Here is a 135,652-nt window from a genome sequence, read left to right as displayed (position 1 = left end):
GTTTATATTTGACTTTTATCTTGGCTGCATTCAAATATGTTTACTGTTTACTTCAAATAATCCTTCAGCGCACTTCACGGTTGAACTGTTTGTGGTCGGAGACATCCTGTGACACATCTTTCTCCATCTGCCTTTCGTACTCCCTGCGAGCAAGATACCGTAGTGGAAACATATACTCAGACCAGCCTCTGCTGTTCAAAAAAAACTGTATGAAAAAGTTAATGTGTGGATTCTCAAATGTAATCTCTCTTATATGCAATGTGATCTATCTCAAAGTATGCTATCACGGGTGCACAGGAAGCCTCTGGTGCCATTATCTTTTTTCTTTCCTGTTCAGTTTCTTGTGTGTTAATTATCAGTGTTAATCTAAAATGTGAGTATGATTTGCTGTAAATTTTAGCCAGAGTGACTTACATCTTGCTTCCTTACTTTCCCACATGCACATTCTACTCTACTGTAAATGAAGATCACCACGTTAAAGTAACAAAGACCTTTGTATATGTGTTTTGTTTGGTTTTTTATTTCGACTGAACTAAAAGCAAAAGCTGTGAACATCCCGCGGAGGTGTGAGCAGAGATTCTTAGAGGGAAAATTCCACATGCAACGCACAGCAAATATCAAAGTTTCCCCCAATGTCAAGTGCTAACATACCAGACATGGGGGGGAAAAAAAACACCTAGCTCCACCACAAGGTTTCACCACTGCTACCACAGATGCTGAAAGGAAGTGACTAAACCATGCTTACAGAGTTCTGTTTTTTTTTTTCTACACTTTTAACTTTCTTAAATTTGATCAGTGATGACATAGGAGCCTTCCTCTTTACACTGACAGGTCAAAACACAAGCCATTTGCACACAGGAGCCCACCAAGACCCCACACCCACCCTTGCATCAAGCCCGCAGAAAAAAGAAAAACACAGGATGGACTGTGTCTGCTGGCAGATGGTTCCAGTCCCTCTTTACCAATCAATCAATCATTCACCGCCAGGCCTCCATGAGGAAAATCATTTTATATCAGCACAGCGATGCTATTGATTGTCTGCTGGCAATTACCAGGAAAAGGCAATTATCCCAGTTTCATGGTTTAACGGGAAAGAGGAGGATGCATGGTGTTGCTGTCACATGACTGTCCCAGACTTTAAACGACATTAGGGACAGATTCGCTTATTTGAAGTTTAAAGAAAAACAAAAAAGAACAAGAAAAAAAACTGCTTGAACTTATTTTCCCCTCTCTTTCATGCCCAGCTGCACACAAATTCAGCAACAAGACGGATGCAAAAAAAGCTGTGAAAATAAAGAAGTAACCAATTTAAAAATAAATTGGTTTAGGGTCAGTTGAGCGTAAACAACCTCAATTTCCTGTCACGAGAGAGGCCTCTTACTCGTGGTGTGCTGACCTCAAAGGAAAACATGTTACGTGTTACAAATTCACCTGTGTGTTCAAGCAGAAAGATTGAATTAGTAGTTGAGGTGTTATGCACACTTTTTCATCTTTTGTCACTTTTGTTATTTCAGTCAAGTCACAAAGATAGGACAGTGTTTTTGACAGTTGTGACAGCTGATATTTTTGGAGAGCAGCAAAATTCACAGACCCTGACAGTCTGTCGATGATTTTACAAACTTACACATAAGCAGGACACATTGGGCCGAGGATAGACAAGTGGAAAAGTGGCAGATATATAGTCGCTTTTGGATCTGTTGTTTTCAAAAGACCAGCATATCACAACGGTGCTACGCATGAAAACTAAAGCAAGGGGAAATGCGAAAAATGAAGGCTTTTAGCAAGCCCAGTAACACGATCAAGAGGCACAACAGACTGGATGAATATGATAGTTGCTGCAACATGTTACTGTTTATGTGGAGGGGAACTGAACTGAGGAACAACAACGTTAACAGAACAAAAAAAAACAAAAAAAAAAAACATGGCGAGCAATAACCTAGCTTGCTAAACTATGTCACAGACATCTATATATTACATCCCCTTCTGTCATAAAAACACTAACAAAACACAGAAGTATTTAGCACACATTAGTATCGGTGTCACACCTGCATCATAGCATCAAACGAGAGACAAAACACACAGCAGTTCCGTTTTACTGAAAGGTGAAACAGTTCCTCCACTTGAGTTTTCACACTATGTTTTAGGTTTAATTTTAGCTCCAAATAGCAAATGTTTGTCTCTCTTTGTTTGCTACTACACCAACATTAATCACGTGCCACCAAAACCTCATATAAGCGCCTAGATATAGGAGAGCTCGTGTCCCCAATACACGAGATCTGGCATATAATTAGGGATTACCCTTTCGCTCGTCAAACAGTTTGACAGTTTGGGCACAGCCTCTTCTGGGGGTCGCAATCTGGCAAGACATCTCAGTGTGGAAAAAAAAAAGCATTTTTAGCTCACGTCTTATTGTGTCATTTTTCTGCTCCTTTCTGAAGTCACATCACAGTCTCTGCAGCTTGATAATGCTTTATATATCGTGGCTGTTTGTGTGCTTTAGGGTTCTTCGGGTACCAAGTGAACATAGCTGTAGACAAAGAGCTGCAGAAAGAAGGGCATCGTGCAGCCTCGGGAGCTATAACCATCACCCCCACTGCTGCTGTCCCCTCAGTGCTCCACTCTCTCTACTTGGGGGTGGGGGATCTCCAAAGTCGGCGCCTGAGAGGCAATTACTGTAATACGTTCACCCTCAGACCATCCCTGTCAACTTACGTCTCGTTTTCAAATTGTTCATGTTTTTATATTGCCCCATATTTGCATATTCTCCTTTCATGCGGCTCTCCGATTTGCAGAACCACATAATCCTTACTCTGACACCCCTCAACCCACCTCGTATTTTTTAAACTTCACCACAGAGATCAAAAGACGAGGCCACAAAGAGGTGATCAAATGCACATCAAGAGGGATTTATTTAGCCCACATCTGGAGCAAGCATGTTCTTAAAGCCCCCTATTAAAGACTTCATTACAGCACATAGTGCGCAATCAGTTCGACAGAACTGTGTAGCTCTGCACCAATAGACTACATTCTCAGGCAATACACAAATGAGTATAATGTTTTAATCTTTTCAGAAAAAAGCACTATTATTTTAAATTACTTAAATACACACTTAAAGATTATGATTTTCTGAAATACAAAATCTCAGGAAATTTTATAAGACACTTCTCAGAATTTACCCTTCAACATGTGATATGGTTAAACCACTTTTAAAATTGCAAAGCGCAGAATTTGTCGGCGTGCGTGTCTGAAGGTAAGGTAGTGTTAACCACATGGCGCCTTTCTTAGAGATGCTGAACATGTGTGCATCACATATGCGCTCTGCTTTTTTATCTCTGCACTTTGCACAGCTTTCTTTTTTTCTTTCTTTTGTGAGTGTCTCTGTGTGTCTTTGTGTGAGTGCGTGTCTGTGTACGGCGGCTTAAACCAGCAATGTACGTGCAGGCAATGCCATGCAATGCAGGCAGAGAAGTGAGGTCAGGATTGGTTGGCCTCTTGTGAGAAACCTCATGTGTGAGAGCGAAATTGAGTGACTTGAGTTTCAATCACCATGTGCCTCTAACACCATCCCATAGTTGGGTTTTTTTTTGTTTGTTTGGTTTTTTTTTACAATAAGGTGCCTCCTAATGAAAGGTTTTCAGCCCTCTTTAGTTATCTTTTGTCCCAGCTCACTGTTCCTATTATATCCTGTTTCTAGACTTTCAATTCCACCCCTTCTCATGTTCTCTTGGTAACTGCGCAGATGCTGTGAGAGAATTTGAGATTATTTAATGCATCCGGTGCTAGTGACCACGAGACATGACTGTGTATATCAATGCATGTGTTTGTGTTGATTGGTAGTGCAGAGGGTTCTGTGACTGCGACACTGTGACTGTTTGTTCCACAGATGCTGCAGTGATTTGCAGTGCACTGCACATCATAACAAACAGTCACGGTACACCAGACCATAATCAGTAACGCAAAAAAGGTTTACTGCACAATGAACCGCAACAATGTCTGCAGAGTCGAATGCAAAGAGCCACCACCCGACTGCTCCTGTCTAGTGTCCACTGATAAGTTGATAAATTGACAGTGGCTCTCCATCCCTCCCTATGATCGAGTGTAGGAAAACAACTCCAGACTCCTCTGGCAAACAGAGGTCCATTAACCATAGCTCTGTTTTATGGAGAAAAACACGGTTGCCTAGAGAGGGAACATTGTTGTGTCCACACAGCCCTAACTTGTATCCCAGTATTTTATACAGTTTAGGAATGATTGCATTGAATGGCAGCATTTATGTCTTTGAAATCTCCCCAGCATGAGTGCATCATATGTCAAAACGCGAAGAAATATACTTGTGAGCTGCAAATGTGTGCCACGGATGTCTAATGTTACACGGTTTCGGCAGTTTCGAAGGTCTGCTTTATATACTGTAGGCATTACATGAGTGCAAATAAATAAACTCAGCAGTTACTAATTTTTCTTTATATACTGCATTATATCCTGGCTCTGGTTAAAGTGGCTTACCACTACGTAATATGTAAACAGCAAACAGTGTAGCTGTTGTGGAACTCTTCGAATAGCAGAAGGCAACTACCGTACTTGACTTTCACTTAGACGAGGCACATTTAAATGAAAACGTCTGAGCAGTTATCATTTAAATAAACGGCATCCACTTCTGCCCAGTCTGTCTGTTCAATTGGAGCTGTCTGGCTTCCATCATGACCCAGCTTGTGTTTTGCTGTAGGTTAAGTCCATCATATCTTTCAGCTTGGAAAGACTTAAGCTGAAGCATTTACAGGATAAACAAACTGAATAGCTAGTTTCAATAAAAATGCCCTCACAGTTGGTCATTTTGTCTAACTTTTAAAGCCTGTGAGTGGATATAACAAAAACCTAGCAACCAAAGAAGCTCATTAGGACGAGAGAGAGCAAATTAACTCTCAGCTCCAAACAAAAGGAACAGCTTCAGGAGGCTTTCACTGGCTGAACAGGGCAATTGAAAACCCAAGAAAACTGTCTCCAGCTTCCTCCTGGGTCTGGGGAGGTGGGGTGTTGAAGTAATCCTGTCAAGTTGTCCAGCTGCACAAACAAAGCTGACCGGATAACAAAGACTTCCAAGAGAGAGGAAGAAAGAGGAGGAGGTGGTCTCCAAAACAACAGCATCTTCATATGTACCTGCCCCGAGATCGCGCAAGAGCGAGCCCTGAAAAGGATCAGAAATGAGAAAACCACGACATGACCACACTAATTAAGCCTGCCACGAGGACAGACTGTACGAGGCTGTTGCCTTTCAGTTCATAAATCACGCTGTCCAATCTAAAGACCGATCCAAAGCCACAGGAGTAACCAGAAACCCTGCATTCAATCCATTCGTCATTGTCTCTGAAAGACCCATGTTGCAAGTTTGTCCTGAAAACCTTTTTTTTTTTGCATTGCCACTTATTGGCAGCATCTGAGTATTGTCTCGTCCAAGCTTGAAACTGCAGGAGAATTGGAACAGACTTATCCACACCAGAAAGTGTCAGGAAATCCTGGCATGCTGCTACAAGCATCAGGGCCTGGTCATGGGGGGTCTCATAGTTTGTCCAAGTGGAAAAGGAATGTAAAGAGTCTTTAAAGCTAATGGTTTCTTTCGCTGATTGAAACAGCATTTTAAAATACTCACAGCTATTGTTTCCCCCAACAAAATAAAATCCATATTTGTAAATGTGTTTTTCATAAGAATAATTATTTTTAACTGGAGTGAGTAGGTGTCAGCAAAGAGCAAGCACATCATTTGTAGCTTAAAAAAAAAAAAAAAGGCTAAAAGCAAAGCGCACCACATGTATTTCTCTGATCTGAGGCACTCCCAGCTTTGGCTGTGAATCATATAGCAACATGCTGTCAGCTGTGTGTTGTGACTTGCGCCTCGGCAGCTTGCGAACAGAAGTCGTTTATTTTGCTCCAGCTGCCACACCCAAGGAAAGTGTTTTTCACGAAAAAGGACTACCAGCATGAGCGCGTAGAAACCAGATGGCTATCCGCAGACCACTATTAATATCACAGAGAAATCCCAACAGAGGAGTATAAACACAGGCGTTGTCCCTCGTTATCTGACATGGTTCCTATTCTTTTTAAATGTATGCATTGACCTCTGACTGCTTTTACTGAACCAGGTAAAAGACAGGGCGCCTCTGGCAGGTCATGCCTCTGATCTTTTAGTGTTGTTATGAGCCTGATCTGACTGAATAAAGCACAGACAACAAAAGGAAAGACAGCTTCCTCAAAGAAAAGCTTTCTTGCTGCTCCCTATTAGTGGACTGCTCCCAGGCCTTAACTGAAATCTGAGCATCCTTCAGGGATCAACGCCACCCACCCACCACCCATTCCCGACTTTATCCCCCTAGTGACCTGTTCCATTAAAAAAAAAATCCCACAAATTGAGTTCCCACTGCTAAATTACCATTAATTTATTTATCCATCCATGCACTTATACATCTATTTATTTATTTACCCCATCTATCCGTCTTCATTTCTCACGCTATCCCCACTGAAACGGCTCCCATTACAGAGGGCCACTGAGCACAGTGGGCTGGGTCAGCATCGCACAGATCCTGAACTCATGAGGTAATGGGCTGCTGGTCTGTGTAAATGTCCCTACAGTTTAACATAAAACATTTAAGGTTCCTTTATATAGACTGTTAAGACTAATACCATGTGTGCTTCAACTCTGTGAAAGGCATTTAGCCAGTAATTTGATTGACCCTTTTGTTACTCCTGCCAAGGGATGGGGAAGGGGGTGGGTGAGCAAAGAAGCCCGGCACCAGTCAGGCCTGTGGCGGGTGTTGTTCACGTGCAATGAGCCATGTGGTCACATGGGACAAACACAGATGGATGGATGGTTGTGTCATGTCCTATCCAAGACATGCTGGGAAACACACCTGAGTCCACAGGTGGTCATGCATGCACCAAACAAACCAAGTCGGTCTTGCGCAACACCTGCATCAATGACCCTGTTGACAGCCTGTGCAACACTTGATAGGGTGACCCTATTGCTGCTGACTGTGTTTCCTTTTCACAACTATTCTCGATGTTATCACAGGAAGATGTGTACTTAATTTTAACCGGCTTCAAGCTATTCAACATTTTCAGACGCTGATTTCTCACGGCATTTCTTCAGCTGGTCCTCGAGATAATATGACCACAGACTTTTGTACTTTCAGACAGCCTCCTAATGAGCACCGCACCGTAGACCGACACACTGACCCAGACCAAGCACAGGACAGAGCATGATGGATGGAGGCTTTTATCTGAGCAATAAACATTATTTGCTCTAGCTTATCATCTTATCTCACTTTAACTTAAGCATTCTCCCAGGATGTCTACTGGACTGCTGACACCTATATCCTTCACTTAAGGATTTACTCATTTGGTCAGTATGAAACAGTATGTGCTGTGCAGTCAGTATGGAACAATATGTGCTGTGTAGTCAGCATGCTCTCAGCATGCGTGATAAGAAAACCTTCGTTAAATTCAAATCCGGATTTGCAAATTCAGGCCACTTACTTGCAGTTCAGCTGCATCGTATTATTAACGTGTATTCAAATTACATTTCCGTTTTAATTCTCACTCTAAACCACCCATAACAATGCACGAGATTCAGTTAAGGCCATGCTTGTTGAAGCTATGAGCTAGTTTTCACTGAAAAGTCTATCTCCCAAGCCCATAAGATTAACTCCGGTGCACATGGGGATAATGGGGGCTTTTGTCTTATTATTACATCCTTTCAATACAATGCCTTCTTTAGAGTGACGGATGAACAAGCCCCAACAACATCAGGGGTCACAGCGTGGAGGGGGTGCGGGGTTGAACGGGGGGGGCACGGCAAGCTGGCTGTTTGGCTGAGCGCGGTTCCCCCTCAGCCTCGTACAGTACAGCTTCCATACATCAGAGTGCACATACACCCCCACCCGCCCACGTCCAGCTGCCTTGCACGTTAATATTTGACACGACAAATTGTTAATCGTTAAAGGGCGACGTCTAAGAAGCTGTCACGTTGAATCAAATTTAAAGAAGAAGAAAAAAAACATCTCGCGCTGTGCTGTAACTGCTTTCTTGGGACACTTGTGAAAGTGCAGAAGTGACGTTTCTTAACTGCGGCCACGCAGCGAGCTGGCATAGGTACTCATGAGTCATTGTGGCATTTTGAAAAGTTTGCCGAGACTTTCCAAGCATTATTGACACGCTTCACTGCTCATGCAATGAGAGGGACCTCGTGGAGTTTAGATAAGTGTCTGTCTCTGATTTTCAAAGTCCGAGCATCTATAAATATCAGCCTGGTGGAGCGATACAATAGTGCGGATCCCCTTTGTTAGGCTGCTGAAGCACATGCTCTTACTTTTTGCTCTTATCTTTAAATGGTGGGATTACTTACCCCATGAGAGATAGTAGATAGCAGAGTAAAGAGACGCTCCGGCAGTTTGATATTTGTCTTCAGGTGTCCTCACGTATGCGTCAAAGTTCAGCGCCTTCCTCTGTTACTCCAGACCAACGGTGACAATCAAAACTTTGGTAGCGGACCACACGGCGTGCCTTCTCTAGACAGTGGCAAATCCATACCGGTTTGAGAGCCACCACGAAACTGTTCAAAAAGGCGCGATGATCCCCCCACCCCCCAAAAAAGGAGAAGTTATGAAAGTCAAACCAGACTTTTTATGTTAAAAAAGGTTTTAAAAAATGAAGAACTAGCAGTTTCTATTCTGTCGATCTAATCCAGTCGGCTGTCTGTCTGTCTGTCTGCTCTGCGAGAACAACACTGGGCTGTGGAGCGTCAGTGAGGCACTCACGCAATACGCGCTCACACACCCACACACGCGAGACGCGGCGTGGAGTGTATGGAAACGTCATATTCCCACGAAGAGCCGTGAGTCTCGCTTTTGAAATATAAAACTAAAACGAGGCAGTTCTGCGGCCAACAATTAATATGGAAAATGCCCTTTAAGCTGATTTCTGGACCTTTTCTTCACTTTGGAGCGCTCAAATAAAGTCCAGATGTTCCGCCTCCCCACTTCCTCTTTTCCTAACAGATCCCAACACTTTTCAACTGACAGAGGCCAAGTATTCCTGCACTGTGAAACAATAAATACCACCATTTGATCTGATTTACTGTGTCTTTAATATATTCTTGTTTTGTTTTTTTTCAGCTGACCTGTTCTCGTTGACTGTTTGTGGTGACTCATGGCTTTTATTTTTTCCATTTATCCCTCAGGTCTGGGCATATAGGTGCAATAAGATGGGTGAGGTGAAGGTAAGTCAGGACTTGTTAGTCAACAGGGCTGTGCCCACAGCTGGCAGGTGTTCGCCCCAGCGAAAAAGCCTCTTTCCAGCCGCAGGAAAGGTAATAATGTCTTCCCAGTCATTATGTTGAAAGCCAAAGTCGTCCCAAGTGGCCATGATGTCATGCGTCTGTGTAAAAGAAGAAGCTGCATTATGTTACTGCAGCAGTTAAACATCAAAAACTGGACTGGATTTTGTGGGATTGTGAGAGCAGCGTTTGGGATTGTTGAGACACCCTAAATAAATGTTTTGTTTGTTTGTTAAAAAAAACAGATTATTTTTTATAATAGAGAAAAGAAAAATCTGAACGACAAGTGAAAGACTTTGGTTGAAACACAGTGAGTCACTTTCAGATACCTTTTCCTCTTAAAAATGACTGCAATCCAAATGGCAGGAAACAGGTGGCATTTGTTCATACTTTTGTGTACCAGAATGTGCTTAATGACATCAGAGACCATTAAAATGAAAAATGACTACATTGCTCTTATGAAGCCCCCCAATAAGAGTGTATGAGACGTAGCGTGCAACAGCCGTCTCCAGATGAGTCTTTGCCTGTCTGTGTCTACAAGACAGTTTGAACAACCTTGACTCATGCTGCGTCTGCTGATGGTTTACTGGGGTTGAGAAAGATTGTGCAATTCTCTCCCAACACACACGTCTATCATCCTTGCTGTTGATGGTGTGGGGAAATTACTTTCTCTAAAGAAAAAGAAGAACAACTTGTGACAAAAAACATCAACTTTGCAACACTTCTTTTAACGTTGACTAAATCTTCCAATCTGCAATCCCCAAGTGATGGGGTCAATGCGTAAACGGTCTAGTGGTGTATCTCAAATGCTTTTGTTCTCACGGTCCTTCTTCAGCTAGGTGTTTAATGGCTGTGTAGCAGACAGGCTTTATGGACTGGCTCACTGTCAGAGGGTTTATGATTGGACACTGCTCCACTAAAACTGCCCCGCTGCGGTCTCTCTCTCTGAGCCTTTAGGGGAGGGGTCAAGAGCCCTGACCTCACTTCCTGTTGGGGCTCCTCACAAGCATTCCATTGTCTGTGAGAATGTACATGGGCTCTGGGGACTCTGCACATCTGGCAGCTGTTATTAGCAACCTCCTGTACCCACCCCTAAACCCCCGAAGAAGAGTTCCACATGTGCTCATGGATGTGTGCCCCAAAACACACTTCAAAACCAGCTCTCTCCGATGTTGTTTGTCCTTGTGGTACATTTAAGCGTTTATTCTTGACAATAGGAAGGCGAAATGTTGGGAAACATGTTTGTGTTCTTTCTTGCAGTGTTTTTTAAATAATTGATTTGTGGCTTTCTACAGTCTTACTGTTAAAAGCCAGAGATTAGCTCAATAGAAAGGAGCTTGGTTGAATCTGTCTAACTGTAACCTGAACCTCTAAAGTTTTCTGATTAACACATCACACCTTGTTTGTTATTCCAAAACAAGTAGCAGCTTTGCCAGAGGTTTGTGGGCAAACGCTTTATTGTTTGGGATCTGCTTCTAACTGCTCACCTGCTTCTAGGCAGAATTAGAATCTGCCCTATAGATGCTGTTGTTGTACAGAAAAACAAAAAAGATAAGATGTGAAGACATCTGGTGAAATTTGAGGATTGTAATAGGTGGATTTTTGTTACTTGTGACCATGTTTATTGTCCGTGCAGAGCAAAGTGAGCTAACAGCCAGTGCTGAAGAGTAACAGAAAGTACTTAATCTGGTAGTTCAACCATTCATACTTCTATTATACATTTTACTACATGTCCTAACTGAAACCTATTTGACATTTAACAAGTCCTGGTACTTTGTAATTTCGATTACTATGACGTAATGCTTGACGCATTTCTCATTTAACACTATCTGTGACCACACACTTGAACAGTTTATCTGCTAAAATGTCGGGCATTTCAGAGGCATTGTCACCATGAAAATTCCCTAAAATGCCAATATTAACTAATGCCCAGTTCAGTTACTTGGGTAATTGTGCCTGGTGCAATGCCCTCACCTAGACATCACTGTCTAGAACAAAGGTGATGTATATTATGTACACAAAAGAAAAGTTGATATTCATACTTTGTCATTAAACAAAGATTGTTTTTGCAAGCTTGAAACTTTCTTGTTAGTTATTATTATCGTAATTATTTCTTCATTTCTGCATCCACCCACTTTCCTAAGTCGTTTCGAAATAGATTTTTTTCTCCATAGAGATAGAACAGTATATATATATATATATATATATATATATATATATATATATATATATATATATATATATATATACAGATTTTCAGTTTGTCTAAATATATTTACAGAGACAAACTGAAAATGTGTCTCATACACAGGAAGCCTTTATAGAGGTGAGTTGCCCTGTGTTTGACTTACCAGAACTGAGGTACTTAGCAGAAGTGGCACGACTGTGCAAAGAGAACACAGCGGATTAGCTTTATTACTCATCACTGGAGGTCTTTGTTGTATGGAACCAGAGAACCAAAACTATAAATGAGTCTATGCAGAGGGGCTAAATATGCTATGTTTCTAATTCTTTGAGCACAATTACACCAAGGAAGTCCTTAGTATTGAGCCTGACTGCTCTCTGGCAGCACCGTGTGAGACACAGGGGCTTTCCATCCCATCTGTATCAACATCTGATAGCATGTAAATTCCAGGTACAGATGAACTGTCATAATGTCACAACAACAACAAAAAAAGATACGTTTTGTATTGTTTTCCAGTAATGAGCGATCTGTTGCTCAAGAAAAAAATTCTGTTAATTAGATTTTGTCGTATTTGCTGTACTGCGTGTTCTTCTTTAAATGGCATTTGATGGGAGTCCTACTATATTTTGTATCTTACATTTATTTTGTATTTTTTATTTTAGGCACTTTGGTGTACTAATTTTTATTCTGGTATTTAAAGATGTATGTAGAGTTTGGGTTTTTTTTGTTTCAGACTCTTTGTTTTACTCATTATTAGTCTGACAGATGTATATAGAGTTTGTTGGTTGCCTTTTGGTGTATTTTTTGTCTTGGCAAAGCCTTTGAAGCATTTTGAGCTTGTTGTTTGTCTGAAAGGTACTATTGAAGAATTTTGATTGCAAAGAGAAAACAAATATGGAAAGTTGACCACAAGGGAAAGATCTTGCATCACTTCCTCTTCCAAGAAAGAAAAAAAATCTTCCAGACATTAGAAAAAATCACTGCTAATACCTTCCTCTTTCCTATAAAGATGTTTTACCAATGTGATATGAGTATTTTTAGCTTCTTGAATGTTCCTCAGATGATCGGGACCCATGATCCAGATGAAAAGGTAATAGCTCATGTGAAACCAACAAAGGATATCTGGCACTTCAGTTCCATAACATGAAGACAATACACAATGACTATCTATGTTTAGCTTATAGTGAAGAACACAAAGCTCTAATAATCACAATCATTGTGAATACAGCATGCAGGCAGACTGCTAGTGGCATATACCTTAGAGCAGGAGTCCTGTCTGGGGTCTAGCAGCTTATCTCTGCCTGCACTCTAAACATCAGACTTAAGTGCTGGCTGTGCCACATGCCTGTGCTGTTCACAGGTTTAGAAGAAATCCGTACACCCTCCATTCACTCCCTGAAAACCTGCAGTGTTATCTTACTGCTTATCTCTGGACCATCTAGAAACTTTTTTTCCCTTCGGCACAAAAGAACTTGATCCGCTCTGTGTGCAGGAGTAAAAGTTTGAATAACTGTTCAGGTCACCTTGTCTGCTCATGCACAAAGGAAATATAGACCTTGTGTTATCTGTCAATGTTTATATTTTCTTGGGCATCATTTAATCCTCTGTGTTTGTGACAAAAACGTTACCAGCATTTTCTTTATTCGTGCAAAACTACAATATGCCATTGTTCCACCCATGTGCAGACGTGTCTCTCACATGGGTATAAAGTTACCATAGTTTTATAGCAAGGTTTAAAAAGCTCGTTCCCATGGTCCAGTTTTGCACTGGTCTGTGTACTGGTTACTATGCTTGGGTATTAGTATTGGATGTCCGTTGTATTCATGATTCACTGGTTTGCTGAGGGAAAAGGTGTTTGTGGATAGTAACATGTGGTGCCCACACAGTCGGGAGGGGGGTTAGTCATGACTCTTGTGGCTTCCTGCAGATTAGGACGGTGTTTATAGAGCCCTGCTAAAGTACCCTTAGTAAAACACATTCAAATCCACACACTCATTATTAGTCTTTTCCATTAACATAACTCAAGCCTGTTTTTAATAGCAGGGGCAGCCAAAGGAGAACTGATACAACTTCTGTCTGCTTTGTGACCAAACAGTCAATTGTTGGTTGAAACTGAGGGGGATTGTCTGAGATGTGGAAACAGCAAAGTTCAGCATCTGGCAGAGCCAGAGATAGGATCCCTGACATTTAATCTTCAGAGGCTTTGCTAAGGGCACGGTTAAAAATCTGATGTTTTGACCTGAAACCATATGGCAGCCATCAGTGGCAAAGAAGCACAACCCTGACATTTCTTGCTAATTTACTGACTAGAAGTTCAAAAGGTTAGTCAGAGGTTTGAATGAACACGTGGGTGTGTTAGTTTTAGAAAATGGTGATATCAGGACAAAAAAAATCAACTCAGTTTTTTCTCTGTTTACGTTGTTATGTGTTTGGAACATGTGATGATAAAAAGATACGTTTTTGCTTTGAACTGAGATTATTTTAGAAGATGACATTATGTTTACTATTCTGGGATTCTGCAAATGTGATAAAAACAGATGCTCTCACTCTTCGACCTTGACTGTTGACGTGGGATTCAAAAAAATGCTACGTGCCTGTCATGGTAAGTAACTTCAATGTGTGTGAAGATGTGGTCACAAGAGACAAAGGAAGTCTCTCATTTTTTTGGTTCTCTCATGCAGAAAGAGAGAAAAACAAAAAAACAAAACGCAGACAAAACCAATGGAGCGGTACACTAAACGTGTCTATAGAGAAATCAGAAAAGAGAAGGATGTTAGGTCGTTTGACAGAGGGTAAACTAAGTTTTCCTAAACCAGGTCAAGCACACACTGAAATTTGGCTATTGTACTGCTGAGACAGGGAAACCAGACTCGGTGATTTAATCCCATGTATTTTTGCTTGAGGCCATACGCTGTTTTTGTTGTTTTTGTTTGCTTAAGTGCGTCTACAAAGGGTGTTTCTCCTGACGTATGAGTCCAAAGGTGCACATTCTCAAGGAGAAACGGCTCTTTTCCCAAAGGGAAGCTGACTGCCTGGGTCAATGTTGGAGGTCATCAGATAAGATGGATCAGGGGCAGGCCATTACTTTAATCCAGCTGTTCTCTCGCATGACCTTCACCCCTTTAGCTAAAGGTGAGCATTCACAGATCCAAATTTTGTTGTCAAAGTTATAACTTGGGCAATGAAAAAACGATGGAAGTGGAGCAGCAGGAGTCTAAATGTCACACCTCCCTGATACAGCCTGAAGCACCTCTGTCTTTAAAACTGGGACAGACACACATAAACATAAACAGAGCAGGAGACAGCCAGACAGTCACAGAGACATGAGAAGAAACCAAAGTTTGAGAAGGGATCAGGACAAATCTGTAAATTCATTTCTTGTAACACTGCAAAACAAATGAGGTAGTTAACAGTTAGATAAAGCAGGGCATTGTTGAATTCATAAAGTAGAATGATGTATTTTTATTGTCCTTTTTTTAAATAGTAGCACTCTTTAAATCACCTTTGAACCAGGGAGAAAACCTCAGAGATTTATTGACTCCACACCGTTGCCTCCCCTGTGTCTAAGCTCTACACACCACCCAGGAAGTGATGCTTTGATCAGCACACTGCACGCATTCTTCCCATCATCATCTCACTTCCCTCCCCGGTGTTTGTTATTGGCTGCAGCTGGAACACCTCAAGTCGCTCAGACCTCACTCCATCAGGGTTGCACTGACAAAATACAGCTCAACAAAGCTGGAATAGCTCACCTCTGTTTGATTTTAACTTTCGTTAGGATATAAAGTCCAAGTCAAACCACTAAAGGGTCTGCGGAGTTTCACAGCAAATGCTTTGTTTACGTCTCCCTGTAAAGCATCATCACTCTGTTACAATAAGCCATCAGAATATGATAGGGGAAAAAATGATGTGTGACGTATGAAACAGAAAACAGGTTGGACAATCCATCCATTTGTCCATAAATGAGTGTGTGTGAGAGGAAAAGTACTGTACATAAATCGGGATTTCCTTGGCAAATGTGTGTGTGCACTTTAAATATTTTGATCAGATTGGAAATAAGCAGCAGCAAAGCAGACTAAAACACAGTCTGTCTATGTTAACACACAGTTAACACAACTCTGTGGTTAAAACTAGATGTTAAAAAAAAACAACTTTTGGCCCGCCTCCAGTTGTCTGAGGCATCTATTAGAAACGATGAGGCCATTTTCCAGTGAAATTATTTCTCAGTTAACTGTGGTTTCACACCTGTTGATCTCTACTCAGTTACCATGGTAACTCCAGGTAACTCCTGGATAAGACAATAAGCAGTCTGTATTCACCTTCAATATTGCTATAAACTGATATGGATCGGTTTATGGCTTTTATTCTTTGTAATGTTTAACTTTTGGGTGACAGCTCAAAGACAGAGAGGATAAAGAGGGAGAGAAAGCAAGAGAGACGAGATGAATGTACATGTAAAAGATCTTTGATTCCCATAACATGGCCATATGGCCAAATATGGATATGATTGATCTTCACTTGTTTTAAATTGTTCTTTGCTTTTGAATGAAAATTCACCTGAAATTTTACAGGTGAGCAACAAGAAAACATGGCTCGCCTGGAGTCTGTGATACAAAATGAGAATATCATCAAATATACGTGACTGCCTAAAAAGGAAGTCTTTCTGTCTGAGTCATTTCACAACTCTGAATATTTTTTTAACAGCAAATTTTTATTTATTTTTTAACAGAACTCATCTCACTTAACATTCTGTTCACTGTAACACCAATCAGTCAGAATGAGTTGACATGTATGGCAATAGTCTTTCCTGTTATGTTAAATGAGTTGACTTGCTGTAGGGCTTTGAGTGCAAAATGTTTGGGATAACAAACAAAAGTACTTTTCGGGAAGTTAAAAAAGGAAATGGCACTGAAGCCAACAGACATGATGCCCTCACTTCTCACATCCCAGTTCAAAATTTTTTGTCACACTATAAAAAATGGAATAAAGGTAGTGATATGGGGTACATATAGAAATGTACACGTACATATGTTTTAAACATTACAGAAAGATTAAAAGCACTGCTGTGAAGGCACAATATAAACAATACTTAAAAGGATCATTAACTGTGGCTAAAGAATCAACATACTTACTTAAGAATTGGCAGATCTTCCCACATACAGTACGGTAACTCCTAACTCAATTATCTCTAAGCTAGCTAATGACATCGAGCCATCACTACTCCCTGGTAAAGTCCAAGATGAGACATGATGACTACAGTACGACACCTTCTCTTCAACTTCCCCCTGAAGGAGCTTTCACATGCTGATGACTGTTAGCTCATGCTGCTGCTTGCCAGCTGGTCTGGTTTTGCTTGCACATGTGTGAGTCATTGCATTAGAGCTTCAACTGTGCACAGTGAAATAAAAAGACTGCTGCATCATTATCTAATCACCCTGCAGGTTTGATAGGGGCAGTATACACTGTTAAGAACAAAATAAAAACCACTCCATCCGGTTGTTGAGGTGGATCATGGGAAATGCAGAGTCAGAGACATTTAAGTATGCGTAATTTGGCAACATTGCAGCTGCCACAGAGAATGCTCCATAAAACTGACGAATATCGCTGCTGGATAACAAAAAGAAAATGTGGCTTCAATTAACAGCTCGCACAAACTCTTCTGTGACTGGCAGTAATCTCGCTAACCTAAAACAGATTGATTTAGGCATTCCTCCTGATCTGAAAGCACCACCAGGGCTAGTGTTTTTGTTCAACTTGAATAACACTATACAGCCAGACTCTCAGATTTTTGTTTATTCTACTGTCTCTTACCAACCGTGGGACTTTAACCTCTATGTCGAAGAACTGTTTCATTTCCAGATCTCTCCTTTACAGTTTTTTCTGAATGCTTAAACTCTAACTGTGATTCCTGTAGCACAATTCCTAAAACTATTCAGACTTATAGCAAAACCACTCACTGAGTTTGCAAAACCAAAAGCACAAAAACTGCTTTGCACTCAGTTTGCAATTTCGTAACACACACTTTGCAAAACTGTAGGCACAATTCACTGCACAACACTCAATTTCCAAATTTCCAAGACACTCCTAGCAAAAGTATACACATGTATGGCTATCATTAACATTAATTTGCCAACTGTCTGGCACACTTTCACATGTGAAAACTTTTTTAGATAATTCGTTCACTTTGCAATCAGCCTAAGCACTATAATACAGGTAAGCTGTGTGTGCGGAGTACAATGGAGGGAGCAGAAAGAGTGAGAAGTAGAGGAGGCCGAGGAAGAGGACGTGGAGGTGAAGAAGTAGGATGAAGAGGACGACAAGGACAAGGAGGAGCAAGAGGAAGATGAGGAGGGGGTAGAGGAAAATGAGGAGGGGGGAGAGGAAGGGTAGGAAGAGTAAGAAATAGAATTACTGATGACATCAGAGCTACAATAGTGGACCATGTAATCAACCGTGGAATGACCCTGAGGGTAGCTGGCCAACGGGTCCAGCCTAACTCGAGCCGCTACACTGTAGCAAGTACCATAGGGACATCTTGAAATGAGAATCGGTTAGTACAGTCACTTCGCACAAAGACTTGTAGCACTGCCATATGCCAATGAGAAACACACCAATACCATTGATGTAAAAATACTGAAATTGTTACTTTACAGAATTGCTAGATGACCAGATGCTGGGGGCAGAGGAAGCATGTTCACTGCAGACCAAGTAACCCATAGAGTCATTATGGCGATTGCAAATAATCCTATACTTGGAAATAAACACTTGTGTTTGTTTTGATGTGTTTGAATAAACACCAGTACTTGAAGTTTGGATCCCTCTATGCTTATGGATCTATGACAGACGTATGAGCTCAAACTGACATAGCCTACCTTGTGCACAGAGAAAGCAAAAGCCAGATGTGTTTTGTATTCATACCATCAGTGTGCAGTTGGCGCATTGTGTGCTTAGTAGATGATGGCTTGTGTGTACTGTTTGATACGGAAACACCATTTTTACGAAGGTGTGAAGAGTTAGTCTAGCTGTGTTTGCTTTTGCAAGAGAACTACAATGTTTTGATGATTGGGTGACAGGTTTTCTTATTTGTGTGAAGAGTTTTGCAAAATTAGCCAATAGTTACAAAAAATGTGCTTAAGCAATCAGAAAAAACTGTAAATCTGCAGGTTCACTCCACTGACTTTCAGTAGCACGGGCAGGCTTTAACATGCAAGAGAAAATGTTCATTAGCTCTGAATACTCACTTTTTCTGAGAAACATGGATTTGATGGCCCTGTAAAATAGTGCTCTTATCCTGGCTTCATACCAGTCTTGCCCCCTTACCCCTTCCGCAGTCAACCCCTACGCCCCATCTGAGCAGCCCCGAATTCCAGGAAAACTTGCAACAAAGTTCTGGCTCGCATTAATCACAGTTCCACTCCCTGTAGAGCACAGAGGGAGAGACATCACCCCCTTCCCTTTCTGTGACCCCCTTCAGCTTCACACACCCACCTTTGACTGTTTTGATGCAGCCAAAAGTAGGAGATGAGAACTTCCTCCCGTTTTACCACAACCTCAACAGGTCTCTGTTTCACTTTGAGTATCTCACAATCTGCTGAGATCTTAACAGCCCCATTTGTCACACCACTGTGGTGACAAAGTCATGCTGCGTCAGTCGGTCTCTCTGCTTTATTTACCTGTTAGTTTTTCTGCATGTGGTCGTATTGTCGTTAACTCTTTATTGCACGCAATCCACTACAATGGTGTTAGCCAGGTCCCACGGGTTGCTACCTCCTGCCAGTTGTTTTATGGTGAACAAACAAGGCAAAGCGTGACTAAAAACTGGTCCAGATGATCCGCTGGAGGGGAGCTCATGTTACACAAATTTTACACTTAACTGAAAAGGTAATGTGTGCTGAGAAAATGTTCCATGACACAACACAGTTATGTGAGGAAAGAAAAAAAAAACATGTTATGCAACCACTGTTTCACACTGCTAATATAAAAGATTTTTATTGATTGGCCCGTGTTTAAGCCTAAAAGGAGTGTGTGAGTGCAACGCTGCAGCCCAACCCGTTCCAGTGATAGACCTGTCTCTGCATGCCCATTAGATGCAGGCGAACTGAATAATACACAGGATAGTGTTCTCATCTAAAGAACTCATACATCCCTCTGGCTGTGTTTCTGGGACAATATGGCCAAGATCTCTGACGGGAATTCAGAGCACAGCTCTCATGAATAGCACATAAACAGAGAACATCCGTAAACAGTTTGAAGGACTCGTTTGGATTTTGTTCCAAGATGGTGGGTGGGAAGGAGGGATTCAGAAAGGGGACTGAGACAGAAGGCCAAGAGAGTGAAGCACTGCAGCTGATATTCCCTCTATGGCGGCCTGGTTGGGAGGAGCAACATCAAGCTGCCTCTGTTCTCCTTTGGGACGTTCTGCCTGTACAAACAAACCGACCCCGGGCCTCTGGTCTAATGGGAACCAGACCTGCTCGAGGACCAAATCTCCTATGTTTTTTTCTTTCCTTTTCTTCGCTCTCCCTCCCACCCCCACCCCCACCCCTATTCCCCCCTCTCTCAACAACCAACGCTCCGTTGACACGCACTCCAGCTGAAGGACGCACTTCAATTATTCTAAACAGACCTGAAAAAATTCCCCTTCCCTTTATCAAGCTTTCCCACACAGCAATTTTACATGACATTCCAAGTTTGTACATCAACGCTGACCTTCTTGATCCTCAAGGAATCAGATTCCAGTGACCTGTACTTATCACCACAGACACACTTTCTCTCACTTTTGCATACTTTCTTTATCACTCTTCCCCATTCCCTCTCTCTGTGTCACATGTGCACACACAGAGCTTCCCATGCATCTGTTTGCAAAAACGTCAGTCTTTTTGACAGAGTGTGAGTACATTTCTGCACCCAAGTACATGCATAACTAGAGAGTTCCACCAAATGACGAAAGCATAGGATTAGAGGCACCAAGGTGATGTGTTGGCTGCTGTATGAAAGAATGTCATCCCTGGCTACAAAGTCTGAATGTTCTCACTGTTAGGGTTCAGAGTTTATCAGTGAATGTCCTCCCAGTCTCACTGGTGTCTCTATCTGAATGTTCTGTTTTACCAAAGTATGAATACTGGCACAGAGTCAGACGGGGGGAAAAAAGGCTCTTAAAACACATAGAGCCTCCACATTGACAGCACATCTGATTCAAAGAGGCCTGATTGTGATACGGCCTGGTGACACTGCTCCTAACAAACATGTGGAGCTGTTTAAATTGCTTCATTTCATCACTATAGTCTCCTTCCTGCAAGATAAGGCTGGGATAAAAATCCAATACTTCCTTCTGTTTTTAATTTTTCTTTTCTATTTAAATCTGCATACGATCTGTAGTCAGGTCACTGACGCCAAGTGCATGGAAAGGCAGATTTATTGACAAGAATGAACCATGTCTGAAGATGTGGAAAAAACTCACAAACACTGGATATGACTGTTCAGCTCTGTCTTCCTCCCACACATCTGGGCACAAACCCGTCAATGTCCCTCAGGCAAAGATCGCTGATGAACTGAGCTGTCTTGCTGCCCAGTTCACAGTCATTCAACCCCACCATCCCCTGAAAAAAGTGTGTGCAAACACTCACGCTCAATCCACACCCTTACATTAGATTTTTGCCCGATCTTGTGAGCTGGTCTGGGCTTCTCTCTCTTTCTCCATGGGATTGCTCTGGGATTTCTGGCAGTGTTTACTTCTTTGTGCTCTACAAGCCTGGAGCGGCCAAGCCCAGGCACACACTCACTTCTATGGAAGGGTAGGTTTTTCTGCACTGTCAGCACAAAGTGTTAACAAACGTGTTGCAACTTATGGCTCTGTGGAAGCGTGTAGGAGTCAGAGTTATATACAGGATGTGAAACAGAAACCACTCAGATATTGGGGTCACTTGGAAATGTCCTCATTTACAAAAGAAAACTGAATTGCTTTTCAGCACATATCGGCTCATGAACCATAAACAGCTAATTTTCAGCAACCATTGTAACATCCTGTGTCATATTCTATCATCACAAGTTTCAGCTGTTGATTACAGAAGCAATCATTTTAGCTACTTTGTGTCTGCAGCATCTACCTTTGCAGGTTTGAATACAGGCTGAATCAGTGAAAGGAAAAAAAGAACTTTCACCTGAATTGTTGCTTTAACAAATACGGCCAAAGAATTAACAATTGATTTCATACAACAGTGTGTACTGTTCCTTTCACACACAAAAACCACAAACAGCTTTAAAACAGAGCAGAGAGAAAAATAGGAGGATCCCAAGATAACAAAACATCTGTGTTTCTACTTACTAAACATAGCAAGTCTTCTGTTTGCTTTGTTTGATGGTAGTCGCATAATGCCAAGGCTAATGTCAGCAACAAATTAATAGATGCTGGCTTTGTGAGCAAAGCTGGAAAAGAAAATATGTATCAGAAAGCAGTTCATAACTGAAAACAATATTAAATGAGCAAAAGAACAAGCACCAACAATATATTAAGCCCACCTGCACGATACTGTGTATGGTGTATCTTCCCCCTGTGCTTCCAAAGCATCTCTCACATGTCAGGACATGGACACAGGACCCCTGAAGGTGTCGTGTAGTGTCTGGCACCAAGACTTTGGCAGCAGGTCTGTAGGATACAAGCTGGGGCCTCTGAGGATCAGGCTTGTTCAAACATATCCCTCAGATACTCAGTCATATTGAGATCAGGGGGAATTTGGAGGCTAGATCAATGCCTAGAGCAATCTGTCATGATGCATGATCTGTTCTTGAGTAGTTTTCTTTGGTAATGTTTAGGTGGGTTGGACATGCCTGCAATGATTTTACTGTTGTTGCTGTGCCCAGGCTATGATTATCACTTCTCATTTGCATTTGGTAGCGTGCGTTTGTGAGCCTTTGTGATTGGATGATACAGCTCCAGGGCATATTTAATTGGTGTGTCATTGATCTGCTGTTTTCATGTACTCACATGTCACGTAGTCCTGTTACATGAAATAGAGATGGGTCAATGCATTAACGCTATCGGGGTCTGAACATTTCAAAAGTTTGTTTGGGGACTATATAGTTGGTTGTTACAGTGTAATAACACACTGTAATGTGACTTTGTCTGCTTTTACAATATCAATAAAACACACTGAATGAAAGATATGTTGAAATCTTGCAACATAACCGCAAAGTAATAATGTCTTATGGTATTAGTGATGACACCAGGCGGGTGTGTCCAGGCAGGAGTTAATGCCGTACTTGTTTATATTCTCACTGATGTAATTTGTTGAGGCAACAGAACTTTGGCAGGAAGGGACTGACAAACAGTCAAGGTCATTGACCCAGTTCAGGGAAAAAGCCACCAATCAGCTGTGTGTCCCTGATGTTTCAAATTAACGATTAGTTCTTGATATAGGACAGTAGATGGGGCAACAGGGCTGTCTTTGTTTGTTAATGATCACACAGCACTATGACCAATAATGGTTAACCACACATAACATCTTTCACCATTTTTTTTTAAAACCTCCTTCCGCTTCTTGTCTTTCTTTTCCTCTATATTGTTCCACTGCCACGTTGCAACTATTCCGAGTTTGGGAAGTAGAGACACCTGGATTTAGCCTCTTTTTTTTTCGCCCCCAGAAAATGTCTTCCTTCCAGGGTAGGTACGCCAAAGGCTATGGCCATGTGATGACAATGATGATGTGGCATGGTCTGATAGTGAGAAAGTATTGAGCGTGGGGACTCCACACCCCCATGGCCTCGCAACGCTCCCCTATCCTGAATCAAATACACAGAGATGTGTGGGATTACTCTCACAGGAGGCACTTGAACCCTTTGACTTCCTGCCCGCTCATGAGTTCACTGGTCTCAGTGGGAGTGTCTGTGAAATGCATGCGCAATAACAGCCGAATGAAGGCAAGAGAGACCAGAAGGAGGAACGGGACGTGCTGTGAAGGAAGAGGAGTGAATGACAGGTTAGTGGGGGAGGTAGAGAAGGAGGATGAGAGGTGGGGGGAAAGACCATCCAGGGTCTGTCTATAACGAGCCTGAGGCTGTTGGCAGCAATAGCATGTGTTATGGAGAGGACTCAGTTCTCTCTTAAAAAACTGGACGAAGGGGGTGGGGGTGCGAATGCTGCGCAGCCAGGAAAAATTCACAAAATAACAAAAAAAAAAGTTCCTCAGCTGTCTGACAAAATGGTCTGTTTTTCATTAATACGGGCAAGTTGCTATTTTGAGGCAGAGCTTCCATGTAAAATATGACCTTAAGTTTTAATCTGTTGGGTGCAGATAAAGATCTGGACTCTATTTGCTAAACACGCTGCATCAGCCTTTAGCAAGCCTCGTGACAGCCTGTTATGCTTTCTACGTCCATCATGTGCCACAGTAAAGCATTTTGCGCTTATAATATTGTACAAGGGCCGATAACGTGTGGTATCATGTGCTGGTCCCTGACAGCTTGCTTGTCTCTCACTGTCTCCCAGCTAATATTAGAGCAGCGCTGATTAAAGAGAGGGCTGATTTTGGTCCCAGTGAAGGTCAAAGTACTTAAAGTGGCAGCATCGAAGTGCTGTGAGGCTAACAAGAGTGAGCACCTGGTGTCCAATGCCTGCAGCTCGAAAGGTAAGGTTTTTAGAAGGAAGGGAGGGGGCAGGATGATGATCTTATATACAAAGCCAGCTTGTTTGAGACCAGGCTCATATGGAGCTGCTCTGCCAAGGGTCCAGGGCTCTACATCCTGCCGCGCACTGAAAGACCCAGTCTTCAAATAAGTCACACGAACAAAGAGCCATACAGGCTGTAATCACCCATAAGCAACCCCATACACACATAGAAAGAGTACACTGTACTTCTCTATCTCCTTTGTTTTGTTTTTACTGTTTGCAGTGCCACCCATTAAGCTCCGAGTATTTCTCAAGAAGTCCCGGTTTTAAAATCGAACTCACAAATCAGTGCAATTAAGTCATTCTCCACAAAACACACACGCATACACACAAACACACTAACTCCCCCGTCATCGTCTCCCCGTGTTTCACCCTCGGGCAGCAACTGCGTAATGCCTTCCAGATGTTGGGATGCTGTATTCTCTGGCCTACCAAACCTTGGAAGTCAGTGCCCCTCTCTCATGGTGTTAATGGTGCCCAGGAGGCCTTTGAGGGGGGAAGGGAGGGGAGTCACAAGACCTTTCAACCTCCTATAGAGAATACAAAAAAGACCTCAGGATCCTTTCCCTTTCACAGGGTAATCGGTCAGCTGTCTTCTCTTTGCATTGATCAGCAGGGTTTCAAATGGAATTCCTGATGAGAAACCTGGGTGTGGTTTAAAAAGACATCCTAGTAACAGTGGAGGCAGGAAGGTGTGCTTACAAACAGGATAACAAAGTCCTCTGCAGCTGTTCTTTCTCCAGATGGGTAGTGGTGGTGAACACTATTAGATTTCATATATCAGCTTCCTTGGGCTGAGTATCTTGTGTCAGCTGCTCCTTGTCAACTTATTGCAAACCTGCCATATTATTCCTTTTTCTGAGTCTTAATAAATGAGTCTTGGTATAAAAAAAATCAATGGCTACTCTCTTGAGTTAGCTTGTGTTTCCATCTTTCCATTTCTCTCTCCCTATGAGCTCCACTAAATGATCCTCTGTCACAGTCTCAGTTTTATGTTCCATACTTTACTCCAAGCTGAATGGCCAATCATTGGGGTCCTATCTATTTCGCAGTACAGACCATAAAACAGTATAAGACATGGTAGACAGCCACAGTCCCTCAGGGAATATTTTTTAAAAACAATATTAAAACCAGTGTTGGAACTTTTCCAGTCATGGTTATTCATTTATGTTCTTTTACTATGGAGGTTTGCGGTGATTGGATGACGAATGCAACCATCAGGGATGCAGGACAACTTCCAAAGATGGCTTTGGGGTGTTTCTGTTATTCTGGCAACTTGCACCATATAAAGGATAGATCACTCAAATGCACCAGCATGGCTCAGGCAAAGGGTGCAGACCAAGTGATCCCTAGACTAAAACCAAAAGAGGAGCGAGTGAGCTGAAGCGAGAAGAAAAAAGCTCCAGGCCGAGGATCTCTGTGAGAAAGTGTCCATCTGCAGCACACGCTGGAAACGACCCAAAACAAACAGGTTAAAATTAAACCACAGAGTGAAAGCCAATCTGTGTGTTTAACGTTCTTACAAACAGAGGATTACCGTGTTACCATTTCAAAGGTCTGAGAAATTGTCAGTTTTGTGGTTTATCCCACCACAATACAACCAATAATCTATGTAGTAGCCCCCCACTGGCTGACGCACAGAGAGATAGGGCATTTTGGAGAAAGATAGAACTAAAAAGAAAGTTAAAAAGTCACATGTAGGAAGGTCTTCAAACTTTGGCATTCTGTTTAATTATTAAAAAAAACACTTTTTAAAAACTAGAATGATAAATTCTCCTGCTATAATTTATAGCATAACATATTTAACTTTTACAGTACAGTTATTGTAATAATTGCAGGTATAAGTTCCAAAGAAAAGCATATTTGTTACGCAGAGATAAAGTATGAATACAAATCAAGCCAAAGCTTGCAGATTCTTTTTTTAGACTTTGACATAGGTCATGAAGCTACTTGAGATGTGAGCTTTTCCCACTAACTCCACTGCATGTACCAGCAGGTTGAGTAATATTTTTGCCATTTTTGGATGATAATGTAACATTTCTCTAGAAATTTCTCTAGTAGAAACACAGACGCTCTGTCTTTGCATCTTTTTAATCTGCCTAACGGGCATCCCATCTTTCTAACCAGTTGATTCTGACTTTCCTAATTGGGTTTGGGCTTTGTTATGAAAGTATGTGGTTGCTGCGGTTGCCACCGCAGATGTTTCCCAATTCCATAAGTACTGCATTCCCCTCCTTTTTCAAAAGCCATGTCAGCCCCACAAGTTACTGCACAGCCATAGGGGATCAAATTTGTTCAGCTGCTAAGGACAAAGTGTACTTCTGAGCGGTGGTGATTTGACACTTTGCTGCCATCTAGTGTTGACTAATGGGTCTGGATTTAGAGTTGTGTCTTCCGATAGTATTGGAAAACAGTGGGAAACCATTTATAAATGAGATATCTGTATAACTGTAGCCATTCGTTAAAATAAAATCTAATATTTAAGGTGTGATTCACAGTGAAGACATGTAAAGTGCTGGATAATAATAATAATGATGGCATTCATTATTATTTTGTTGGCTGTGGCTCCAGAGGGAGCCAGAGATAAAGGGACTAAAGTGAGCTGGTTAACAGATATTCAGTAGAGATTCAGCAATAATAAATTAAACAGTTAAAAATTCACATGCAATATTGTGCAAAGGTATTGAGGAACTCATCTTTTCATTATTTTTTGCTTCCAAGCAGCCAGATTTTCTTGTAATTTTTAAAGTGCTCTTGAGCAATCGTTATAGAATTTCTTAAGGTCTCTCAAAGTTTTTCTTCTTTGCTTTTTCTGACCATTTTCCATGGAATGTTTTTTTTAACCCTAACACTGACCCAGGAATCATTCGAACATAAAAAATGGCAGTTAGGTCAAGGAATGAGCCAGGTTTGGGTCTACACATAACAGAAAACTTAGCCAAGAATCAGTTTTAAATTGCATCTTTTGTTGCTTGCATCTTTTGTTGCTTGCAGCTTGTTGCGACACAAGCTGTTTGTTACAATTGTTTTTGTTTAACCTACAAAAAAAAATAAATACAGTTTGACAGTTTGAAAGTGTCAAACTGCTGATGTTGACGTGATCTAGCTAGCTAGCTAGCAAAGACCTCACACAGGACCTGGGAAATGCATGTGGTCCTTCAGTTGATCCACGTACTGGTTGCTGAAGCCTCATCAGAAATGGTCTCAGTGAAAGGGTGCCAGCCAAGAAGCCATTCTTGAGGAAGGGAAACTGGGAAAAAAAGACTGAGCTGTGCTAAATTACACAACAACTGAGATGAAAATCAGTGGCAACAGGTCTTATGGAGTGATGAATCCATATTTGAAATTTGTGGTTCAAATCATTGTCAGTATCCACAGAGGAGGTCGAGACAAATGTACAACATTCCTAGCAAGCAAGCTACTTTCAGCTGCTGCCGTGCCACGAGAGGTTGCCACAGCAGTTAGCTCTGCATATCTGGTATGACAGATGTCTGACGTACACAAAGAAAATTTTTGTCTCCAGCTGGAAGTCATCTGTAAAACACAGTGGAGAATCTGTCGTTCCAGCCAGTGGCGTTGGACTTCTGAACACAAAAAACTACGGTATGATTTAGATCCACCATGCAATACCATCTGGAAAACATTTGATTTATACCAACTTAATTTTTCAGCATTACAGTGTTCCCAAACACAATGCCAGTGGAGTAAAAGCATACCCGGAGAGCAAAACACACAATGGAACACTGTCAGTCATGGATTGGTCTCCCCAGAACCCAGACCTCAACATTAACGAAGCAGTGTGTGATCACTTTGACAGAGAACAGAACAAAAGGCAGTCAACATCCAAGAAGAGTGAATGTCCTTGTCTGGAGAACTATTCCTGAGAACTACTTCAGTTCAAGCTGTGTTGCAAAATAAAGACAATCATACCAAATATTGACTTTAATGCTTGCTAGAATTATGCAAACTTTGGTTTTATTTACCTTATATATTGCATTTCCATGTATGTTTGCACATATTTGAGCAAATTGCTGTATCTTTTTCCCATTTTTCTTGCAAAATATAAAGAAATAAAAGGAGACTTTTTTGCAGCAGTGTTCCCCATTCTCCTTGTTGATGCATCTGAACCCATAAAACATATCTGTTGCTGGAGAATATCATGCCAAGGGTTTGATGGTCTTTCCACCCAGATGATGTAGCAGAGCATTTGCCGTTCAGCTGGAAAAGTATTTACAGTTTATAAATCCCAGACTGCATGACATCATTTTTTGCATCCTCTGCACACACCTCTCCTAAACCCAGAGTCTAAAGTTACCAAAGTCCAGATAAATAAATAAATGCATAAACAGACAACCTGGTGCTGCAGTGAGTCGACCAAAGTTTTCTGCGCTTTAAAATTCTTCAAGGCTTGTAGATAAAAAAAAATTACTGCATAGAGGAAACTGAATGCACTTCTGTCACAGCTCTTTATCTATCTGTCTATCTATCCCCACTATAATGTTGCTAAACGTTTCCATGTGTCTATGATGTCAAGCTTAGTTCCAGAGTAACAATCCTCTACTGGGTCCATCGGGCCCAGATAGATTGTCCCTCAACAGAGGGAGTGAAACCTGCTGTCAAAACACATTTTTCTTGCTACACGTGCTTTGTATTTTCTCAGAAAATGCATTTCACACGAAGAGAAATTTCAAAAAAAAAAAAAAGGGAAAGAAATGGTTTTGCTCTGGAATCTGTGTGACATTGTAAGAAATCTAAATATGGGTCTTTTTTAAAACATTTCATTCCTTCTGTGGTAATCAGCAGAAGTGATTTGACAGATCACCAAACTTATCTCCCCTGAGCCACCTAGGAGTGTTTTGGTTGACTCTGATAGTTGTGGGTAAACAGTTGAGCAAAAACAGGGGCCTGGAAGAGGAAGATTGTTCTTGGACAAGCTTTCTGCCCTGACTCAGCTGGACAGCAGGCATCCCATCATTGCAAAACAATAAAGAAACAATGTCATCACTCTGAAAAGAGGCCTTTGGTCTGAGCCAAGGCTTTGAGTAACACTGCTTAATTTCCAAGTGAAGAGAGCTGTTGCATTTTAAAGCACACGGGAGAAAGGAGCAGACAGAGGATATATGGTGTGAAAGCAAGGGTAGAGTAAGTTAAAACAAAAGAAGTCAAGACAAGAGAAGGATTTAGGTTAGCAGACAGGCCATAATCCAAATGTGCTCAGCAAAAGCTCAAAGCACAGGATGTACTGCCTTCATTAGCAAGCACAGGTAGTGGAGAGGGTGGAAAAGTGGACTGAGTGTGAAGGAAACAAAAAAAGATAACTAGGAGATAACAGACAGGAGTTTTAACCGTGAATAAGATCCAAACATGGGATCCAGGAAGCAGAAATAGCCCACCTTCACTGCTTCTCGCGCTGCTTTGAACAATCAGATTTATGCCTTTTCTCTACGGACTCATTAAGCCTGTTTACTACTAATGACTTCCTGTTTGTTATCTGGCTCCTGCACACTTACACGTTTACACTTTCCTATCTAACATCCTAAAAGACTTTCATTGCCATGTGACAGACTTACATCTTCACGTTGATTGTTGGACCGAGCTTGTTTTGGTATGTTTTACCAAAACATCCCCATAAGAGAGTCTGCCAGAATCAATTACTTACTTTTCTTGATTATAATCAACCTCATATGGCTGCTAATGGCTTTGACGGTCCAAGGGTCCAAACTACTGACACTCCAGCTTCAGCTTATACATTTTAATTGATAATTGGGAAATGTTAGCCTGCTAAAACAATAAACTCCAACTGTATATCCACTTGACTTACCAGTGCAATGTATGGATTTTGACAGGACAGAGATGCCTCAAGTCAAATATGGGAAATTATGCGCTTACTGGAAATGAAGATAAAACTGTGGCAAATAAAAGACAAGCAACAAATCACATGCATGTGCTAAAACAGTAGATAACAGCCTCTGTGCTTTATTATTGTGTACTACTATTTCAGAAGTAATTCAGCAGGAGCTTATCTACACAGTTTATAGCCGACTAATGTAAAGCGACGACAGTTTTCCCCAGTTTTGTTATTGTTGTCTCACTCCATGAGAGACTCATTTCCCACAAAATATATGCTAGGTTCGACTTGAGTCACTCATTTAAGTGCATTTAGGCTTTTGTCACATTGTTGAGTGAAGCACTGGACGCGGGTGAACCGCTGAGGACTTTAGCCTTTAGTCTTATCGTCGACTGCTTCGTCTTCTTTCTCTCTCAGCTTCTCCGTTCCTCTCAGCTTTCAGACCTTAAGTTAAAGCTAGACGCTGCACTCAATTGCATCACTTGCCCCACGCTTTCCTTTGCAAGTGTAATTTGTGGCTGGCCTGTTTGAGTCTTAGTGGTTTTGTGCTCTAGTTTAGTTGTACAATCAGAGGACTGTTTGTACAACGTACAACCTTTACCCAGGGTGTCACAGGAAATAGTGTAAAAGTGAGGTATTACCAACCTACAAAATTTAATTCAAAAATACTAAATACTTTTCAGAATATACATCAGAGTCACCATTTATTCACAAAGTAACAGTGAAAACAACAACAACAACAACAACAACAACAAAAGGATAAAGAAATGAAAACATGAATAAAAAAGAAGAAAAACAGCCTTCTGGGGCCTCAAAGGTGAAAATAGCAAACATAAGTACCTTCCTTTTTACACACAAATAACAAAAAGCAATAAAGCTACAGCATGAAAAAAATACTACAAAATAGGCCCCGTGTCTAACCACAGAAATGGACAAAAAGAAAGAAATTCCCAGAGGAACCCACCCGAGGGATTAATAAAGTTTTATCTTATCTTCTATCTTTTATCTTATCTTAAATAAAATTACTGACTTCCCACCAAGCTTCCACTGCCTTAAGGTTAGGTTTAAACAAACAGAAAAGAACAGGAACTAAGATTTTACAGGTTTTCAAATTCAAGAAGTACATTTTAGGTCACACAAAATAACCCTAAAGCCTCGGTGCAGAGGCTAGAAATACACCTTCACTACCAAAATTTTCTGCTGTAGCCTGCCTGCAGCACACGGACACATGGAAACACACTCTCTCTCTTTCTCTCTCTCTCTCTCACACACACACACACACACACACACACACGCACACACACACACACATATATGATCACCAATGCTGAGAATTGAGCAGCATTCCCCCCCAAAAAATCAGTTTATAAAAGACGGAGTTTGGACAATAGCTACCTGGTCAGATAAGTGAAGCCAAAGCTTCATGTTAAACCTGCTTTAATTCTGCAGCTCAAAATGTGAAAAAGAAGTCCAGTTGGACAGAAGTCGAACAGTAAGTGAACCTTCATTTCCTCTAACTGTGACCTCAGGAGACACTGTCCTTGGTGAGTTTGTGGTCACAGTCACAGTTTCAAATCATATTCAAACTAACAATCATTAAAGTTAAAAAGGAGGTTAAAGCAGGTTATCTGACCTACCTTGCTTTAATTTATTTTAATCATACTCACACCTCGAGGAATCATTAAATTGAAAGGTAATGACTTTACATTATTAGACAGAAAACCCTAACAAGGAAATCCCCTATAAGGAAGCGCTTGAGGTCAGAGGGAAGAATGAACTCTCTTTAAACAGGAAGAGACGTAAACCAGACTCCAGGAGCAGCAGCTATCTGTCAAAAACAGACAGTTATAGTTAAAGGGCACGCTCAAATATCGACACCATTTGAGCGTGCCCTCTGTACCCCTCTCAGAGACTACGTCCACACTAGCCTGAATAGATTTGAAAACGGCTTTTTCGTCTAAAAACGCTCCGCCATACTCCGCATCCACACTAGCGTTTTCAGTCATTTTCACAGAGTTGTGCACCGAAAACACTTACGTTCCAGTACTGCGCATGCGTGAAACGCAAGAAGATTAGACCTGCCTCATTTCTGTCTGCCGCTTATTTACTTAAAATGTTGAGGAAACGCACCAAGTTTTTAAAATGGACTAACAATGAGGTGGAGTTGTTGCTGCGAGTAACGCAAAAGTACAAAGTTGCAAAAGCGATTGAGAGTTAAAGAATTTGGAGAAAAGCTATTTGAAGCATGTACAAACTGATATTAATCTTTAATAGGGCTGTCAAAATTGAGAGCAAACAAAACAACTGTGCAATGCCCTCCACTATCTTAGTTTAATTGGTCACATGACTGCATCATATGACTAACATGTATCATCGTTTTAGAAAGCCTCCGTTTTCGCTGTCCACACTGCATACGTTTTCAAACGTATGCGTTTTCGAGAGCGTTTCCAGAACGCTGCGTTTTCCTAGAACGTGGTCTCAGTGTGGACGGGAGGCCAAAACAGAGAGAGAGCGATGCGTTTCCAAACGAAAACACATTAGTGTGGACATAGCCAGATTCATTCCTCATTCGTCACATCCAGTCTCAAGACACAAAGACAATACTCTAGACTCAGGGTTTCACACATCCACCGTTTATATACAGTCTATGTCCCAAACGTACATTTTTGACTACTCTGACGGCACCACACTTGTACTCATAGTGCACGTCATGCAGCTGTATTTTACAGTATGAATGCAATGAAAATGGTAAGTGTGGAAGTATGCAATTTGAGACACCGCATAAGTTAACATTGCAGTTGTTAATCAGTATGTTAGCATCCTGAAGTTAATCGTACTCTAAACATAAAGTGGATTTGCTCAAATTAAGGCTGGGTGTGTGCAGACTAACTTCAGTATTCACCTACAAAAGGTTTGGATAACCTCTAATTCTGGGAGTCTTTCCAAGAATGTCTGTTTACAATCACATGTAGCCTAATATATACAATATCTTTCGCAAAAGTACACACACAGGAGGTAAAGAATGCAATCTTTGGCAGGGGAATTGATGTTTCTCAGTACTGTGGCATGTAGCATATTACAGTTTTTTACAGCCGCTAGGACACATTTCACAATACTTAGGTCACTTTTGCAAAACTCTTCACACAATCCTCCTAACTGACCTTCAGCTTGGCAAAGCAGTTCATTTCACATTCAAAATGCACTACAACTACCAAAACACTTTATTCAGGTCTCAAATAAACTCATTCTTCCAGAACACTAGCAAAGGTTGACAGCCGACAAACACACTTTGTCACCCACAAAACAATGACCTAAAAAACACTAACAACATGTAGCATTACACAGCGTTTTCTTGTGTAAAACAAGGACACATCTCTGTTTAGAATTTCAATATATGTTACTGGAATGAATCAGACATCATGCAGAATTCGTTACAGTTTTTTCTGAATGCTTAAACCCTAACTGTGATTCCTGTAGCACAATTTCTAAAACTATTCAGACTTATAGCAAAACCACTCACTGAGTTTGCAAAACTAAAAGCACAAAAACTTTAGGGTGACCGTGGCTCAGGGGGTTAGGGAATCGCATCTGTAACCGGAAGGTCGCCGGTTCGATCCCTGGGCTCTCTGTCCTGGTTGTTGTGTCCCTGGGCAAGACACTTTACCCTACTTGCCTACTGGTGTTGGCCAGAGGGGCCGATGGCGCGATATGGCAGCCTCGCTTCTGTCAGTCTGCCCCAGGGCAGCTGTGGCTACAACTGTAGCTTGCCTACACCAGTGTATGAATGTGAGAGTGAATGAATAGTGGTATTGTAAAGCGCTTTGGGTGCCTTGAAAAGCGCTATATAAATCCAATCCATTATTATTATTATTAAAAACTGCTTTGCACTCAGTTTGCAATTTTGTAACACACACTTTGCAAAACTGTAGGCACAATTCACTGCACAACACTCAATTACCAAATTTCCAACACACTCCTAGCAAAAGTATACACATGTATGGCTATCATTAACACTAATTTGCCAACTGTCTGGCACACTTTCACATGTGAAAACTTTTTTAGATAATTCGTTCACTTTGCAGTCAGCCTAAGCACTATAATACAGGTAAGCTGTGTGTGCGGAGTACAATGGAGGGAGCAGAAAGAGTGAGAAGTAGAGGAGGCCGAGGAAGAGGACGTGGAGGTGAAGAAGTAGGATGAAGAGGACGACAAGGACAAGGAGGAGCAAGAGGAAGATGAGGAGGGGGTAGAGGAAGATGAGGAGGGGGGAGAGGAAGGGTAAGAAGAGTAAGAAATAGAATTGCTGATGACATCAGAGCTACAATCATAGCTGGACTGGCCATCGGGCATACCGGGCATTTGCCCGGTGGGCCGCTGGCGATTTTTTATTTTTATGGGCCGATGGATTTTTTTTTTTTTTTTTTTTTTTTTTAGGAAGGGTATATATAATGAAAGGTGTTGGATTGGCCAATTGGTCATGATCGACTCTGGGCTGGACCAATTACAGCCGAGGAGGCCGGATGCACCCTCCCCCCTGTTTAGCAATCACGTGATTTTCGCGCATTGCATGCCGGGAACTCGTGGCAAAACAATCCAAGTACCGCATCAAATGCAAGAATTTGCAACACCGCAAGACGTTCATTCTCCGGTTCCAATACCTTCTTGTTTTTTCTTTGCCGCACAAAAAAGGAATGTACAGAACAAAAGGAGAACAATGCCGGTCCGTACAAAGACAGACTCGACGAAAAGACAAAGAAAAGATACGAGGAAAAATCAAACCAGTGAAAGGGTCAGACCCTTACGAGCACACAGAGGGACAAAATACGTTAGCGTGCTGCCCAACTTTCACTACGCTCATATTTATAATTACACGTTCTTGGAGTGAGTGCACACACTCATGAAGTTTAGTAACTTCAGGTCACTGCAACAAGCCCAGGAACAGTTTACTGACGGATGGGTACAGGACCTTGAAATGCACCATGTAGAACGAAAGACCATCGTACGAACAAAGGTAAGTTTACCAGTCTCACAAATTGTCGTCATAAATACACATTCGTTAACCGTTTATTAATATAACCTTTGAGCTCAACGGTAATTAATTAGTAGTGGAAATAATTTCTGGTAGGCATTACAGAAATGTAGCAGTGACAATAATATTGTATGCTGTAATCGCACTGGACAATTAGTGATACAAAACAACTGTTTTATCCTGTGAATAAAAGTATATGTTTTTGTCAATGTACCATAATAACAGAAGCGAAACGCAATATTGTGTCAGCACAATTTACTATTTATGCACAATAAATAAAGGAGCATAGCGCGACAATTTCTGTTCAGCGCCAGACTTGTAACCTATATCACCAATTATGTTAAGAAAAAGGACGTATTAACTACTACAAAACTCTGATCTTTGTGGGAATGCTTGGAGCAGACTAACATGTGAGCTGGAGTGTTCTGGGACGTTATATTTGGTATATCCAGACCATCCGTCGGCTCTTACTTCGGAAACATGGCTTAAAAAATTTCTCTTCAACTACGTAATCCGATAAAAAAAAAACGATCTCTTTACCCGTCGGCTTTCCATGGCTGTCATGCGACCAGCAGTTAATAATACAACAGCTTCTTGGCATTTTTGGGGTTTCTTTTTTTATCGCTAGTACCTCTTGCCACAAGTTCCCAGAATCCTTTGCGGTTTTACCCCTGAATGACGTCACATTTTCAATCTTTATCCTGGTGGGCCGGTCTCTAGTCAAAATGCCCGGGCCGATTTTTTGTCCCAGTCCAGCCCTGGCTACAATAGTGGACCATGTAATCAACCGTGGAATGACCCTGAGGGTAGCTGGCCAACGGGTCCAGCCTAACTCGAGCCGCTACACTGTAGCAAGTACCATAAGGACATCTTGAAATGAGAATCGGTTAGTACAGTCACTTCGCACAAAGATTTGTAGCACTGCCATATGCCAATGAGAAACACACCAATACCATTGATGTAAAAATACTGAAATTGTTACTTTACAGAATTGCTAGATGACCAGATGCTGGGGGCAGAGGAAGCATGTTCACTGCAGACCAAGTAACCCATATAGTCATTATGGCGATTGCAAATAATCCTATACTTGGAAATAAACACTTGTGTTTGTTTTGATGTGTTTGAATAAACACCAGTACTTGAAGTTTGGATCCCTCTATGCTTATGGATCTATGACAGACGTATGAGCTCAAACTGACATAGCCTACCTTGTGCACAGAGAAAGCAAAAGCCAGATGTGTTTTGTATTCATACCTTCAGTGTGCAGTTGGCGCATTATGTGCTTAGTAGATGATGGCTTGTGTGTACTGTTTGATACGGAAACACCATTTTTACGAAGGTGTGAAGAGTTAATCTAGCTGTGTTTGCTTTTGCAAGAGAACTACAATGTTTTGATGATTGGGTGACAGGTTTTCTTATTTGTGTGAAGAGTTTTGCAAAATTAGCCAATAGTTACAAAAAATGTGCTTAAGCAATCAGAAAAAACTGTAATATTTGTTTATGTACCGTATTTTTATTTTTTTTGCACTAAGTAATCCCAAAATACAAGAATTTGTATACACACCATCCACTGATACACATACAATAGTAATGCTAATCTACTCGGTCTTCTCCATTTGGCCACAGGTTCTCATCCACATCACATCTCATGTCATCTAGGGCAATACACCTAGGAAAGAATCTTCTGGCATGCCAGAATTGAAGGAGTTGAAAAATTGAAGGAGTAACACCTGTGTAGATGTTCATCTACAATGAGAATCAGCTGTGGCTGGTTAAACTGCATTTTTAGATTTAAAATATGTTTCAATAAAATATTGCTGTTGAATTTTGCTGTCTTTTTAAGTTTTGCATTGTGTTATTGTTTTGGCCATAAGTTTAACAGTTTTGAAAACAGTATGTAAGCACATGCAAAATGTCCTGTACGTACAAAGATTTTTGGCAGTTGTTGTGTCTGAGTGAGAAAATAATTCATGAAATTTGAGAGATGTAGTCATTGAATGCATTTTGTGCCAAAACAATGATAACTGATCCTCAGTTTAGCCCACATAGACTTCTGTTGTGCTCACTGTGTGAGGAGTTTTGCAAAAGTGACCTAAGTATTGAGAAATGTGTCCTAGCGTCTGTAAAAAACTGTAACTTTCGTAGGGCAGTTTGTGAAGAGTGAAGTTTGCACAGAAATCAAACGTATTAAAACCAAAGTGGAAACAGTGACAAACTGCTTCCTCCAGTGACAAATTAATTCTCAAAAACAAGTTGTAAGAATTAGTCAGAAATTGCTTTGAGATTCTGATAAAGTTAGGAAGAATTTTCCACACTGGATACAAGATGAGTAAGCTGCTGTTTGACTTAATCATGAATTTCCCAGCAGGAAAGATAAAATTACTCTATACTGCAGTCAGGATAGGGCATATCTGATGTTATGTGTGTAACAAAGAATTTTAGGGAATTTTGTCTCCCCAGTCTCCCTGACACTGATGCAATGTGTCTTGCATAAAGTAAAGAAAATGCCAAAGAAGAAAATGCCAGCAGAGAAACACGGAATCTGTGGACACAGAGGGTCCTCTGTTAGACTCATGAATCTTCCAAGATCACGTTACAACAAGCCGAGCTTCAGTAAGTAAATGGAGATATTGTTGCACTGTGAATGTCTCTGTTGTTTTTCTGTGTTTTCACAAATGAAGTCGATGGACACTGGTTGCTTGCTCGGTTTTATAACGGGGTGAGGAAAGTGCATCTGGTCTCCAAAAGAACTGATGGAATTTCTCTCTAGCAGAACAATGCCATCTTGTCAGTGGTAAGATATATGATCAGTTCCTGGGTGTTAGTACAGGACTGGCATTAAAACTGCAGGATACAGTCAAGTGCCTTTTTCCTTAGGACTTTGTCAAATTTGAACGGACACTTCCCTTTTGTCACTGGAAAATTCATTCTTTTTATAACAAGCTGTAGTAAAAAGGCCAACATTGTCACATCAGCCTCACGAACATTTGTCACGCCACTAATTGCTCTGTGATTTATTCTAGTAAACGCCCGAGTCCAGTTAATCTCAGTGTCCTTGAAATCCTTCAAGGCCAGCTGATGAATGTGGTTCCTGCACATTCTTAGACTTGAACAGGAAGTACCCTTATTAAATGAAACTGATAGCGATCACAGCGTGGCTTCATGAAATGTAAGTGAACCGCACAAACGTTTGAACATTTCTGTTAGGTTTGGCAGCACTTAGCTTGGATTTCAAATGGACTTTGTTGCTGGGAAACACACACCATTTGTCAAGAGAATCAAGCTGGAATGAGACCAGTATTAGTCCAGTGAAATTTTAATAGCAGCCTTTTAAGTCTGATATGTGTATAAACCTCCAGGAGAGAGAAAAAAGAAGACAGAGGGGGGTGTAATCCTTGCTTGCTTTTTCTGCAGCATGACTGGAATTTCAATGCTTGTTTTCTTCACTGGAGTGTGTTGTTTGTCTTTCAGAGCATTCCTTCTTGGATATCCTCTATCTTTTCTGCTTCAACCTAATGGACCTTTCAAATAACCTTTGACCTACACTGGATTAAAAGACAACTTGCTGCACGTAGCTGCTTTTTCTCACTTGCCCTTAACCAAAAACATATTGTTCTTGTTCCTATTAAACATTTCTGTGGGTCCCAAGAGCACAAGGAGGATGTGATTACTTGCTTTTAAAGCCTCCCACAGATTCACTGTTCTTGCTGTGATTTGTTATTTAATGCAGGGGATGCATCCCAAAAGAGTTCATCACCTTAAACTGACTCAGAAATGATTCCTACATCCATTCCTTTAGTGTGACAGGACAACTTTCTTTCAGTTTCTAGAAAATCACATGCTTATCTGGGAGTATCCCACATTTCCAGACTGTGCCACACAGACACCACACACATACACAAAAATCTAACTGAAAGTGAAATCTGGGAAATTCCAGTTTTTAATATTGGCTTCTTTTGTGCCATAACATGTTCTTAATCAACAATCCAAAATGGGCACATTCCTTTTCTCTGATGTTAAGATGATAATGAATCAAAAGCAAACGAACAAAAAAAAAAACCCAATCCCAATACATAAACCATATGATACATATTTCATTTCTGAATGAATCAATTTGGTGTAAAAATTCAACCAGAAGGGACAAAAAATGGTCCAGTTTTGGTCTTTAAACATTTGGTCTAAATTATGAAAACACAGAGCAACAGAGCCGATGGTGCGTGGGTGTGAATCTATGTGCTGGTGACCTTAAGATGTGTCTGTGCATGTGTATGTGTGGGCAAAACGACGGCTAACAGCCAACAACCAAAAAAATCTTCACTCTTCAGCTGATTTAGAGGGTTTGGGTAATTTTTTTGTTGTTTTAGTAGTAAAATGTAACTGTATATGCAACAGTGAAGTCGCATATACAGTATTTTAATTCATCCTTTATTTTTGCACATTTTCCATTCTTTTAAAGTGTAAAACTTTCCAAAAATAATCACATTTATGCTTTTTCAGGGGGTTTTCCCACAGTTCTAAAGAAAAGACAGGATGTCTAAATTTACAGACTTATGGAAAGAGGAAGTGTAAATGACCTAAACAGATTTTTTTTTTATTATTTGTCTAAAAGTCAACGGTCTAAATCCATTTTTATGTGTTTTTATGAATATAATATCATGAATTAAAGTTTTCACAGCAAATATCAAATTGTGTTAAATGGACAAAAATATTATTTAAAGCTATTAATGTCTGTAAATACCTCACTCAAGACCTACAATAGTTAACAGTGCAAACATCAGACTGTGTAACATAGCCTGACTCATGAAAAACAGAAATATCGCCCCCCGCATGCAAATTACTAACTGTGCAGTGAAAGTGGGAAGAGAGAGAGAGCAAGAGAGGGAGAGAGAGATAGGAGTCTGCTTGTACTTATTCACGACAGCTCGGAGCTGCACAGTCCAACAGGGGAAGCTGAGCAGAGGAGTAACAAATGACTGAGGGGTCATTGTTGAGTAAGGCAACTCAAATGAGTCAAAGTAGATTATTTGTTCAGCTGTCAGTGGGGCTCCTTCTCATTGCGGCAGGTAAGATGCTCTCATTTTCATTGCTAAAATGACGGTCTTCGAGATTTATAATGCATATTTGGTGTAATTTTGTCATATGATGTCTTTTTCTCAGTGGCCAAGACTTGTTTTTATTTATTTTTGTTATTTATTTATTTATTTATTATTTTATTTTCATTACCCACAAGGTCTATACGGATCAAGCATAAATGTGAAGCCATATTCGTGTTAGAGAAAGAGTCATTGGCGTGATTAGTAAAACAACAGCAGCTAAAGCTGTGACATGCCCCAGGTGCAGGACTTAATTTAACCAGAAGGGTGCGATAGATTGCCGTGTGTAAAAGAGAGAGAAAATAAAAGAAATGAAAAACAAATGGTGGATAGTTTCCCAGATTTTGTGAAAGAATGTGTAAAAGTACCCAGGGAGAAAAGAGGTGAAATCTGAACCAAATCTTTTCCCCTCAAATGAACACTTATTATGTGAAATCCAGTCTTCTTAGATGTGAGTTAAGGCTATTTATGCAACAGCAATTTCAACTTGCTGGCACTGGCTGTGACTCTGAATGTTCATTAGTGGTTTATTGGATTGATGTAGTTAAATGTATAGCCAGCTGTGTGTTGTTCTTTCCTTTCACTTTCCATTAAGTATATTTTTTTTTAAATATGTCTTTTTTTGGAATTGGGAGAACATGGAGGAATACTGCAATAAGGCTTCAGATTAATCAATAATTTCTTTCTATTAAAAGGTTTGATTTGTACAACAACTTCTTTTCCCCTTTAAAGGTGTTGTCTTCGTAAGGGTTCATTGTTCACCGTGAGGTCATGGACTGTAACCTCATCAACCTCTTGCTTTCACTGTTATCATTTAGGGAAGTGTGGCTGTGTAAAAAAACACTCTTTGGCATTATGATAATCTTGTTTCTACACGAGTCCTCCTGAATAACAATGTGGGGGGTACGGTGAAAGACAAATCCTTTAAAAAAGCTATTTTCTGCTTAACAGGAAAATATATCAAAACAAGGGCTTGATAAAAGAAAAGTCTTATCTGGTGAGAATATTCACTGACATATTTTTTGTTCAGTTAGTGCACTGACTAAAAAAAGGGGGGAGATTATCAAACTCATTGTCAAAAGAATGACTCACCATGGGAAAGGAATGTACACAGGCAAATGAAGTCAGCTTCCAGGAAAAATATGTGTTGTTTAATGATTTATTTTATCCATGGTGAGCAAGCAAGCAAACGGTGGAGGGAAGAAACTCAAATACAGGTATTAGTGAGCAAAGCAAAGAAACACACAGGAGGAGGTGGTAGATCCCCCCAAATTGCTAATTTGCTTGTTTGACTTCATCTGCCTTTTTTATTGTATTTTGTTGTTTAGTGAGACATTTAATATGCTTTTTTACTTGTGTTTTTTTAAGGTCTTAATGTCTTACAGAAAGTTATTTTACTACAGCAAAAATCTGTAAAACACTACAGGTCCATAGGGTGACTAGTTTTCCACTTCCCTCCAACAAAGAGGGAGAGTCCATACACTTCCTTTTCTGATTTCTTAATTTGTGCATCCTTGATGAGTCTCCTTACATTGCTCACTTAGTCTTTCGCACAAGAGATAGGACAGGAGAAGGAACAAGGAGAGAGGAGAGGAGGAAACAGGAGTTTAACAAACAAAAAACCCATTCAACCTTCATTTTAAAGCAATGTCAATTAAACAGATGAATTATAAGTCGACTTGTTAGCTTTGTTTATTTGCATCAACAAGGCGATTCCCAAAGAGCTAATAGCTGAAAACTTGGTATATATTTGCACAGTGTCCACTGTGGCCTGAGCGATGCATTTGGCTTCAGTTGACCTGTGTCTCATCAGAAATTGTCTCAGTGGAAGGCTGGCTGTCAACAAACCATTCTTCAGGAAGGGAAATGGATAGAAAAGACTGAGGTGTGCCAAATTACACAAGAAATGGACTGAAATAGTGCCATCAGGTGTTATGAAGTGCAAATAGTCATACGTATTGAAGAGGGCATCTGAAAGGTACAACAGTATGGTGGAGGTTTTGTCGTGGTATAGGACTACGTTTCAGTCTTTGGTGTTGGTAACTTTGTCAAAAGTGATTGAATTACAAATGCAGAAAAGTACCATCTTGCAGTACCACCTGGAAAGCATCTGATTGGCCTAAAACTCTTCCTAAAAACACTACTGAAGTCCTCTTCACTGTTCTGCATGCGCAACATTTCTATCAGTGAAACTACGCTGTGAGTAACTGTGATGGGCTGCGGCTAGGCTGTTGGCATGTTGGTTTGCTGGAGCCTTACGTGTCCATGAGAGCATCATCTCTAACCTGGTTGTTCTTGTCAAAAATCTGACTGCACAGAGGTGCTGAGATGACCAGTACATGTGCTGTTCTTGCAGTAGCTAAAATAGCTCTGCAGCTGTTTCAGCAGGGCATTGCCTGACCCAACACAACCAGAGGAATGCAGGACTTTCTAGATCAGAAGCATATCCAGACACATCCTATTACACATATTAGCCTGATTGTATATACATATGTCGTAGTGTTGGTCTATAAAATATGCTTAAAACACAAACTTGCATTTCCTTTTTGACTAGTATATTTGGTTTGATTTGTCGATCCTACATTTTAGTTTTACTACAAAACAAAAACAATGTGAAGCATCTAAATATATATAATATTTCTATGCTGCAGGTGTAGGTGCCTCATGTCCCATTGAGTTGAGCCCCTCCAGTGTTGTGGTGCGGTATGGAGACCCAGTTTCAGTCAACTGCACCGCAACAGTGAGCCATGATGGAATGGGTTGGGAGGCTTCAGTTGGAGGGATAGGGATTACAGAGGTCAACCATTTGCCCTGGAATGTGGAGAGTTTAACAGAATGGGGCATCTCTGCTTTTTGCTTTATTAACGCTAATGAGCAGTGCCAGAAAAATCTGAACATCGTTGTTTACAGTAAGTCCTGGTTGTTGTGCGTATATTATCACAATTATATTATGATAACTCTAATAACTCTGGTATCTAATAACTCCTTTCTTTTTCTCAGCATTTCCAGAAAAAATCCAAATCAACTCCACCGCTGACTCCAATGGTATGATGGTAGAAGGGGAGGAATATAACATTACTTGTGAAATCCCCAAAATAGCACCAGTCCAAAATCTTACTGTAAAGTGGTACAATGGAGACAGAATCATTGAATCAGATGTCTTAGAAATCATTGAACCAAATAACTTAAAAAATACTAAACAACCAGTGAAACTTTTATCTACCTTCCCGTTTACACCAACTCGAAACGACAGCGGTGCCAGGTTCAGATGTGAGGCACAGATGGACCTGAGCCCAGTAGGACCACATTTGAATGTATCGTCACAGGAGCTTACTATTACAGTTGTCTGTAAGTTTGAGCTTATTTGTTTGTAATTCACATAAAATACAATTCTGTCTCAGATAGTATTTGTGACTATTATGTTTACCTGGCAAGATGGTATATGTCTGAAAGAAGGATAAAACATTACATTGTAACAAATGGTTGGTGCTTTTGCTTCTTTTCAGTTGGACCAGATGTACAGTGTTCCAATATTATTGAGCTAATGGAAAATGAATCTTTGGAGGAGAATTGCAATATAGCAGGAAATCCCACCCCCTCGGTTAAATGGCTGAAAGATGGACAACCCTTCAACTCAACCACTCCGATGAGAAGGGAAAATGCAGGGATGTACACACTTGAAGCTAATGGCTCACTCTCTGTCCAAAAGAACATCCAGGTTCATGTGTTATGTGAGTGTCACATCCACTTTTATGACAAACTAACAAAACTAATACTACATTTGAACATTATACATTTAAAAATAGCAGAAATTGCTGGATGCACAAAGTGGAAGAAGTGCTCAAGTCCTAACTGAGAGTAGCTGTCACTGTTTTAATCAAATGACTCAAACTTACAACACAGTACGCAGGTTTAAAGGTTTTAATTAACAGAGTCTTGGGAAACAAGAGCATTGAATTTCAAAGGAAGCCTGGCTACTTAATCAGGTGAAAGTCTCCGGACTGTCACTTTATCTGTTCACATGCTGGGATGAAACACAGGTGAATATTCAAGAATGATCTCTTAAAATGTTTCTCTTAGTTCTGGTTAGTGTCAGTCAGGCCAAACTGCGACTGGAGCAGTATCTCTGTCTTCCAGCAGATAAATTCCTTTGAAGGACAAAAACTCAGTGTCATACTCAGCTGTGTGGGAGGATATTGTGGACATAAATGCAGGAGGCAGGACCTTGACTCGAAGCAAAACTTTTAATGCTGACTAGACCAAAGAAAACACAGAAAGACCAAAGTTCAGGAAAAACAAGGAAACCATGCCAGACAATCCAAAAGCCATAAATAATTGGGAAATAAATATTCTCAGGGCATTACAGAGCTGGAAGACAAACAACTATGAGGGTCAAAGCAACAAAGAACAAGGAGAGACTCAGACAATATACAATGTAATACAAGAAGGTGAAGAGGGTTAACATGACAAAAGGGAAAGGGAGTAGGACAGGACAGTGTAGGAAGGCAAAAAAAAGACAAAGCAGAAAGATGACATGAATGGAAACTACAAGGGAACTAACTAAAGGACAAGCTGAGAGTAACAAAGTTAAGAACAGAAGACTCAAACAGCAAGACTGAAATATAAACCATGAAGAGCCTATATAAAGCAGAAGATAAACAAGAATTGTAAATACAAGGGAAGAATAACAAAAAACTCAAAACCAAGGGTCCCAAACCCAGGGAGGACCACACTGAGTGTTTGTCCTTTTCCTTTGTCCTTTCCTTTTCAGACGGACCAGAGTTGAACTGCCCAAGCATTTACATGGCAGAGGAACATACTCCTCACAATCTCACCTGTACTGTTGAGGGCTTTCCTGAACCTGTCATGGTCTGGTACAGAGATGATGAGGTGGTGGAACTTCCAAAGACGTTGACGAGACTTGATGCAGGACATTACTTGATCACAGCTTCAAACAATCAGTCAAACGTTAACGCCACTGTGGAAATTATTGTTCACTGTAAGTCTTTCAGACACACGTCAAGCGAGAGTGATTACATACGTATATTTTACTCCTTTTTGTCTTAAATGAAATTATTGTCTTTAGATCAACCATCAGAGATATTTGAGCTTCAAGACCTTGAAGTCCACATTGGTTCCACTGTGGAGCTGAAGTGCTCCTCCAGTGGAAACCCACGACCAACGTATACCTGGAATTATTACCAGACTGACAATGTGATGGAGGAAAATGAAGATGGAGTATCCCGTTTGGAGATTCACAGCGCTACTGCATACAACATGGGTACCTACACGTGCCATGCATGGAACAACAAGGGAAGAATTTCCAGAACAATCAAAGTGACAGTTATAGGTAGGTGAACTGCAGTACACAGTATGCAACATAATCGATCTACCAATTATAGCCTGCTTAGATAATGTCCTGGAAAGAGTGATAAAGTATCATGGATTGTGTGTAATATGAGAGCATTAATAAAAACCAGCTGATCCGCACGCTTTTTGGCTTCTGAGTCTAAATCGAGAAGTATCGATTTACAGCTTCTCACCATTACCACTACTGATGTGTTGTTCAAACCAAATGGGGAAGAAGGGTGATGTAAGTGACTTTAAATGAAGCATGGTTATTGGTTCAGTTTTCGAGAATTTTTAAAAACTGCTGATTGACTTGCTGATAAAAAATATATATACCTCAGTTCAGATCACATTTTACCTTATATTAAGAGTAATTTGGCTAAGTAAATGTGACACATTTAACTGATATGTGTTGCAGGTGCAGTCCACCCCAAATAATTCTTTGAGCTAGGGAGGGGTGTATCCTTCCTGGGATCTTTTCCTGTTGCCTCCAAAGAAACAGCTTAAAGACCTTTCCTTTCATTTCACTACAGTGCTGGATGTGGAAATCTTGCATTATTGTAATGAAGGAATGTAGATTTGGACTGAAATAACATTTCTCACTCCCACCCTTCCTTCTGCAGGTGCTGAGCAAGAATGCCCACTTGAAATAACTCCAAATCCAATGGTGCTTGAGTACAGAAGCAGAGCGCAGGGTGCAACATGCAGCTCAACATCCGCCATCTCCACAAATGTCAAGAGAATGTACTGGGAGGGTGTAGAATCTGATAATATGACTTGGCTTACTAACACCAATGAAGACTGGGGGATGACGCCAGTTTGCACTGCAACATTTCAAGGAATAGGAAAATGCCAAAAATCATTGAACTTTACTCTTTACAGTAAGTATTCTCAACCCGAGCTGGCAAAAATACAGACATCCTGTACTTGAGTAGAACTACACATCCTTGTGTTAAAAAATACTCTGGTAAAAGTACTGTTTTAAACTTCTTTACTAAAGTAAATGGGAAAAGGTACAGACTCAGAATGTACTCAAAGTAAGAACGTATTGAGTAGTACCTTGTGCTATATTAATGTAATAAAATTGTAGTATATGGGAATAGAATATTTTCAGTCTTCAGTTATTTCAGTCTAAATTTTATTCTAATGATTGTTCTCAGCATGACTCAGTAATGAGCATAGGAAAAAATGATTTTTTGAAAGAGCTCTATCTTCTGTTTCCTACATTGTAGAGGATAACTTTGCCTCCACACATAAACAGGAAACACAGTCAGAGGTTAAAGAGAGATTCAGCAAAACACCTGCCCACTTTATCCACTATTAGTATGCCTTTTGTGTATTACAGTTTAGGATCAAATTGATTTAATGTTTAAAAGCACAAAGTGATGTGAAATAATATCTCAACTTGAATGTGTTAAACCAAACGTAACAAGGTTGTTTTGAAAACATAAGGAATGGAAAGTATAGACAGCTGTCAGAAAAATACTCAGTATTGAACACTCAAGCAAAGTACAGATACCTGAGAATTATTTGTGCTTTGTTACTTTCCACCTCTATTCACAACAATTTTCATACTTTTGCTGCCTTCAAATTTGAATCTTAAATTGTGTTACTCTGCTCTTTCCTCTCCCAACAACTCTCCACTGTAGAAAAACCAGACAGTGTTTCCATTTACCACGTGCGTCGCTTGAGCTCTGTGGAAGAGGGCAAAGAGTTCCAGCTGCGGTGTGACATTGTCAGCATCGCTCCAGCACAAAACGTCACTGTGTTGTGGTACAAAAATCAAGGTGAGGAGCTTTTCTGTAAATATTATAGACGTACTGTGTGAGACTTGCAATACAACACAATACAGTGCTTTGAGAGTCTTTCTAGTGTCCAGCAGTGGACAACGCCACTGGATGCAAAAGAAAGATTGATCATAGAAAGAGAAAATTACGCTACCTTCACCTCCACCATATATAATAATGATGATTTAAATCAAAAGGATCCAATTTGAGTTCATCAATCTATAAGACATCTTGCCTCTGATTTTCAGTCCAGTTCTCATGTAATTTGAAGACGACTTCTGATGAGGCTTCAGCGAACATTAAATGGATGATAAACCTGTAAATGTTAGTTAAACCAACCAGTGCACTTATATAGAAAAAACAAAGTGCCTTAAGATCTAATTAAAAAGTGATTCTTGTATAGGTTTTCTGCTATGTGTACACACAACACTAGTTCATCCCTTCAGTTAGGTGTCTTTAATATGGTTGAGTGGTTCATCAGCTAGTGTTAAGATGTTTAACAAAGTGGTCATATTACAATGAGTTGACTGAAAATGAGTGAAAAAAGTAGCCAATAGCAAAAGAAAAAGCCTTTAAAAGACCTTCCCAAAGCCTGTAGTAGAACTATTGTTCAAGACCGCTTTAAAACTCATTGCTTCTTATAAACTAAATATAAAGAAATAAGGAGTGGCTCAAGATCTTCTCACAGTACTGTAAGTTATGCTTAACTTCTGTTGTGTCTCCCGCTCATACATAAACAAGTAGAAATGTCAGCTTTTGTCTTTTTATTTTCTTATTTTCTGTCAGACATACTGAAAGAAACTGGCTGTCAGCTTGAAAACAACAAAACCTGCAAACTCAGTGATGTCAGATCCCCGGTAAATGTTTCTGCCACGATTAATGTCAACCTGCAAAGGAAAGACGACGAAGTGGTGTTCAGATGTGAGGCTCGGCTAAACCTGAGATTAAATCCTCTTCCGACTACAACATCCAGCACCCTTAAGATCACTGTCCTGTGTAAGATCCCACTTCATATTCACTTTTCCCTATTAGGGGAAGCTACCATTCCTTTTGTTATGTTGAACATATACTGTTACTCTCTTAAGTGTTTATGTTAAAAGTAGTGAAATGTTCAGACAAAGATGTAAAGATATTTAAAAGTACACCATTTGACTCTTTGCTCTGAACATCAGATTTCTAAAATTTGTCTTTCTATTGTGTCACTGTCATATCAGTTTATGAAAGATTTCCTTATATAGTCAACTGCTCCAGGCATAGCACATCTTTAAAGTCAAACAATAATCTTGCTAGTGCATATAGATTACAGCATGTAATTAAAAGACTAAATCCATCATTATCTATAACAATATGAAGGTAAAGATAATGTAATTACAAAACAGAGACACCCTGCTTTAACCTTGTTGCAGATATTTGTGCTATTCACTCTTTCCATTTAAATTTACTATTCTTAACATTGGTGTACGGATGAGTTTTAAACAGCATATTTGTTTATTTTGGGTGGTATTGCTTGAATACTCAGTGTTTGACATTATTCTGTTTACCTTTGTGTCACAACAGATAAGCCCAAAATTAATACCACAAAGCTTCCAAAAGAAATCCCCGTGTTCAGAGGCTACTCTGAGGAGCTTGTTTGTGAAGCAGAAGGTTACCCAATCCCAAAGATCCAGTGGCACTACAACCCAGAGTCCCATGTGAATGTGTCTAAAGGAAAACTCACTGTGTCTGAGCCGGGCATCTACAACTGCACTGCCAGCAATGACGTTGGTTCTGCATCACATGTGGTTGAAGTGATTTTAAAAGGTAACACACTTTTAACACACAGATTTTTCACCTTATGCACCTTTTCTGTACATTTTTACATGTATGTGTTTCTGGATGAACTTAAAGCCAAACAATCAGAGGGTTCCACTGCTGTTAGCCAAGACAATAAAAATATAAGACTGCCCTAGATGTTTTATTAAAAAGTCACGGCTCTTTACATGAGGAGTACAGTGGATTCACGAGGGCAGTGGAAACAACTAGGTAACAAGAAAAATGGTGAACTAGGTAGGGAAAGTAAAAATTGAGTGAGTTCCATTTCTAGGTTCTTATCTGTGACTAAAGAACCTAACATTCTTAAATATAACACAGAAGGGGAGAAGGCTATGAAAATACCACAACAAAATTTACAAAATAAACCCTAGGCAGAATACTAATAGAAATGAAAAGGAGCTGAAATAAATACTAAGGAATATAAAAATCAAATATAAGCAATAAACTTGGAAAAAAAAACTTCAGTTTCAATTCAATTCAGTTCAAATTTATTTATACAGCGCTAAATCACAACAACAGTCGCCTTAAGGCACTTTGTATTGTAAGGTAGACCCTACAATAATACATACAGAGAAAAAAAAAACAATCATATAACCCCATATGAGCAAGCACTTTGGTGACAGTGGGAAGGAAAAACTCCCTTTTAACAGGAAGAGGTCTCCAGGTGACCCCAGGTCCATTATTGTCATGACAACAATGCTTTTTATTAAATCCTTCAACATGCAGACTGGAGGGACTTGGCACTGTTTCTGATTAGTAGTACTTCCTGATTCACAGCCATCCATCCTCTTAAAGGGCCTGTTTTTTTGAAGTCACATCTTGAAGTCATTCACTGAACATCTGCCTCTATTTTGGCTGTTTCCAAAATAGAGGCATATCTGACTCTAAAAAAGAGGAAACTGCACACTCATATGGCAGTGACTTATCAGTCACAAGAGCTATGTCCTACAAAATTTCCTATTTTATGTAAGCATAATTTGCAAAATATCCCCCCTGTAAATAAAACTGTATTAAATAAAACTTGAAACTACTAACTGAGATTATAAAATCTACAATGTCGAAGGTATATATGCACCAGCTTCACTTTTAAACCAATGGGGTTATGTCTGTCTTACAGTCATGGTAAAAAGAAATGCTCTCTTTAAATACAGTATAAATACAGTCTATGGATTTTGCAGTATGCACTGGTTCACTGCTGCTGGTGACATTAGGGAATGGGTAATGATTTGTGCATGTGATGTTTCTAACACCATCATAGTAACATAATAACCATAACAATAACCATAATACACTTGTTACAGTTTTCTTTCTGTTTCTGTTCCTGAAAACATTACTTTGAATGGACATTTAAGGAATTCTAAAGCATTAAATCTTATTGATATTTTATTATTTTATTTCCAGCCCCACAATTTCTGGGTGAATATGATCTATAACTTCTCACCTAAAATGCTTTCAAACTTCACCGGTATTACTACTACTACTGCACATCTTTACTTATACTTTAGCTTTTATTTTGTATGTGTATTTGCTGACCTCTTTAAATAGTAGAGTTACATATAGAGTAAAAATGTTACATTTCTATTGTTGCACACTGAAGTGTTTCCTGTTTGACTGTCTTCATTGCAGAGGACTACCTACCTCTCATCGCTGGATTTGTGGCTCTTGCAGTTGTAGCCATCAGCATTGTCTTCCTCTTAATCTACTCAGTCTACTACAAGAACACCAAAATGCGCCACTACAACTTTAAAAACCCCAAATTTAGCGAGCACAATGGGAATGTAGCTCACAGCAACGGCGACCTGCAGTTCCCTATGACCAGACTTTCAACGCAGTACATCTCTGCGTAGTAAAGAACAGACTGCTGAGCAATCTGAATTGGCTGCAGTTAACAGTGTTTTTAAAGTATGATTACCACTTCGACAAAGATCTATTCATTCAAATATCACGCAACCTTCTACTGCATATCGATTTTCCAATACATCATAATCAAAGGTGTAGTCCTATTTGTCTAAGTAACATTGTGCATCGGTCACGACAAAAGCTTTTTCACTGCAGAAGCAAATTTACATTATTCAACTACAACTGAGCAATAGTGATCAATGCCAGCCTGACCTTAGTAATATAAAACTCATCTCTCTAATCCCTTTCACCAGTTCTTACATGCTGCTTACAGCTCTTTCCTTTCTGGATGTGTCTTCTTAATTTTCCATACTGTCTGTTTGATAGTTGCCCGCTCTCTCTCAAACTTGCCTCTCTCCCTCATGTAATCTGTGGTGAATTTTGCACCACTTTTCACACATTTAATCTCAGGGTTATGAACATATCTGACTGCTAGTTTCTGAAGCCCTAATTTGCCCTTGCCGTGTAATTATTGAAATGAATGTAATTATTGTAATGTATGTACCGGTAATTTGGGGCATGGTTAGATCACCCAAAGCTTTCTTTCCCATGAGCACATTTTAGTGAACGCATCATCACGGTAATTTGCTCTGGTGCTTTCAGTCACAAAACTGACACTCTGTCTCTTCGGTAAACTCTAGCAGAGCCTTTCTGACCTCAAAAGAAGGTTTTGTGATGGCACAGGTCGTTACTAAATCTGGCCCTAGATGTCAAGATGACATTGTTGACCAATTACTTTGTTGTCTTTTAACTAAAACTCTTAAAGTGACAGCTATATTTTGAATGATTAAGCTAAGTGGATGTTTTATTTCCTGTCTTGGAGAAACAAAATGTTGGGCACGACTCTGGACTACACCTCTGATTATAATAGTGTTTCATCCTTAAGAGAGTAATGCTAGGTGCAACCACAGTTCCATGAGTCTAATCATTTAAAGAAAAAAATAGCATCAACCATACTTGATTTAAATTTGACAGGGTCTCTCCATGTTCCCCTCTTCCTTCCATGAAAGTTTTGTTCTCACCACTCCACTCACAAAACTGTAATTTCACTGTGAATCCTAAACTTGAGCACTCATCAGCTTCACTCACAAACTAATGTGACATCATATCCACAATTATCACTGGTCATTAGAGCTATGTGAGCACACTGAATACTGTTTTTGTGTATCACTAATTCAATCTTTATTTACCAAACAACCCACAACATTTCAACAGTTTATTCTTTCAACTCGTAAATGAGGCTCAGTCAAATTTTAATCAAGGGGTTTTTTTGTAACTTGATTGCACCTACCATATTTACACAAGTGTGTATCTACTACTGGATTCTTACCAGTTTTCACTGGATAGAAATATGTGAAGGAGTGATAAGTTTGCTTCTGACTTGAAAGTAGAACCTTTCCTAATTTAATGAGCACAAAGATATTTGATGTTTTTATTTTTTGTTTTTTTCATGGTTCTTTTTCCTTCTTAAGGTTTCAAATCAGTATGCTTCAAGCTGAAATTCAAAATATATATATATATATATCAATTACACCGTCTTGTCACCAGGTGCATTTCACAGGGAGATTTGGTACATAATTTTTTTTTTTTTAAACATCTCTGCAGAGCTCAGCAGTGCACACACACACAGACACACATGCAGCAATTTCATTTTTTAACTTCCCTTTATCACAGTCATACATATCATATAAAAATGTCAGTCAAAATGTAGCTGTTAATGTGACTGTGTTATGTAATCAAAATGTGCAGAGATGCTCTAACAATGTACCAATCTCCATGTGAAATTTAACAGGTGAGGACCTACAAGCATTACAGTACTTCAGTGTATACCATGTATTGAGCCAACTGTTGTTTCAGTCATAACTTCCTATAAGTCACTCTGCATTCCTTTCTACATATGTAGCCTTTTCTGTGCCTGGTTCTTTCTATGCCAAAATCTAAAAGGTCTCTCATTATGGGACAAATTGTCCTGTTCCACAGATGAGTGACCACAGGCACTGCTACCCCAGTGTCTATATGAGCTGTATGTAAATGCATATATATATATACATTTATTTATTTATTTTTTCCTTTTAAGAAAACGTAAAGACTATTTAATGTATTATGAAAATGGACTGCATGGCGATATGATGGCATTGCAAATTATTGAAGGGTTAATGGAGTTCAAAGCCTTTTTGTGAAGGGTGAGGAGACCTTTATAACACATATGTATATACTGTTGTAAATATTTGTGACTGAGGAAAAAATAAGTATTTTCTTATTAAAATGATCACTTTTTAAACATGTTGTTGCTATTTATATGCATGTACAGCGAGTATGGCATATTGAAGAAAACTGATGGTTTCAGTTCAATTCAGTTTTATTTATATTGCACAAAATCATTACAACAGTCGCTGCAAGGCGCTTTATACCATAAAGTAAAGACCCTACAATAATACAATAATACCCCTTTCAAGCAAGCACTTGGCGACAGTGTGGAGAAAAAACGCCCTTTTAAGCAGAAGTAACCTCCAGCAGAACCAGACTCAGGGAGGTGCAGCCATCTGCTGCAACCAGTTGAGGGTGATGGGAGAAGGCTAGGAAAGGAAGGTGGAAAGTTCCAACAAAGGAAAACAGTAAATAGGGTTTTAAAACTCTTTACAAATAATTAAGAATGGCTGTTGAAAACTAAAGGAAAAAAAAGAAAACTAAAATCAAAAGAAAATTGATGGCTAAATACCAACATTAGCATGTCTTATTTAAATGATAATAATGTGATGAAATACTAACGTCTTGATGCATTCTCAATCATCCAGGAAAATAAATCTCCAAAAGTTGATTCTGTTCATCTGGACGTAGCGTTTTGTGGGAGAAACGTTTCGTCACTCATCCAAGTGACTTCTTCAGTCTCAGCTGACTGCAGGTTTCCCCAAATCCAACTTTACTCGTAACCCGGAAGCTCTCCCCACACACAGCCTTATGGGAACAGTAGTCTACCGCTACACTTATAAACAGTACATTTGCATAATTACTGAAGTCATTATGCAAATGTACTGTTCATAAGATTTGGGGAAACCTGCAGTCAGCTGAGACTGAAGAAGTCACTTGGATGAGTGACGAAACGTTTCTCCCACAAAACGCTACGTCCAGATGAACAGAATCAACTTTTGGTGATGAAATACTAAGTTCTGAATCGAAAAGGGAGTCCTACCCAGTACTAAACAAGGTGTACCTAATATACTGACCAGTGAGTCTAGTATGACTGTGACTAAAAAGATTACATTACTCCATACAAGCTACCCAACACGAATCCATCTACTTTTATCTAATCCACTTCAAAGATCTACTTTTTTCCTCTGCATTTATGTTTACTGACTCTCTGCATCAAAGAGCCACTTGTGTCACTTAATGCATCACTTTAAATGAACCTTTTCTTGTCTTTACACTAAATGTTGCTACTTTACATTTTAACTAACTGCATTGTCTTTGTCACTTTAAACTGTGATTTATTAGCACTGCTGCAGTGTTTTCTTAGTCAGGGGTAGTGAGTGCACTCAGTGTCTCTCTGTGCCCACTGTTGGGGGAGGGACAGTTTCCTCCCCGGTAACTGCTGGGAGCTGGGAGCGGCGTGCTGCTGTCAGCTGTAGCTTAGCTTAGCTTTCTCCTAAAAAAGTCAACAAGTCGCCGCTGGTTTACTTAGCAGCTGAGCTGAAGCGATATACACTCCAGCTCACTGTAAGAGAAAGGAAAGCCAAGGAAAAGGAGCGGCAGCTGTTGGAATAAGAGACTCAGAAAGTTTACTCTAATGGATTATTTGAGCTTTCTTCGTCTTCTTTCAGCCCTTTTGACAGTAGAGCTGTTATCGCTTTCTAACGGGGCAGAAACCAGTAAGTAAGAAACACTTGAGAGCTCATGTTTTCTTTGCTGTTGACATGGAAATAACAGAGGCTAAGGGTTCCATCCCTGCGTGCTTTGGAGTTTGCTTATAGCAAAAAGGGAGTGTTTAAAAAGTTGGGAAAGTGTGAATGAAGTTTTTAGTGAAATCCTTTATTTATCCAGGAAAATGTTTCACTGAGTCTAGTTTTCAAGAGAGGCATGTACAGGAAGCCTATTCCTAAACGATTAAATGGGAGACAAAAAATGACAAAAGTGGGAAAATTAGTGACTTTTATTGTTGGGGTTATAAGGATCTTCTGTATATTTACATTTTCCCCCAACAATCTGTTTATTGTAGATGCATGGTTAAAAGATATATGTCTCAGGTGTCATAACATTGTACTTTGTAATACGTGGAAATGAACTGAGTTGAATGTGACGCATTTAACTGATATGTGTTGTTGGTATAGTCCTCCTCAAAGAATGGTGGGCAGCAAGTGCAGACTTCCCTGTGGGAGGGGTGTATCCTTCCTGAGTGTTTTCCTGTTGCCTACACAGGAACAGCTTAAAGAGCTTTCCTTTCATTGCTATTTCACTACAGCGCTGGATGTGGAAATCTTGCATTATTATATATAATGGAGGAATGTTGACTTGGACTTTTACTACCACTCATCTTTCTGCATGTGCTAAGCAAGAATGCCCATTTGAAATAACTCCAAACCCAATGGTGACTGAATACAGAAGCAGGGTGCAACATGCAGCTCAACATCCACAATCTCCACAAATGTCTAGAGAATATACTGGGAGGGTGTAGAATCTGATAATATAACTTGGTTTGCTAACACCAATGATGACTGGGTGGTAACGCTAGTTTGCACTGCAATATTTCCAAAACTACGAAAATGCAATAAATCATCGAAATGCACTCTTTACACTTTTACCACCTTCAAACTTGAATGTCAACTTTTGTTACTGTGCTTTCTTTCTGTTTCTGTGATTCCCTCTCCCAACAACTCTTTACTGTAGAAAAACCAATCAGTGTTTCCATCAATCACGTGGATAACGTTACCTCCATGGAAGAGGGCAAAGAGTTCCAGCTGCGGTGTGACATTGTCAACATTGCACCGGGAAAAAAACCCACTGTTTTGTGGTACAAAAATCAAGGTGAAGAACTTTTTTTGTAAATGTTATAGCTTACGCCAGGTTTCTTTGTCTGTATTATGCTGGGGGAGTGAGAAATGGGTACAGACGAACGTGAAAATGCAAGACATAAGGCAAAAACTGAGTTTATACAATTCCAAGTTTAATTATTATATCCATATTTGTTAGGACCTCTTTAATTCTTCAATACAACCCAAACTTTCTTGGGGAAGCTTGTAGTTTCTTTAAATAGTCTTGAGAAATAGATCTCCAGGCTTCTTGAAAGACATTCAAAGCTCTTTTTTTAAATATTAGTAGCCTTTTGTTCTGTTCTTTGTCAAGATCCCACACTGCTTTGATAATGTTGAGGTTCGGGTTCTGGGGAGGCCAATCCATGACTGTTTCATTGTTTGTTTTTCTATCCAGGTATGCGTTTATTGTGTTGGCAGTGTGTTTGGGATCATTGTCATACTGAAAAATGAAGCATCTGCCAATCAGCCACTTTGCAGATGGTATTGCATAGTGGATGATGGTACTTTTCTGTGTTCATAATTCCATCAGTTTTGACAAGATTCCAAACACCACTGGCTGAAATGCAAACACTTACTGCATGTCTCTCCTGACCTTCTCCATGCATATAGATGAAGATTTGAACCCAAAATTTTTCATTTTGATTCATCAATCCATAAGACCTGTTGCCACTGATTTTCAGTTCAATTGCTATAATTTGGCAGCTGTTTTTGCATGTTGTCCTCCACTGGTCCAGTATTGCCTTACATTTCTTTAAAGACACACAGCACACCAAAGTCTCAAGATAGTGGTTCCCTGGGAATTACTTGATTGATGCAACAATTCTATTTTATGCCTGTAAAACTGTGTTATCTTTGGCATTTTTATGAAATAAAAATACAACAAAATTTGTGTTTGCAACAGGATGCTTGATTCTTGCAATGTTTTCTGTTATGTATAGACACAACACTGATTCATTACTTGAGTTAAGTATTAAGACATTTAGCAAGCAAAGAAAAAATTCCTCTGAAAATGGTTAGGTAGGAGTGGACTGAATAAGTGAAGGTAATAGCCAATATCCAAAGAAAAACCTTGGAAAGACCTCCAGAAAGTGTGGGGAACTATTGTTCGAGATCATTTTAAAATATTACAAGAAAGTCAGGCAAAATGTAAAGAAATAAGGTGTTGCTTGAGACTTTTTCACGGTACTGCAAGTCATGCTTCATTTCTGTTATGTCTCCGACTGATATGCAATCAGGTGGAAATGTCAGCTTTTGTCTTTTTGTTGTCTTATTTTCTGTCAGACATACTGAAAGAAACTGATTGTCAGCTTGAAAACAACAAAACCTGCAAATTCAGTGATGTCAGATCCCCGGTAAATGTTTCTACCACGATTAATGTCAATCTGCAAAGGAACGACAGCGGAGCGGAGTTCAGATGTGAGGCTCTGTTAGAAACGGGAGCAAACACCCCTCAAAATACAACATCCAGCACTCTTAAGATCACTGTCCTGTGTAAGATCCTATTTTCATATTCACTTTTCCCAATTAAGAGGAATCTACCATTCCTTTTGTTATGTTGAACATATACTGTTTTTAAGTGTTTATATTAAATGTCGTGAAATATTCAAATAAAGAGGTAAAGATATTTAAAAGTACACAATTTGAACAAAAAGTTCCACTTTGGGATTCTTTGCTCTGAATACCCAATTTCTAAAAAAAATTTCATGCTATTCATTCTTATATTCTCAATTGGATTCATCTCAGAGGTGTACAGATGGGTTTGAAAATATGCTATTCAAATTGTAACGCATTGTTTGTTTTTCATGGTATTGCTTGAATACTCATTGTCTTGACATTACTGTATTTACCTCTTTGTCACAACAGATAAGCCCAAAATTAATACCACAAAGCTTCCAAAAGAAATCCCCGTGTTCAGAGGCTACCCTGAGGAGCTTGTTTGTGAAGCAGATGGTAACCCAACCCCAAAGATCAAGTGGGGCTACAACCCAGAGTCTCATGTGAATGTGTCTAAAGGAAACCTCACTGTGTATGGGCCTGGCATCTACAACTGCACTGCCAGCAATGATGTTGGTTCTGCATCATATGAGGTTAAAGTGATTCTAAAAGGTAATACATTTCTGTACTACATGTTTCTGCAGAAACATAAAGCTGAAGTTCTGCAAAAGCATGAATATAAGGCTGTCCTAGACTGTATATAAAAGATGGACATGGCCAATGTGGCATTTCCCATGTAAATGGTAAATGGTACTTATGTATTGCTCTATTTGAGAACTTTTACTACAAGTCACCCAATCACACACACATTCATATGTCTGTCATATTTTGGAGTGTAACAGATCCAAATGGAATATGGATAAAACGACAGATAAACAATGAGCACAATCACACAGAACACAGTACAATTCAACAAAGGACAAATAAAAAGACACAACTCTTTAGATGAGAACCACGGAGGGTTCGTGAGGGCAATTGAAACAACTAGGTAACAAGAAATAGGTGAAGATAATCAAGGCCAACCAGACAAGAGGAAGTAAAAATAAAAACAAGATACTGAAGACAAACAGTTAATAAAATAAAAAAGGAAGTCACTGACTAACATACAGACAAGACCCTAACATACTTTGAACTAATGAACTATGAAATACCACAAAATAATATACAAAAAACTAACACCAAATAATAAGTGCAAATAACTCACAATTTTGGGTTCAAGACCAAGGATCATAACAACAATGACCTGGGTTAACACAGGTTCAGTATCTTGTCCATGAATCCTTCAACATGCAGACTAGAGAAGCTAGGGACAATTCTTAAAGCCATGCACTGTTTCCTTTTTAAACCCATGGAATATGACTGTCTTATTCATGGTAAAAAGAAAATCCACTCTCTTTAAGTTCTCAGATTTCTTCATCAGAAAGAAGAGTGGGCGAGAATTCCCCCCCAAATCACTTGCAAACAATTATTTAACTTATTGCTGCTAAAAGTGGTTGTCCAAGCTACTGAATCATCATAAGTACTTGGTTTTTGTTGAATAAATAATGATGCTGGTGTTCATCTCGGGCTTAATTCGTTTTAAGACCTTGTAAAGTCAAGGTGATATGATATGTAAAACCCTACAGCTTTCTTTTTACCATGACTGTATATTTAAGTATAATTGATGACTATGAGGGTCCCTTCATGCTCCAAAAACAACAGCTTCGGGAGGTGGTAGAGTGGTAAATGTGTAGCTAAAATATCTGCAGGAATTTAAAAAATTTCAATTTGCTGCTATAACTTTGCACTGTCCACGTTTTGCTGTGACACAACAAATTTCCCACATGTGGGACTAATAATCTTCTTATCTCTCTTATCTTTTAAATATGTTGGGGAGATCCGCCATGAAAATTTGAGGCTATGATCAAATACAGGATATATCCACAATAAGTTTGGAGTTCCTAATAAAGTGCTCAGTGACTCTATGATGCCCTATGTTAGTTTTTGTTCAGTTTCAGAAAACATTACATTGAATAGTAATTTCAATAGTAGTGCAGGAGGCTTCGAAGAACCTGGGCAGATCACCAGTTTCTCACAGGGAGACAGACAGCCATTCATACCCACACACCTGTGGACAGTTGCCAATTTTAAGGAAATATAAATCATAAAATGGACAATTTAGAATTACCAATTAACCTAACCACACTAACTGCATGTTTCTGGGCTGTGGGGGGGAAGCTGGAGTACCTCGAGAGAACCCAAGCAAACACAGAGAAAACATCCCAACTCCACAAAGAAAGGAGTGTGTGGAGATGGTAAATCATAAAATTATATTCCACAAATCTCTCTGTAAATATAACCTATAGCCTGTCACGTAGAACACACTAGAAACTTAAGGGGTACTACTACTTTGCAATTGATCTTCCTGCCCCAATACTTGGTCATTTTAAAAAATAAATTAGAAGCTATCAATCTTTATTTTTATTTGCACTTTTTAATTTTGCATGTTTGTTTGTTGACCCCATTAAATTATAGAGTAAAAAGTTTACATTTGTATTGTTGCACATAGGAAATGAACACCCTTGCATTGTTTCCCGTTTCACTGTCTATATTGCAGAGGACTACCTCCCTCTCATCGCTGGATTTGTGGCTGTCACTGTGGTAGCTATCTCCACCATCTTCATCTTCATCTACTCAATCTACTACAAGAACACCAAGATGCGCCGCTACAGCCTTAAAAACCCCAAATTCAGCATGCACAATGGGAATGTAGCTCACAGCAATGGTGACCTGCAGTTCCCAATGACCCGACTATCAAAGCAGTACATCTGTATATAGCACAGAATAGACTGCTGAGCAATCTGAACGGTCTGCATCTCTCTGCCACCAGGGTTAACAGGTTTTTCTTGTTTTGTTTTTTATTGCTGTTGTTGTTGTTGTTGTTTTTTTAAGTCTGAATACCGAGCCAAATACAAAGAAAGACTATTCTGTCCTCCAAACGTCAATCACCCTGTTATTCTCACATAGATTTCCCCTTACATTATAATCAGAGGTGTAGTCCTATTTGTATAAGTAGCGCATCGATCACAGGCACACAGCCTTTAGAGTTATTTGTTTTTAAGGCTATATCACCAAAGTGGCAAGTTTAAATTATTCAACTATAACCATAACATGCTGCTTACAGCTCTCTCCTCCCTGGATGTGTCTTCTTTGTTTTCCATGCTTTCCTGTTTGATAGGAACAGTCTCTCTTTAACATTGGTGCCATCTCTCTTCCTCACTTATTCTCCAGTGAACTTTAAATTCTATAGTTGTTACATTGTAGGCACACAGCTGTGTGCAGTGCTTTTGGTATGTGCTGAAACTCTTCACCGAGTCTGCTCTAAATATGCAGAGTGAAGAGTCCCTTTCTACTCTGGTGTTTTTCTACACATCATACGTGTCATCTTTTCCACACAGATTTTAGGTTTATACTGTAGAGTAGTTTGGCCCTAGATAGCCCAGCTTTGATTACTTTTTTTTAACTTTCTTCCATGAAATATTGTTGACGTGACAACTGAATTTCGACCGATTAAGCTAACTGTGAATATGTTGTTTCCTCTCTGGTGGGAAAAAAAGAGGTGGGGACTATACCTGCAATTGTAAGTGTTTTATCCATAAGGCAGTAATACTAGGTGTAATCACAAATTTCCTTGATTTGAATAATTTAAAGAAAAAATAATGAAAACCATACTTGATTTAAATTTGGCAGGGTCTCTTTAAGGTCCTCTGCTTGTTAACATGTTCACCACTTCCATCATGGCTCCTGTTTTTAGATCCTTCAATGAAAGATCAGTTCTCACTACTCGACTCACAAAACTGTAATTTCACTGTGAATCCTAAACTTGAGCAAATATCAGCTACATTGACGAACTGATGTGACTTCATATCCATGATTAACACTGATAATTAGATCCGTGTCTCACGAGTCCAAGCCCAAAGGCTGAGCTAAGGTAAGGACTATGTGGAGTCACCACACAGCACATTGAATGCTTTTTTTGTGCCACCAAACAAAACACAAGACTTATCTCTCGGGGCCTTGCTTCATCCTTTTCCTATAAAGAAAGTAGTCAGAATGTGATTTACATTCAGTGATCTGAAAATAGCAGCCACACTGGAAGCAGTTTGGTTTTAAGGAAACAACAAAATAAAGTGAGGGTCAGAAACATTTAAATCAGGTTTTTGATTTATTTTTTTATTTTTATTGTAGCTTTTACTCTTTGTGACTGTTATTGCACCTGGTGTAGTTACACAAATGAGCAACCTCGGCTTGAGATGTACAAGTCTGTCTATACTACTGGATTCTTACCAGTTTTCACTGGATAGAAAGAAGTGAAGGAGCAATCCAACTCGAAGGTGAAAAATTTTCCCATTTTATTTTTTATATCTGATGCATGGTTGGTTTCACTAATGTTGATGTTTCTGTTAACCTTAAGACTTCAGATCAGAACCGTATGGGATTTTTCACGTCTTTAGGACATTGTGAATCTCAGACTGCTGTCCTTTAAACTGTTAAACTCACGGGAAATGCAAAGCTTATATAAACTGCTTTTACTTATTGCCTGCCCTGCCAGCAGTGCACACACAGCAGTTTTCTTATTTAACCTCACTCTTCAACGCATATCATATTGAATGTCTATATGAATTGTATATTCAGGGTAATATTTGATGTAAATCCAAAAGTTTATATTTATTTATGAGAAACAGTAAAGGCTGAATAATTTAGTGTTGAAAATGGACTGCGCACTGGTTAGTAATGCAAATTATTGAAGGGTTAATGGAGTTCAAGTCCTTCATGTGAAGGCTGAGGAGAACTTTATGACACATTTGTATATACTGCTGTAAATATTTGACTGACTGGGGCAAAAGTGTATTTTGTTATTAAAAATGTCGCTTTTTAAAACATGCTGTTCCTATTTATATGCATGGAAACATCCAAGTATTATAGTGTAATAAAGACAACTGAGGAGTTCAAGAAAGGACAATTTGGATATGTAGTTTTAAACCTTTTTTACAAGTAATTAAGAATGGCTGCTTTATTTGGTTATTGGCATGAATAAAATTAAAAAAGAAAATTGTATGCCTAAATACAGACTCAGTAACCCTAAGCATGCCATTGTATTTAAATCATAACAATAATATTTTTGGGGGGGTAAAGGAGGAATAACAGTACAGTATTTATGCTTTACCTGAACCTGCAGCACAGCACAATACATATGGAAAAGCTCTGCTTTGTCCACCACACATATCTCTAAGAACATCAACTACAAGAACAAAAAGTTAATATCATTCTTTTGCCTTCCCCCATTTTTCAGAATGGTTCATTAGTGTGTTGAAGCATAGCATGTCCATCCTGTTACCCTTATTTATAAAATAAGCTGATATTTTATGTGTTTTGATGGTGGATGCACTATCAAATCCTTTTTGAAGTCTTCCTCTGCTAACCTGTTGTGGATCACATGGTTAATTGTGGCTGCTTTAAACATAAAACTGAGAATATTCTTTAGTGTATTTATATAATCCATGTATCACATTTTTTATACCGTATATATTTTGATATGTGGATCCCAAACATGTTGGGTAACGAGACTTTTCATGTAAAAGAAGACTATAAAATGTGTTTAAATGATCATTTCAAAATAGAATACAATGATTTGTTTTAATTATCCCTTACATGTAATATATGAGTTATATTTTAAAGCAGTCCAAATGTATACATACAGATAATTATAAGGATGGTGAGATCATTAAAATAAACAAGCATTTTACAAGAAACTGTAACAGTGAAAATTCCATGTTGTCTAAACGAATCAATGGGGTCTCTTGAATATAAATATATATAACTAAGTTCAAATGGTGGGCTGGTATATGTCCCATTTACATTGGTGCATACAATGTAAAACTAAGGAAAAATGTTCCAAAAAATCTTGATTTTATTTTGAAAATATGCTCATGCTCTACATACTGGGTTCAGTACCGGTTTAGCATAGAGTATGTGAAGCATTCACAGGTGTGATGTCATCTCAGTTATCTTCTCTCCACCTTTTCTCCCTTTTTTGTTTTGCTCTTTCCTAAATAACTAACCAACTAAATAAAATAAAAAGATTTTAGTCATGTCATTTTATACATCATAAAAAATAAACATTAAAAAAAAATATACTGTGTTACTACCTTCAATTTTGGTTTCAGTTTTGGTCACAGCTTGTGGGCAGAGCAGCAGGGGCGACACAGGTGTGTGACTAGCTGTATTCAGCCAGGTCTAATTTATTTGTCATTTCTTTGAGAGCGTGTTGTCCTCTATGCTGAAACCATGATGTGGTTCTTCTTCTTCTTTGGCTTCTTAATCGCGTGTACACGTGAGTTTGTTATCTGTCGTGTTTGTTTCTTTGTGATATAAAGTTACAATATTATGTCTCCGTTAATTTATAATTCATATCAGCTCTGTTAATGTACCATATAAAAATACTGCCATACTGTCTATGACCTTATATTTTTATATTTGATATTTGCTTTATTTAGCTTGATGGGTTTAGTTTCAGTTTTATGTGATTCTGTAGGTTAAGCGAAACTTGTAAATGATACAGCATACTTGTGAAACCTGTTAAACTTGTAATTCCTTGAAAGGTATGACAGAGTTACCAAGTGACAAACAAGAATTTTCTGTTCATAAAATATTTTCTTTTCTACTAAACGGCTTTTTTTCTCCTTCCTATAAACCACATTATCATCTACAGGAGAAACAAAGCATGGTCCCACAAAGCATCTTAAAACTTGATTTATGGGGCTATACTAATTAGACCAGCTTTCATTATTGTTCATCTAATTCATGTAATGTTGTTCATTAGATTGGGCATATTTCTGATGTCATGAGTAGATAGTTTTAAGCTTCTAAAATTGATGTATTTTGGTGTAAAAAAAAAAAAGCCTCTGTTTGTGGCACCTGTTATGCTGTAGATACTGTCTGATCCACAGTCCTAAGGAAAATCTAGTATTCCAGTGTAGTTTGATGCTTAGTGGCTTTTTAAGAGGTTTTTAAAACCAACATATTCTGTTTTCATGAAAATGAAAAAAGACTCCTTTAAAACTTTCTGTCTGGGGCGTTAAAGAGGATGACTGTAGTTTTAGTTGTCTAATGGTTTTTTTTTACTAGAATGACAACAGGTTCAAGTGTTAATGCACAAAGTCAAGTGAGAGGAAAGAAAGTAGTGTTGGGTATGTTGTGATTTGGGAAAAGGTGTTGAAATATCAGTTTTTTGTTTTAAAATATTGAGTGGCTCATCCTTTAAGTGGAGATTCTTCAGTCCCCTGAACTGAGTACCAGCCATGTATACATCGCTGTTTGTGCCATATGCCAAACTTAAGTCTACTTCTTCTCTAGGAAACCCTGCAAGTGCCTCCTGTCCATTACAAATTAGTCCCCCTAGAGTTGTGGTGAGACTTGAAGGCTCCTTTTCAGCCAACTGCACCTCACTATCTGACCAGATTGATGGAATGGGCTGGGAGTCTCCATATGGAGGATTGGACCTTACCCAGGGTGTCACTTCTCTTCTCTTTTCAATTGGCTCTAACTCCCACACTGGCACAGAGTCAATTGAAAAGAGAAGAGAAGTGACACCCTGGGTAAGGTCCAATGTGTTTTGTAAATCTCCATGATGGTGATCAGTGTGTAAAACTGTTACCAGTCACTGTTTATAGTAAGTAGCCTTAACTTTCTCATATATTTCCTAGAAAGGTGTTTTAATATTAGAACAGTGAATGACATTAATTCATTTTATTTCTTCTACTTGCAGAAATGCCAGACAGTGTGTCATTGAGACAGAATTCAACTACAGTGAAAGAAGGTGAACAGTTTGCCATACAGTGTGACATTGTTAATGTTGCACCAGCAAGAAATCTCTCTATGCTTTGGCACAAAGGAAATAAGATCTTAAATTCTGAGACATTTGATGACTCCAGTCCATCTCCCGTGAGTAAGTCATCTGTCCTCACTCTGACTGCTCATGGAGATGATGATGGAGCTGAGATCTGGTGTGAAGCAAAACTAAACTTGTGGCCAGGAGAACAAGGTCCTGCCATGATGCGCTCAAAGTCACATAGTGTGACTGTACTCAGTGAGTTTTCATCACTTGTAATTGTATTTTCATTTCTTGAAGTTTTTCTCTGTTCATCTCTGTATTCTGATACATTCATAACATTTCTTATTTCGTTATACTTTTTTTATTGTCATAATATTTTGTGCTGTGATTCTCCATTGAGTAGTCGTCATGGGACCAGTGCTGGGATTTTAATTGTTTTGGTGTTTGTTTTAGGGATGTGTAGTTTGTTGTGTTTGTATATAACACTGGAGACAATGGCTCGTTTTTAGGCACACTTTAATGTCCATCAAACTGTTTACATCACACTCACTTCACTTCTTCTCTCTCCTCCTCATTGTACCCGTTACACAGTAGCACCTTTGGCCCAAAGGAGTGATGGCAACCACAGAGCACACAACACCCAGATTCAGTCCACACAAGATAGTTTATTACAGACAGAGCAGAAAGACTGAGAAGATGAGCTGAGAGCGACAATGTTAACACATTTCCCATCTCCCACAGGGGCTCGAACAACCTTTGGAGCCATGCTGGCAATAGGTGTGGCCATTGGAGTTTTGCTCCTCATTGCTGTTGCATATTATGTGACACCCAATGGCACAATCTCTTTCCACAATTGTGGCTATCAACCAGGAACTCCCTCAGGATGAGTATAAGGTAAACCTTTATCTTCTTATAAAAATGCACATCTCTGCTATTATTATTATTTCTAATTATTTTATTTGGTGTTTGGAGAAAACATCTGTAACATGTCTGTTGATGGCCGACGGACATGTCTGCTCTGCGTGCTCTGTGGGTGTTCTTCTGTTCAAAGCTGTAGCTTTAAAAATGCACCTTAAAACACACATGCATCAACACTACAATGAGCGGGTGGAGGGAGGTTTGGAGTCTTCTCTCACCCCCATTCTCTGCGACCTGCTGGAGCAGGGGGGCTAGGAGGAGGAGTTGGCCGTCCAACTGCGGTCTGGAGTATGGAGCCTTCCTGCTGCTGCGGAGTCGGGGCGGTCTGCCTCCCCCCACCGCAGGGAAAAGGGAAACACCACCTGGGTCTGGGTGCAGTTCCCCCCTCCAGGGGCGGGGGCACCTAGACCCGGTTTGTAGAGTACGCTTGGGGAGTGTGATCGTGTGTACAGCGTCTCTTTATGTCTGTCTCCACGTTGGTTGAGTGTGGAGTAAGTGCATATGAGAGCATGAGGGTGGGAATGGATGTTTGTATCTGTGTGTGCCTGTATGTCTGTGTCTATATGTCAGATTGGGTGTCAGGCGCCACCTCTCTGGGGACATCTCAGGCCCTCCAAGGTTTGGAGGCCTATCTCCCCCTACCACCACTTCCCCTGCCAGTGGCGGACCCCCTCAGATATCGGTGCGTTGGTGGTTCTTTGTGTCCGGGGATGGGCGTCCAGGTACACACCAGCTCACTCCTTGGCGGTCGCTTATCGGGGCCTGGAGCCTGGGGCTCGCTCGGGCCACTTCGGAGGTGGGGTGCCCCCGGCCTCTCGGCCTGGGGCTCGATCACTCAGGCGCAGCTGGCTGCCGGCGGAGCTCACGGGCGCGTCACTGCAACTCCCCCTGGCTTCTGCTCCGCGGCTGCTGAGTGAGCCCTCATCTGGGACTCTCCTCAGCTCTTTCCGGGACAGTGGCGCAGCTGCCCCTCTGTTGGTCTTCCTTGGTCTCTTGTGTTCTGGGGGCCTCTGGATGTCTGGAGTTTTGATCTCCTCCACACCTGCTTCACGCCCTGGAGGACGGGGCTGTGGCCCCCCCACACCCTCTAGCAGATTATTACATGAAGGAACCTTTTAAAAAACAAAAAACAAGCGCGTCCATGCTCACAGGTGTACACACGGGTGATCACACCCACAAACTACACCCTTTTTGGCTCCTACCTCAAAGCACACTGTGTTCTGTTGATCTTATGTGCTGCACAATAATGTTTAACATTTAGTATTTACTGTCATATTCCCATATATCATTGTGATGTTGTTTATTCTATTACTCTTGTTCTCTTCTGCTTGCTTTCTTTTTTCTTTCTCAGCAGGTGATCCAGGTGATTGATATATGCATTTTTTTTTCTCTGCCCGTTCTGTTGGTTTTTGTCTTTTGCCCTTCTCCCCCGTCCCTCTTCTCAGCTGTTTCTCTTTCCCTCAAGCATTTATAAACTGCCTTTCCTTATCACCTGTCCTGCCAGCAGTGCGCACCGCAGTTTTATTATTTAACTTCAGTCTTCCATATATGTCGTATTGAATGTCTCTGTATATTCAGTTTAATATTTGATGTAAATCCAAAAGTTTATATTTATTTATGAGAAACAGTAAAGCCTGAATAACTTATTGTTGAAAATAAACCGCACACTGATGTGTTAATAATCCGAATTATTGAAGGGTTAATGGAGTTCAAGTTCTTCGTGTGAAGGCTGAGGAGAACTTTATAACATATTTGTATTTGTTTGTATGTGCTGTAAATATTTGTCACTTAGGCAAAAGTGTATTTTCTTATTAAACATCTTGTTGCTATTCATATGCATGTAAACAGCAGTTATTAGTGTAATAAAGGAACATAAAATATACAAGGTTGTAAACCTCTTTGCCAGTAATTCAGAATAGCTGTTTTCTTTGGTTGTTGTTATGAGCAAAATTAAAATCGAAAGGAAAATTGTAGGCTTAGATACAAACTCAGTAACCTAACCATATAAGCATACCATTGTATTTAAATCAGTAGGAGCACAATATAGTTTTGTCTCAGCCTGCTGCACAGATACAAGGCATATGGAAAAACTCTGCTCTGTCCTGCACACAGATTTGATATCTCTATAAAAGGCATAAACTGTTTGCTTATTTCGGGGACATTTGGCGCACATGAAACAAAGGCACCTGAATTTTCAGTGTTTTGTTGGAGTCTGTCCTCGGGAGGGTGCTGTGGGAGAATCCAACAGGTTTACAGGTATGGACGCCTTCAAGTGCAGTCGGGAATATTGCTATTAGACATTTCTACCCAGTATGAAAAGACGAAGTTTTAAGCCTTGCGACTTGGTTGTATAAAAACTGCATACACATTTATCATTTACATGCTTTAAAATTGACGATTAAATGCTGAAGTCTTGGAGGAGGGGGGTTTAATTGAGTAATTAGCTGAAACTAAAGGTTGAGCTAAGGTTAAATGAAACTAGTTGCTATACTGCAAACTTTTGAAGGTTTTCTTCAAAAGTAAATCAAATGTTTAATTTATTAAGTAAGAGGTTGAACAATAACTTCGAACTGTTCCTTTAACTCACAATGTCGCTTCAGAGCGAGCAGAAGACGGGACGCTTGGTGAGGTAATCGTGTGACTGTCGGGATAGTTGCTGCCTGACTACTTTTGGTTTCGGATTTTTTTTCCTTTACAGGTTTAGGGTTTGGTCACAGCTTGTGGGTACAGGAGCAGCAGGAGGAGGGACACGGGTGCTTGACTAAGTTTATTCAGCCGGATCTAATTTATTTTTCTTTTCTTTGTGAGCGTGTTTCCCTGTTTGCTGAAACCATGGTGTGGTCCTTCTTCTTCTTCGGTTTATTAATCGCGTGTACAGGTGAGCTTGTTTTCTTTCTTTGTTACATAAAGCTACCATATTGTGTCTTTATGAATTGATCGCTGCAGCTTCGAGAAAGCCTACGCCCATTGTTTGATACATATCAGCTCTGTTCGTGGACTGTATAAACATGCTGTCCTACTGTCCGTGACCGGGTTTGTATTTGTTTCTTATAATCGTGAATTTCAGTTTTAATCTCTGTGTTGTTAGATCTTCTCGACTAAACACAGCTTGTAAATCATTGACCCAAGTTTGTGTATTTTATCAGGTCAGTGTCTGAGCTGTCATTCCTGGAGATGTATGAAAGAGAAACTAAATGACCAAGAAGAACTATAGTAACATTTGTATCAACCACTGTAAACTAAACAACAAAAAAAGTTAGAACCCCTCAAATCCAATCAAGTCCGACCCCCGTCACCACCAACAAAATGAAAAGAAAGTGCTACCAGAAACAAAAGTAGGGAGGGGGGTTACATTCAGTGAAGCAAAAATAGATATGAATAGAAATTGTACTCTATGTGTCTACATAAACTTGCATCTCCATATTTCATTATCTTGTGTGAACCCAGAAAAAAACAACAACTTTGAAACATGATTTATGGCGCTACTAGACAGACCAGCTTTTCTCAGAGATCTGTTTCTTTACAGAAGGGGCAGATTTGTTGCTAATTTTATGAGGAGATTTCTTTAAGCTTCATAGGAATAAGGAGGAAAATTTGCAGTTTCCATAACAAAGCAATGAATTATTATCAGTCATCAACTTCTTTGCAAGAGAAATATGAGTCATGTCACTGAGTAAGGCTGGTTAAATCTTAGTCTCTGATACTGATCCCAGACAATACTTTAAATTACTTGAATAAAGTTTCCAGTGGATATTTTGCTTCTGAAATGGATTCATTTATTGGCTGGAGGTATAATGATGTAAGATGAAGTAACTCTGCAACAAACTTGTGGTACCAGTTATGCTTTAGATACTGCCTGATCTCCTTTCTTGGGGGGATATGCCTTTTAGATTAGAAGTCCTTTTTTTTGCCTGTCCCATTTGGTTCTTTAGCCGTCAGAATTGTTGTCTGAAGACCAACAAGGATACCCAATGGATTTACTTTGCGAAATGGATCATCACGGCCTTGCCATATTGGTCCGTTTGATCAACCTTTGTTGTTATTATTTATTTTATTTTATTTTCAGTTGTTACAGACGGGACAGACATGACTGAGGGATAGGAAAGGGAGAAAGAAAGATGAAGGAAAAGAAAAACAGAAGGGAATAGGGACAGTGAGAGAGGGCACTTAAAAAGAGAAAGAAGAGGAAAAAAAATCTCCTGGATCACCTGTTGAGAGAAAAAAAAGAGAAAACAAGCAAAAAAAAAACAGAGCAACATACTAAACACAACACCATCACTTTAATCTAGCTAAGTGTAAACAGCAGTAAATACTAAATATTGAATGTTGTTGTGCAGCACGTAGGACCGACAGAGCACAATGTGCTTGGAAATAGCAGCCAATAAAGGTGTAGTTTATGTCTATTAACAGTGGACACCCGTGTGCACACCTGTGTGGATCAGCGCGCTTGTATTCAAAAGATTTCCCCATGTAATGGTCTGCTAGAGGATGTAGAGAGCCATAGCCCTGTCCCCCAGGGCATGAAGCAGGCATGGAGGAGAGATTAGAAGTCTTTAAATCAAAATATCAAATCTTTATGAAATTTAAAAAAAAAAAAGGTCCTCAATAAACTTTCATCTGGAGAGCTGAAGAGTATGAAATTGATAATTTTTTAATACAATAATCTTTCTGGCTATCCTGGAGTAGCTTGACTTTCAAATACTAATTGGGCGAGAGTTGTTTAGTGTTTGTGTTCAGATATTGAATGGCTCATCTTTTCAGCACGGAGTCTTAAGTCCTCTGAACCAGGCCAGAGTACTAACAGGACCGTAATGCTTAGTAGAACATCAGAGTAAATGTTGCCATGAACTTAAGTCTTCTTCTTCTTCTCTAGGAAACCCTGCAAGTGCCTCCTGTCCATTACAAATGAGTCCCTCTAGAGTTGTGGTGAGATTTGGAGACGCCTTATCAGCCAAGTGCACTTCACTATCTAACCAGACTGAAGGAATGGGCTGGGAGTCTCCATATGGAGGAGTGGACCTTACCCTCAATGGCACTTTTCTTGACTTTAAAATTGACTCTGTGCCAGTGTGGGAGTTAGGGCCAATGTGTTATGTGAATTCCCGTGATGGTGGTCAGTGTGTAAAACTGTTACCAGTCACTGTTTATAGTAAGTAGCCTTAACTGTCTCATATATTTCCAGAAAAGGTGTTTTAGTATTTGAACAGTGAATGACATTAATCCTTTTTATTTCTTCTACTTGCAGAAATGCCAGACAGTGTGTCATTGAGACAGAATTCAACTACAGTGAAAGAAGGTGAAAAGTTTGCCATACAGTGTGACATTGTTAATGTTGCACCAGCAAGAAATCTCTCTGTGCTTTGGCACAAAGGAAATAAGATCTTAAATTCTGAGACATTTATTGAGTCCAGTCCATCTCCCGTCAGTAAGTCATCTGTCCTCACTCTGACTGCTCATAGAGATGATGATGGAGCTGAGATCTGGTGTGAAGCAAAACTAAACTTGTGGCCAGGAGAACAAGGTCCTGCCATGATGCGCTCAATGTCGCATAGAGTGACTGTATTCTGTGAGTTTTTAAGTTGATCTTGATCAAACATCAGAAGATTTTCCTTGTATTTTATTTTCTAATTTATTTCACATTTGTCTGTATTTTATTTGCATGCATGTCCTCAGACCCACCAACCTACACCAAGGCTGGAAATGAGACTCTGGAAATGACAGTTGGTGAAAATATGACTTTAAATTGTAACGCTAAAGGAAACCCTCCACCATCATACCACTGGGAATTCCCAAAATTCACAAAAGAATGGCATGACAAAGAAGAAGTGATTGAGCCAATTCTGACCCTACCGTTTGAGCTTCCAGGGGTCTATACATGCACAGCCTATAGTAACCAAGGCAATGTGACCAAATATTTCAATATCAGCGAAGCTCCAAGTAAGTTCTCATTAGTTACTTCATGACATTTTGTATCTCGTTATACGTTCTTATTGTCTATAATATTTTGTGCTGTGATTCTCCATTAGGTAGTCGTCCTGGGACCACTGCTGGGATTTTAATCGCTTTGTTCTTTGTTTTCATTTTTATTTTGGGATGTGGGGTTTATTACAGACAGAGCAGAAAGTCTGAGCAGATAAGTTGAGAGCAACAATGTAACAACATTTCCCATCTCCCACAGGGTCTCGAACAACCTTTGGAGTCATGGTGGGAGTGGGTGTGGCCGTCGGAGTTTTGCTCCTCATTGCTGGTGCATATTTTGTGACACCTAATGGAACGTTCTCTTTCAACAAAGGCGGCTATCAACCAGGAACTCCCTCAAGACCAGTATAAGGCAGACTTTTTTTTAAATTCAGATTTGCATGGCTATTATTTTTATTTTTGTTAATGATCTTATTTGGTGCTTGGACCCAAAAATTCTGTAACATGTCTCTTAATGGACAAAGGACATGTCTGCTCTGCATGCTCTGTGGGTGTTCTTCTGCTCAAAGCTGTAGCTTTAAAAATGCATTATCTTGTCAGCTATCTCTAAAGCTCACTAATCAAGATTGCTGCCCTAACAAAGATATATAATACAGGAAATGCGTTTAAATGCACTGCAGTAACCTTTACAAGTCTGTGTATAAAAATGCAACAGATAAATAATTAGATTTCATCCCCACTACAGTCTTATTTTGGAAGCATGATGTGCTTGCTGGCCTTATTTGGAAATCTTTACTACACAAATACTTCCTGTTTCAGTTTTAATCAGGATAATTCAAACCTTTTTGCATATGGATGTGATGTTTTCCTCTCTCCTGCACATTTTCACAAGTCTGTAGCTGATGTCGAGATGGTTACTTGAATGCACATAAACTCATTTAATGAATCAAGCTGATGTTGGACTCAGGGGAATTAACACCTAACAGGCGCTCTTTTTCTAGCTCATCATTTTGGTTTTATGGCTTTCACACATAGTGTATGGTTTGTTCTGTGCTGATTATCAGCTTCGTGCTGCAGCAAAGCTCCGATGAAGCCACTATATCCTGTCCATGCAAAACTACAAATGAAGACAAAGGTCGTATCAGAGGAATTAAACAGAGCATATATTTTGGACACAATTGCTGTAATACGTTGATACAGCTATATATGGTCAGAGTGGATTTCTCAGCTTTTTGTGCGGTTGTGCTTTTGGGTTATATTTCTCATCTAGTAATTGTGTTAAAAAATATTGTTTTTATTGTTCATATGACTTGATAATTAGGTACTATTTAACAGCAATTGTTGCCTCATCTGAATTGTAGACCTCTTGTGTGTCTTTAAAAAAAATAACAATTCATCAAGAAGTACATTAAATATTTGCATAAAACTCATTTTTTTAAAGCAAAATTAGCAATTCTATGTCAGCATTTTATATATTCATTTTGTTTCTACTCATCTAAACATGTAAATGCTTTGGAAGTACTTTTTATGGAATTACTTGAGAGCACAATGTAGTAATTACTTTTTTTAAGTATTCATTTTTAGGATATGCATAAATTATTCATATTTCTTTCTCCTTTTTTGTAAAATTCGATTTCTGTATGCACTGGTAAGTCTTTCGGATCGCTTCATAATTTTTGCACTGAATAGACTGATAGAGTTTATCAAGTATTGCGCCAACTTTTCACATGACACAACAGTTGTTTTACTGAGTCTGCATTTTACCAGAGTTTGTCTAATTGTACCAGTGACATGTTTTTAAGAAACTACATGTGTGTGATTGTAAATCCTGAATTAAACAATTCAGGAGACGAGGCAAAGTCAAACCAGTTTTCTTTCTCACTCTCTGTCTTTGAGTCTGGCTACATTTTACAATGTTCACTCTGCCATACTAATTAGTTCTTTAAAAAGTGAATGTAAAGAAGATCATTTGTGATCCAGACTACTGTTGCCAATATAAACATATTTCTTATGAAACCATGTTTTTTTCCTTCTCTGTCACTGTTCAAATACTGTTTCTGTATGCTCTGTGTTGCCCTAACAACCTGGCACAGCCACCAGTGCTCAATTAGTCATGGACTTAAAGAAAAAAAAACAAGATTTTTCAAATGAGCAAACGCACAACATTAACGTGTTTCGATAGAGAACTTTTAGAGGGAAGAGCATATTCAAAGCTGCAAGTGAACTGAGCTCATACTGCAATGTGTAAGTTGAGATTCCCAGCTGTGCTGTCCATAAATACACCATAAAGCGTTCGATTACTCGCTCCCTTGCACTGCAGTTGTGGTCAAAGCTGATAGGCTGCGTAGCATTCTGGTCACAGTTGGGAGTCTTACAAGCTACATCCTGCACAAGACCAGCACTGCTGCCTGCTGGGATTTCACAAAGCATGGAGGTCAGGAGCAATAGGAGGCAAGCATGCAAGACGAAGGGAAAGCAAGCGTTTCTTCACAGAGAGTGACACTGAAAGGAAAGAGAAAATGTGGGTCAGGTTGATATGCTTTCACCTCTGTGTTCTAGGAGACTCACATGACTCAAAAATTAAGGAATGAAAGTTTGGTGTTTACATTTTATTCTACTCAGATTTCAAGCTGGATGTTGGAAAATAGGGGTAGGGGGCGGAGGAACTAGACAGATGTATTCATCCTATATTAGTGGCATTTTAGTTCTGCATATACTTCGATGTCTCTGCAGGCTTTTAATATCCTGCATACTTGCTTCTAAGATTACTGCAGTGCAGTAAGTGTTATGCTGTTTTTCAGAGGCCTGCAACCTGTTACATTTCCCTCTTTCCCTTTCACCCCCTCCATCGCCCCCCAAAGTCAGCTGGGAGGGAACTTTTGTTCCAACATAATTCCCTGCAGGGTTGCCAAGGTCTTTCAAGTTGGAGTTCTCTTTCTCTAGTCTGTTAATCCACGGCTCGGTGCAGAAAATAACATGGGAAACAACTTTCTCACATGGATTCTTTTGCTTTGCACATTTTGTTCAGGTAAGATTTTGTCGCAGAGGTGTTTCTTTTCACTTCTTTGGGTTGTAGATGACGTTTGGTCTTATGGAAATGCTAGTAAGTAAATCCGGGTTGGAATGATCAGTAACTTCTGTGAAATAAATCTAAAGGCGAGCTCGAAGAATTAGAGCAGCCAGTTTTGTGCTGACAAAAATATTTGTCTTCATGCCAAGACTGTTATTTACTCAAGTGATGAAAGGCCCTAAAGAATAAGATGTGTGGTTGCATGCTGGATGCTTATTAGGTTGCAGCCAAGATATAATGTGGGTGACGCCCTGTAAGTAGGTCAGTTTAATTCTGCTGTCATAGCACATGTGACTTATTAGTAGTATAGCTATAAATCCCCTATTAGCAATGCACACTTGTAAACTTTGAAAGTATTAGACAATTCCTGCTTGATTACTTGTGAGTGTGTTGTAACAGGGTTACATAATGTGCAAGTAGTTACGGCTTTTTCATGTAAATATGAATATGCATTGTGATGATGATGACAGAAAAACAGTGAGAGATATCACTGCTGTGTATCTTAGTGTCAGGTGAAGGCTGCTCCCTAATCCTCAAGCCGTCCAGGGTCGTGGTGGGCTTTGGGGAGTCAGTGTCTGTCAGCTGCGAGGCTGCACGCCCTGTCCGTGTCCTGGGCTGGGAGTCAGCCATCAGTGCTTCACATACACAAGAGGACCGGTCTGTCCAGTGGAAGGTGGACAGTCTCATTGACTGGATAGAGGAGCCCATCTGTTATGGGGTGTTTTTCACAGCTCCGAAACAATGCGAGGAGAAGCTCAACCTTGTGCTCTACAGTGAGTTGTTTAAAAGCTGTTGTTAAGATTGATTTCTCAACCGAGCCCTTTTTTGATTGACCTGAATCCTGTGTGTTATTCATTTAGAAACTCCAGACAGTGTCTCCATCAGACAGGTGAACCACACCGGCCCCATGGTGGCAGGGAAAGAGTACCAGCTGCTCTGCGAAGTTCAGAATATTGCTCCTGTTCAGTATCTCAGCCTGAGGTGGTACAGAGGGCAGACTGAGGTTTATAACCACTCCTTCTCTGATCTCACCTCTTCCTCACCTGTCCAAGTATCCTCTATCCTTGTTATCACACCAACTAAAGCTGAGAACGGAGTGCAGTATAAGTGTGTTGCAGAGCTGGAGCTTGGGCCAGAGGGACCACAGCCACCTCCCACTGTTTCCTCAGAACCTCTCAATGCTTCTGTTTATTGTGAGTCACTAAGCTCTTCTCATTCTTAAAGCAAGTTCCTGCATGCTCGATACAGTGAGAAATGATATGTGTAACTTTCTCTTTAGTTCCCCCGTCATTCCTGAGTCCTGAACCAGAGATTTTGGATTCTATACTGGGGGGTGAGATCATATTAAACTGCACTGCAACAGGAAACCCCACCCCAATATACAGCTGGCAATCTTCCGTTCCCATGCAGGAGAGGGTGGAGAATGAAGCAACTGTTACCTCCTCCTCGCTGCTCCCAGGGACCTACACCTGCACTGCATCCAATACACTGGAAAAGAAAAGCAAGCAGTTCATTGTCAAGGCAAAGACCAAAGGTAGAAGAGAGAAATGAGGCACATGCGCAACCTGTCTGTGCATGCTGCAGCCTAACTTGTATCTTCTTTTGCTTTCACCTAGGCGTTTGAAACAACCACTGTGGAGAGGGGGTTGGACGACCACATCAGAAACACAGCGAGAAGTTTATCTTTTTTACAGTTTTTATTTCTGGTGTTTTTGTTTTTTTACTTTCACATTTGCTACTCTGGCGATGGAGGTGCATATTTATGAGACGATCTTCTTATCATCCAGAATTAGTTCACACAGAGAAACAGACCTGAATATGCTGTGCTTGGTAATTACCATTTAATTTGTCAGTGTTGTTTTAGGATGTAGTTCACATTTTATGAGACATTCTGTGTCTAATTTATATTTGGATAGGCCCTTTTTTCCTATTAATGAAACTATCTTGTAACACTACAGAAGTGTAGCTACTCATCATAGCAGTATGACTAGCACCAGGACATGGCTGTAAATATGACGTCTTTGTTTTCTCATCTTTATCAATACAAGTTTAATAAATGAATTGTAATAAACTTCTTTCATGGACCAACAAGCCACCTTTAATCAAACATCTTTCCAAAGGAAAAAAATACTAAGAATACTAACACATAATTTACAGTAGTCTGTCCAATCCAGATGAAGCTTAAATGAATCATGCAGAACTTAGAACATATAGATAGAATTCATATTAAAGGTAACCTTTATAATTTCCTATATTCATTTTAAGTAAAATTACATATTCTATTTTGTTCTAATTTTAAAGATTATGACTTGGAGCTCATGGAAATCAGAAGCCAATTTCTCAAATTCTTATTTGAGATATTGTCTTATATTAATGAAACAAAGATTTACAATACAGAAATATCCAACTTATCAAAAGTATGTTCATCTGTACACTCAATACTTAGTCTGGGCTCCTTTACCGTGAACTGCTGCATGATTGCAGAGCAGCGTGATGCAGCCGATCAGCCTGCAGCACTCCTGAGGAGTTATTTAAGCCATTGCTTTAATAGCCACCTTCAGCTCGTGTTTATTTTTGTGTTGGGTGTTTCTCAGCTTGACAATACCCTGCACAGCCTCTCTGTGGCAGGGCTGGGCAGTTACCCACCCCCACTCTACCGGATTCAGTTCTGGCAAGTTGACTGGCCAATTAAGCACATTAATAACCCAGGCAGCAAATCTGGTAGTAGTTTTGAGACTCTGGGCAGGATCTAAGTCCTGCTGAAAAAGGAAATAAGGTTTATCAGCAGGTGGAAGTATGAAGTGTTCTATAAGCTCTTGGTAGACAGCTGCACTGACATTGCACTTTATAAAACATGGTGAACCAACCACATCACAGACCTTGGATTCTGTGCCTCTCCACTCTTCCTCCACGCTCTAGGACTTTGATTTCCAAAACTAAAAAGTAAATCTGGTTCATCTCTGATTTAGGAAAAGTCAGTGTTTGCTCTTGATGCACTGGCACCACGCTCAGCCCATTCCTTTTCACCAATGACTTTCTCTGCCTTTCTCCCTTTGTGAACAGCGTCATTGATCGCTGTCTGGACAAGTGCCAAGTCAGCAGCCTTCCCCCATAATTGCGATTGCACGTGGCATGCCCAGGAGATGAACAGTATTCATGCTGTAATAACATTAATTTAATCAAACTTGTGAAAATAATCTAATATCTGAGACACTGATTTTCACAAGCTATAAAACACTCTAAATTAACCTAAAAAAAAGTTTATTTCACTGTGTTTGAAATTAATGCAGAATACATACGTGTTTACCTTTTTAAAGCTATACCAAAAAAACACAACTTTTCACAATATTCAAACAGCTGCCATTGCATCATTTTCCCTCTGTCACTGGGTCACTACGACTTCTCACCGCGAGATGGCGTGGTTATACTTCTACAGTCATTGATCTTAGGAGGTGATTGGTTGTTGAAGACTCACATGATCAAAACACTGCCTCGTAAGAGGATTTTTAAATAGAGAACTAGTATATGAGTGTTGATTTTAAAAATTTAGTGCCATCTGTGTGTGGATTTTATCATTTGGACCCCTGTCACGCGGTCACTGCGGCTTCTGACCACGAGATGACGCTGCTGTACTTCCTAAGAGGTGATTGGCTGTTGAAGAGTCACATGTTCAAAACACTGCTTAGTAAGGGGGGACTAGCATGAGCAGCTAACATTAGTTAGCTTTTTGAGACTAATTATTAGGTCCATGACAACTACTTAAAAGTGATAAAGGTGGGAGTCATTTCTTGGGTTCTTTCTTATGTTAAGTCCTCTTTGCATTTGCTCACAACAAAGAATGTCGTGTTCTCTTTCAGAAATGCCACAGAAGGATCCGTGCCAAAAGCAAGCATGTGCAATTCAGAAGTGTTTACAAGGTGCTTTAAGCGCTCACTTTGACGCAATTATATGTTGGTGAAGTGAACCTGAACTGTTGCCTAACTCTATCTCCCCCCTGCAGCTAATAAGTACGTGGAAAGCCTGTGCGAGAAGGAGATCGCGGAGATGCGGCGGTGCTGTCAAGTGCATGCGGGAAACTCCATTTGCTGCTCCGGGTTCAAAGACTCAAAACCCGCAGAGAGCAAAAGTAGCGAATAGTTCCATGTTACATGTATTCATGCAAGTCATAATTCTGCATTGTATTAGTATAACATGACAGTGGAGTTTGCTGAGTTGTTGCATATTTATTTGTCTGTCTGCTACCATCCGTTTGTAAATTTAAATAGTGTTTTCTCACAGCAGACATTTTGAGATTGCAGAGAGCCTCATAATCACTCATCCCCCTGGGGCTAAATGGCACACATCTGGCAGCCTCACAAAGCTGAACAATGCAAGCTGTCTAATGTATTTAAATATTATATCGTGTGGTTCTGTCCACACCCAATGTATTTCTCATGCCTAGTATGAAATTTCAAGTATGTGTGTGGCAAGGAGTTTTATTCTAATTATAGTAATAAAGATTTTTTTAAATTAAGAATTTCCCTGGAAATCGAGACTAACTTGTTATTCATATCTCAGCCTACAGCAAACATCGTACAGTGGATAGCTTTTAGGGGTGTAGAGGAGAACATGGCAGAAAGACAAAGTTTAATGCTAGCTGGGTAGACAAGGATGAGGCTCTAACAATTGTTTTTTCCTTCTGGTAAAGAAATAAAATGTTTGCACTTTGAATGAAACAATTGGGTTATACTTTTTAAATTAGGAGCATCATTCACCACTCATGCAATGATTAGGACAAGAAAGTCATTACAATTTAAGATTTGTTGATTGATTCATGTTGTCAAACATTTTCTTTATGGAAGCAGGTAAAAGTGGAGGTGTGAAATTAATAATACTCTGGTAGATTTGTGGCTTTCAGTTAATTCAACAACCTTATTGACTACATAATTGTAATTAGAACTACATAATGCCCTGGGTAGATTTTATTCCTAGGTGTGTTGTTTTCACCTTCCATTCTGCTGGGTCGATTCTGGCCCTCGGGCCAGAACTGGGTCAGCCACACCTCCTCAATGACTTAAAACTTTTAGTCCCTGGTGTTATGGGCCCCAGGGGTCCAGGCCCATCCAAAAAGGTCAGTGCACCCCCTCAGCTGAATTCTACTGGCATAGTTTTGGAGGCAGGCACTGTGGCAACTCATAAAGAGAGAAGCAAAAAGAATAATTTTAGTAAAATTAAATCCTTCAGTTTGGTAATGAAGGAGATCTAAATCATTGATAAGCTATTACAGTAAAAACCAAGCTCATGTTACTTATTTGATTAATAGTAGCTTAGTGACTAGGAAGTAATCTCAGTAGTGTGACTCAGGAGGACACTGATTTTTGGAGCGAATGGGCCTGTGCAAGTCAAACAATGGGAAGAGCCCCCATATGACTCTTTGGAACAACAAAAATGTCATTTTTTCGACTTGTGTAGTTTGTTATAGGTGGTGTGGATATTCTTGTGGTTTAAAGTTGCTTGTTTGTTCTTGCATTTGTTGTGTACTTTTAAAGGTGGCCCAGCTGCCCCCATATTTGCAAGGGGTCATTACAGCGAGTAGCACCAGATTTCTGATTTGTCAGGCCCTTCTTGACACAACATCAGATGGGTTGAAACAGGGACCTTTTGCTTGTTGGGTGAATGTGTAAAACTCTACACTATGGAGTGTATAGGTTATTATTATACGGGACTCCCTCTTTCTGTAACATTTTAAATATACCTTTAACCTTTTATTTTTAGCTATGCATCTTATTTTACCCTCTGTTTTTAAAGTGTAAGTGCAAATGTGCACACAATGTATAGGATAAATGTACCTAAATGTCTCTGAAGATGTAACTCATGCCTAATATTTTTTAGGCGTGGTCTGAATATTTGTGAATCCAGGCCTTGGATTATTTTAACACTGACACCCTGGTTGTACCTGTTAGACCCAGACAAACTACATTGTTAAGGATTTCCTTAGTACATGAGCTCCACATTCTCTGCATGGGAGTCATTGCCATCTTGAGCAGCTGTAAACGGTTGCTCAGGCTCATTTTACACTTTGAAACCTTGCCTCCTTTTGTCAAAACTCTAAACAAGTAAATTCACACAACTTCTGGCAAATCTTACTAACTCATCAACACAGTTTTGCACGTTCTCAAAACCACGGAGTGTTGTCAGATCACACAGGGAACCATTGAGAATAATCACACCACACATGGTACATTGCACAATACGCCTAGGACGAAAAATGTAAACAGCTTTCAAAACATGTAACTCAAGTCTTTCCGGCCTCGTGTGGCCATCTTGCATGTAAAAAAAAAAATTTGAATAAAAAATAGATCCCTCCTAACACACACGCACACACATACTGCCATCCACTCCTCAGCTTCCCTTTTATTTACCAAGACATCATTGTGGCAACAGAGGATCTGCTGAGAAACCAGTTTTATTCTCATCTAACATAATTATAAAAAATTAGAAACCATAAAACTGGAGTCTGGGAAAAATGTGAAACACTTTAATGAGTACATAATTGTGAGAAAAGAAAATCACCTACTTCACACTTCTGCTGTTTCTTTTTATATGGGTTATCAATTCGTGCACAAAAATATGATAATATAAATGCTTGAATATTTTTTGGGAATGACTGTTCTTCATCTTATTCTTCCTCCTGTGCCTCACATAATTTCCACCACCCTTTGAGCCATCTTAGCAGGCCAAAGTGGCTTTATATCTTATATCTAGATTTTAAGAAATGACATCTGTGCTGTAATTGTGATTAATGTCTGCTTGCGGTTCTTGACGTACGAATGCAAGTGAATCACTGTGCAGAAATTAGTTTCTTAAGGCTTTAAGCTTTAGTCTCTTAACTTATAGCTTTAATAGAATTATACATGTAAAAGTAAAGAGTGTTGATAAAGGTTTATACATTCAGACCAATCAAATGTATAGCCAAAGACATATATACGGCAATAAAATAAGAAAAAAATCAAGAAATGCAGGCTTTCGATCTTTTGATATAGCGATGTTGAATGTTTTCAGTTCATATGTTCAACAGGTTGGATGCCAGTTAGAAAAGAATGAGGAATCCTGGATTAAGTTGGATGAAGTGGTGGAGAGTGGCAACTGAAGCAGCGTTCAATGGATATGTAGGTTAAAAGTTGGTCAGAGGTTTTGGGTTAAGGAAAGAAATGTGAAAGCACTGATGGTAGTGGGTCGAGAAGAGGGTGGCATAAGAATGGAGCAAGCAAACATGTTGAAGATGTAATCTGAAAGAGACAGGAACCTGCTCAGTAGTTTCAGGGGAGAATGGAACTGGGCAGTATTAGATGGTAGTCTGTAAGATGAGTCTGGACATCAAAAAGAGGAAGCAATTGAAGGCAGAGATAATTACTGAATGGTGGAGGTTGAGGAAGGAAGAATGCTGTGCAGAGTTCAGGGAAGAGTTGAGGCCAGCTCATGGTAATAGTGAGGAGTCATCAGATGACTGGGAAAGTACAGCTGTAGTGGTGAGGGAAACTGACAAGAACATATTTCATACTTAATGTCGAAATGAAAAAATACGGGAAAGCATTCAAAGGAAGTTAGCAAAGACAAGGTAATATAGTAAGGGAAATAAAGAATGTAGATATGAGTACTGTTAAGCAAGGTCTACAGCAAAGGAAAAGGCTTATAGTGAGATGCATCTGAGAATGGACATTGAGAAAGGAGAAAAAGACTTCTTCTATCAGCTAGGCAGAGCCCTCAACCTTGAAAGGATGTGCAGCAGTTCAGGGTGATTAATGATAAAGACAGAAATGTACTAACAAGTAAAGGGGGCTTGGAAGGTGGAAGGAGTACTTTGAGGAGCTGATTAATGTGAAAAATGAGTGGGTGAGGGAGGATGCATGAAGGACAGGAGGACAGTTGGTGAATCAGGAAGTGCAAGGGATTCGGAAGGAGAAAGTGAGGGCAGGTGTGGTGAGGAAGAGTGAAAAGTGGCTAGTATAGATGGTTTCTCTATACCTGTTGGAGATGAGCAGTGGACTTTTTACCCAGATTGTTTACCTGCACCAATATTCAAGAGTGAAGATGGTGTGCAGAATCGCAGTGCCTACAATAGATGAAGGTGAAAATAGATGGGCATGATTAGAGGAGGAATAATGATATAGAGAACACGTAATGTTGAAGATGGACCTAGTGGGCAGGAAGGAAAGAGGAAGACTACATAGAAGTTTAATAGATGTAGTGAAGAAGGACACGCAGATGGATGATGATGATGATGTTAGGGATAGGATGAGATGGAGACAGATGATTCCCTGTGGCAATCAGAAGATGTGGGGTTCCTATTTTTCATTAATTGAAGTCATTTTAAATTAAATTATTTAAGTCTCTATACTTTAGGTATTATAACATATTAAGACTAAACAAATACATAATTATTCTTTACCTTTACACTTCATTTTTGTTCCGACAAATTTAAAAAGATGACGTTTTGAAGAGAAGTTACAGCGAGTCATTTATTTTATTTTACTTTATTTTATTTTATTTATCTAGTCGAAGTACAAGGAAAGGAACAGCACTCTTGTGTTTCCGGCGTCGTCCTGTTGACGCAATGACGTCAAACGGAAATCTGTAGCTCCAATTCTTTCTAGAATTCTGTAGCACTCTCTAGCCCGCTGTCTTCAGGGATGTTCATCTGAGTTTGTCTACATCTAATACAGCAAGAAGCTCTTCTAAAGAAACAAATACGTATTTCTGCGCTGTGCGGCGATCTTGCGGTCTGTCCTTGTTTCAATCAAACTTGTTAGCTTCTCATAGCTCGCGAACTTAGCTGAAGCCTATTGTAAGCTAACGGTGTTAGCTTTGGGGTCTTGGTGTCAGGATGTCCAGGATAGATTACAGCGTGTGGGACCACATTGAGGTGTCGGACGATGAGGATGACATCCATCCAAACATCGACACACCCAGTCTCTTCAGATGGAGACACCAGGTATACCAACAAGCCATGCATGGTTACAATTAAGATGCTACACATGAAGTAAAAGTGATGCATATTTGACCTGAACTGTTAGCTGACCTCGTGTGTTTACTTTGGTTCTGTGTTCACTTTTAACATGAATATAGGAATGTTTAACTTTTTGCAACTAAATCCACATTTAGAAAAAAGAAAAAAACAAGTAGTAAAGATTTTATATTTTGACCTCAGGCTCGTGTGGAGCGGATGGAGGAATTTCAGAAGAAAGGTGAAGAACTAAACAAGGGACTGTCCGAGTGCAGACGCAAGCTGGCAGACACACAGAAGAAAATCAAGGAGCTAACCATTTCAACATCAGAGGATGCCAAAGCAGAGTTGAGCAAAGTCCAGGCTGAGGAGAAGAAAATGAAAAAAGAGGAACGGGATTGGGAGAGAAAGGTGGGAGACTACCAACGGGAGGAGAAGAAGATGCCGTGGAATGTAGACACGCTCAGCAAGGATGGGTTCAGCAAGGTGAGGTAGAGTAAGTGGAGCTTAAAAAGCACTACAGGTTTTACATCGCACATCATTTATTACACTCTTTTTTTTCTAAAGTATTTTCAGGAAAACAAACGCTAACAAAACTGTTGTCTTTTCTCCATATTTCATCTTTTAACTTCTGCAATTGTTTGTTTGAGCCTGACATCCAAGGGAAAAATTGGCCGAAAACATGATCACCACATGTCCCCCACAACAGAGCCATTAGATCCCCTCAAAAGTTCAACACCTTGTTCACCTTGCTTTATCATCCATTCAACTCGTATGCCACTGTGCCCATCTGTCCTGCTTTAGAATAAAATGTGTGAAAGGACATGGTACTTCAGATGTGGCATCAGCTGCCATCACCTGCACTGATCCTTGGCTCAAAGCTGGAAGTATCACCAGTTACTTAAGAGAAGACATTAGACTGAAGGAAATAGGGAAAGGGCACACATACAGAGTCGACTTTTCTGTTTCAACATTTACAGTTGATTTAGAGTTCTGTGTTGAATCTTTGCAGATCCTACAAAGTAACCTCCACAAGGATCCAATACTCTCGCCAGCATTCATGCTTGTGCGTAGTGTTAATTACCTGGTCCTGTCTCAGTGTTTTATATGCAGAGTTAGCCATGATGGAAACAAATAAAACCGTGAAACAGTTGCTGATAGATTGAGCAAGTATTAAAAAAAAGTAGCCAGAAATGCAGAGGAGGAATTGACAGTACTAAACAGGCCAATACAACTGTTGTTGTTACGACATACCTACAGTATAGATTCAATGTAGAAGTCTACATCTACTCTCATTCTTTGACTTTGTAACACATTGAAGTCTTTTCTTGCAATTTTCAGATATGGGTTTATTAATATTGACATCTCTAACTTGTATGCAATGACATTCTTTCTGTAGAACTCAGAGACATTGTCGTTAACGAGTCCATTCTTCCACTGTCCTTTTCATAGAGTATTGTTAATGTCAAACCTGAAACTGAAGAGACCGAAGAAGAGAAGGAGCAAAAGCACAAAACATTCGTGGAGAAATATGAGAAAGAGATCAAACATTTCGGTAAGCACTCGCATGCATCAGTATTTACTCTCGTTACAAGGTACTGGTGAGAGTAGAGATGCTTCTTCATTACTCTCGTTACTGCAGGCATGTTGCGACGTTGGGATGACAGCCAGAAGTACCTCTCTGACCATCCTCATCTGGTATGCGAAGAGACCGCCAACTACCTGGTGATCATGTGCATCGACCTTGAAGTTGAGGAGGTAAGTAATACAAACAGAGCTTGTTTGTCATGAATTCCTTCTGCACGTGACCATACTCCATCTAAATATTAAGCTGTAAAAACGCTTCTTCCTCCTGCAGAAACACGCATTGATGGAGCAAGTGGCTCATCAGACCATCGTCATGCAGTTCATTCTGGAGCTTGCCAAAAGCCTCAAAGTTGACCCCCGTGGATGCTTTCGCCAGTTTTTTGCAAAGATTAAGGTAACTAGTTTTAGTTTAGCTTCTATTAGTTTTAGTCTTTTTAATTATTATTGTATGGAAAGTAAATGTCAGAGTAAAGGTTTGGGAGCATCAGTACAGGCATTGCAATTTGGATTTGGATCTTATAACTTATTCAGTGACCTAAATATGGGGTGGAGTTCAGAGACCTGGTATTAAATTGAGCTCAAGGCTAAATTATTAAAGATGATGGCATTGGCATGGTTTGGTTCCAAGGTATTTAAGAAAACTGTTTCCTATTTGCATAAATGTTTCCGTGAACGTTTTACCTCACCACGTCTGTTTTATTTGTCTTTCTGAGTTTGTTAGCAAGTCAGGCAGAGAGCTCTTTCTTCCACACTTTGCAGTGGCATGCAAGCCAAGCTCCTGTTCTTATGGCAGGAGCTTAGAGAAGTTAAGGTTAAAAAGTTTGGTTACACTTTACTGGAGATTTACCTGGCAATGGTCACAACCACATATCCAAAAAGACTTGGCAGAAAAATGCAAGTTCTCAGACGACTAGCTTTAGTTTATCTTTGCCTAGGTTAGGTATTCACTGTTCACTAAAGTTTTACAGAGGGATGGATTTAGGTTGATTCTGTTCATCTTGATTCAAAGTTTTCTGTGGGACAAACGCTTCATCGGTCATCTGAGTGGTTAATTTGTCTATTAGTGATGAAACATTTCTTCCGCTGGCAAAGTTGCATCCAGATGAACAGATTCAGCTTTCTGGGATTTGCTTATTGTCGAAGATGTATTAAAAAATCCAGTCAAAAAAATTCTTTCTGTCTAAATTTTTGTATTAAAAGAAGTGGAGAACAGTAACATTGATCATCACCTGAACTCTGCAAATGTAGAGAACCGGTTCCTAACCTTTGACAGATTCCTCTGAGTTCACAATGTTGAATCCCGATCTGTCGTTATCCCCCTTGTTTTCAGAAACACAGTCTAACCTATAATCCTTCTGTTTTGAAAGCTTGACAGATGTATGCAAATGCAGGTTTACTTAACTAAACCGTTTTTTTCGTTGCTGTTTTTTTTTAGTTCATAATAATAATTTCGGTCTGGTGCACCAGGGGATTGTGGAGTGGTTTTATTTTGGGGTTTTTTGTTTTTGTTTTTGTTTTTTTGCATCTAGACCTGTTGTACAGGAACTAAATTTAGTCCTCAGTGTACAGTGCACAGTTTCCGTAAACGGTCTCTGACATGGGGAAACCCTCGTACTAATTGTGTGCATACGTGTGCATACATGTGCCTTATCAGACAGCAGATCAGCAGTACCAGGAAGCTTTCAATGATGAACTGGAGTCATTCAAGGAGCGCGTTCGGGGAAGGGCGAAGATCCGGATAGAAAAGGCTATGAAGGAATATGAGGAAGAGGAACGACAGAAGCGCATTGGACCTGGAGGGCTCGATCCCGTTGAAGTGTATGAGTCACTTCCAACTGTAAGTTTTCAGCATAATTGAGCACATTCCTTTGTTTTCGTTCTCTTGAATGGCGTTTCACAGATTGCATTGGTAATTGCAGGAGATGCAGAAATGCTTTGATGAGAAGGACATCCAAATGCTGCAAGAGGTTATTAGCAAAATGGATCCAACGGTAGGTTGTTTGGTGATGTCGTGCAGGTTTATTACTGTGAAGCACTTTTTTTATAATGTGAAAAGTGCTATATAAATAAATTGATTTGATTAGATTATAGTTTTTCTCATCGGAGTCTGTTTAAATGTAAAAATGTATGTATATCTTTTTTAAAACATCCTAGCTTTACTCGGTTCATAAATGTGATTCGTTCTACATGATTTAGGTGGCAAAGGCTCACATGAAGAGGTGCATAGACTCTGGGCTCTGGGTACCCAACGCCAAGGGAGACGACGGGGAAGAAAAAGGGGACGAAAAAGACGACGAGCCCACCTACGAAGAGATCCAACACGAGAAGGAAGAAGCCAAAAAGGAATGACCACATCTGAATTGTGATTTGTTTTTATTTTTTTGGCAAATGTTACCCCACTGTATTTCAACTTCACTATGTGTATGTTTAGTTTGCCAACCAATGACACAACTTCTCAAAAATATTTAGCTGACATTTAAGGGATTAGTGTTCACCTAACTCCACAGCAACATTACGTGAACAACTGCTGCCTGGAAAAGAAACTGCCGCTTGTGTGTGTGTGTGTCTTATTTGTTTGGATCTCACTGAAGTTTTGTTCTTTGAGTTATTCGTAGCGCAGACATGCGTTGGCTGCTTTGTTTGTGTTGGTCATGATGATTTTGTACTTTTCAAATTCCAATTTTTCTTTGAGATTTTTGGCTTGAGCAGCCAGTGTATTATTTTCCCAAATTGCATTTTCTACAAACTTACTAATCTAAACGTTCACTCCTTGAGACAAAGCGTTTGTGGTTGTTTTGAATGTATGGGTGAGATCAGAGAGGGCAAACAAAAGCAGATGAGACCTGTAGTGGTGTTAACCCTGATGACTTTGTTGTCATTTTTAGTACGTCACAAACATGAAGACGATGACTACAACTATCACGACTTTAAAAAACAAAGCTTTTCATTTCAGGACACACTGGCTGCACATACTGAAACTAATTTACAGCCTGACGAAAAGGAGTTAAAAGTTCCTCAGGTTTAGCATTTCGTTATGGGGGCAATTGACAGATCATATGTTCTAATAGTGAAATTTGCACAGTAGTGCGTGCCAGTTAGGCGTGTTTGGAATCTACATTCACTTTCTGTGCTGTCATTTTGAAGGTGATTAGTACTTGGGCTTTTGCATGATGTCAGAACTTGTTTTACAAATAAACTAATTGCAATGGCTTATAAAAGGCATTTTTGACTGTCTTGGACATTAATAAATGAAACTGCTCAATGGATATATGAGCAAACTATTAACCCCAACAAATATTTATTTTTCATTGAAAGCTAATTTTAAGCTTGGGCAAAAATAACTTGAATGAATACAGAATGCATTTCTTAAACAATGATTTCATTTTTTAAGGGAAAAGCCTACTAGGCCCCGTGAAAGCGAAATTGCCTGCTCTTGTTAAATGATGAGTTGATTGTGATTAACTGCATTTTTGGGGGGGGGCTGAGTTTCATTACTCCCTGACCTGTTGAATTGAGAGCTCCCTTATATAGAACCTGTCTGACAAACAGCAACACGTCATACCACGATGTGAAGAAACTTGAGAACAGATAAGAAGAAGTCATTGACACATATCAATCTGGAAAGGGTTACAAAACCATAAGGCTTTGGGACTCCAGCGAACAACAGTGATAGTCATTCCCACAAACCCACAAAGAAGTTCCCACAAAGAAGTGCAGGCCTCTCTTGTCTCAGCGAAGATCAAAGTTTATGATAAAAATGTTTTGTAGGTTTTTTTCCATATTTTTTGGACTGATTAAACAGAAGTCAAACATCTTGGAAGGCTTGTATTGATTTACATCTGGTGTAACTACATCAGGTGTATATAATGATGTAATTACATCAGTCAAAAAGTAGAATCTGCAATTAGTTTTTGGTAAAGTGACCTTTACATATCCTTTATTTATCCAAATAAAAAGCCTCAGTTGCATTAATAATATCTTTTTCTAAAGGATCGGCCCAAGAAGGCAGCAGAAATTGTCACAGGTATAACAGTTCTATAAAGATAGTTAAAGTGGGCAAAAAGGGCTGAATTGATTATAATATAGGTCCAATAAGAGAGAGCCATAAAGATACCTGCAAAATGAGTCAGTTCTTTATTTTATATACAACCCCATCATAAATCCTGTTGACTATAGCCTATTTACTAAAATCACATATGAAAAACAAAATAAAAATAAAAATCCAGCATTCTTGAAAGAAAAAAACATCAAACAAACTTGCTTTTTCCTTCCTGCACAATCTGCTGATTTCAGTTTGTGTGTGAGTTCAGTTTGTGCCGACCTCAGCCCAGCAGCCCGACGCAGGAAACCAAGGCAGTGATGACAAGTGCTGTGCAATACAGCAAATTTTTGTATCCAATACCAAGTAAATACAGGGTTTCCTATAACAATACCAATACTGAAACCTTTAACTTATAAATGCAACTTATATGGTGGGGGGAAGTTTGTCATATCTTATGACTTATTAGATGACTCATCATCAGTTCACAAATTCTCAACATATTTTAATGACCACTAAATCACTGTGATTTAAGATGTCGGCTTCTTGTTATAAATGTGTTCTTTAAATAAAACATTTCATACTGTATGTTGGAGGGATATTTTTTATTTCCAAAAAAACAAAAAATACTGAAGTTAGTGGATAAATTCAGTATGTTTTGATCTGATGCTAATACCAGCATTGGCATGAATACTATGGTACTTGGGTCGATCCCCTCTGATGAGCAGATGAGCAGCAGATGTAATGGCCACAGGAGGACTGGGGGGCCATCACAAAGAAGTTAATTATTTTGGCAGATGTTTACTTTGCGCAAGACACATGGGTAGATAGTTGCACAGTGTTTTTCAACTTAAAACACTTAATAAATCAGTTAATAGACTTTTATTTCAGTTGTGTTTTGAGGTCTTGTGTAGAGCTGTATTTCAAGCTTTCAAAGAAAGCTTTAATGCCACATCAAGAAGTTTAGGCATGCCATTATGATGTTCCTAAATCGTGGGTGTCAAACTTCAGTCCTCGAAGGCCAGCATCCTGCTTGTTTTTGAGATATCCCTGCCCTACCTGCTGCTATTACCTGGATCAGGTGTGTTTTGCCAATAAGAAGCTACAAGGGCAGGTTAGCTGGAAAACAAGCAGGACAGCGATCCTTAAGGCCTGGAGTTTGACACCTGCATCCTAAATGATCTGATGTGTGATTTTCACCTTCAAAACATGAGAGCTGACTAATTAGGTCTAAACCAATACTTTTAGCAAGCACAAGTTGATTTGTTTATTTGGATGTTTTTGATTCAGTCTTAGAGAGATGCCAGTGAAGGAAATATTCATCCCAGGTTTCCAGGGAAAGATTTTCCAAAACATTAAACTTTAAAATATACATTGTTCCCATGTTAAAATGCAAAACAAGTGACTTAAACATATCAACAAAGTGTGTCTAATGAGAACATAAATCAACAATTAGGATATTGCACTTGGAAAAATGAGACATGGTTAGGCATAGGTTATGCCACCAAAAGGTATGCAGAGTTGTTATTGGATGTTTTAATGGAATAAAAGTGGCACAAGAGTTTGTTTAATATTGTTATAGGAATCATTTTTAGGTTAACATCTGTAAAACTGAAGCCCGGTATAGAGTGATAATATTTTTGCAGGTCCAGAACACCTGGCCCCTTGCGGTGTGGAGGAGCAACAGCTTTACTCAGAGTCCCTCCTGAATGACTGGGCCTACCTCTGACATAGAGCCCAGACACCCTGCAGAGTAAGCTCATTTTGGCCCCGTGATGTCATCCTTTAAGTCACTACCCAAAGCTCCTGGTCATTGGTGTGGGTGTAATAACAATAGCTAATAATAACTATTTTATTGCAGTACCACTTTCAACACACACAGTTTTCTATATCTTATTTAAGGTGTAATGAACTGAGAAAGATGGAAATTCCCTGCATTGTGGGACACCCTAATGAAAAAAACAAATCCTGTAAACGCCCCTGCTTAAAAAAAACAAAACAAAAAAAAACCCCAAATGAAATCAGGTAGAAAATACAATATTGACTTAATCTATGGACTATGAGTCTGGGAGAAAGATTTATTACTTTACACTTTTGGCTGTGCGGAAGGAGAAGTAAGATAATAGATGTATGCTTGTAATAATATCATAGGACAGATATTATTACAAGCATATATCTATTAAGAGTCTTTCCTCTACTTTGTTAGTCTGTTCCTTTCTTTGTCTTTGATTTACATTAAGCGGAACAGTTTAACGTTTTATTTTGAAAGGTACGTGCTAATGCGCACCCGCACGCTAGCGACGGAAGGAGTGGCCCTGCGTCTTGGTTTCGGGAAGCAGCGCGTTGCCGTCGTTGCTCACAGTTCGCGAGAACCCGAGAGTGTAGGCGGCGGTGGGGGAAATACGCTCGCAGAACTATGAAGCTTTAACTGTCAATCATATTGACGTGCTGAGGTGTCTTTTTTATGTTTTTTATTTTTAATGCGAAACTTTTAGAAGACGCTCGTCAAACGGTAAGATATTTTACTGTCGCACAGGTTGCTAAGTTTACAGCTCCGACTTGCTGTTGATATATTTCCTTGTTGTGGTGTCGCTTGATTTAGGCCTCGCGATAACGCGGTCAGTTTGCTTTTATATAACGTCAGATAGAAGGGAAAAAAGCAAACTTTTGTTGTACTGTGCGTCTCCGTATAGTTTAATCGGTGCCCTCGAATAGTTAGTAGCTTGACGTGATGTAAACAATACGTTATAAGGTGTAATCCCTGATAGGCCTATCGACATATTGATCGGGTTTTCTGACGTCATATTTGTTAAAGCATATTTTTCTTCTTTTCTTTTTGTTATTTGGTAAGCTATGAGGTTTGTTTGTTTGTTTGTTTGTTGTTTTAAAGACAGAAATGTATAATAAAAGCAATACATTTTATTTTAAAGAAGCTTTAAACTTACTCTTGTTTAGTATTTATGTATACCACAGCACGTTTATGTAGCTGATTTTCTTAAAGCTGTGGTCAAACTCCCGTTTGTCTGTGTGTGTCAGTAATGGGAGGGAGGTCCAGATCTTCAGGATCGTTTTCAGGCCTGAGTGAGCCTCCGAAGGATCAGGGCATCCATGTCTACCTTTTCTGGACAAAAGATGGGAAGAAATATTTGTCTCACACCACAGGAGAGGTCACAGCGGAGCAGCTGTGTATCTCTGCAGCAGAGACCATCGGTAAGAGGAAAAGGCTCCACCAAATGCACAGTCCAGAAATGAAAGTGTTTTCTCTTTTCATGTGGTATTTGAGCCTGCTAGTGGCAACAGTGTGTAACATCAGTGTTTCCTCCTCAGGGATAACGGCTCTGTGCCATTCACTGTTTGCGCTGTACAACCCAGAAAGACACTTTTGGTACAGCCCAAACCACATATTTAAGGCAGAGGAAAACCCGAGCCTTGTACTTCGCTACTGTATGAGGTGAGTCTGTGTTTGTTTAACACTGTACTTGTGACACAGATAACATACAGCGAGGATGTTGATATAGTCTTTTTGTATTTAGGTATTACTTTCGGAACTGGCATGGACTGAATGAAAACGAGCCCATGATGTGCCGCTATCCTCCCAAATCTGGTTCAAAACGGGGTTTCCCTTTACTTGACACAACTTCACTGGAGTATTTATTTTCCCAGGTTGTTTTGGGTTTTTTTTTTAATGGCATGCTTTTACACTCATAATGTTCCTGTCTTGACAATAATATAGTATCTTTTCCAAATCAGGCTAAGTATGAATTTGTGAATGAAGTGGTACAAATGGAATACGTCAAGACAGAGGAGGAGCAGACTCGCTTCAAAAATGAGAGTTTGGGAATGGCTGTGCTTCACCTCTCATACCAGGCAATTAAAACGGAATCAACTTTGCAAGATGTAGCTTCAAAAGTCAGGTATATACTTTGGCTTGATCACACCGCAATCCCTCCTTCCAAATAGTGTTTTAAGCTTTCATTCTTAAATGGCTTATAATATGTTTATATCTTGTACTGTTAATGTTATTTTCTGCTACTGTAACAAATGTCTTTTTAATCCAATCTAATCAGTAAGTTCAGATAATATCACTATACCTCTTTTTTTTTCAGCTTTCTAGACTGCGTTCCAAGATCTTTCGCCAAACACATTTCCAGAGACAACTTCCTGACTAAACTCAGGATCCAGCGAGTGTTTAAAGACTTTGTGCGGTCCTTCCAGCAGCACACAGTGGATCGGGGCAACCTGTGCACTGAGGAAATCATGTACAAGTACATCGCTACACTCGAGCACTTGGCACCGCGTTTTGGCACTGAGACTTTCCCCGTAACCCGCCTGGATCTGAGGGACGAAGATGACCGAAGTGGCTCGTGTTCCAGCACCACCCACGCCCAGTGTGGTTCAAAAGACAACTTCTGCGGCCCAATATCACATGAAATATCGGTGTCCGGTACTGAAGGGATTCAGTGGAGGAAGGTGTCTGCTCAAAGGGTCTGTATAGACACTGATGCTGGCATATTGTATATGTTGGTTGAGTGGCCTTTTGGGGTTTTTTTTTAATTTGTTCAATCTCTTTACCCAGGCACAGGCAAATAATTACATGGGGAATGGCTACATAAACTACATGAGAAAACCAAAACAGCACTCCAGCCAACCAGATGCAGACACACCCAATGACTGGACCTTCTTCAGCGAGTTCCCTGAAATAACTCACATAGCCATTACTGATTCTAATGTGTGCATCAGCACTCGAGACAATCTCTGTATGGTGAGACCACTTGTTTGTTTTTTAATGTAAAAGCTGCAATGCATTCACTTAATTGGTAAATGTCTTTGTAATGCATTAGTCCAGTGGATAAAGTGTTTTTAGTCATTCAACTAATTGCTCAGTCTTTTGAGGATGTTTTTATAGACAACACACTATACATTTCTGCCTAGATTCTATATGTGTTTGACTATAAAGCCTCTCGTTTTTGACTTTGCTTTGGGCAATTTATCCTGTTTTGAATTTGTATGTGTCAGTAGGTGGGAGCTCTGATTGTAAGGTAGTGGTGTTTCTGTATATGTATGTAGGAGGTTCAGATGATCTCCAGCCAGGAGGCCCATTCCTTCGTCTCCCTCCTAGATGGATACTACCGACTGACTGCAGACGCCCACCACTATCTTTGTCATGAAGTGGCTCCCCCAAGGGTAGTGTGGAGTGAAGCAAATCTACTGCATGGACCTATGCAGTGAGTTTTCTACCCTTATATACATGCACATTCAGACACAGAAAAGGCTATAAAGAAACATGGTGTGTTATGTCATAACTCCTGTGTGTTTTTCCAGTGATGAGTTTGTGCTGTCTAAGCTGAAAAAGGAGGCAGAGGATGAGGGAACATTCCTCGCTCGTTGGAGTGTTGTTGACTATAACTGCATCATCCTAGCTGTTCTAATCAAGAATCAGGTGAGTCAACACCCACCCTCTTATATGGAAGTAGTTGCAGTGTAATGATGGTCGAAAAATAAACCCGATACTTTCCCTGCACCTGTGTTTTGTGCATACAGGATGGTGTAACGCGAAGCCACAAGCAGTTTCGTGTTCACGTAAAGGATTCAATGCTCTGTCTGGAGGGCTTGGAACGACAGTTCCCCAGCATGAAGGAGCTCACCGATAGCCTCAAGTCGTTTGTCCTCAAGTCTGGTTCGGACAGCTTTACTGTCAAAAAATGCTGTTCGCCAAAATCAGGAGGTTTGTGTTCCTTGTTTTGCTCATGTATCCAATATTATGCCTCTAGAGTCCTGTTGAAGCCCCCTTTGAATTCAGCCTTGTTCACCTCTACTCAGTTTTTAAAATTAACTGTAATAGTTGCGCTAATGTTCCTACTTACTAATTGGGGTACTCGTATCCCTGTTTAGGAATTTAGGTGATATTTAGGTTTTTAATCAGAATTGACTGTGTCTGTTCTGCTGTGTGTGGTGCAGAGCTATCCAACCTTCTGGTGAGGAGACACAATGAATGCGATGTTCACGCCGAGCCCTTATCCCAAACCTACAAGACCCGTCTAATGTTCCCCCAAATCAAGGACAAAGATATCAAACAGGTGACAATGTCCACTCGCCACCTTCATAGTCATAGAGGATTAGTTGTCCTCTGTCCTGTAGCTGACTGTACGGGTGTTTTATTTTGGAGCAGGAGCAGCATTTGGGTCGCGGCACCAGAACTAACATCTACTCAGGACGGCTGTTAACGCAGGAAAGAGAGGAAAGTGATAATGACGAGTTCAACAACAACTCTCACCGAGGCCACCGAGTCGTTCTTAAGATTCTGGACCAAACCCATGAAGATATTGCTCTGGTAAGCTGTTTGAAACTCACTCAAAAAATGACACTTTACTATGCTGAATGTAAACGGTTGTTATGATCTTGTCTGTTCTGACGTTTACGTTTTCACTCCTCTTAGTTGTTTTTCGAAACCGCAAGTCTCATGTGCCAGGTATCCCACCGTCACCTGGTGTTTGTATATGGCGTGTCTGTCAAAGGATCTGAAAGTAAGAGACGTAGCACTGTTCATCCTCACTTCCTCATTGTTATTTCCCCATCACACACATCAGTGTATACAGTCAAATTTCTGATTTTAGTACTAAGAAAACCATGTTGCATATGCAAAATCACCCTAACCATGTTCTATTTTTACGTTTTGCTCGTGCGTATATCATGAACCAAACCTCTCAGACTTGTTCCTGTCTTTGCAGACATCATGGTGGAGGAATTTGTGGATTTCGGGCCTTTGGATGTCTTCCTTCGCAGAGAAAAGAATGTGTCTGCTGGGTGGAAATTCATTGTTGCAAAACAGCTTGCCAGTGCCCTCGACTATCTTGTGCGTTCTAATCCTTATTTTTGACACTGATTATATTTCAGTAAATCTAATTGATTTCAGTGAAGTTTTTTATCCAGTGTTACTCTAAGAAATAAGCTGCTGCAGACCCATGTGTAAAATGATTGAACAAAAGAAACAAGTAGTAGTTCTTTCTTACTGCATGCCATGTTTTGATTTTGAGATGCTGCTATCAGGCAGGAAGTGAAGTAAATGTCATATCACAGCAAAGTGTAAGATAAGTGCTCCAAGTAATTTTTTTGCCTATTGACTAATAGCAGTAACAGTTTGTGTTATTTTTAAGAACACTCTGCTTGACCAACGGTGCTATTTTCCTTATTCTAGGAAACCAACGGGTTGGTTCATGGAAATGTCTGTGCCAAGAACATCCTTTTGGTGAAAAATGGTCTAGAACCTAACACTACTCCTTTCATCAAGCTGAGTGACCCAGGAATTGCTCTGAGTGTTCTTTCACGGGAAGGTCCGTACCACCACCTCGCTTCAGTTTATGTGTTATGTGTCTCTATACACGGTCAGCTTCAAGAGTGTTCTAATTTATGTACTTTGCAATCAGATTTAGAAACAGGAAATCTCTAATCTCTTCTCGTGAACCATTTCCTGCTGTCTTGCAGGTTTGGTTTAAAATATGTTGTTCAAGTGTGTCAAAAATAAAAAGTCGAGATGAGAGTTGCACGAAAGTAAAACAAAACTCTTCGTTATTTGTTTTGCACTTGCTGATGTTGAATACCAACTTTATAGATGCTTCTGTGTTTGTCACCATCTATTTAGTTCAGTTAGGAGGAGTTCTCCTTCAGATAAGCCAGAATAAATATCCTACACTAACTTGTGTTATTATTTTGTGCCATGCAGAGCGCCTGGAACGTATCCCATGGATTGCCCCTGAGTGCATTGACAGTGGTTCAAACATAGGCAGCCATGCTGACCAGTGGAGCTTTGGCGTAACGATGCTTGAGATCTACAACAACGGTGATCTTCCCTTCAACTTCAACACATTGTCCGAGGTAGGCATGTACTACAGCTCGGGCTTTTACTCCTCTTTCAACAACCCAAAGTATCACATCACATATTATTCTTCTGAATTGTAATCTTAACACTTGAGTCTCCCCACCCCAACCAGAAAGAGCGCTTTTATCAGCAAAAGGGCCACTTAGCTGAACCATCTTCCCCAGAGTTGGCCAGGTTCATCAACATGTGTTTGACCTATGAGCCTGAGGAGAGGCCGTCATTCCGCAAGGTGCACAGAGAACTCATAGAACTCATGAGGAAAGGTCAGTGTTTGCTCGATTACTTTATCTCCTTTTTTAAAACTCTGTTGCAGTTCATTCAATAAACAAGTGTGTGTTTCTTCATCCAGGTTTTGTCATTCAGTCTGTTATGCCTTCCAGTGAAGCTTCAGCTAACACAGACCCCACTGTGTTCCATAAACGCTACCTGAAGCAAGTGCGGATCTTAGGAGAGGTTAGTACCACACAGCAGTAGTTTGCTTTTCGTTGTATTAGCTGGAGTAATCATCTCCTCATTCTTCTGTTTATAGGGTCACTTTGGAAAGGTGACTCTGTACTTGTATGACCCAGCCAATGACGGGAAGGGAGAGCAGGTGGCTGTGAAGTCTTTGAAGCAAGAAAACGACAAAATTTCTGACGGCTGGATGAAGGAGATTGAAATCCTGAAATCTCTTTATCACAGCAACATTGTGAAATACAAGGGCTGTTGCACAGAACTGGGTGAGTCCTCGCTTTCCTTTCTGTCTGCTTAAATATCTGTTTGAGCCATATGTCAACAGAGTCTGCATGTGTAAATGAGTGTGCAGTACAGCTCTTGTAACCTGCGGGGCTCAGTGGATCATTCAGCAAATTGATTTTTGGTCCCTGCTGTTCTTCTGTAAATATTGGAAATCCATTTGAAGTGCACCACTATTTGTGTTGTATGTCAATATTTTGAGCTTTTAACACACATCATGCTGAGCAGCACAGCAAAGCACCAGAATAAGAACAGGTTTTCTTGTCAGGAAGAGAAATTCACTTTTGCATTGTCCATTGACAGGAGGGCAAGTCGTCCAACTAATAATGGAGTACCTTCCTCTGGGGAGTCTGAAAGACTACCTCCCCAAACGTAACCTTCCGCCGTCTCATTGTCTCATGTTTGCTCAGCAGATCTGTCAGGTGAGTTGTGGTGGTTTAATATTTTGTGCTAGCGCTGTATTACTTGTAAACACCATATGTGTCTATCCGTACAGCCCAACATTTGAATGAGTTACTGTACATACTTCTTTTTTCATAAATTAACATGACTTTTTTTATTATTATTACACTTGTTACTGTTTTTTTTTTTTTTTTTTTAAATGTCTAGACCCTTTTGGCCTTGAATCTGAGCTGGTCTGCTTTTACTTGAGTGGTCGTGACTTCCGCTCCTAGCTTCAGCTAAACTTTCATATTTTCTGGTGTGAAAACTGCTGAGATGTCAGCTTGTATTCTTCTCTGTTCTGAAGAGAGTCTCTGTTTTTCTGTTTGCTTTTGTGCAGCATACAGTGTAACAGCCTGAAGGAGATAATCCATCACATTAAGCTTTAATTCCATTTTACAGCACTCTGTTTTTGTGTGTGTGTTTTGTCATTAATTCATTCTGTCTGAAATAAGTAGTTTGATTGCATTGGCATTATGTTATGCTGTGTTTTCTCTCAGTAACCTGGGAAATGTCCTCCAGGAAATAATCATTCAACACCCAGAACCATAATTTCATAGCAGCCTTGGAAAAAATAGCCAATTTCTGATTGAATTTATTGTTGATAATAAAGTAATATTAGTTTTGATTAAGGGCTCTTGATGGGAAGCTTGATTTTTAAAAAGTGTAAAATATTGCAGAAGATTAAGAACAGGGCTCTGCGAGGCTCTTTTGTGAAATTATTTTGATCTAACATGTTTCAGCGACGGTTCTAGGGTGTAGATGGGTGTGGAGGCATAGTTATCACATTAATGGTCTCTGTTATGGCATGCAAAGTTGTCAGCAAACAAAGATACAGTTGAGTCTGCGGGGAATGCAATTTGCTTTGCAGGTTTCTGGTTGTAGATGAAAGTATTGGATAAACTGACATTTAGACCTGGTGATGGTGTTTAATGGAAAATATTCATCTAATGATTCTTTACCACAGGAGTAATGCACATGCTCAATTTTAATGGCAGCATATTTAATAGATAATTAGATTGCTTGCTCAGAGCCATAAATTTAATCCTTAATATTGCTAGAAGAAGATTTCAGTGATCACCACACACAGATCTGTAAAAATAGCTTTTCTGACCTGTTTTTATCTGAATTGCTGTTGCAGACTGATTGACAGGCATGAAGGAGTTACTCTCCGTAGGGACACGTTTTTTTGCTTTTTACCGTGGTTAAAATAGCAGCTGTTTTTGAAATAAAAATGGCATCCATCTTTTTATTCCTGTTATTTTCTTTTAAGGGGATGAATTACTTGCACTCAAAGCGATACGTCCATCGCGATCTGGCTGCCCGTAATGTCTTGGTGGAAAATGACAGTCTGGTAAAGATTGGAGACTTTGGCCTGACGAAGTACATCCCTGAGGGTGAGATCTACTACCGTGTCCGTGAGGATGGAGACAGTCCAGTGTTCTGGTCAGTTTACGCACTTAGACTTGTCACTCATTGTGTTGTTGTGTGACTTTGTCCTCTAAATTACATTTTTAAAAATTTTGTAGGTATGCCATCGAGTGCTTGAAAGAGAGTAAATTTTCCTTCTCCTCTGATGTTTGGTCCTTTGGAGTTACACTGTATGAGATCCTGACCCGCTGTGACCGTCGCCAAAGCCCTCCAGATGTATGTCATCACCGGCCTCTTTTTCAAGTATTTCTTTACTGAACCGGCCTTATCGATCAATCTCTGTGTGAATTACACAATCTGTTCTTATGTATCTTTTGCAGAAGTTCTTTGAAATGATGAAGGAAGCTCAAGGACAGATGACTGTGGTGATACTGATAAAACTGTTGGAACAAGGGTTGCGATTGCCTTGCCCTAAGGACAGCCCACATGAGGTAAGCTCAGAAGCCCATAAATCAAGTTCAGTACTTTTTGGCATTATGAATGGTATAGGTTTTTTTCATGATTACTTGTTTTTTGAACAGGTGAAGATATTAATGGAGCGGTGTTGGAGTGCAGATCCTTCAGAACGGCCAGATTTTGAGTCCCTAATTAAAAAGTTTCAGAGCCTACGCCAAGCATACTGGCAGTCCTTTTCATAGTCTCAGATATGCTGATTTGCTGACGGGGACTATGTGGAAATCCATTTGACTACAAGTCATCGCTTTGCTACAATGGCAACCATATATTAAGGGGAGCCAGTAATGTGTTTCTTGCCTCTATTAAGAGATATATTTGCAACCTTTTCATAATAAAAGCACACTGCTATCCTCTTATATGTGATGTTAACACAGTAATGAATTTTATGGGCAAAAACTTCATGTTTGTCAAGAGTTAATGGTTTGCATATATCACAGTGAGTATTAACAGTTTGTGTACGGTTGAGGGATACTGTATTTCATTTTGTTTAGTTATTGTACATTTTTGACTGTTTAATTTTATAAACTTTAAATGAATAATTCAGAATCTAATAAACAATTTTCCACAAGCTATTTTATTAAAGCCTGAAATAGACTGATGACTCCATCAGTGGGTCTACGTGTTACCTGGTTTTCACTCATTTTTTACTATTCCACAACACTATCAGTGATATGTACTTGTAATGCTTTTATTTTAAGGGGTTGCTTTTGAAATTCATATGGAGAATTTCATTGATACCAGTCTCAGGGCTCACGCTCATGGTCACAGGGGCTTTCCTTCCAAAACACTCATGCCTCTTTGTTTCCACACATCTGCTTTCTCTTTGGTGCATGACTGCCTGTTATTTGCCGTTACTCTTAAAACTGTCAAAACACAAATGCATAAATGATCATACCAGAGCTTTACTCATTAAAGCTTTTTCAGAATCATTAAACACAAAGTCCAATCTTATTTTGAATTTATAAAAACTCTTAGGGCTTTCAAAATGGCACCTCTTAAGTATAGAGCTGTTAACTGCAAACACAATGGGGATATGCTACAAGAGATCAGAAGAGACAATGTGTAAAGTCACAGGGAAGTAAACTTCAGATTGGCTATGACATCTACAAAGAGAAACAGTCTCTACAACTTGGCACTTGACTCTGTCCAGTATCTTTAATGGAAACATGCTAGTTGATACTTTTAAAAAAAAGAAACAAATCCCACTTGGCGGTAGATTTTGTTGCATATAGTAAACATGGCTCCTTATTTTTCTTCCTGAAAACTACAACTGTCAGGCTCCAAATGAAAACAGAAACAAGGATGAGTCAATTCCAAGTAGCCTTTCTAAAAAACAAAACAAAAAGCAAACTCTTTTTGACGTTACTGAGAAAATACTTTCAAAGCTAACCATTCATTTTCTGCGAATGGCATCTCTGGCAGCTTTCAGCTCACATTATAGCACTGACTCAGCTCTCAGAAAATTTTTAATGACATACCACCTGATTTTTGATTGAGTCTTAATAGCCTGCCTGATGTTATTGCTTCTTGGTGCCGCACAGGAGACTTCTACATAAGCTGGAAAATTGTTTCTGTCTAGCCAAAACAGGGCCCACATGGCTTGGATCACACTAAAGTGGGGATGTGTAGATAGTCTATCCAATTATGAATCTGAAAGGACCTCCTCTGAATCACTGATGATGTAATTTTAACTGGACAGATGAAAACCATAGCTAAATCATAATTCTGGCATTTAAATCATAGCTGAAGTTGGACACTGTTACATTTAGAAAAGCCCATTCATGCTTTTTGTCTTGCAGTAAAGCAGTGATAATTACTGACCTCCACGATAAGACCATGAGACGTTAAACATATGCAGTTGACAAAGCTGTTGCTACTGACAAACTCCAAGATGAGAGTATTACTTAGATTCTTTCAGCTGAATATGCACTTTAACTCAGGGTCATATCATAGTGTTAGATCTGCAGGAACTGGTCAACTTGTGGTTTACAGAGTTCAGACTAAACATGGTGAAATGTCTTTTAGCCTTTATGCTTCTCACTGCTAAAATTCTGCAAGTTTCACTCTGAGCTTTGCTCCAACTGAGGCCACAGCTTTAAAGTAATGATGACACTTTTACTCATGCTATAAGTTCTGATTTACACTCGCTTTTATTGAACTGGTGTGGAGTTATTTTATTTCACTTTCTTGTGCTTTGCATTTAAATAGGGTTATATTCTTTTAATTTGCATTTTATTATTATTATGCTGTTTTTATATGGTCTGTTGTTTCATTGCATTGTGCAAATCACTTTTAACTGCCTTTATGTACGACATATACAATACAAATAAAAATTTGCCTCGCATTGCCTAAAGCGTAGAACTGAAAAAGAACAATCTGCCAAATTCAGCATTTATTTATATTCAGCAGGTGTTCGTGTTTCTGTTCTGCATACGCTTTGAGTAAGACGCATACAGCAAGTGGAAGCTGAAGCACGAGCTCCAAGACATCTGTCCTGCCACAGTTATGTGTATTACAAACTGTCAGCATCAGACGTGTCTGCTTAAATGGGAGCTTTCCCTGCTGAGAGCTCTCAACATGTATTTGAAGGAAAGTACTGCAAGGACTGCAGGCTAATGGAGAATGAGGAATCTACCATGAGGCATGTCTAGTACTAAGCATTAGTCCAGAGTGATACCACCACCAGCTGAGTCACCAAATGCTTAACCCTTGTGTGGTGTTCGTATTTTTGTTACTCAGCCAGTGTTCATGGGTCTGGTGGACCCGCTAGAGTTTTGGCTTTCCAAATTAACACTATCAAACAATTTTATGTTAAATTACTCAACAGATGTTTACTTCATCCCAATTACAAGACATATGAACAGCAAACATGGTTAATTTTTTCCCTTTACCTTTGTTAGATCACATTTATGAATTAATGTGCTTCTCGTTTTTCTTTTATATAAAATGTTATAAATAAATCAGTTATAATCAAGTGGAGTGAGTGGAAAGACACAACACATTTACACGTGAAAAAATAATTAATTGTTTAATTTTTCTTTTGAAAAAAACTGAACACGGGTCTCACAGACCCGAACACCATACAAGGGTTAAATACTACTGCTGTTCCCCTTGGGAACATAGAAAAATGCTGAATAGTGAAGCATATTGTTCTGACTCATAATCTTGGAGAGAAACTCCACTGCTGACTTCTGGACATGACATGATTGGTCCTTCTGGTGCTTGTCTGGACTGTGAAGCCCCCTGGAGGCACAGGCATTTTTCGTAGCCAAATGAAACTGATTCCCTTTATCCATCATTACAGTGTTGGATATATTCTCAGCTGACACAGCCTATACTAGAGACCAAATTCAAATTACCAAAACAAAACCTGTATCTTCTTCTCTATATCTACTGCGAAAAAATGCTGTTTTCCTATACACTCTCTGCATAGCTAAAAAGGGCTTTATGAATGCTTTGTTCGTGGTAGAAAAGTCTGAATAAATTACCATGTGTCAAAAATTAACTGCTGAGTTTTTAAAGAGTGGTATTCATAAAATAATACATAATCAATCAACATGCTAACAATAGCCTATTACGAAGATAATGGAATTTAAGTAAACAAACCAACCACAATGATTTCCAAGAATAAAACGTTACGGATTTTTATGTTTTGTTTGAATTTTTAATGCTTTTGTTTTCAGTTTTGTTATATTTCAGTTTCCAGTGTGGATTTGTTTGTCTCAGTTCAGCTTTTGTTGTTTCAAGTGTCAAGTTTGACTTTTTATTTATTTCAGTATTAGTTTTTGTTTCCCTTTTTTTATTTGTTATTTGAGACACTTTGTAAAGCCAAGTAGCTCACAATCATGTGGACATATTCTCAAGCCTCCTTGCTTTATGAACTGGTAGTTCTAACAAAAATGAGCATATTTAAATTATAAACCATATTTCACTAGTTTATCTTTCAGACATATTTTGTTGGGATATTTTTGAGAAAATGTACATGCATAAATTAGACTCTTAAATTGTCTGTTGTCTTTTAAAAATCTAGATATTTAATACTACATTTTAATTAGATTAATTACCAAAAAACATCCATTATGCACCTCATGCTGAGGAGCAGGGACACTCGTTGCTCCGCCCCCACCCTTCCGATTTACGTTGTAGTCATGGAGAATGCGTTCCCTTGTCGTCCAATCAGAAGCAGCGCTGGGGCCATGTGTGTATTGTTTAAACTGCTCAAATCAGCCAGAGTTTTCAGACCGAAAAAACTTCCAGCACCGAGTCATGGCGGCCACAGTGTCAGTTAATACAGCTGCCAAAGATGAAAACACAGACTCGGGAAACAGTTTGGCTTCTCGTCCGCTTAATGAAAAATACGACCCCGCCGTGGACCAAGAAAACTGGATTCCCGGGGATCGCCGGTACCCCGAACTCGTGCAGAACGAAGAGGACGCGACGCCCGGACGCGAGTGTCAGCGAAAGGTCGACGAGGACTTGACATCACTGAACCCCGAAGAGATAGAGAGCCGCTTGGAGAGAACTCGACGGGAGTTTTACAACAGGAGGAAAATTATTATAAAAAACTTGCCCTCTGACGTTAGCAATCAGGTATGAGTAGAAAGTTTTAGGGGGTGAGGGTTTAATTGTTGGTTGGTTGATTGATTGATGCTACCCTGTGGCTAACGCTAGCCTAGCTCCGTTATACCTGCCATGCTATCAATGTTAGCTTCACAGGCATTTAACTTATTAGCTTCACCTTTTATTTAGTTTTCTGTGTACTACATCTGCTAGTGGTTTAAAAGTCAAAACGCACAGATTATTGGTAATTAAAAACGATGCAAACAGTTCTATAACTGGTTTGAGTTTGTTTGTTAACTAACATGGCTCGCGTTTACTGACAAGTGGTCAAATAATCAATCATGGTCATTTGTGGCCTGTGTGACCCACCAGGCCGCTTTGCATTCGTGGTTGAATTTTACCATTTGGCCCGCCGAGCCAAACTGTGGTTCATAACCGGTTTATGCGGGTTACATATGCAGTGAAGGTGGGTCATAAGTCCATTTGTTATTAACTCTGTCTGTAATTAACTCTTGATGCTACTTTTTTTTTCCTTTTTTGGAACGTGCCTGACTCATGGGGAGCGGTGGGCCTGCGGGCGGTACCATTGTTCACAGAGGGGGGGCTGGGGCAGTAGTGGGAGTTCGAGATGTTAGTTTCTCTATAACAAAAGGTGGAAGGCGTGGGGACAAAACGTTTCAGAAAATGCTAGGCAGCATCGCCATTTGTGTGAATAGGCAAAAGCTGGGCAGAACAATTTTTCCTACAACAATGAGGGAGTCATTCACCTCTCATCCCCCCCCCCCCCCCCCCCCCCCCCCAGCAGGTGCACTGATCCCCCACCCCCCAGTGTATATCAACGAGCTAATTGGCTGAGAGGGGGTTGATTGAAATCTTCAATTAACCAACGACCTCCTAAAGTCAAATGTTATTTACACATTTAAACATCTGCAGTTAATCATTGTCTCTTTCTTTTTACAGGAGGTCCATGAGCTCTTGGGCAGCTATGATCTGAAGTACTGCTTTGTTGACAAGTACAAAGGCACAGGTAGGTCTAACTGCTCAACCATGTTGGACTGAGCAAGGCAATTTGGCAAGTTTGGCGTCTGCAAGTTGGAGGAGGTGGGGATCAGGATGGATCTGCTCTATTACGCCCCTTTAAAATTTAATCTGACAGTGAACTCTGTAGCAAACAAAAGTAAATCGGGCTCTCCAGATTTGGAGCATGCTTAGTTAATGACTTTCAATGGACATACTGAACATGAAAAGGGGTTCGGGAGAAAGCAGCCAGACCTCAATTAAAGACTTTGTTTTCACGGTGTGCCTTCTCTTGCACTTATCATTATCACACAGTTGCAGATCTCTCTTTTTGGCGACTGTTGATGCTCGCTTGTCGTGGTGTCACGTTACATTGTCAGTTCAAGTGCGATAAGATCGATGGGCTCTCTGTGTATCTGTGTATGCGTTACCTCACATGCCCCTCGGTGTGATCTGCCATCTTGTCCAGCTAGAGTTGCTTGTTTTTAAATGTATAAAATGTAAAATATCAGATTAGAATATAAATAATTAAATATCTATGCATTCTTGCAGTAATATTTCACTAGAAAATGGGTGATGATCATGATAATAGGCCAGAAAATTGTGTGAGGCAGATGGTATTTTCAGGGTATGCCTGGTATCCAGCAAGCTGATATGGAAGAAAACCAGTGACATTTAGATGGCGCTTTTTTTTTTTTTTTTTAACAATATAGAATTGGCTGCCAAACTAACTTCTTACTTTTTTTATTTTTTATTTTCCTCCCCTTCTCATGGCTTTCAGACAAAACTGGAAAACTTTTTCACGCCTTCTTTCTTTTTCATAACATGGGTAACAAGATGTTGATTTCATTCTTGCTGGACTGACAGGCATTGTAGTTTAAACAAGGGGTAAAGTTACACCAACACAAAGGATTCTGTGTGCTGATATTGTGCCACCAGAACTGTTTTAACAGCCTTGCTAGAGGCAAAAACGTCACAGGCAGGGTTTGCTCCCTGACACCTGCTGAGTACAAATAAATCTGACTTTATGCCACCTGAACAATGTCATTCCCTTGCCTTACACCAATTTGTTTCTCTCTTCTGTTTCCTTTCCCGTGTTACTCAAAGCATTTGTGACCCTACTTAATGGTGAACAAGCACAAAGTGCCATCAAAGAGTTCCACCAGCATGTGTTGCGGGACCGGGAGATCTCTGTGCAGCTGCAGCCGACAGATGCTCTGCTGTGCATCGCCAACCTGCCCCGCGCATTCACGCAGCAGCAGTTTGAGGAACTGGTGCGCCCCTTCGGCAACCTGGAGCGTTGCTTCCTGGTGTACAGTGCCACCTCGGGGCATTCCAAGGGCTACGGTTTTGTGGAGTACATGAAGAAGGACTCTGCGGCCAGGGCCAAATCGGAGCTCCTGGGGAAGCAGCTGGGCTCCCGTATGCTTTACGTCCACTGGACTGAGGTGGGCTCCCTCACATATCCACTGCTGCACTCCAAATGCCTGTGCGTGGACCGCCTGCCTCAGAGCCTGCTGACAGCCCAAGACCTCCGCAGTGCCCTGGCTGACACCCACACGCCAGTTTTCTGCCAGGTCAGATTTTTACTGCACACAAGCCCAATACTTCAAGTGAATGATTTCAGAAGTCTACAGCATACTGATTGCACACAGCAGCGATCATTAACTTTTTTGTCATTTCTTTGTGTGGCTATTGTTTTATACAGCAAATGCCCACATTAATAAAAGTTGAGTGCTTTAAAAGCTGCTAAAATCCATCACAAAGTTGTAAAATTGTCCCTGAAAGTGTGCAAAATGACTGCACTACTGAGTCACTGTGAAACTGCAATCCATATTTGATCTTTCACCTTTACCCCAGTTTTCCTGTGGCCACTCAAAGTTACTATAGCAATAGCAACTGTTGGTTTCTATGGTGATGACCACCTGACACCCCCAGGTGGTGTCATTCAGCAGGTTTTTTCTGGAATGGGAGAGAGCTGTGTCCTTTTGAGCAGGACACAGTCGTAGTTTTCTGTTGTTTCCAGACTGAACAGTCATAATAATTAGGAGCCATATGATGGTTTTAATAGGAAACTGTGATATCACTGCAGCTTTATCAAATTCATAAAACCAGACGGTTGCATCATGGTAAGAGCAGAGTACCACTAAAAACAACACAAAGCCATATATAGTGGTTGATGTGGTGATTAAAGGGCCTTAAAAGGTAAAACAGATTTTGATCTGGGACTTTAGAGATGCAAATTTCAGTGGGTTATTTGAAATTTGCCAAACCATAAATGAAAGCAAAGGGTGCTGACAAATAGTAGCATTCCTAATCAAAATTCACTGAGTGAAGTGACCCATAAGTATCCAGGTGGCAGCCGTAGTAAGTGCTTTTTGAAGAGTCTTAGTACTCCAAAAATTTCCAGAGTGCTTCCTTCTTATGTCTTTTCTTGCCACCTTTTAGAATAGGATACACTGAAACTTCCTTTATGAAAAGAAAGGAGGCAACACCATCCCCCAATGAGAATTTTGATGAAAACAATCAACAGGAGTGTCACCTGGTGCAGATACTATAAAATGTTAATTAGAAAAGGGTTTTCCATTTCGTGTCATATCGTGCTAATTTGTTCCTAACTAAGAGACTCTTAAACCAGCAGGTGAACTACAAACATCACACTGCTATGATAAAACTCGCGTATATAGATTTTAAAAAGGCTATATAAATCAGGATTGAGGGTCATGTTAAAATGATAATCGTGAGCTGTGTAGAAGCTTCACCCCAATTCAGTTTGTGTTGCTTCTATTTTTCTTTATCAATTCACCTTGATCTTTCCTTGACCTAATGATATTTTCCATCCAGGCCTGGGGAAATTATGTAGATTGTTTCAGCTCAGCAGCAGCCTGAGACACAATTTTGGTGCTGTAGCCATCTTGACAGTTATTTGAAGCTCCTATCTTAATGAATGGGGAAAGATCCATAACTTTTGGTTGAGTGCTCACCAGGTATATATAAAATTGCTGCTTTTTTTTTTTTTCATTATTATTTATATGAACATGTTCAAGATTTGCCATTCTAATTCACTGCATGGAAACAGTTGGACACGCAATCTTGACGTTTTTGCTACAATAACAAACAAAACAGAGTAGCGATATCTGCCACTACATGGTTGCATGTTTAGCATGTAGCACTTCTCATGTAAATCTGAGCTCAGAATTCACCAAATGCTGCGATGGGTGTTTTGTGAAGCAAGTCTTGCCCCTCGGTAGCGGCCTCCAACACCACCAGGCAGTTATTTATTTATTTATTTTTAAACAAGTGAGTTTCAGCGGTCACCAGGATGTAAAAGTTGCATATGTAGAGTCACCACTGCAACCTCGAACATTTAAATTCTGTCAACTTTTCCTGATAATTAGGTTTTAAAGAGCTTATACTACTGTTGCAGAATTCTGAGTGAGTGCTGTTTCTCTCTGTGGTAATCCTGAGTTTTTATTAACTATAAATTCCATGAGATTTTTTTTTTCTCCATCTTTCTCCAAATTTGTGCTAAAATATGTGAACACTGAGGGTGTAAGTGAAAACCACTTGGCTTCCACTCTCTGTGTGTGTGCATCTTATTCATTGGCTGCAGGGTTTTTTGGGTTTTTTGTTTTTCTCTATATGCTTGAAAAATTGCTGCCTCAATTTTTCTCTCCACAGTTGGCTCAGGGACAAGATGGAAGTTTCCGGCGTTTTGCAGTGCTGGAGTTTGCCACTGCAGAGATGGCCGAGGAAGCACAGCGACTCACAGATGGCAGACTGCTGGGTGGGACACATATCAGGGTGTCCTTCTGTGCCCCGGGTCCTCCTGGAAGAAGCATGTTGGCTGCTCTGATTGCTGCACAAACCATGGTACTGTATTCCAATCTACAGTCTTTGCTTGAGCCCTTAAGGCATAACATTGCTGCCTTTGAGTTCGTGCTGTAGTTAAAATTACGTTACTGGACACGACTTGGAAGCATTGCCGTTATATAACTCTCACAGAGGAGCTGGCTCATCACGTGATTTCAGATTAATGGAAAAAATTTTGGTTATTTGTTGGTCTTGTTCTGAGTCTTTGCTTTGTTTCCTTCCTCTCAAGGCTGTAAACAGGGGTAAAGGACTCCTCCCTGATCCGACAGCCATGCAGATACTCACAGGCCTCAGCAACCCCGCCGCCCTCAAGATGCTGCTCAACCCACTGACACAGGGACATAAACAAGGTGAGGAGCCGTGAGCTGCTTTTAATCTGTTTTATTGCTATTATTCGTTCTCCTGCGGTGGATCTTAATCTTTGTCTATGCGCAGGCCTCCTCGGTGCGGCCCCCGCCATACCGCCACTGCTTGCCAACCCCGCTCTCACGGCCGCCCTGCTCCAGCTGCTCCTTCAGAACCAGGCCAAGGCTCAGCAGGTACCGCTGCCTTTTCCATCTTTGCTCCGTCATGTTCTTCCCTGCTTTTGCTTCCTGCCCGTTTTTGATTCATCCTCTCCTACTCACAGACTTTGTTCCCCACTCTGTTCTGTCCCTCTTTACCATTAGCAAGCCCTTCTGGGAAATCCTCTTCTGTGGGCTCAGGTGCTACACAATAAAGAAAACCCTCTAGTGCCTTGTGTGAGTGATAACGGTTTTTATGGTTGGCCATCAGTGTGTGTGTGAGTTGGAGCTGAAGTTAGATGGATTCTGGCCCTTTCTTCTTTTTATGTGAATGCTGATAGAAAACCTATTGCCTGGGTGGGTAAGCTCTTGCTAGGAAAGTGAGGGGTTTTTTTTGTGCGTGTATGTGTGGAGTGTTCCTTCGAGTGGTGCTGAGTAATGCGGTAGATGTACTATTATGCTGTATGCCAGAATTGTAAAGGTACATCCTGTAAGGACATAATTGCATATACAGTAAGTAAACTTGCTGAATGCATGTGTTAAGTTTAGTTACCTTGATGTTGCAGTGTGGCTGAGTGACCCTGTTGTGACTGAACTTTTTTTCTTTTTCTTTTTTTTCCCTCTTGGTCAGCAGCCGGGACTTATTGGGGAGAATCCTCTGGCCTCTCTGCCTGTCCAGCAGGGAGTCCATCTGCTCGGAGACCTGCCCCAAGGTTTGGCATCAGTCCACTCCAGCCGTGGCTCCTTCAGCCACAGACTGCATGTCTGCTTTTGATGATAAACATCTGCATTGCCATTAGCCTGTCCATCAGGCGTCTTACTCCTTACATTACTTATGTTACCCAAATTAAAACAGAATGCATATCTAATTTCCTCTGAAAAGCTTGAAGGAGAAGATTAAAAATGAAATGTGTGATTGTCATTTACGCTGAAGTCTCTAATCACCATAGGTGGTATTGTCCCTGGACTGGCTCTTCAGACAGATCCTCTACCCCCCTTGAAGCCAATGCCACGTGGCAGAACTCTTTCAAGGGATCAGGAGTCCCCCACGTCGGCTTGTCCCTTCCCCCAGACCTCCTCTCCGACCCTGCCGGGGATCTCTATACCCCTGCTGGGTGGCATGATCGGGGCAGATGGCCTCACAGCACAAGGGGTGAGTTCCCAAGTAATTGCCTTTTTAAAATGCCTTCAGTCCTTCAACTGCCTTTTTTTCCCTCTTCATTCTCATTCCTCATTCTGTGCAGGAAATGTAAAAATAAGCCATCTTTTTTTTTCTTTTTAAACTTCATGTCAGGTTTCCATACTAGGAGATCCTGCAAAAGATGCAAACCTTCCCCAGAGTCCCTTCCTCAATGTCAGCAACGCGTTTTCCTCAGGTGAGGTGCTGCTTTTTTGCTGTGCTCGCATGAGCGGTAAAGATTTTATCTACTTTTACAGTCTGTTCTTGTTTGCTGCTTCAACTGAGAGATGATGTTGGATGCATCAAGGATATATTTGTATACCGTGCATCTCCTCCAGGAGGAAGCTGCAGACCTCACCCTTACAGAAGGCGGCCTACACTGAGTAACGTGTCCAACCAGAGCATGCAACCGAATTACAACCTGCGTTACCAGGATTCCTACAGCCCTGAGTACCCCCCACTCCATCGGGTAACTATGAATCATTGCTGCTCAGACTCCTGATTATTTTTTTTAAATGTGTATTTCTGCATCGATGGGTTGTGTGTTTTTTGTTTTTCCTTGTCTTCCTTACTGCTCTAGTCATTGTGACCTGTTGAATTTACTGTATAGCGCTTGGCTGCTCATTTAGTGGTTTTATGACACAATCTGGTCCGATGCCATCTGGTGTCTTTCCTCAGGATCCCCTTGCCCACTTGTATGAACAGCAGGAGAATCTTGATGCCGGGGCCTTGGCAGGATTCGGTCAGCAGGTAGTGCTTTGTCAACTGTTTCAAAGCTGACTTGAGGACATTTGTAGTGTCAGTAAATTAAATGCACGCCTCCCTGTAGTAACATAGCTGTGAACTTGTCTGTCTCTGCAGGCCTCTCATTGCGCTGAATACAGTGAGCGGTTCCCCCCCTACAGTTACCCTCCAAGCCCACCTCTGTCCTCATATTTCAGCTCAGGGTCTGAGAGCTCCTGTAATGGGAGCCTTCCCACCCCCAAGCTCAACAGGGTAAGCAAAAGCTTTGCATTGATTTTTTTTTTTTTTTTTTTTGATATATATGAAGGATTGATTATTTGTCAGTGCAAGAATACTGAGGATAGCACTAGAAGGATTAAAATAAATAAATAAAATAAAAATAAAATAGTGGAGGGTTAGGTGCCAAGAATAAGTCTGTGTTCAATAATTAATGTTGCACTGTGAGCGCTTGAGTTGAAGTCAAATGATGAGTGGTTGTTTGTCTTTAGGCTGTGGGAATGCCTCCTGTGAGCCACACCAACTACCCTGCAGGTGTGGAGAATGTTATGAAGGTAATTTATAGGCTTCAATGTTATTGTTTCATATTTTTCTTTTTGAAGTTTCTGTTTTGATTTTAACCTCACCCCCTCCTCTTTTTCTGGTAATTATAGACTCCCATCGGTAGCCAAAAGCGCACGTTCTCCCGGCTGATCCCGTCTCCCGAGCCGAGCCCTGAAGGCGGTTATGTGGGCCAGCACTCCCAAGGCCTCGGCGGTCACTACGCAGACTCCTATCTTAAGCGTAAGCGTATATTCTGAGTACAGCTGTAACGAGTAGCCATTCAGCAGCCAGGATGGAGTAGCATCTCCTCTCCCATATTCTCCAATGGACTCAGTAATTTGGTGGTCCTCGGATTTATTGTCCCATATGCACGTGTGAGTGACCTCTGGAGGCTGCAGAGTAGTGCAGCCTGTTTGTCACTCTGTGGAAAAACCTTCAAATTTTTTTTTTTTTTTTTTTTTTTGTATATATGATTTTACTGTGTTTTGTACATTTCAGTTTTAAATTTTTATTTGCCTGAACTTCCTGTTGAAAACCTTGTAAATTAAGGAGAAAAAGTGGTTCATTAGTAAATGCAATCTTTTTTTTTTTTTTTTTTTTTTTGGAATTCCTGTGAGTGAGGTATATCAGCAGATCTGCAGTTTGGCCAGTTTCAATGGTAACTAGCGGCTGCTTTTAAAAAAAATAAAAGTGATTTAACATCTCACCAAAGTGACGCTGTCCACAGTTTCAGGCAAAGGGACTTGCATAGTGTAAGAACAAGCTTTGAAGGCTCTTACTTTGTGGGAGAAAAGAAAAAAAAAAAGCCTACCGTATTCCATGTAAAAAGTTCATGAGTTTGTATAATGAGATGGTGTTATGGTGTCTTGTTTTCCCCCTTCCTACCACACGGTTGTAAATTTTGCTTTATAACATTTCTGGTTTCAAACATTTCCTAATTGTTAACCTGCAGCTTTCCATCCACCAGTGATGGTTGTGTGGTGTTATGAGGCGAAGCTTTTTACAAACCTGGGATGTTTCCTGAGCCTGAACTTTTCCACGTTGTTTTGTCTTTCTAACCACACCCTCCAGCCTGTTCATGGAGTCTGTTCTCTACACTGGTTGTTGAGTGATGCACTTGGAGGGCACCGGTCATGTGTTCTCACCTGTATAAAAATGCCATCTCAAGTCCCCCTCTCACTCATGTATGTCCAGGAGTCGACGTATTTTCTGTGTTTATGTGAGTTCTGTGTTGCCATGTTTACATTTTTGAATGTTTTATAAAACCGTGAACGCTGCCCCACCCCTTGAAGGGTGCGGGCAGGTGCAGATAGCGCTGCATGCCATCTCTCCAGCTGCCAGCAGATCGTGCATGAATACAGGAGCGGTTCGGTGTTCTCAGTGAGGGGCTCAACTGTGAGTTGAACCGGCTTCTCCCGACGAGCACACGGCAGCTGGAACGATGGACAGCCTCTGTTTAGTTTTCAGATGATATTGGGGGTTCAGTATGTCTTTGGAGATACTGCTGGAAGCTTGTGGCAGGTGATTGGTCAGTGACATGATTGTCCTTGTATTATTTTTATTTAATTTTTTTTTTTTTAAAAAGAATAATTATCTGGTTGACGGTTTGATTGTGAAAACCCATTACCTCTGACTTCTGCTAGGAAATGCAGCTACACTTGAGTCTTAACTGTGTTTTCTGTGATCTCATCCTGCCCTGTGTTGGCTTCCATCTACATTTACAATTTGTGTTTATTTGCTGTGTAAATAGTTAAAGATTCCCCTCCTCCCTTTTCTTGAGTCTAAAAACATTTGTTTTCCTTAATGACACCTGCCTCTGGTTCTGGTGTTTTTTGAATATTTGCTGCTCGGTTTTTTTTTTTTCTTTTTTTTTGGAAGTGAAGAGTGGCAACACAGCAGACTGCTCATGTTGTGTATGGACCAAGAGATGCAGCTGTACTGTATGATCATCACTTATTTTGATTGGATTTTTTTTTTTTTTTTTTTAACTGCTGTCCTCTCATCTGTACCACCATGATTGTCTCTGTATGCGTGTGTGTGTGTGATGTGTGCAAGTAAATGTTATTTAAACTCACCACTTTCTCTGAACTCTTTTTGAATTGTGTCTAAATGTGAAGCCTTACTTGGATCGAATGGCTGTCTGTTTTGCTCTTACATTTAACCTCATAGGCTAGACCTCAATTAGTTCAACTTCAGCGTCTTAATGTGGCTGTCATTCACAGCTTACTTTTAGAGCTTTTTTTTTTTTTTTTTTTTTTTTTAAATGAAACTTCTACCCTATAATCCAGAAATCTTGATTATAGAATGCACCTGATAATTGTTGTGTAGAGGCTGTTAATATAAATTGACTATTAGAATACGATTTTTATTTAGGCTTTCATAAACAGACGTGTCACCTAAGAAATCTTGGGGCTTTTGCTGAATATTGAAAATTTTGAAAAGAGGTACAGCATTTGGTGACAAGAGGGACAGCAAAGATGGGTTTTTAAAATGAGTTCTTCCCCCATGAGGTATTTGGGCTTTCTTACTGTTTGCGTTAGTTGTACTAAAAGGTCAAAGGTGCCCCACGGACATCTAATACATCCATCTGTCACCCAAACGCATACGCTCAGCTCCCGTATGGTAAGAGACTCCTGACAGGACTATCTTCAAACACCTGTGGGCAGTTATTTTCTCATCTTAAAGCCATAAAAAGTGCATGTGTAGAAACGACCAGTCAAATTTCATAAAAATGATGACCTAAAAGGAGTCTCTAAGAAAAGCTTCTCTCCCTTGGAAGTTTTTCTTCTACCGTTGTTGGACTGTTCCTTAGATTTCAGTTCTGGAGCTGCGGTTGAATAGTCCAAAAATGACGACGTGCCTCTTTTGCCTCATGCTTTCTTTTTTTTTTTTTTTTTTTTTTTTTTTTTCTCTTCTTCTTCCCTCTCTCCCCTCAAGCTCAGTGAAAAATATCACAAGGTCAAGGAAAGGTGTGAAGACAATTTAAGGACTCAAGAAAAGGGAAGCATTGTGTGCAGAGAGGTCATCTAAACCTCTGATTAAAAATGTTGTTATAAAGGTTGGAATTTAACAAAAAACAAAACTCATCAATCAAATCAACCTCTTCTTCTGATAAGTTTTTGTATTTCATTTTGAAATTTAAAAAAAAAAAAAAAAAAAAACTTTTGGAAAAAAGTTTTGAATTCAGTTTAGTTTCATTATTTCCAGACAAGATTTTATTTCAGTTTAGTTTTTGTTAGACTTTTTGAAAGCGGTTGACTGAGCTTTGTAGATATCCAGAGTCTAAATAAACACGTCTATTAATGACTCATCAGGCAAGTTGTCACCAAACTAACAGATATTAAAACTAACAATCTTTCTTCTACATTTCTATTTTATTTTGGTTTTTTAAATACAAAAAATTGTTTCTTCAGAAGTCTACTTTAAAAAAGAAAAAATGCAACAACAAATATAAGTAATGCAAAGTGAATCATGGCAAACCTTAAACACATTGACGTGTTAAATAATCTGGATTCAGAGTTTCTATAAATCTACATTCTTCATCAAAACAAGGAGATTTTATTACAGCGGCGTGATGTTCAGAGTCATTGACACTTCAGAACACATCAGCAGGTCATTCACACGAAATGGAAAATAGAAATCCACATTTGCACCCTTGTGATGGCTGCACCTGCAGACACGCAGCTAACAAATCGGTAACCCCATGAGCCAACACTTACAATTACTCTAAAATTGCTGTGTAATTCCATAAATATCACACACAGACACATAAATCAACAAAATTCTCTAGTTTGCATGTCATGGCAAGATTTATTTGGCACTGTTGAAGTACATTGTGCGCAATACAAATACGTAGATTTAGTTCAGTTTCATATGTTCAGCTCTGTTAAATTCTCTTATTTTATTCATTATTAATTTCTTTCTCTGGTTTTGCCAGTGCTGGAGCGTCCGTTTGGCTGCTGAGGCCTGCTGGCATCACGGGGAGCAAAAGATGTGCTCTTGAAGGCAGCTTTACATACAGGAAGTGCCAACTGGGCCATGCCAAACACTGCTCATAGTCAGAGGCATGATTAAGTCATTCATCTTAAATATGTTGTCTGTTTTAACTCCCGAGTTAGTATTTGGTTATGTTTGGATTTGGTTATTATTCATTTAAAGTAATTATTAAACTGACTATTGGTTTTGTTTCTTCAATATTAAATCATTTGTTAGTATTTGCTCCCTCTTGTGTGTAAAACTGGTTTGATAAGCCAGTAGTTTAGTCCCTTTTGTCAGCTTAGTTTTTGGATCTGTTGAGTGGTTAGGTTTCTTTTCCTGTTGACTTTATTATTTTAGTTCTGTTCAAAAGGGCCCGGTAGTATTAGATGACTTTTGTATAACTTATTCTTTGCATTTTTGGATCATTAAAACCCGTTTTTTCTCAAAATTGTCCTCATGCGTAACTGTCTCAGGCCCTCACAGTCATGTTGCCAGGTTTGTTGATCATTTTCATGGATGGTGCATTGCTGTGAATTGGATGGTCTAGTTATTCTTTCATAAAGAACGGTCCACTATATCCTGTTAAGTGGAGTGAATAAGCTTTCTTTTGTATTTAGAGAATTCAACTAGCTCTTATTATGACTGTTATGCAGATACTTCCGTGTCACTTCACTCTGGAACGCTCCTAAGCTAAACTATTTGACTGCACTCCAGCATTGTTTGAGTGCCCTTTCTCTCTTGAGCTGCGGACACACTGAAAGTGATTCACGGCGACCATAGAAAGTCCATCATATTTGGCAACTTCAAGCAACTACGTGCAAAATAACTGCTGGTGACGTCAACTGAGCAGGACCTACTGTAAACTTTCAGGCAAGTGACTAAAGAGACGATGAGTGAAGAACACTACTAAGTTTATTTGTTAGAGGGTCACCTAGGCGACCGGAGTTTGGAATGTCCACAAGTTTACAGCTATCAGCTTAAAAGCGATGAGCGAATCGCTGCCAGTGTGCACGCAGCTTTATGGTTTATTCATGCCAAACACAGCATTAAGAGACACATGCCAAAGCAAAATTGTATTTCGCGCCACTTGATTGCATACGGTGTCTATGCAAAAAGTCATATTGACACTAGGAACTATATTTGCATGAGTAACCTGAGGTCATCACGAGTGAACATAATCATCCGGTAAAATTGCAGAACAAGACATAAGTAACCGAGTGGTGTCAGTTGCCAGTCTTATTGAAGTATTATTGAATTTAACATGATATTCATTTTGTAAATTTTGGTCACTGAGCATTCGAATGAAAAAGGAGGATATGTTTTTAAAAAGGGTTTAGTTTAGGGCAGGTCTACACAGTGATTATCCTCCTTTATAATAATGGATTGGATTTATATAGCACTTTTCAAGGCACCCAAAGCGCTTAACAATACCACTATTCATTCACTCTCACATTCATACACTGGTGGAGGCAGCTACAGTTGTAGCCACAGCTGCCCTGGGGCAGACTGACAGAAGCGAGGCTGCCATATCGCGCCATCGGCCCCTCTGGCCAACACCAGTAGGCAAGTAGGGTAAAGTGTCTTGCCCAAGGACACAACGACCAGGACAGAGAGCCCAGGGATCGAACCTGCGACCTTCCGGTTACAGATGCGATTCCCAACCCCCTGAGCCACGGTCGCCTCATACGGTCGCCTTTATATCCGTTTCTCAGTCAGATCCACCTCTCTATCGTCATATCCAATTCCAAAATGGCAAGATAGCGACAGCTTGAGCCTTCATAAACATACCTCACTAACCAATGGGTGACATCACATTGGCTATGTCCAACTTCTATTTACAGTCTGAGTTTGCCAGTGAATTAGATTAGTTCAGAGTTAGAAATTTAACATTTTGACTTTGACATATGAGCATTTACATTACTAAAAATCTCATAAGCCAACTTACATGCCCGAGATAAAAGGTTAAGAACTCCTTCACAGTTCTAAGCAGCATGAATTGACATACTGGTTATATTTCATCCCAGTTATATTTAAGTAATGAACCAGAACCTAGAAGTGCGTCGTTTCAATCAGCAGTGATTACACACACAGCCAGCTGATGTTTTGCTTCATTGGCTCAGTAATCAACCGTAAAGACTACGTGTCTGCACACAGATTTTGAGGAATGGGTGTGGTAGACAGAAAACCCGGAGCAAACAAAAGGAAACATGCTTCAAAGCATCTGGAAACCTTCAACAAAACCTCTCTTTCTTTGTTGTCTTCTCTCACATGGGAAAAAAACAAGGCTTTTAACCTTAACTCGTATCTTATGATGTATACAATCCTTAATAACTGATAACCAAACCCGCCTCAGCTGTTATCACTGAGGTGCCTTTGCCCTTTGCCGTGAATCTCATTTACATCTTGTTAACGGGGAGATACAGAGCCGCTTCTAATGTGCTCTATCAGTGCTGTATTGCTGTGAATGTGACCTGTATGAATGTTAAGCAGGTTGCTGCCAGGAGGATAATTTGTGCTCCCTGGATGGATAATTACTGAACAACAGACAGGTTGTCAAAAACTAAAAACAACTGAAGAAATGTGTTAAACTGAGATCTGATTAGACAGCTTCATACTAAAAGGGGACCTATTATGCTCATTTCCAACACCATAGTCTTATAGTTAAACTCTATTAGATTAGGCTGGCATGAATCACAGTCCAATATAATCCTTATTCATCTCATACTGGGCCTTGGTGCAGCTCCTCTAATTTCATCTGCTGTCTGAAACAAGCTGGTTTAGCACCCTTCAAGCTAAATTTTGTGTGATTGGTTGCTCCTCGCACAGGGGGTTTGAACAGCAGGAAGATGACACATAAAGAAACATCACAGAGAACCAAAAGTAGCAAACCAAAGACAGCCAAATTCAGTGCTTTTTAGCACTCAGGAGTTACCTGTACATACACTGACCTCATTATTTGAAACTCTGGCCATTTTCTAATATGAACATCCAATGCTGTGTAACAATATAGCTCATTGGACACCTTCCTAGTAGCAGTTTGCTTCCCACAGCTGCCTTAATTCCATGCTTTCATGTTTTTTATACCAAATTATGACACTACAGTCCGAGAGTCATCAGACCAGGCAATGCTGTTCCAATCTTCTGTTGTCCTATTATAATGAGTCTATTTAAACTGAAGCCTTGGCTGTAGTTTAACATGTCGTGCATTCAGAGATGCTCTTCTACCTTGGTTATAATGTGTGATTGTTTGAATAACTGTTGCCTTCTTATCAGCTCGAAGCTGCCAGTTATTCTCCCCTAACCTCTGATACCAAACAGGCATTTTCACCAAGCGAGCTGCTGCTGTATATTTTCTCTTTTTCAAACCATTCTCTGTAAACCCTGGAGATGGATGTGCAGGAAAATCCCAGGAGATCAGCAGTTTCTGAAACACTCAGACCTGCCTGTCTGGCTCCGAAAACCATGCTGCATTCAAGGTCACTGAAATCATAGGGCTTTTTTTGCACAATTTGAACTTCTGTAGGTTGTTTTGACCATGTCTATATGCCCGAATGCACTGAGTTGCTGTCATATGATTGGTTGATTAGATATTTTGCATTAACAAGGTGGACAGTGAGTGTGCATGTAACAGACGTCAGGAAAAGCAGGTGATGCATAAAGGAACAACTTGAAATGTCAGATGTGTTTTGTAGGCCCGGTTTTCTCAGAATACTCAGGAAGTGATGGCAGGTCAATATAAATCTTATCAGGCAGAAATGAAAAGCTCGAAGTCGTCCACCTAGTTGATTGGTTGTGTGGTGCTGCAAAAGCCCTTTGCATTGAAGTCCCTCACCCTTCAGACTGAGGTGCTAAGAGGCAAGAGGTAGTTCTTTTTCTCTCAGCAGCCATCAGCATGAAAGGTTTTGATTAGCTGTTTTTCTGGTGGTCCCACTGAGCCTGGAGGAGTGGAGCTGTTGATGGAGCGCTCCTCTGACGGGTAAAAACACAGTTAGCCATAAAACTCTTTTTTTCCCTTTTACCAATGATATTGTTCATGACACTTCCCAGAGAGAGGGGGTTTTTTTTGTAGACATTGGATCTGTCATGGCATGTCACTTAAATAAGACTGAGGAAGAAATACTGCTGTTTTTATCATCAATCTGTAAGGGACAATCGAAATGAGAATATTGTGAAAGAAAGATGGGTAGTTTTCCACCACTATTGTGCTCCCCTCCTCCAGCCTCTGGGTTTATTTCTGCGATATTTATCTGTAATGCTTCTGGCGCCGCTGAATTGCGTTTCTCATACCTGCAGCCAGTCTACCCGGAGTTCTCAGAGGGATCCGCTGAGGCTCAGTGGACGCTGTGTCAGACACATTTAGATTTCTGCCTTTCATATTTCCACCCACACAGCTACCCTGCACAGTTGCTGGTGAATGCTGGTGAATGCTGCTGAAACCTGCGATTTTCCCAAATACATACAAGAAGGAGAGAGAGCTCTGAAGACAGACCAAAAAGCAGCATCATTCCTAACAAAGATGCAAAGATGAAAATAATGAAAAAGTTATATACGACTGCTGTAGAACCAAAAATGTATCTGCTGTCTCATTATATTGCCAGTGTCCATTAAATAAGGGTTTTTCAGTGATTGCATTTAAATGTACATTGTAATCTACTTGTGCATTAAAAAAAATGCATTAAATTCATATTTACAGTGTCTTTTTTTTCCTGCTTTATTCAAGATACCAGCAGCAAAGTGTAATAAAATAGGGTCTGTCACAGGAGCTGTTTATAGCAGGATTAGTCATAGAAAGCAGCCCACTCCCCCCACCCCCCCACAACATTCAGTCTATAAAGCACAAGAACACATCAGTAGACCAGCAGAAAGCGACTAGAACAGGGGGAAACCCATTCAGTTTGAATGCTGCTCGTGCTTATACAGCCAAACAAGATTACCATATAGAAGATGTTTTAAAGTGCAAACATGCATCCTTATCCCCTCTGACATAAGCCCAGGTATTGTTATGCTCTTCATTTTCATCTTCCCCATTCTGTCCTCTATGTAACTCTATATTATCGCAGCACTACACAATTAGATAACCACTTCAGGTTATGGGAAATAAAAGCTGTGTTCCAGTGCTGTGTTATTGTCTAGAAACAACACACTTCATTAAAAAAAAGAAAAAGAACAGTTACTCCAAAACAGAAACGCTTCATTTCTATTTTTCTTGGACTTATAAGTAGTCAGGCTCATTTTTTGGTCCAGAGATACTTCAGATTGCTTTTATTAAACTTCTCCAGTGCATAAAAGTGATTCAGACATTGGTTAAAAACTCATTTATTCAAGAAGTATTGCCTGTCCTCTCTCCTCTCGTTGAATCATATACCATGTCCCGTAACGTGCTCCTCGACATTAATGGCTTACGCTTTTATCTCAAGCACAGCTTTCCTTTATCTTATTTTTTTCAAGCCGCCATTAGTCTCTTACATTTTCACACCTGAACTGTGAGATATTGTTAGAACACTGTATCTCTGACCGCTGCCGTCTCCATTTCTCTACAGCCGAAGTGTATTTTTCCATTCGACCCATTAACACCATTGAAATTATTCATCATTTCCTAATTCAAAAGCAGCATGTCTTTAAAGGCTTAATCTAAAATTTAAAACACAGGACTGTTTGACATTTTTTTAACATCTTATAATGACTGACACCAGATAATGACTAGACGCATGCTGCTAGTGTTTACTGGTGCTTTTAAATGCTTATTTTTGGCTACTTAAAAACCATTTTTCTTTCCTGCCCTTATCTTTGTGTGCATGAATAATTTATGTGCTTATAAAAACATAATTTGCACCTTTTCCTTGGTAACCATGAATAATATATTGGACAGCAGTGACCGGGAAAGTGCATTCAAGGAACATGTATGTGTGAAGAATTTTTTTTTCTATGGTAGCGCCACAAGGGGTCACTTTGAGAGAGGGGTCTCTCGGAGGTCACTGACTGGTGATGACTTACTGTCAGGGCATATGTGTAAGGACGTAATGATTCGGTGCCTGTCTGGAGACATCACAGGTAGACAGAGCTCCAGTTTATTTAATCACAGGAGAAAGACTTTGCATAGTTAGCGTGCCTTCTTTACCCGGTAAGCTCTCCTACCAACAGCTAGATCAGTAATTTGCTGGAAAATGACAGAATTTTCTTTTTAGTTTTACGTCTGCACATCACCACAGTGGATTTTAAATTACAGACTCCCCCATTTTAAGAGACTCCAAATTGAATGGGCAAACCAACATCATTTTAAATTTAAGGACTGTTTTTCAATATTTGGAAATCTTCTGCAAAGATTGCCTGATGTCTAGAACTCAGAAAAGTCACTAAACGCTGTGTTTTTTGCCTTCCTGCTTGTTTGTGGATCTTTCTGCATTCATTTTTGTATTCAATGACTGGAAAGCATATTCTGTTGAACTGAGATTGACTTGTAACAGACTTGTCCACTGAAGAACATCCCATTTCTTTCCTTGAGAAATTCTTGGGTTGCTTTTGCAATATGCTTTGGGGTCATTATCCATTTGCACTGTGAAGCTCTATCCAATCAATTGTGCACCCTTTGTCTGCATCTGAGCAGAGTGTGTAACCAGTTAACAATATGAACCTGAAGCTACAGTTTAAATCAGCGGTCCCCAACCCCTGGGCCACGGACCGTTTGGTACTAGGTGTGAAATTTAAGGTTTTCAGGGGTTATATCGATTTTTATTGTTATTTTTTTAATCGTTTTTATCGTTAACTCAGTTTCCCTGGATATTTTTCCATGTGTTATGAATAGATCTTCTTTTTTTTTGGTACCTGTCCTGGTTTTATTTTGTTGTATTTATCCGCGACACCTTAAAATCTCTACAGTGATTCTATTTTAGAAACATCAACAGGTAGAAACGAGGGCTACAAGCGTGATGGTGTTTGTTACCTGTTCAAATTGAGGGTCTAAGTGCTGGGCTGAGGTCATCATACACTCAGATTTACCATCACTCTGGGTCCTGGGTTAGATTTGTGCTAGTATGTTAGCATGCTGTCTGTCCGGATGCTTGCAAAGAGCTGAAGTTGTGTTAGCATAATGCAGTTGTTTCTGTCCTACATGCAGTTTTCACTTCATCATTGCACTCCTGTCCTTTTGAGCAATGCAAAATAACTCCTCAACAGCTCCAACCTTTTCCTTCTGCCACACATGAACTGAAATCAGCTCATTGTAGCGCAAGTGCAAACATGCTTGTGTGATTTGTAGATAACCGAAGAACCTTTTAAGCCCAATAAATGGTATAATTCTTACTGTAATGCAATTACTGAATTTATTACATTACTGGGTTACTGAAAAATGTAATGTCATTACAGTGCATTACACCCAGCACTGCTGACAATGATGTCCCTGCCTCTTCGAGAGTGTTCTTGACTTTGTTAGATGTTGTTAAATTGTTTTTATTGACCATGGAAATATTTCTGTCATTATTAATTTTAGTTGTCTTCTGTTCTGTTTCAGGACTTTTAGCGTTGTTGTTCAGCTGGCCAGTGCCTTCCTGGGGTGGGGGTGGGTGGGGTTCAGTGTATGATGCACTGCCTCACTTACACTGCATCTCATTGGGCTTCATATTTAAAATCAAAATGAAAGCTATAAAATTTTAATTCAACACTTGAACATGGCTCCAGATCTTTTACCGTCTTCATTTACAAAGAAATAACAAGGGAACAAGCTTCACTCAGTCATGAAACTGCTTGCCAGTCAGCTGTCTAATTAATTTAAAGCCTCTAAAAATGGGGGACTGTGTATAAAAATGAAGCTAAACTATGGATGATTTGTAATCATTCATCTACCTGCTTCCTGGGCGTTTGTCTGCCAGTATAAAGCTTTAATTTTGTTTTCCCATGCTATCAAACTCAATTCTGACATCATTACTCTAGTCCAATCATTTTCTTGTTGGACTCACAGGAGCCAACCTGCCTCCAATCTGTGTATTTTAAATCTCAGTGCTCTTCTGGCACCACTAATGTCTAGACTCTGGGAGGATCTGCCCTAACACCGATCGCTGCAGAGATCACATAATGCTGTGATGGATCATCAAAGTCTAATCACCAAATAGCTTAATTGAAATCCGTTTTTCAATAAATCACTTTCATTTTTTTCCCCCAATTGATCCTTTGCTGTAATTCCTGAACAATTAATTCAAAAGTTTAGTATAATAACTTAAATTAAAGCTGAAAGTCTGTAGATCAATAACATATTGATTTACAAAAGCCACCTAGAAATACCTCCCAAAATTCAACTTTTTACTCAGCCCCACAAATAAAATTATTCAATAAGACTTTACATTTCTTTTAAACCCAAAAAGAAATGATGCAACATGTAGAAGTGCAACCTTAATGTGACAATAAATACAACATAGCAGAAAAAACTCCCACAGTAATAGAACCAGCAGCTGTTAGATTTTAGTATGAAGTGACTTTGTGATAGTTTAGTGTAACTAGTGCAATGTAAATATGACAGAATTCAACATGGATCATTATGAGATGAAACTGTAAAGTAAATAGCACCGGTTTAAAGTCGTGGTGCATAAACACATCAGAATGTACACCTACTGAAATAAATTAGCAAGTAGATTTATGCTCCGTGACACTCAACACAAAAAGGTTCAGACATTATTCATAGTGCGTGTTAACACAGTCATTGGACTGCATACTAAACTTAAAAGACAGAAACAATGTATTGATCCAATACCAGTGCTGGCATCAATACTGTCGATGTTTGGATCAATTGGCCACCTCTAGCGTCCTCTTCTCTGTCCAAGGTCTTCACGTGGTGAGTTGTGCTACTTTACTTTAACTAGTTTGTTTAGATTATTATATATCAGGCACAAAACTTAACACAGTTTAAGAAGTTTTTTTTTAATGTTTTCTCTGTTGTACAGTAAACATTGTCATTATTTTTCTTTTGGTAAATCTTTGCTGAAATGAGGCCTACATGGTAAAAAAAAAAATGTCATTATACAGATGCTAATACAGAGAAGAGCTCAATGTCTTTCATTTATTGGGAAAGCAAACTACATATGATTCCAATTGCTACAAACAGAATATCGATTTAGTCAAAGCTGATAAAAACTTTGTTGATGTTGCCCCGAAAGTTAGTTTTCAGAAGGCCCCTCCCCTAGAAGTTACACTCCTACCATTATTTTTTGCTCCTGCAGAATTCCCCCACAGACTTTTGAGTGTATGAGTGCCATATCTCTATCCATCTGTATAATATCTCCGGCAGTTTTGCCAGAATATTAGCTTCACCATTCACACAAGCAGCGGGATAAAATCCAGACCAACTGTGTCAGACATTTAAGTTGACATGCACCTCGGTTGGGTAACTTGCAACTTGCATGTGTGGCAATGTTAAAGTAAACAGCAAATGCTACCCTTCACAGTCCAATTAAAATCTTTTAATCACCCCAAATTTAAAGATGCTGTAATTGCATCCCATCATCCCCTCCATTCACTTTAGAAAAAGAGGAACATTTTCATTGTTGTCCATCCTATTTTAATTATTTTTATTATATTATCCCTCTGTTCAGCACTTTGGCCGACACTTGATGTCTTTTAAATGTGCTATATAAATAAAGATGACTTGACTTGCCTATTAGTTCAAATACTCATACAAAAATGGCATCCTTGTAACATGTACGCAGACTAATGTGGGATACACATGAAGGACTTTCAGCATGGGATGTGGCTTTATTGCTGCAGGCTACTCTCCACAGGTTAGTTAGCTGCAATAGGCTTTTCTGTGTAGGACATCTGTTCATGAGTAAACCTGCTCTCACAAGATTTCCACACCAGTATGAAGCATGGTCTTTCTGACGCTCCAGTCACCACTAAAGAGCCTGAATGTCATTAGCAGGAGCTCTTAGTAGCTCTAAAATCTAGTTATCACGTCATTCGAGGTCTCAGTAGTCCCCAGCTTGTCCCTAAAGTGAGACACTGCCTCTCCTCCCTCACACAGCATTAAATCTTTCCCTCCTTTGCATTCAGCTGGATGGACATTTCAGTCAGATCTCATTGATTCGGAGTGAAAAAAAAACCCCACTTGCTAAGTGAAAATGAAGTGAGAAGTTTTGTCTTATGCTTCTGCTGCTGCTTTTGTGCACATCTCTCACTTATGAATGACTGTGCTTTTTTTTATGTTGTTTAAAGTGCGGAGGATTGTTGCAGCTCTACTCCAACGTTAGCTTTGAATCAGCATGAGCGTGCGAGCCTTTACACAAATGAATGCAGCATGGACAAGAGGACAATCTGCCTCCGCCGCTGCACCTCCACAGAAAAAGACAACCTCAAGTTATTTCAGGAATCATTTCAACACTTGGTGTAAATGGCCCGACAGTGTTCTGAAACACTGTTACATATCACTGCAGGTAGACCAGGTCTGAGCTACCTTTCATCCCATTCATGCTGATCTCTTTCTTACACACAACTGCATTCCAGCACGTTCCGCTTGCTTTCCATCAGCCTACATATGTGTAAACACAAACCCAGACACACACATGCAGGCACACGCATATTTGCAGTCAGAGTATTGCTCACTGTCAGAAAAGAGGTGTGAATTAATATTTCATGGCCCTCCGCTGGCAGAAAGTCAATCCATTTCCCAGCATTCCCATATGCTCGATGTGTAGACTCCATGCGGACCAGAGGTCAAACAGACCGAAGATGGTCTTTCTCCTGGACGCACAGGATTCATTGCTTCCTCTAATTGTCCCAAAACCGATAAACTGCCCTCAAGTTCATTTTAAGCACATGCCTACACTGTGCACATGCACCAACATTAAAATCAAAACAGAAGAAATGCATTACGCGCTCTACATTCCCACAGACTGCACAACCAGCCGACGCACTGACTAAATAAGAGTGCATGGCATTTCAATTATTCCTCACAATCTGAATATATATATAACATGGACAGCCATTTGGCGAGGCTGGTCATAATAAATCAGATGGGCGCTAAATGAAGTGTGCAGCTGACGCAAGCAAGAGGAGAATTCTTTTCTCCACGCCACAATGGAGAGCTCCAGGCTGCACTGTGGTCTGTGGTCATCGTGTGATCCAATTTATCCCCCTCTCATGACTTTTTTAAATTTTGAGAACTTAATGATCTGACACAGTAGTTCCATTTTTAGGCTCTTTAGTTTCTTTTTACTTTATTTTGTATTCAAATATTACTGGCGTCTGAAATGTCATTCTCAAGGGATGCAATGAAAATATGCCAGCAACCCAATGAAAAATATAAACTTGGCCATATTTCCATGGAGTGCCTGTCTTTTTCAAAATGTATGTATTTATTTTCTTCTCAGAGCGCTGGACAGATGAAGGTCATGCAGCTAAAGTCCTATGAATGTATTAAAAGTAAAAAGAACTGTGTTTTTCCTTCATATTTGGCCAAGGCCTTCAAGATTAAATTAAAGAGAGTTTCTTTTGTCAGCATGCAGGAATTTAAATCAGGACTCCTGGAGTCCTCTGCGTGCTCATTTGCATTCTGATGAAGCGACTGAATCACACGTTAAATTGTGCTGAAACTTGTTTTTCAGGGAGGAATTCCGAAATGGGTATTTCAACTCGACTGCAAAAATTCTAATTTTATTTTGAAAGGTGTTTCCCAGATAAACAATACTCTAATCTCTGATTCTGATAAACACTCTGATGTTCATCTTTTCTGAACCCTTCCTGACAAACAAAATTTTAATTATCATTTTCCGGCACATGTTTTTTCACATAATATTTCTGGATCCAGTTACAACCAGATCATCCTTCTTTTTTCTTCCTTTTCTACCCCCTATCTATTCATCTTTAAGGACATAGACTACAGCCGATTGTTTTCTTTCAAGGAAACAGCACCGAGTGTACTTTAGTGCAGCTGCCCTTAGAGAAAGCAATCAGTCTTTTATCAGTAATCAGTTTTGAAATACATATCTTGTAGTTTTAGCAGGGAAGACAGAAAGAATAAGATCAGACCTCTAATAAAGGGGTGTGTAAAATACAAAGATGCTATATTAGATATAAGGTCAAAGGATTTTCAATTTGAAGCTCTGCAGGTTGTGAATAATGTAGAAATGTGAGCGCTAGTTTGTGGACTCTGTAGCAAAACTGGCTGAATGATTCATTTTTACACTGCTGACATTTCTTTTGTCCATAAACCCACAATAAAGGCTTATTATCGTATTCAACAGGCGTGCTGCCGAATCTCACAGGTCGCATGTGTTTGACCTGCACATACAGACATACAGTACATATCAATATCAACATTTGCATAAGGCAGACCATCAACAACGTGACATTTTCAGATTTTGCCTGTTTTAAAAGTGCAGGCGGATTCAGTGTAATAGTACTCTTTCATTATTTTTTTTTTTTTACTCAACTGAGAAAACACTTCTAAATTTAGGCCTGCCCTGGCTTTTAAAGTCAGAGACAATGTGATTAATGCTTTTCCATTTTTTTCCCTTTCAGCCTGAACTACTGCCGTATTTCTGAACGTTCCTTCACGAGGATCTGCAGCTCCAGATTTAACAACTACATTTTTTCCAAATTTGGAAAAATTACTTTGGAAAGGATTTTTATCATCATGCACCAGAGTCAGTGTGTGAAAGCTTTACACATTTGTTCTTCCCACGATCAAGCTAAAGCAAACGGCTTCAGTGGTACTTAATTTGTGATCCAGAGTCAGTCAGGAAATATCCAGGGATTATGATATTCGAGGATTAGTTCTTGAACAAAGGCTACATACTTACTATGGGTGTTAACTATTTAATGCACCATTACATGCTGTATAAAGATAAATCTAATCATATTACTCTGTAGTAGGCTCTACATTTGACTTTTCCTACGTTTTTTTGTTTTATTTTACTCTTGGTGCTTATTTTGTTGTGTGTTGCCCAGTTTTGGAGATATCAGCAGTAGAGGTGTCACCCTCCTCTTGAATATAACTGATCTATGGTTCTCAGAGGGCCAAACATTATGCAGCACTGTGCATAACCCACCCCTCATTTCTATATATTTTGCTTCCAAGGACCCAGGCTTTCTTGTACTTTTCTTGTATGAGAGAGCTGAGTGTAGAAGCGAAGCTCTCAATTTACCGGTCGATCTACCCCCCTACCCTCACCTATGGTCAAGAGCTGTGGGTAGTGACTGAAAGAACGAGATCGCGGATACAAGCGGCGGAAATGAGTTTTCTCCGAAGGGTGGCTGGCCTCTCCCTTAGAGATTGGGTGAGAAGTTCGGCCATTCGGGAGGGGCTCAGAGTAAAGCCGCTGCTCCTCCACATTGAAAGGAGCCAGTTGAGGTGGTTTGGGCATCTGACAAGGATGCCCCCTGGGCGCCTCCTGGGTGAGGTTTTCTGGGCATGTCCCACCGGGAGGAGGCCCCAGGGCAGACTCAGGACACGCTGGAGAGATTACATCTCTCGGCTGGCCTGGAAACGCCTTGGTGTTCCCCCGGACAAGCTGGAGGAGGTGGCTGGGGAGAGGGAGGTCTGGGCTTCTCTGCTTGGGCTGCTGCCCCCGTGACCCGGCCCTGGATAAGTGGAAGAAAATGGATGGAGGGATGTATATATATGTATGGCATACCTCTGCATGCTATCCTTTGTGTGGTTTTGAAAAATGAGGTAACTGGATAAATAGAAGACAAAAAAAGGATCAAACCTAAAAAAGCAACAGATGAAAAACAAATGAAAGCCATGTCCTTAAGAAGTAGAAAAATCCAGCAAATGACTCAGGACCTGAGTCCTTTAGTTTATCCAACTACAACTGTCGCCAGGAGGTCATGAGAAAAACATGGTGAAGACTCTGTCACGGCTTAGTGCTACATTTCAGCCAGTGGTTTTGGGGGTTTTGTTTAATCAAAATTGATGGCAATATTTAAATTATTGTTATCTACCATCAGATTTTGATGCACCACACAATATCATCTTAAAAGCATCATTGGCTTCATTTTTCAGCAGGACAATGATCCCAAACACACTGCCAATGCAGTAAAAGCATACCTGGAGAGAAAAACACACAATGGAACATGTTTAGTCATTGATTGGCCTTCACTAAATCTTAACATCACTGAAGCAGTGTGGGATCCTTTTGACAGAGAACAGAACTAAAGGCAGTCAACATTAAAAGAAGAGCTTTAAATAGATTATTTTAGATGTACAGCACTTTGTTCAACAGCCACTCATTTAACTGTGCTATATAAATAAAGTTGACATTGACTTTGAATGTCCTTCAGAAGCCTGGAGAACTATTCCCGAAGACTAGTTAAAGAAATTGCAAGATAGCTCTACAACAGCTGTACCTCTTTCCCATTTCCTAGCAAAATATAAAGAAATCAGGGGTGGCACAACATTTTTGCACTGTACCGTGTATTCGAAAAACTCAGCAGCAGTGTCTCATCTCAGAAATCATGACCCAGTTACTCCAAAAGAAATCCACAAACCTTATTGTGAGTGTGTCATGCAGGAACCCTTTTCTCTTTATTGGACTACACTCGCCAAAGATTTAACCCCACATTAGAAATCGTCCGTCTACCCAAGACAAAAGGCCGCTTGTGACTGCATGTCAGTATTAATTGTCCACCCTTCAACTTCTTTCGAGAGGAGAAAAAATAGTTCCAAAACCAAGTGCTTACGACAAGGTTTGCAGAATTTTGAGTAACTGGGTCATGATTTCTGGAAAGACATTATTGCTGCGCTCACTTTGAGCATCGCGAGGTAAGTGTCATTTGGTTGCTTTACTTTGAAGAAAAACTGAGTAAGACACACCAAAAATAAATAATTAAATAACATTACAGGCCAGAACTGAAGTACATACATTTGATTTGGGGGAGAAATGTCTCTTTTAATAAAGAATATAAAAAGTTGGTGGTGAGATTCAGGTTTAACGGCTTGTGAGACTGCATAAATATCTAACTAACCATTTGAGCATGTGACAAATTCTTAGATATCAATATTTCTCGATATTTCTTACATCTGCACCCTTTCAGTCACTTCAGTCAGAGCTTCTGAAACAGCTTTAATCAGTGTTTAATCAGTGCCATCGAATGTTATCTGTGATTCATTTCTCATACTATGGACTGTATCCCTGTTCTGTCTGTTTACCTGCAATATATTGAAGTTTAATATCATAGCTCAAAGTGATATTATGCCACAAGAAAATGCTACATGTTTTTTCCTACATGCGCTGAAACATAAGTAAAAAAATAATGATTATATTTAGGTCGAGGCAGAAAGGGAGAGTGAAGAGGCACGTGTATAAGAGGAAAACAACTCCTTAGAGTGTCAGTCTATTTCTAAAGCCGGTAATTACAGTATAGACAGAAACTAGACTAGAAGTCTATTCCTCTGCTGGCTGCCCTGTGAGGCTGAGATGCTCGTTACCGAAAGCAAAATTGCTGGTTTGGTGGTTCTTTTTATGGCCGTGCACTTGTTCTACAAAAACCACAAGATTTATGTGTAGTGACTTTACAACAGTTTAGATTAACTGTGAGAAGGTGAGAGAGCAGGAGATAGAAAATGATGAAAAAGCTGTGTTTATTGGAAATCTGCTCCTGATGCCTTTTTCAGCATATTAAAGAGGTTGGATTGCTTTTTGGGGAGAATGGGAGAACGTTTCAGAGGGAAAACTGGATGTTTAGGTGATTCTTAGCGACTATCAAATCCCCAGTATTGATCGTCTCCTCTCATGCTCACAGGGAGGACAACAGGTGTGGGCAGAATAGCAGAAGACCTCCACCAAGACTCTCCATAACCCTTCAGAGACTCCTGGGAGCATTCAGACTTCATTGGCAGACAAAAAGGAGCAGCTGCACCTTTTTAGAAGCTTGCAAATGCTTCCAAACATTCATCTATTTTTTTAATAGCTTCTTATCTGTGTCAGGGTCGTGGCAACAAGCAGAGCAGCCCAGATCCCAGCAGCATCCCACAGCTCTATTTGGGGAATCTGGAGGCCCTTCAGGGTCAGCTGAAGCGCAAATTCCAGCCTGCACGAATGCTTCCTGGTGGTCTGCATCCCTAATAGGAAATATCTAAGGGGAACAGAACTGTCTGATTTTTATAACAAGTGGTTCCTGTGAAAGAGCAGCATCACAAGCGTGAAGCTTAGCTTGAATTTTATATCTAAAAAATGGAAAAGTGATTTAAAAAGAAACACGCATCTCCAATACAGAGAGGACAAGCGTCTGACACATGTGCAGACGCCAAAAATGCACTTTACTGCCACCGAGCTAAACACTGCGCAGGCCACTGCAGGGACTTGATTACAGTTCAGCTCAGATGCCTGATACCTGTAATCAAGGGGTATTTGATTACAGTTCAATAGCGTATGTCAAAGTAACATTGAACAATACCAGGCAATAATACTAGAGACGACATCGCCCCGTGTAAATGTAAGATTTATTCACAATCACTTCAACAAGCGTAAAAGTCAACTAACCAGTCGGCCTAATCAACTACATGACGAATCACATGATTTGCAGTAAACATCACGTCTGTCCTTATTTGGTAGTTACATTCTTGTTTGTATTCCCCTCGACTTTAAATATGCATGAAAGAGTTACCTGACAGTGCTCTTTCCTGATTTCTGTAAGATATATAGTGCTGTTGCACTGGTGAAAGCCCATATCAATCATGGCCAAAGTTTCAAATAATGAGATCGGCGCGTGTTCAAATAACCGCCTGTGAACCAAAAGCTCAGACGTCAAACTGTTCTAAGTGCTCAGTTTCAGGTAATTTTGCAGTTTCTGCTCTTGGCTCTGTATATCAAAGAGCGGGCATCCCTAACAGGCCCACCTCAGGCACATGGATCTGGTTGTGAGCAAAAGAAGCCCCACCCACCTGCAGCTCAAACCTTCTGTCTGCAGAGACAGCCAATGAGAAAAAATATGGATTAAAGGGATGGGTAAGGGAGCTAAAACAGTTTGTTTTAAACTGTGGAAGAAATGACAGGCTTCTCCAAGGCCCATTAAAAGACAAAATAGGACTATTTTGAACTATGAGTCACACAGAGATACTCTGGCAGAATGCAAGAATAAAAATATGGAGCTGAAAATGAGCAGAACACGTCACCTTTAAGTCAAACAGTGATTAGATGTGTTAGAAAAGCAAGTCCGAGAAGATTTGGACACATACAGAGGAGAAACCTGCTTAGCTGATTGTGTTGGCAAATCTCTCTGTTTTTGAAACTATCTGCAAACAACACTTACATATCAGACTTAAATATGGTAATTTTCCTGTTGCAGCCACTCCAATAGACAGAAAAAAGACATAAAATTGAAATGGCATAAATTGCTAATTTCACCAATGTGAATCCAGGTTAGCATTGTCCTTACAATGAAAATAAACATTAAACAATGGTATAAAATATATAAGAGAGCAGCTATCTAAAATTACTTGATACACAAACAAAATAATAGTTAGCAAAGCAAAGACAATATACAATTAATAAAGCATTGAGGTTGGAAAAAGGAACATCTGATCAATAATTCATTTTAAATCAGGAAAGCCTGTCCGATAACTGTATATCATTAAAAGAGATTTAAAAGAGGTCACTGACTCTGCTGACCTGATTTCCTCAGGCAGCTCGATCCATAGCTTCGGGGCTATGATTGCAAACGTCACCTCTAGTTAGCGGCTGCACCTCGGGAACAAATAAAAAGCTCCTGTCAGAAGATGTCAGCTAAGTACAGGCTCATATGGTACTTTAGAGGTCAGATACAGTATATAGAAAGGTGAAAGGTCACGATGAGCCTCGCTAAATATGCAACAGCAGGTTCTCTTCCTGTCTATTTTCTCCAAACTACAAAAAGACTTTTTAGTGCTACAAATTATTTATTTTAAACTGAACAAAAAGAGACATTTCCAATGACTGAATAATGTTTTACAGTGTACAGGGCAATTTTTTATAGTATGTTACATAAACACTAAACAGTGGCTGCCCTGAAATTGAATTTGCATGAATTACTGTAAGGAAGAAGATGAGCCGTGTAATCCTTTAGAGCATGTTCATTTTATTTCTACTCAAATCAATAGCACCTGCAGCTCTATAATAACCAACTTATCAAATGTGGAATCAGATTTTGCATTTAAATGCACTGCTTACATACACTGGTATAAATATTGATCTTCGATTGATGGAGGTCAGCAGATTTTCCCGAAAAGCGCTTGTCTCTTGCTTTTATGGATAGTGTTATACATTACCATTATCAGTGGCAGCTCTGATGGGAATAAAACCTTTTACCCTTTAAAGTGAGCGCCTTCTCCATTTTCCAGAGCAACAAGATAGTCTTTACTTTTGTTTCTTCTCTAAAAATAACCCAACAGACTGTACGCAAGAGCTCTATGGGGACAGCTCCAAGCTCTCAGTGATGTCTGGACATGAACACGTACTC

At 39.9% G+C, this 135,652-nt stretch overlaps 6 protein-coding genes across 12 annotated transcripts in view; 5 read left to right on the top strand and 1 right to left on the bottom strand.

The window, feature by feature from the left end:
- The window catches only part of s1pr2 (sphingosine-1-phosphate receptor 2), a 16,587-nt gene extending 7,512 nt beyond the window's left edge, over positions 1-9,075 (bottom strand). The window contains 1 exon segment of the mRNA XM_082531048.1: positions 8,393-9,075. The gene's annotated coding sequence lies outside the window, so the exon portion shown is untranslated.
- A 30,854-nt stretch (positions 9,076-39,929) lies between these two features.
- On the top strand, positions 39,930-62,429 carry LOC309705516 (hemicentin-1-like). 2 transcript variants are annotated; one of them, XM_082531405.1, is made up of 14 exons: positions 39,931-40,111; positions 42,793-43,050; positions 43,142-43,489; positions 43,648-43,872; positions 44,913-45,140; positions 45,228-45,491; positions 46,114-46,371; positions 47,140-47,277; positions 48,064-48,273; positions 48,835-49,077; positions 55,870-56,007; positions 57,297-57,506; positions 57,879-58,121; positions 60,106-62,429. In XM_082531405.1, the coding sequence occupies exons 1-14, from the start codon at positions 40,018-40,020 to the stop codon at positions 60,324-60,326; spliced, it is 3,078 nt and encodes a 1,025-aa protein (XP_082387531.1). In that variant the 5' UTR covers positions 39,931-40,017; the 3' UTR covers positions 60,327-62,429. The 2 variants fall into 2 exon arrangements, with proteins under 2 accessions (XP_082387532.1, XP_082387531.1); XM_082531406.1 differs by lacking the exons at positions 55,870-56,007; positions 57,297-57,506; positions 57,879-58,121; positions 60,106-62,429 and adding an exon at positions 50,716-53,269 and having other exon boundaries at positions 39,930-40,111.
- A 3,195-nt stretch (positions 62,430-65,624) lies between these two features.
- Positions 65,625-77,380, top strand: LOC309705517 (cell adhesion molecule 3-like). Of its 3 annotated transcripts, XM_082531408.1 has the most exons (9): positions 68,746-69,178; positions 71,174-71,449; positions 71,546-71,866; positions 71,974-72,237; positions 72,479-75,247; positions 75,796-76,062; positions 76,150-76,482; positions 76,569-76,823; positions 76,906-77,380. In XM_082531408.1, the coding sequence occupies exons 5-9, from the start codon at positions 75,196-75,198 to the stop codon at positions 76,911-76,913; spliced, it is 915 nt and encodes a 304-aa protein (XP_082387534.1). In that variant the 5' UTR covers positions 68,746-69,178; positions 71,174-71,449; positions 71,546-71,866; positions 71,974-72,237; positions 72,479-75,195; the 3' UTR covers positions 76,914-77,380. The 3 variants fall into 3 exon arrangements, with proteins under 3 accessions (XP_082387535.1, XP_082387534.1, XP_082387533.1); XM_082531409.1 differs by lacking the exons at positions 68,746-69,178; positions 71,174-71,449; positions 71,546-71,866 and adding an exon at positions 65,625-65,637; XM_082531407.1 differs by lacking the exons at positions 75,796-76,062; positions 76,150-76,482; positions 76,569-76,823; positions 76,906-77,380 and having other exon boundaries at positions 68,760-69,178; positions 72,479-74,235.
- Positions 77,381-83,872: 6,492 nt separating this feature from the next.
- On the top strand, positions 83,873-89,081 carry LOC309704358 (hsp90 co-chaperone Cdc37-like). The gene is made up of 8 exons (XM_082529457.1): positions 83,873-84,260; positions 84,477-84,758; positions 85,725-85,827; positions 85,915-86,030; positions 86,131-86,253; positions 87,514-87,696; positions 87,779-87,850; positions 88,056-89,081. Exons 1-8 carry the CDS (start codon positions 84,153-84,155, stop codon positions 88,206-88,208), a joined length of 1,140 nt encoding a protein of 379 aa, XP_082385583.1. The 5' UTR covers positions 83,873-84,152; the 3' UTR covers positions 88,209-89,081.
- A 3,126-nt stretch (positions 89,082-92,207) lies between these two features.
- Positions 92,208-101,462, top strand: tyk2 (tyrosine kinase 2). The gene is made up of 24 exons (XM_082530368.1): positions 92,208-92,410; positions 92,935-93,108; positions 93,226-93,349; positions 93,432-93,561; positions 93,649-93,812; positions 94,005-94,383; positions 94,475-94,660; positions 94,966-95,123; positions 95,221-95,338; positions 95,440-95,623; positions 95,857-95,975; positions 96,068-96,229; positions 96,335-96,422; positions 96,627-96,751; positions 97,094-97,229; positions 97,619-97,770; positions 97,887-98,037; positions 98,124-98,227; positions 98,304-98,493; positions 98,813-98,931; positions 100,224-100,396; positions 100,480-100,597; positions 100,702-100,812; positions 100,903-101,462. The coding sequence occupies exons 2-24, from the start codon at positions 92,937-92,939 to the stop codon at positions 101,017-101,019; spliced, it is 3,480 nt and encodes a 1,159-aa protein (XP_082386494.1). The 5' UTR covers positions 92,208-92,410; positions 92,935-92,936; the 3' UTR covers positions 101,020-101,462.
- Positions 101,463-105,012: 3,550 nt separating this feature from the next.
- On the top strand, positions 105,013-117,531 carry raver1 (ribonucleoprotein, PTB-binding 1). Of its 4 annotated transcripts, none has more exons than XM_082531887.1 (15): positions 105,013-105,427; positions 106,358-106,424; positions 107,522-107,991; positions 110,096-110,287; positions 110,517-110,637; positions 110,723-110,826; positions 111,422-111,503; positions 111,741-111,943; positions 112,085-112,166; positions 112,309-112,439; positions 112,649-112,720; positions 112,832-112,966; positions 113,203-113,265; positions 113,365-113,494; positions 117,192-117,531. In XM_082531887.1, exons 1-15 carry the CDS (start codon positions 105,104-105,106, stop codon positions 117,215-117,217), a joined length of 2,202 nt encoding a protein of 733 aa, XP_082388013.1. In that variant the 5' UTR covers positions 105,013-105,103; the 3' UTR covers positions 117,218-117,531. The 4 variants fall into 4 exon arrangements, with proteins under 4 accessions (XP_082388013.1, XP_082388014.1, XP_082388016.1 ...); XM_082531888.1 differs by having other exon boundaries at positions 111,425-111,503; positions 117,192-117,530; XM_082531890.1 differs by lacking the exon at positions 117,192-117,531 and having other exon boundaries at positions 111,425-111,503; positions 113,365-115,328.
- The last annotated feature ends 18,121 nt before the right edge of the window (positions 117,532-135,652 follow it).

The sequence above is a fragment of the Aulonocara stuartgranti genome, assembly GCF_965226115.1.
Source record: "Aulonocara stuartgranti genome assembly, chromosome: 4".
Classification (NCBI taxonomy): Eukaryota; Metazoa; Chordata; class Actinopteri; order Cichliformes; family Cichlidae; genus Aulonocara; species Aulonocara stuartgranti.
The sequence above is the reverse complement of the archived record's forward strand: the minus strand, read 5'-3'. Positions and strand labels throughout refer to the sequence as shown.

Coding starts and splice junctions, on each gene's coding strand:
- LOC309705516 (XM_082531405.1), top strand. CDS start 40,018: ATGACTGAGGGGTCATTGTTGAGTAAGGCAACTCAAATGAGTCAAAGT. Junction 45,492..46,113: donor AATCAAAGTGACAGTTATAG/GTAGGTGAACTG, acceptor TTCCTTCTGCAG/GTGCTGAGCAAGAATGCCCA. Junction 46,372..47,139: donor ATTGAACTTTACTCTTTACA/GTAAGTATTCTC, acceptor TCTCCACTGTAG/AAAAACCAGACAGTGTTTCC.
- LOC309705517 (XM_082531407.1), top strand. CDS start 69,133: ATGGTGTGGTCCTTCTTCTTCTTCGGTTTATTAATCGCGTGTACAG. Junction 69,179..71,173: donor TTTATTAATCGCGTGTACAG/GTGAGCTTGTTT, acceptor CTTCTTCTCTAG/GAAACCCTGCAAGTGCCTCC. Junction 71,450..71,545: donor GTTACCAGTCACTGTTTATA/GTAAGTAGCCTT, acceptor TTCTACTTGCAG/AAATGCCAGACAGTGTGTCA.
- LOC309704358 (XM_082529457.1), top strand. CDS start 84,153: ATGTCCAGGATAGATTACAGCGTGTGGGACCACATTGAGGTGTCGGAC. Junction 85,828..85,914: donor GAAAGAGATCAAACATTTCG/GTAAGCACTCGC, acceptor TCGTTACTGCAG/GCATGTTGCGACGTTGGGAT. Junction 86,031..86,130: donor TCGACCTTGAAGTTGAGGAG/GTAAGTAATACA, acceptor TTCCTCCTGCAG/AAACACGCATTGATGGAGCA.
- tyk2 (XM_082530368.1), top strand. CDS start 92,937: ATGGGAGGGAGGTCCAGATCTTCAGGATCGTTTTCAGGCCTGAGTGAG. Junction 95,624..95,856: donor CTGTTCGCCAAAATCAGGAG/GTTTGTGTTCCT, acceptor TGTGTGGTGCAG/AGCTATCCAACCTTCTGGTG. Junction 100,813..100,902: donor CTAAGGACAGCCCACATGAG/GTAAGCTCAGAA, acceptor TTTTTTGAACAG/GTGAAGATATTAATGGAGCG.
- raver1 (XM_082531887.1), top strand. CDS start 105,104: ATGGCGGCCACAGTGTCAGTTAATACAGCTGCCAAAGATGAAAACACA. Junction 112,167..112,308: donor CAGCAACGCGTTTTCCTCAG/GTGAGGTGCTGC, acceptor CATCTCCTCCAG/GAGGAAGCTGCAGACCTCAC. Junction 113,266..113,364: donor GTGTGGAGAATGTTATGAAG/GTAATTTATAGG, acceptor TGGTAATTATAG/ACTCCCATCGGTAGCCAAAA.